Source organism: Telopea speciosissima, chromosome 2 (genome assembly GCF_018873765.1).
Source record: "Telopea speciosissima isolate NSW1024214 ecotype Mountain lineage chromosome 2, Tspe_v1, whole genome shotgun sequence".
Taxonomy (NCBI): domain Eukaryota; kingdom Viridiplantae; phylum Streptophyta; class Magnoliopsida; order Proteales; family Proteaceae; genus Telopea; species Telopea speciosissima.
In genome coordinates, this window is record NC_057917.1 from 81,677,649 (window position 1) to 81,818,899 (window position 141,251).

At 38.0% G+C, this 141,251-nt stretch overlaps 15 protein-coding genes and 1 non-coding gene across 20 annotated transcripts in view; 7 read left to right on the top strand and 9 right to left on the bottom strand.

Annotated features, from left to right (window-relative positions):
• The first annotated feature begins 1,169 nt into the window (after nt 1–1,169).
• On the top strand, nt 1,170–8,756 carry LOC122651396 (ras-related protein RABB1b). The gene is made up of 6 exons (XM_043844775.1): nt 1,170–1,282; nt 1,414–1,553; nt 7,212–7,294; nt 7,386–7,590; nt 7,736–7,804; nt 8,509–8,756. Exons 1-6 carry the CDS (start codon nt 1,237–1,239, stop codon nt 8,599–8,601), a joined length of 636 nt encoding a protein of 211 aa, XP_043700710.1. The 5' UTR covers nt 1,170–1,236; the 3' UTR covers nt 8,602–8,756.
• An 8,476-nt stretch (nt 8,757–17,232) lies between these two features.
• Nucleotides 17,233–20,335, top strand: LOC122651395 (metal tolerance protein 9-like). The gene is made up of 6 exons (XM_043844774.1): nt 17,233–17,446; nt 17,560–17,671; nt 17,777–18,022; nt 19,203–19,283; nt 19,356–19,586; nt 19,730–20,335. Exons 1-6 carry the CDS (start codon nt 17,250–17,252, stop codon nt 20,072–20,074), a joined length of 1,212 nt encoding a protein of 403 aa, XP_043700709.1. The 5' UTR covers nt 17,233–17,249; the 3' UTR covers nt 20,075–20,335.
• Nucleotides 20,336–22,617: 2,282 nt separating this feature from the next.
• On the bottom strand, nt 22,618–44,711 carry LOC122651397 (ubiquitin-NEDD8-like protein RUB2). 2 transcript variants are annotated; one of them, XM_043844778.1, is made up of 4 exons: nt 44,693–44,711; nt 31,863–31,998; nt 25,652–25,911; nt 22,618–22,868 (listed from the first exon to the last, which is right to left on the bottom strand). In XM_043844778.1, the coding sequence occupies exons 2-4, from the start codon at nt 31,953–31,955 to the stop codon at nt 22,757–22,759; spliced, it is 465 nt and encodes a 154-aa protein (XP_043700713.1). In that variant the 5' UTR covers nt 31,956–31,998; nt 44,693–44,711; the 3' UTR covers nt 22,618–22,756. The 2 variants fall into 2 exon arrangements, with proteins under 2 accessions (XP_043700713.1, XP_043700712.1); XM_043844777.1 differs by having other exon boundaries at nt 31,863–31,997; nt 44,690–44,711.
• On the bottom strand, nt 26,398–26,519 carry LOC122653321. Its single transcript, XR_006331756.1, has one exon. It is a non-coding gene; the product is annotated as a U6atac minor spliceosomal RNA (small nuclear RNA).
• On the bottom strand, nt 37,440–37,826 carry LOC122651221 (rapid alkalinization factor-like). Its single transcript, XM_043844527.1, has one exon. The coding sequence runs from the start codon at nt 37,824–37,826 to the stop codon at nt 37,440–37,442; it is 387 nt and encodes a 128-aa protein (XP_043700462.1).
• A 435-nt stretch (nt 44,712–45,146) lies between the features above and the next one.
• On the bottom strand, nt 45,147–45,539 carry LOC122651222 (protein RALF-like 19). Its single transcript, XM_043844528.1, has one exon. It carries the CDS (start codon nt 45,537–45,539, stop codon nt 45,147–45,149), a length of 393 nt encoding a protein of 130 aa, XP_043700463.1.
• Nucleotides 45,540–52,523: 6,984 nt separating this feature from the next.
• Nucleotides 52,524–53,161, top strand: LOC122652664 (VQ motif-containing protein 22-like). The gene has a single exon (XM_043846469.1). It carries the CDS (start codon nt 52,554–52,556, stop codon nt 53,145–53,147), a length of 594 nt encoding a protein of 197 aa, XP_043702404.1. The 5' UTR covers nt 52,524–52,553; the 3' UTR covers nt 53,148–53,161.
• A 5,361-nt stretch (nt 53,162–58,522) lies between these two features.
• LOC122651805 (small RNA-binding protein 11, chloroplastic) lies at nt 58,523–63,356 on the top strand. The gene is made up of 4 exons (XM_043845346.1): nt 58,523–58,714; nt 62,036–62,104; nt 62,988–63,094; nt 63,172–63,356. Exons 1-4 carry the CDS (start codon nt 58,543–58,545, stop codon nt 63,274–63,276), a joined length of 453 nt encoding a protein of 150 aa, XP_043701281.1. The 5' UTR covers nt 58,523–58,542; the 3' UTR covers nt 63,277–63,356.
• A 3,518-nt stretch (nt 63,357–66,874) lies between these two features.
• LOC122651804 (membrane steroid-binding protein 1-like) lies at nt 66,875–69,653 on the bottom strand. Its single transcript, XM_043845345.1, has 2 exons — nt 69,268–69,653; nt 66,875–67,602 (listed from the first exon to the last, which is right to left on the bottom strand). Exons 1-2 carry the CDS (start codon nt 69,573–69,575, stop codon nt 67,227–67,229), a joined length of 684 nt encoding a protein of 227 aa, XP_043701280.1. The 5' UTR covers nt 69,576–69,653; the 3' UTR covers nt 66,875–67,226.
• Nucleotides 69,654–72,121: 2,468 nt separating this feature from the next.
• Nucleotides 72,122–73,297, bottom strand: LOC122649994 (F-box/LRR-repeat protein At3g48880-like). The gene is made up of 2 exons (XM_043843274.1): nt 72,869–73,297; nt 72,122–72,767 (listed from the first exon to the last, which is right to left on the bottom strand). The coding sequence occupies exons 1-2, from the start codon at nt 73,222–73,224 to the stop codon at nt 72,158–72,160; spliced, it is 966 nt and encodes a 321-aa protein (XP_043699209.1). The 5' UTR covers nt 73,225–73,297; the 3' UTR covers nt 72,122–72,157.
• A 4,177-nt stretch (nt 73,298–77,474) lies between these two features.
• LOC122649759 lies at nt 77,475–82,299 on the top strand. The gene is made up of 2 exons (XM_043842999.1): nt 77,475–77,687; nt 82,006–82,299. The coding sequence occupies exons 1-2, from the start codon at nt 77,508–77,510 to the stop codon at nt 82,078–82,080; spliced, it is 255 nt and encodes an 84-aa protein (XP_043698934.1). The 5' UTR covers nt 77,475–77,507; the 3' UTR covers nt 82,081–82,299.
• A 5,306-nt stretch (nt 82,300–87,605) lies between these two features.
• LOC122652144 (PHD finger-like domain-containing protein 5A) lies at nt 87,606–88,039 on the top strand. Its single transcript, XM_043845816.1, has one exon. It carries the CDS (start codon nt 87,647–87,649, stop codon nt 87,977–87,979), a length of 333 nt encoding a protein of 110 aa, XP_043701751.1. The 5' UTR covers nt 87,606–87,646; the 3' UTR covers nt 87,980–88,039.
• A 1,955-nt stretch (nt 88,040–89,994) lies between these two features.
• LOC122649458 (choline-phosphate cytidylyltransferase 2-like) lies at nt 89,995–94,713 on the top strand. The gene is made up of 8 exons (XM_043842630.1): nt 89,995–90,192; nt 92,158–92,271; nt 92,538–92,633; nt 92,964–93,006; nt 93,098–93,253; nt 93,399–93,479; nt 94,311–94,421; nt 94,519–94,713. The coding sequence occupies exons 1-8, from the start codon at nt 90,065–90,067 to the stop codon at nt 94,711–94,713; spliced, it is 924 nt and encodes a 307-aa protein (XP_043698565.1). The 5' UTR covers nt 89,995–90,064.
• Nucleotides 94,714–99,171: 4,458 nt separating this feature from the next.
• On the bottom strand, nt 99,172–123,086 carry LOC122650159 (protein HESO1-like). 2 transcript variants are annotated; one of them, XM_043843480.1, is made up of 9 exons: nt 122,969–123,086; nt 120,091–120,279; nt 114,947–115,123; nt 112,784–112,968; nt 112,449–112,544; nt 106,316–106,361; nt 100,552–100,658; nt 100,250–100,351; nt 99,172–100,153 (listed from the first exon to the last, which is right to left on the bottom strand). In XM_043843480.1, exons 2-9 carry the CDS (start codon nt 120,209–120,211, stop codon nt 99,560–99,562), a joined length of 1,428 nt encoding a protein of 475 aa, XP_043699415.1. In that variant the 5' UTR covers nt 120,212–120,279; nt 122,969–123,086; the 3' UTR covers nt 99,172–99,559. The 2 variants fall into 2 exon arrangements, with proteins under 2 accessions (XP_043699415.1, XP_043699416.1); XM_043843481.1 differs by lacking the exon at nt 122,969–123,086 and having other exon boundaries at nt 100,014–100,153; nt 100,309–100,351.
• Nucleotides 123,087–126,111: 3,025 nt separating this feature from the next.
• LOC122650160 (RING-H2 finger protein ATL74-like) lies at nt 126,112–126,820 on the bottom strand. The gene has a single exon (XM_043843482.1). The coding sequence runs from the start codon at nt 126,810–126,812 to the stop codon at nt 126,213–126,215; it is 600 nt and encodes a 199-aa protein (XP_043699417.1). The 5' UTR covers nt 126,813–126,820; the 3' UTR covers nt 126,112–126,212.
• A 4,453-nt stretch (nt 126,821–131,273) lies between these two features.
• Nucleotides 131,274–141,251, bottom strand: part of LOC122650158 (eukaryotic translation initiation factor 3 subunit A-like) — a 10,790-nt gene continuing 812 nt past the window's right edge. For all 3 annotated transcript variants that reach the window (XM_043843479.1, XM_043843477.1, XM_043843478.1), the window contains exons 3-14: nt 140,531–141,012; nt 139,249–139,464; nt 138,750–139,118; nt 138,616–138,645; nt 137,441–137,668; nt 137,089–137,250; nt 135,551–135,772; nt 135,231–135,437; nt 134,912–135,118; nt 132,615–132,695; nt 131,948–132,149; nt 131,274–131,732 (exon numbers count right to left, since the gene is read on the bottom strand). In XM_043843479.1, the coding sequence (XP_043699414.1) occupies nt 131,296–131,732; nt 131,948–132,149; nt 132,615–132,695; nt 134,912–135,118; nt 135,231–135,437; nt 135,551–135,772; nt 137,089–137,250; nt 137,441–137,668; nt 138,616–138,645; nt 138,750–139,118; nt 139,249–139,464; nt 140,531–141,012 (2,843 nt within the window). In that variant the 3' untranslated portion in view covers nt 131,274–131,295. The remainder of the gene's footprint in view (nt 131,733–131,947; nt 132,150–132,614; nt 132,696–134,911; nt 135,119–135,230; nt 135,438–135,550; nt 135,773–137,088; nt 137,251–137,440; nt 137,669–138,615; nt 138,646–138,749; nt 139,119–139,248; nt 139,465–140,530; nt 141,013–141,251) is intronic.

A 141,251-nucleotide genomic window follows, 5' to 3' on the forward strand; every position in this document is an offset into this window, starting at 1 on the left:
GGAATTATCTAAATACACCACATGTCAAATTTCAACATTAAACTCAATCGTTTATACTCCCATCTGACATTCTTTACCATAAATCCTATGCACCTCATCGATAGTCCCAAAATTTCAATTCCTTATTTTATTATAATGGGCAAACTTGTATGAATTGAAATTTAATATTCTAGCAAGAAACCTTGGAGTCTATCCATCCATGTAACTTTAGCTCCATCGATCAGCTACCCCGTAGATCTAAATAGTGGTTGAAAATATTCTTTCCTTAATCTCCCTATTGGAAAACCAAAACCTTGTCTAACTTTGAGACATGGACAGTCCAAAGACAAAGACATATCTTATAAGTGGACGTATGGAATCCGTTTACGTGTTCCAACGTAGAAAAACTTGTAGTCATTATTTATTTTCCTTTTAATAAGAATCGATGAGTGATTCTTAATCTTCTCTTGTTATACTTTGCCACCCATATGTGAATTGTGTCAGAATATTCCAAGCGAAGGGAGCTATCTGGTCGCGTGTGGTGTGTGATCCTTATGTCGAATGCATGGTCGCATGAAATGACCACTACACTCTTATGAAAAGACGAAAATCCTTAAGAGTGCGATGATCATTTCACACACAGTGTGTCTAAATTAGATATATTTAAAGCCCATTCAATGAGTAGTTGGCGAGTTCAGCTCTCCATATTGGTCAATAATCATGCCATTTGTAAGGTTGTGTTTGATATTTATTCTTGAAATAGTTTTTAGTTCTTAAAATATATTTTATATGATAGAAAAGAATTGGATTTTTAGAATGCGTTCAAACTTCAAATGCAAAATCTATTCCCAAAACGCATTGCCACATCCAAAATTCTATTCAAATTTAAAACTCATGATTAGACTTTAAACCGATATCTCTTACACGTTAAGCACATGTAGATAATATGAAACATTATCGCAGTGTTAATTTTATTTTCAATTATGAAATGACAAATATACCCTTTTCAATTTTATCACAGTCGTCATGTTCGCTAGCAGATAAGCGGAAAGCGTATCCTTCTTTTGTGTTCTTAGCCCTGAAGTTACCCTTCTCTCTTCCTTCCCGTTTGTCCAATTCACAGAGCTGTGAGGGCTCCTCCTCTCGGCTACTAATCCCATTATCCATACCTCCTCACCTGCCCACTTTTGTTCACCTCCGAAATCGCCACACTCGGATTCATAAATTGTTTCCTTCTCGCTTCGTTCTTCGTTAGACATGTCTTACGATTACCTCTTCAAATACATAATCATCGGAGACACAGGTACAGTTTTTTTTTTTTTTTTTTGTATTCTCGCCTTTTGAAGTGATGATGAAAACCCTATTCCCGATATTCGATGTGGGAGCTCTATTTTGAGAGACCCTTGATGTTTCCTGTTAAATTCGGAGTTGCAGGTGTGGGTAAATCTTGTCTTCTGTTGCAATTCACGGACAAGAGATTCCAGCCTGTCCATGATCTTACTATTGGCGTCGAGTTTGGTGCTCGGATGGTCACAATCGATGGCAGGCCTATTAAGCTCCAGATTTGGGACACGGTCAGTATCTGTTCTGTCTCTTTGTATGTTGGTTTCAGTCCCTATCTCCTTCGATTGCTCTGTGACAACCATGAGTTATAAACTATATGCTTAATGGATATTACATTAAGCGTAGCACGTCTCATATATGGTGTTTTGACTTGTGATTTGTTAAGGACCAATCGTACCTGCGTACTTTGATTTTAATAATCAGATGAAGACTGTTGACGAGCTACTATTTTTTATTAATCACCAATGGCAAAAACAATATACGGGCATACGTATTCGAGGAAGGAATTTAACTTTTTGAAGTTGTTAGTTTTGCTAGTTTTGCATAATACTTTATTATTGATCTGTAATTTAGCAAGGCTTCCCTATCTGACATAGAGTTATAACAGCTATATGCCCAACTTTAGGCAGTGGAAAACAGTAAACTTGGGGGTAATTCATGGCCAGGAGATATAGATGAAGAGGAAGGGGAAGATGATAGAATTATATAGGTAGGCTTGTTATCTTCTGAGGCTAGGGAAGGAGAAGTGTAGCTGGTTTTTTCATAGTTGGAGTTGTGGGGTTTATGTTTGTGTTTTTTTCCCCTGGAAGTGAGTGGGAGGGGATTCATTTAGCATTTGTTAGGGCAAAGATAATTTTTTCTTTGTTCAATATTTCCTTGTCTCCTGACAAGTAATGGGACTACATGAAAATAAGGAAAAGAACAGCACATTCCCCCCCCCCCCCCCCTTTTTGATTGGATTCCTGGACTTTGAAGTAAACTCTTATTATTATCATGTGTAGTGGATTCCGACAGCTCTATTGGTGGATTTGCTTGGAGCCTGTCCTTGCCTTCCTGTTTCTTTATTCCCCCTAATTTTCTTTATATTTTGTTTTGATTTATATATATCCTTGGACATATTTCTTCACCGTGGGTTGGGGGGGGGGGGGATATTTACCTTTGAACCTTAGTTGATTCTCTACCTAACTTTCCCATTTGCCTGTAAAGTTCCTAAAATCTAAATTTTGTCTCCAAAGTAAAACCCTAATTTTCAGTCCTGTTTGTCCTAAACAGCTAATATTTTTTCCTTATACATCTTAAATTTTATGTACCTTAGTCTTTTAATTCCATGATTTCGTATTTGCTTATGTATTTAGGTTCCTATATCGTCCACCCTCTTGTGAAAAAGATAACTCAGTCAATCAATTTCTTCATATTCTTCGAAATTTCCTTGAATGTCATGATTTTTCTTCCAATATGCTCTTCAACAAAAGACAGATGAGCAAATTCAGCTGATTCTCGTACTATTTTTCCTTATAAATTTTACGTCACATTTCTCTTAGTCCTTAAATCCATGATCCTGTACTAGTTTATGTTGTTTTTGGTATCCCACATCATCCATTCTCTTGTGAAATACTTAACTCTATCAATCAATGTCATCATATTCTCACAAATTGCTTGCATGTCTTGATTCACCTTCAAATATGCTCTTCAACAAAAGACACAGGAGAAAATTCTTCAAAGATTTCCTCTTCTCTCCCCTACCGGATCACCTGGCCCATCTGTGAAGGACAGCTAATGTATCACCGATAATATCAGATGCCCAAGCAAATCTAAAGAAGAATTTTGACAATGCCCTAGCAAACTAAAGAAGAATTTTTACAATTCCCTATTTTCTAATGGTGTCTGATGGATTATCATTTCCAAGAAATAGTACACCAATTAGGGAGAAAATAACTCCTATGAATGAGACTGATCATCTGAACATATCCTTGACGAAGAACTCCTGTTCTATCTACAATTGTTGGTGTTGGATATTGCATTCTTCCTTATTAGGATCGTAGGGCATCACCCCTGATTATGTATTCCGTTGCTATTGGTGCCATAAGGCCATTATGTCAAGGTGTTCTCTAGGCAACAAGGTGCCCCTGGAAGACCAATGTGACAAGGAGTCAATGAGTCCAGACACAAAACCTGATGATCTTGCTCTCCGCATGTTATAAATTTCATTAATTTCTCATTCTAGCCTTATATGCTATCAGCCTATGACCTCATGCGTTTTAGGTTGTGATGCAGGAGCATTTCCTGCTTCAAACAAATGGTGTTTCTTGTCAGAAAGTCCATATTTATCTCAGGGAAAGTTGTCTATGCAAAGGGCTGCATGTACAACTTTCTTTTTGAGTTATAAATCACTGTGTGGGTCATTTCCATCATTTTCTTTTGGTCAACTTTTTTTTTCGGGATGTCAATCTTGTTTACTATGATTTTGGTGCCATTTGAAAGTTTATTGAGTTACATTTTAACAAGGCAAATATGTTACGACCATAAGTTTATTAGGGAAGTTATGATCAATTTAGTGATAAAGTGTTAGGCTTGGGTGTCACTTGGCCCCCTTGTTTTGCAAGAGATGTAATTATTCTGAATTTGCAGTTTTATTTCACCATGTTATTCAGTTGTTTAGATTTCATTAAATTCTAATAACATGTGATGGAGTTTCTTTGATTTGTATTGTTATCTTTTTATATTTCTCCCAATCTATATCTGTCAATCCTGAGAAATGGGAGGAAAGCTCTGATACCTGATGAGGTTTGCTAGACTGAAATAACAAACACTGGCAAACCCATGAAAACCAGAAACTCAGTGAACCTAAAGCTGAGAAATATGGCAGAAACTTGAAGTGAATAGAACTTGCAAATGGCAAACCGATGAGGCTGGAATTAATATATTATAGAGGTTCTAATGGGGTGAAGAAAGTAGTTAAAATATCAAAAGGAACTAATGGTTAGATTAGAAGAAACAAACGTGGACAGAAAATAGAAAGTACAGAGAACTGGAATGACTTCCAATCTATCAGTTCGATGGCTCCCAGGTTTGGGGCGAGTGGAGTAGAGAGGATAGGGGTTAACATAACCAAAACTTAGTCCAATCTGATGGTTAGATGTTCTGAAAATAGAGATTGAACTTCAGGCTTAAATAATGGAAATAACTCCTATTGCAATACCTGAAACAGTATATAAATTAATAGAAGATGGAATGAAATATGAGAACAACAATAAAGTAATTTTAAAACACAAAATAATTTTAGAAATTACCCAGGAAAAGCCCTCGGTAGAGAGTGAATAGCTGCTGGAATGTCTGCAGAACAGTAAAGGAAGAAAGAGAAAAGAAAATGATAAAGGTTTTACCACCAGTCCCAAACCAAGGATTCACCAGCTTGGGTTGCCACTTGCTTCACCACAAGGGCTGTGACTGATTCACCACACTCCACACACTCACAGAGCTGGTTTGTCAAAACATCCAAAGCTGTGTGCTAGTGTGCCCTTTGCTCCTTATTTATAATAACCAATGAACTGATTACAATAATAAAAACTCTCCTTGCTACTTGGCTGCCTACCAAACACTAAAAAAGAATCCTTCTAGAAAGGTTCTTTAGCTATTACAAAGAAAATAGAAACTAGGATGGAATCCTTCTACAAGATCCATAGCTATTACATGCAAAATAGAAAGTAAAAACAATTAGAAACTTCTACTTAAATTCATTACCTGGAATTAGAAACTAACTGTTTAATCCCGTATAAAGCCTTAAATCACTATTATTTGAGCTTGTAGAATGGGCTGTTACAATAGAAAACTAAAATTACTTAGCCCATGACCCATTGGGGACTTAAATTTGGGCCTAACTTATTGAATCACGGGTTCAACTTGACCCAAAAAACTGAACCAAACCTAAATCCGAAGATTCTTCTTCCAAGGGATGTGATCTGCATCAAAACCTTTAGATGAGGCCTAGCTTGTTACCCTGTTATCGACAACCGCATCAATTTAGTAGGCTAGAAATTGGGATATATGTCGTGATGGTATTCTCACATTTATCCTTGAATGTATACAAGGATTCATATACTGCTTCTCTTGGCCTTCGTTATCCTGAACTGGACAGGGTTCCTCGCAAGCTTCCCACAGGTTTCGTTTGCTGTTTTAATTTGCATGAAATGGCATTTGCTTCAAGACATCTAACAAAGTTATGATTTCTTATGATGAAATATCTCCATATAGGCATGGTTGTGAGTGCCATGTGAGGGTAAGCATCTAGGAGTCAGAACAAGCTTAGGATACAGAACTTGGCTTATATGGATCTGTCAAGTGCCAACTGGTTGTATAGACATACCATACATACCAGACATAACAATTGTGTGTAATTTCTAAGTAATCAGCAAATTAATAGTTACCTACATCCACTATTTGTGTATAAAATCTAGGTGTGTTCTTATTTTCATATAAACTAATGAAGACATTTAGCAACTACAGTATGCAATTGTGGTATTGCAACATGGCATTAAGTACTCCAAATATAGTAGTGTACTAAAAAGGTTAGCAGTAAGCCTTATGCGAAGCAGGGGTAAGGCTGCATACATTATGACCCTCCCTAGACTGCACAGTGGCGGAAGCTTTGTGTACTGGGTATGCCCTTTTTTAGCATCAAACCTGCTTTAGGGTGGATGAAATGGAAGGGTGAACGTGAGGTGGTGAAAATTGATGATAGGGAGATACCGCAAAGTGAAAATTTTAGGTACCTAGGTTCAATCATAAATAAAGAAGGAGATATAGAGGATGACGTTATACAAAGAATTAGAATAGGGTCAATGAAGTGGAGAGGTGCTCCTGTAGTGTTGTGTGGTCGGCGTATTCCTTTAAAACTCAAAAAGGAAAATTTTCTAGGTCAGTTATATGACCAATTATGATGTATGGAGCTGAATATTGGGCAGTGAAGAAACAACATATAAACAAACTTAGTGTAGCTGAAATGAGGATGTTGAGAAAAGATAAAATAAGGAATGAACAAATTAGAGCCAATTTAGGAGTAGCTCTGATACATTATAAGTTGCGAGAAAGTCGTTTGAGGTTGCATGGATATGTGCAACAGAGGCCTTTTAATGCTCCAGTACGGAGGGGTGATTTGATCCAGATTGAAGGAGCTAAAAGAGCCAGGGGTAGGACTAAAATGACTCTAGGAGAAGTGGTAAGGAAAAACATGCATAGCTTAGAACTAGTAACAAGTATGGCTCTTTTCTTGGGTCTAAGGCGACAACACGCCTTGTTGACACTTCATGAGTTTAAATTGATTTATGTTTATTGCTTTCTTTTTTTATGAATATGCTTATATTATATCATATGCTTTGTTTATTATATGTTGGTTTTTTTTCATATTAGCCCATCACTAGTATAACTATCATCATATTGCATTGATATGAATTCTATGTTGCATATAAATATAATAATTATATAAAATTAACATTGCTATATTATGACCCTCCCCAGACCCCATAGTGGCGGGAGCCTCGTACACTGGGTACACCTTTGTTTTTTAACATTGTTATATTACATTTGGTCATTAATGCACACCTAGGCGGGTTTGCTTCTTGCCTAAGCACCCCCTCCAACGCCTTAGGTCATCTAGCAGGACAAGTAGTAGTGCTAACTAAATTGACAGTTGTCCTGTGAGAAATATCTTTTTAGAAGAAGATTCCAAAGGTAGCATGCTAAAGTTTGAGGAGCTGAATATGATGAACCTTTAATTCTGTATTTGCTTATGAAATATGTTTCTTCCGCAAATATTGGATATTGGATGGCATAGAAACTTGAAAAATATTATGAAAATCAATCTAAATCAAGAATCTGGGACCTTTTCTCAGGCTGGTCAGGAATCATTCAGATCCATCACTAGGTCCTATTACAGAGGAGCAGCTGGAGCGCTACTGGTTTATGATATAACCAGGTAAGCATATATGTGGTGGAAGTGTCAGATTGGTGGGTTTTTTGTTGATGTCTCCAACTGAACAAGGGTATATTCAATCCTTCTTATCCAGGAGGGAGACATTTAATCATCTAGCAAGCTGGCTTGAGGATGCCCGACAGCATGCCAATCCCAACATGACAATCATGCTCATTGGGAACAAGTGTGATCTTGCCCATCGGAGGGCCGTTAGCAAAGAGGAAGGGGAACAATTTGCAAAGGAAAATGGGCTTATATTCATGGAGGCATCAGCAAGAACAGCCCAAAATGTCGAGGAGGTGATGCACCTAAACCCTAGTTCATCCTTTCCATGTATTGTTGTCTTGGTGTTCCATAGTTTTGCTTGACAAGTTATAACCTTATGTCCCTTTTCACCACTATACTTGTAATGTTATAATACTGATAAAGGGGAACAAAATCCAGGCCTTCATAAACACTGCCGCAAAGATACTTCAGAAGATACAAGAAGGCGTGTTTGATGTATCAAATGAGGTAAAATATTCTTCTTTGGTGGAACTCCCACTGATCACAAGATTTACTGCATTTTGAAAAGTTTCTATACTGTAGATTGACTAGATTCTAACTCCAGAGCGATGCATTAAAGTCATAATTTACACACACATGTGCATGTACACATGCAGAAACATACATGGAAACATGTGTCTGAATGCAAGCACGCACAAAACACACACATATCCGGTGCATGCATGTGACCAAGTCTCTGCATGCACAATAAAGGGGCGTACCCTGTGCACAAGGCTCCCACCATTGTGGGGTCTGGGGACGGTCATAATGTACGCATCATTACCCCCGCTTTGCAGAGAGGCTGTTTCCCTACTCAAACCCACAACCAGTAGCCACTAGGTTGCAATGGAGCAACCTTACCGTTGCATCTGGATGGATAATAGAATAACAGAATCTACCATCCAATGTATCCTACTTGACCAACCGTCTAGGAACAATTGACCCGATCATAGGCTACCAGTCAAACAAAAATGTCTATAATGTTATCAGTTCAAGTTTAGCCTAGTTGGGAACCCTCAGATATTAGATTCAAATGCTCCCCTGGAATGAAATGTCGAAAGTCCCAGGCAGGGATGGCAGATTCTTCCTGCTTGGTCTAAGGAATTTCCTTTGCATGTAAAATATTAAATAGAACAAGGCCTTGTATCTGATCATCTTTTTTATGGTGATAGTCATCTGGCATCAAGGTTGGGTATGGCCGACCACAAGGGCCAGCAGGAGGTCGAGATGGAACTGTTGCTCAGAGTGGAGCATGTTGCAGCTGATATGAATCTGTTTCGATAGTTGTGAATTTGATCTCGACCAATATCCTGTAAAGGAATTTACTGTTTTCTTTCAAAGTGATGTAATTTCCAGTAACATGAAATGTATAGCCTTCACTTAAACAAATGTTGATAGCAGTGACTCCTTTTGATTCAAATTGTTTCTGAAATGATCCTGTTTGGGTTTGGTGGTTACTGCTTCAGATTACAGTTCTGAGGTGTTTTTCAACCTCTTGCATGAGCCTTCCTTTGAGGGGTCTTGGGTGTGCAAAAACAGCTTCCACCTCTTTTTCGTTTTTTCTCTGACGAATGGTGGTTGCGGTGTTTAATTGCAGTAGGTGGTGAGAAGGGGTGGAACCATTGATTGTAAGGCCCAAGTCGAAGAAGTAATGTATCAATCTCAACACTTTGCATTCGGCTTACATAAAGGCCAGAATCAATGGAGCCAATTTCAATATCTGATTCCTGATTCTGGGTTTTTATACTTTGCTTAATACGTCGATCGACCGACACAATATGGATCTGTTTGTTTTGAATGAAAAAAAAAAAAGAACGGGGTTTTTGATCCTGAATTAACCTTATATGGCCTGGTATAGTTGTAACGTATGAATCTCTTGATAGTTCATTGAAAGCGATACTGTAACCGTTGAGTCAAGTCAGAGAAAATAGAGCTATAAGAGAAAGCCTCCGAATTTGCGAAAGCTGTAAGTGTATGTAAAACCGTTCCGTCGATGTGGCCCAAATGATTCAATAGCCAATAAATTCAAAAGAGAAGATAATATTTGCCTGAAGTAGATGGAGATCTCTCTTTATTCGTCTTCGAGCTTCAAGGGGATGGTTTGGCCAATAGTGGATCTTGTTGCAGTTGCAATCCTCGCTTTATGCCGGCAGCCTACAAACATAGATACGGCTGATAGGACAGAACAATTTTCAGATGGAAAACTCCTATGGTTCAGTCAAGCTCCCTTCTGCCTTTGTACTCAAGGGCCAATCTTTGCATCGCTACCCTTCTTTTCTTCTCCTCTTCCTCCAGTAGGCTCCATCTTTTTTTCTTATTACAAAATGAGGATATGTTCCATCTGCATTTGAAATCCACCGACTCAATTCAATTCTGAAATCGATTCGATTTTTTAAGCCAAATTTTTTTTTTTTTTTTTGATGAAAGATTTTTTAAGCCAATTGTTCCACACTCACTGGAGAGTCAAAGTGACGAGGGAACACCTTAGGGTGTTCAACCGATCAACAAGACCAAAAAGTTGGGATTTAAAATCCCAGGTACTATACTAGGGAAAAAGTTGGGAATTGGGTTTTATCATTTATGGTCACCGATTCGGGTTTGGATGAAATGATCCGATTCTGGAATGGGAGGGTGGAAGTGGAACCGACATGAGTTCACAGGGCGGGTGGGTAGAGACGGACACGAAACCCTAACTCCCCACCCCTGGCCCCTGCTTAGGACCAATCCGGATCAACTACCCACATGGGGAAGGGTGGGGACAGATCTGACCCCTCCATGAGACGTGGGTCTCACACCCCCATGGAGGGTTCAGATTTGTCCCCACTCGTCCCCATTTGGGTAGCATATTTGAACTCGCTTAGGACATAATAGTGACAAGCGTTTCCATCGCTTCATAAATTTCACTATCATTAGTGACATAATTAACATTTTCTTATCCATCCATGGTTTTAGTGCACGGTGGAATGGGTAGCTGTCAACCTATTGGATTGGTATTGGCATGGATTTGCCGATCCTTGATTTTTTTTAAAAAATGAGTTTTTTTGACCATTTTACCTGTGCCTGTGCAATTTTACCTACTTGGCATCGACACGATATTTGAATCTGTCACACTTGCAAAATAGGTATGTATCCCCTGATACGAACGATACAATAGCGATACCTCAAGCCATGTATCCATCCTAACGTCAGGTCCTCTACCTCGTGAAATTTAAAATTAAGAATGGGAGAAATATTTACAAGTCATTCATGTCATGGATTTGAAAACAATTGCTAGCATAGCTGGTTTGAATCTAATGTAGTAAAGTCTAGTTCCCAATTAGGTTTCCCCCTCCCTGAGGGGGTTTTGCGGGCTTCTGCACCCTAAAAACAAAAAAAAAACAAAGGTTTGGAGTTTAAGACCTCCTATTACTCATCTAGTTTAGGGTTTTCAACCCTTTTACCCAACAACATAAAAAATATATAAAAAAAAAATTCTCTGAGTCCCTGAATATATCCTCATCTACTCTAGGATCCCCCAACAACATAAAAAATATATAAAAATTCATCTGTGCGGCTCAAGTCCGTACGAGAACCTGAGCCAGCCTCTTGAATCGATCCGGTTTGACAACGGTATCGGTATGGATATTGACAGTGACGGATCAGTATGTGGAGGTAATGCTTCATGTAGCATAGTGTAAGTTACACATACGACATATGGTGAAGTGATGGTATGGATAGGATGACAGTGACGTATCAGTATCCGACATTGTGGAGGGATTGCTTCGTGTACAAGAGTGTTACACATATGGGTATATGTTCTTTTTGCCTTTATATAAGTGACATGAAACATGTCTATTTTATCTTATGTGAAGCATACAAGTATGGATAAGTGATCATCCGAGATCCTGATCCTCTACGGCTAGGCAACTGAGCGGTCATTGTGCGGCCTCACACAAGCGGAGGTGAAATGACTGCCCCACCTACTATCTGAGCATCTTGTTCGGGCAATTCAGATCCTCTATGGTACAACTGCCCTAGCGGCCTAAGCAGCGCAGACACAACCGCATGCATAATGATTGCCTTACCACTGCCTGAGTGCCTTGCCCGAGCGGGGGTAAGGTGGTCATTGTGCATGCGGCTGTGTCTGCGTCGCTCATGCCACTAGGGTAGTTGCGTCGTAGAAGATCTGAATTCCTATCCATGTGGGATCCATGCCCTGCCTGTGTGAGGCCGCACAATGGTCATTCGGCTGTCCGATCGTAGAGGAACCAAATTGAATGTACTTGCGTTATATCTTTCTGCTTTAACACAAAACAATTACTTATTGCCCATGACCATGCTCACCAGGAGGTCTTGAGTTCGAATCTCCTAGATGGTACCTTTCTCCCGGATTATTATCCTCTCCAATTCCCTATAGCTCGGCAGTGCGGCAGTGCTACTGTGGATGTCCAACATGTGGCAGCTTGGACATCCAACAGTCTAAGCTCAACATAGTCAATGAGCTCGGACTGTTAAATATCCGAGCTGCCACATGTTAGACATCCACACTAGCACTGCCGCACTGCCGAGCTACAGGGAATTGAAATTGATAATTTTCCCCTTTCTCCCTCCCTATTCCCCCCTTCTAAAAAGTAAAAGTAAAATATATATAAAAGTTCCTAATTACAAAAAAAAATTAAAAAAATTCTACTTATTGCAAAGTCTGGATACCTACGTAACCTTACTACTACTACTACTACTATTCTTAGCGGTGGTTGGTTGGGTGAGCTGGGTGAAGGATTGCTGCTTTAACACAAAACAATTATTTCTCTCTCTCTCTCTCTCTTAGCCCATATGATATATTGTCTTCCATTGAAAATTGAATCTGATTCAGATTGCTTAATTCGATCGTGTCAATGTCTTGGGAATTAGTAGAAGTTGACATGAATTGGAATTGTGTCATTTCAAAACGAAATTTCGTGGAAGCTGTATGGGTTTTGGTGCTTATTTGGGATCCATCATTTTCCTTTTAATATCCATCCATTCTCATCATCAATTCCCCATTTTAGAGATATATATACAGAATCATATGCATATCTCTAAACAAAACCCCTTTTGGCATCAGATCTCCATCCTCCTACTGCTCATTCTCTCATCACTTTGACACCTTTTCCAGTTATGCAGAGAAGAGAAAGATTGCATTCACTCAGGAGCTGTTCTCGATCTATACACAACCTTCCCCAAAATGCTATAGCTATTGGTCCTTCCAACCTCCCAACACCTTGTGAGAGGTGGGTCTCTCCTCTCTCTCTCTCTTTCTCTCTCTATGTGTGTGTGTGTGTGGTTCTTCCAAGTTCTTACTTGTGTGTCTTTCAATTTTATTAGCTTCTATCCTTGCTTTCAATAGAAACAAGAGAACAATAGAGAAAGAAAGAACGCAGGATCTTCATAGTTAAAATTTATTAAAATTAAGGTATGTCTTTCTAAACCCAACTTATAATCATCTTAATCAGGCCATTCTTCCCCTTTTCTTTTCCTAACATTTATCTCTGCTTGGATCCCTTTAATATATGCTTTTGATCCATTAAGTGGGCCTTTTCCTTGTCATTTTGCTTAGCATTTAGTAATAATTATATTGCTAGCTAGGTTTAATAATTATTAGGAAAATGTTGGAGGCAGGCAAGGTTATTATGCAATCTCAAATTTTATTTTATTTTTTTTTAATGGGATCTTCCTCCTATTAGAGCAGGATCCATGGTTTTAAGTATATCATCGAAAAAATGAAACTTTTTGAAAATTATGCTCAATATCAGCCTGATACGTACGACCTAATTCCAATCGATCTGTATTGATAATTGTATTGGACCCGACTGATACAGACATCGATACCAATACCTATATTCTTAATTGATAAGATTCATTGTATTGATGAAGCCTTTTGTGGCTCTAACACTTTATGAAATGTTAATGAGCAAGGCCCTGGCTCTTTATTTACATTATTAAATAATCACAATCGATATATAATAATTAGTCCTATAATAAGTATAAGGGAAAAAGTTCTCCGTCCGGTAGTGTGGCCTATGCTAGCACTTCCATGAGTCTATCTCTCTCCTCCCATGTGAAAAGACATCTCTGCTTCCTTGTTTTAAGGAGGAGAGAGATAGACACATGAGAGTGCTGGCGTAGGCCACACTCCCATGCAAAAAATTGTTTCCCTAAGTATAATTACCAAAAAAAAAAAAGAGAATACTTCATGCCAATATTTTATAGTTCATCAGAAAACACCTCGTAACAAGTAATAATGTGATACAATCTTATTTACAAACAAATGTATAAGAGAAGATTATTAATATATAATTAAATTTTAAAATAAGCAATAACAATTTTCTTTACATAGTTAGTTATTGGATTGTTAAAAAAGCTGAACCAAACTAATGAGCTATATATTTAACTGACATTTATGAAAATTGTAATATTTAATTATTTTTTTAATTTTTATCTTTAAACTCTATATATATTAAGGTAATATATTTTTTTTAACATATGAGGAATTGTCTACTACTCATAAGCATAGCATTTACATTAAAATTAATATTAAATATATAAGCCATTTAAAATTCAAAAGAATAAAAGAATAAGGAGATTTCCTATTTAAAATGCATTATATAATTATAAAATTTATTATTAATGCTACAAGTAACTATTGATACCTTTACTACCTTTTTGTTTTTTCCTATGGGATTTTTATTTATAGTTTTAAACTATGAACAATTAATTTGTTCTTGAAGATCTTAAATTTAAAAGGTACTTCTTTTCTTCTCTTTCTTCTAGTATACCTAATTTGCATGTTGAGCATATTGTTTGGTGCCTGCTACTCATACTATTGTAATATATGAGTAGAGATGATCTTCAACTGTAAATAAATAAAGAAGACACTATTAGATCGATAATATTCATGGATATAATATCACCAAATGTTGAAATTATCATGAAGCCAATAATTTATAAATATTGAATCCCACATTTTCTACATTTAGTAAACAAAATGTAGAAGATATATTAAAAATATAAATCTATTGTATCATCTTCACCTTCCATGCAAAAAAAAAAAAAAGTGGTTGAAATAATTAATCTAATCACAATTATTGAACTTGAACGTTTATTTTTGCCACAATTAGAAAAATCATAGAGGGCAGATCTTGGCGCAATGGTAAGACTACTCTATTGTGACCTAGTTGTCCGACCTAATTACCTAAGAATTCTCTAAATTGTCTTTTGGGTAGTTAATAATTTTATCGACAACTCATCTATTTGCATAGACTACCTTATATTTCCTCCATTAGTATATAAATCAAAATGATTTCACATATTTTGTTTCATAAATTTATAAACCAAGTTTAGTATCTGAATATCGATCTTACATATAAAAGACCATATTGTGTGCACAGAAAAAGGAAGGGGGTAAGGGGCACCTTGGAAGGATAAATATATTGCTTTTATTCTCTTCTCCAAGCCACCAAAATATAAAAGAGGAATATGAATTGGATTAGATTAAAAGTAACTTCATCAAGTGGGGTGGGAAAAGTTTCAAAAAAAAATCTTTATTGGTTGCCCTCCTTGTATTCATTCGTGTACGATGATGACATCTGTTCCACAAGAGTGGATACCACGTATATAAACACTCAATATATGTCTTTTAATTTTGCTTTTAGAAATACCTTTCAATGCATTCTAAATGGTAATGAGTGGGACATGTGTTGAATGCTGAACATAGGTATGTGCAATGCATTCGAACTCCTGTCCCATTTGTTGCCATTAAAATTAAGTGCATAGAAGGGCATTTATGAACTTAGAGTGCGAAGCACTATCAAGTACTGCACCTTTAAATTGTATTGGACGATGCACCGCACTTGAGACTTGAATTTTTATCCTCTCAAGTGCAGTGGTCACCGTCCGATGCACTTTAAAGGTGTACACTTGAAAGGTAACCTTTGTTCAATGCAACGTGTTTAAAACAGCTCAAAAAGATACTATCATGAATTACATTTAAGTTACTATGAGATTGATGATTTGAAGAAGTTGTTATTTTAAAGGATCACCTGTAGTATTTCATTTGGAATAATATTGAATATACTTAATTATTAAGGTAAATTACACGTCATCCCTTGATTTTTTTAAAACGAAACTCAGATCAACCCCTGGTTTTTGGAAAAACTCAAATCACCCCTGATTTAAACCCTAATATGAAAATTAGCTAGTCTCTACCATTAGTTTTATGTTGTTAAGTGATGATGTCAGCCAGTTAAATAAACTTAAATCCCTAAACTACCATTGACCAATGTTGAAGATGAAGGAATGATAGTATTATAAATTTAATTCTAATGTTTTACTACAAGGGTAAAATAGTCCTTTCACACCAATCACTAACAGCAGACTAACACCGTTACTGTAGAAGAAATGATTTGAGTTTTTTCAAAAATCAGAGAATGATCTGAGTTTCGATTAAAAACCAAGGAATGACGTGTAATTAATGAGTGAGTATTTACGTCTTTTCCAATTTTTTGTGAGAAACTCTCTCATGTACACGGTTTACACGACCGTGTACAAAACCTTTCCCCTTATCCTAATTATTATAGGCTAACCTAAGTTGTTTCCAACGTGTGACTATTAAAAAGTAGCTTTTGCTTGAGTCCTGTCATATCAAGTCACACTTCCACGTACATATTAAAGATAATAATAACAACAAAACAAGACAAAAATAATAATTGAGTTGTGATTATTGATCTTAATACGTAACCCAACCATTTGCTAATATATAGAGATACTATTCTTTGTTTCCACTGGAGTTGGTAAAGGATTTTTTTTTTTTTTTTTTTTGTTTTTATTGTTTTTGTTTTTGTTTTGTTCCAGATAGTGATAATTGTATCAACAATTTCCGAACCATGAGTTTGGTCAAATTACGTAAATTTTTTAAAAGAGAGGTCAATATGATACAAGATCCGTATTTAGTTATTTAGTTTAAAAAAAAAAAAAAGAAGCTTAATTGAGTTGAGTTACAAATAGAATACTCATTTTATTCAATTGCCCATGGCGGTTAATGCACTCTGCTCAAGGTTATTATTAAATTAGAGTAACTACCTCTTTAATTTTGTTCAGCTTAGTTTATTTTTAAGGACAAAGTTTTCTTTAAGCCAAGGTGAAGGGGAACGCAGGCTTCAGATGTGTGCAAGAGAGTATTGAGAGGTATTTTGTGAAATATATTAAAACTCTATAAAGGTATGTGAATACGAATATGGTGTGGTGAAGGAAAACTTTCTCTTACTCTTAAACACTAGAATGACAAACCTTTTCCTATTTGTCGATGATCCATACCTAGGTTGGGAAAAAGGGAGTACATCCATCCTACCACAATCACACTATGAGAAGGTCATTGGTTTTTTGGCCATGGTTCCTTGCAAGATGACCCATTTGAATTCATGATCTGTTATTTGAGGAGTGGGTCTTTTGCTAACTGACGTGATTCCTTGGGGTAAGTTGCAGTAATGTTCTTCCTACCTGGGCTTGCACTTGCAGTCAAAGAAATAGAATAATTCATTTTTCTTTTAGGTTCGAAAATGCCTTCTTAGGTTTCAGTATTTTTTTTAAAAATAATATATTTTAGATTTTGTTTTTTTGGCTGTGACTCTGTGAGCCAGGTAGCAGCAAAATTCCGTATTTCGTATTGTGGATTCAGATTCCGTCGTGAACTACGCACTCCAAGAAAAGCTAATCTTTTATTTATTTGTTTTTTTGTTTTTGTACGTTAGTAATATGGTATTCTCCGAGAGAATTGTTCAAATCAAAAACGAAAAAACGTTTCTATATAAAAGGAAAGACAGTTACGACATTACATCATCAGCTTATTCCTTATTCTACCTCTGTGCAGTTGTTGTATAGGAGATTTTGGGGGAGAAAAATGGCCGGAGAACTTGGAACAGATTCCTCCGACTATAGAACGGAGCTTCTATTATCTCCAACTAGGGAGAGAGAAGCAGTAGCAGCAGCAGCTGAACCGAACGAGCAGTCATGGAAACTCAACGTAGACGAGTTTCGGTTTCCGGAAATACCCAACCATTCTCATTCTGGTTTCCGAGACTTCTTGAGTCTCAGTAAGTTAAACTATATTTTTGTTGTTCAATATTAGAGATTTTGTGTTGCATTTTTTTAATATTAATCGGATCCTTCCTTCCTTCCTTCCTTCCTTCCTTCTTCAAATCCTCAGGAAGGAAAGGAAAAAAGATTGCAAAATATTACAAGGGGCAGGAAGAACTTCTTAAAGATTTCAGTGAGATGGAAATAATGAATGAATCCGGGTGTGTACCTGGAACCCTCACTGAGGTAATTAATTAATTAATTAATAATAATTAACTCATCTCTCTAATTCTCTCTATCTCTCCCTCTAACAAACCGAGAGAGATTTTATGAGCATTTGTGTCTTGCCAGGGTGAACTGAAGGAATTAGCGAAGAGCGAGAAGATGGCAATATATGTATCAAACATAGCGAATTTGGTGCTTTTCATAGCAAAAGTGTATGCTTCGATTGCGAGTAGATCTTTAGCAGTGATTGCATCCACATTGGATTCTCTGTTAGATCTGTTATCAGGTTTCATTCTCTGGTTCACTGATCATGCCATGAGAAAGCCCAATCACTATCACTATCCCATCGGCAAGAATCGGATGCAACCTGTGGTGAGTTGCGTGCTCTCTTTTAACTCATTCTGAAAATCGATCAATTCTTTATGAACTGTGATAAGTTGTTGCATTTCAAGATCCAAATCTCAGGAAAGGGAAGGTGTGTAGAAGGTAGAGACTGGTTGGGGAATGGCCGGTTTAGCTGGAAGGAACCCGTCGGTTTGGAGGTGACAACAATTGGGTTTGATATCTGTCTAGGTTTGTCACAAATGAGTCCAAAACGGTTGAACCGATTACTAAACATATTGGTGTCGAGTACCGACTGATCAATAATCAAGCATTCCCGGTGCAAGGTAAGTGGTCCGATTGTCACCTGACTGAGACCGACTGAATACTGTGACCAACCAATGACCATCCGTTTATAGCCTGATTAGCTTATTCAAGGCCATTTAGTTCGATTGTAGCCTTTTTTTTATTTTTTTTATTTTTATGACCCAGACAGTTTATGGTCCGTTAAAGACTGTTTTATAGTATGATTAGTCAATTAATCCATTTAAAACCCATTTACCTTGATCCCTATTATAATTTGGTAACTAACTGATCTAATAGAAATGTGTCCATGTCTTGCCTACGAGGCTCAATTACCTAAACGGACGGAAACATTGTGGGTAGCCCGGCCCCCACAAACCTCCATACCACCCCACTTTCTATTGCCATGTGGGAGTTACTTAAAAGTGCAAGCAACTCTATTGGTCCCATTTCCCATTACCAAAAACAATTAGAGAATTGTAACCCCAAAATGTGGAGACCATTATCTTTATATGCGCACCACCCTGGCACTATATAGTGCATTAATTTAAGAACTATTAAATCTTTTTTTTTTTTTCCAAAGTTTTAAAATTATTTAACCCTCTTTATGCATTTTCTTTTTGTGGGACTCTCCTTGCCTTACCAATAAAAATGAATTAGGTGGGTTTTTCAAACTTTCTCCAAAGTAGGCATGGAAGATCAGATAAACCAACCCTTTATTCTTCACATAACACACAACACCTCTGATCCCATCCTAGGTTGGTAAATAGTGAATTTACCAAGTTGAGACATGGTAATTTTTTTTTTTTTTTTTTTTTGGGGGGGGGGGGGGGGAGAGGGGTAGAAGTTGAGACATGGTAAATTGCAGAAATAGTTACAAAATCATCAATTATTGACTGAGAGTTTAATTTGCTCCTCCATATTACAGGGAATCATTGTTTTTGCCTCAGTAATGGCAACTCTTGGATTCCAAATACTGTTAGAATCTGCACGGGAGCTTGTTACAAAGGTACTAAATTTTGAGATTCTCTGTTAATTATCAGTCATTTTTTTTTGCTTGATTAATGGGTGGTGGTTGCAGTCTCATCCAAACTTAGACCATGAAAAGGAGAAATGGATGATAGGGATCATGGTTTCTGTTACCATTGTTAAATTTGGGCTCATGATATTTTGCCGAAGATTTAAGAATGAAATTGTTAAAGCTTATGCTCAAGATCATCTCTTTGATGTGATTACCAACTCCACTGGTCTAGTAACAGCAGTCCTTGCAGTTAGATACTATTGGTGGATCGATCCAACTGGAGCTATACTAGTAAGTTTTCAATTTAATTTAATTTAATTCAATTCCCACATAACAATAATTTTAATGAGAAAATCAGGGGAAATCTGTGTCCGATACCGATGCGGCCGTTACGGCCGATACTAATAAAGATTGATGATACCATTTGGATGCAGATAGCACTATACACAATGGGTACATGGGCGAATACAGTGAGAGAGAATGTGTGGTCATTAATAGGTCGAACAGCACCTCCAAATTACTTGTCAAAGCTAACATATCTGATATGGAACCATCATGAAGAGATCAAACTCATTGACACGGTTAGGGCTTATACATTTGGTTCACATTACTTTGTTGAGGTAGACATTGTCCTTCCAGAGGTCATGCCCTTAAATCAAGCTCATAACATTGGTGAGACACTGCAAGAGAAACTAGAGCAACTCCCTGAGGTGGAAAGAGCTTTTGTTCATATAGATTTTGAGTGCTCTCATAAGCCAGAACACAAGACCAAGGTATGAATGAGATCACTATTTCATAATTTATCAGGGATTCCATAATCAGACCTCATTAAGAGAGAGAGAGAGAGAGAGAATTAATTTATCACAATTTTCAGGTAATTAGATTTCTTCAGAACCAGTGCATTGGCTTCTTAGAGGGTTTAGTATAAACCTCCTTTGTTATATTTGTGTTATTTGAGTGAGATGGTTTCCTTATTCATGGATGTAATAGTTCACCGAGTTTGGTGATGATATATCCTCCTTTCTTAAATGTTTTGCCTTTCTATTCTTCAAGCCCCAAGGATTTTACAAAAATAGTGTTAGAACAGAGGAGTATGGTTTTAAAACTTAGATTGGAATCGGCCAATTCAACCTGGAATTGACGATGATTGACTCCGATTCTTTGTGTGCTGAATAGGATCTAATTAACCCGAGCTTGGGCGAGTCCAATTGATTCCCCGACCAATTAAATCGGAATCCATAAATAACGACATCAATTTTTAAACCATGCAATCGATAGGTACAAAACGAAGAGCCAGTCTTCACAAGCCAAAGTGAGAAGGAGCCAATCCAAAACTCAAACTCAAACGAGAGAAATAGAGGACCTTAACAAAAATTATGGTCAATAAGGGTCGACATGATAACACTTTCGTTTTTGGATCATGATTATATTTCAGGAATGATTTTTTGTTTTTCTATTACTGGGCCAAATTTATGAGAAAAACCAAACCCGTTTTAATAACGCATATATATTTCCATTTCTTGATCAGAAAAGAAACAGAAACGCCTTTGTTATGCCTAGTCATTTTTGTTTATAGAACTTCTATAAAAACACTCAAAAACTCCATTAAATACCCATAAATTTGTTGGAGGTGGTGGTGGAGGCATTGACGGAGGTGGCAATACTGGTTGAGATGGTGGTAGTAATGGTGGAGATGGTCAACAACTTTTTTGTCCCAATTCATTCCCATAAATAAAAAATGAATTAACAAACAAATTTATTTTATTTTTTTATTCCCAAGAACAAAATAACAGAGAAATAGATAAACAAAAATGTATCATGGAGACCTAACTCTTTTGAAACTATAAATATAGGAGAGAGTTTTGTTGTTGAGGATGGAGAGAGTCTCTTCATCTACCGTGATGACCTTACAATTGGACTCTATCATTAAATCCTAACCCTCACTTTTTTTTTTCTTTTTTCTTTTTTTTGGTAACTACTCCTACCCCTTATCTTACGATGTTGTGACGGATCATTATCACCTCCAATTCCTACCCGCTCCAATTCCCTCCAATCCCTCATATAGGAGCGAAAATGACACCTTACCCACTGCCCGAACACACTACCCAAGGTGGGATAAGATGATCATTTCTGCTCTTATATGAGGAATTGGAGGGAATTGGAAGAGGCAACGAATTGGAGGTGATAAAAATTCGTTTTCTACACCCATTATTATTTCATCACGTTGAGAAAAGTTTCTACCAAAACTTGTGGACGGCGAGATTCTTCCTTCACCTTCACAATGGATGAAGGATAATTTGAACCGGACACATTTTGAGACTTCCCATAGACATTTCAAGTTTGACCACTGCTTGGCAATAAAAAATCAAAAAAAAGTTTGACCATTGCTTTCTGCAATCCCTTTTAAATCACTTCTCCTACAATCTACCAAGAACAGTGTACGCTTGGATTGATTCCAGGTTCAATTCAACCGTAAATGAATGGATGTGCAATTACAAAAATAACCTTACCTATGTCTTCTCCTATCATCAAATTAAATCCCCCAAAAAAACCCCTAGAACGTTTAGGACGCATTCATGGTTTTAGCTGGGGGAATTGGATCCCCATGGTTGATATCGATACCATATTAGTGGTACCTAACACTAACAGAGGATGGCGAAACGATCCAAAAACAATATACCCATATTTTGAGGGGCAAAACGATCCAAAAACAAAAAACAAAATACCCATACTTTGAGGGGTAAAACGGTCAAATCTGGGAAAGATACAATGCACTAAAACCATGGATGCATTCCTATACCAGTTTACACACAAGACAATCCCCAGCAGTAACAGTGGCCTATAGGAAAACAGTTAAACCCCCCAACCATGACCCAACCACAGTCCTTTCCCAAGAGTGTAGCGTCAGCATATCCCAGCCGATCCTCATTCCGGTTCTGATCCTAAGCGATCCAGGCCAATTCAGATCCGTGTGTTTTTAAACCCTGGTTTGTACTGAACCATACACCACCTCTGTTGAAAAGAGAAGAGACTACGCAGTTTAAAAAGATCACAAATATTCACAGTGTTCATCACATTGCTTAAAGCCAAAAACCACCAACATACTCTGCTAGGAGAATAGGACACCAAAATTATTCAGTCGGAAGCCAATGACAAAAGTAAGCACAATAATTCATCTCCAGACATTCTGATCACTCATATGCTACCATGTCACGCATATGCTTGGAGGTAGCAGCAAGTCTGCAGCCAAGGGAAGATTCCATGGATTTCTTTTTTCTTTTTTTTTGTTAAAACTAGATATGCCACCTGAATGCACAGGCTCTTGATCAAAGTTATGTAGACAAATGTTGTCATAATTTGTTTTCCTTCAAAATCCCAAGGGTTTTTACACGACAGAGAATCTATATACTCAAATCAAGTTCACAGGAAAGGTTAAATAGTTTGGAGGGAAGAGATAATCATTAAAGACGACCACCCCTAAGAGCAAGCACGAGATGAAGAACAGAACCACCCTCGATGTTGTAGTCCTTGGCAGTTTTATCATCTGCTAGCTGCTTACCAGCATAAATGAGCCTGTAATCAAGGGAGATACAGAACAAAACCATGTAAGTCAGGTACTGTGATTAACTAATCATGCACAAAATTATCCATTCCGAAGGATGGGTGGCAAAGAACAGCCATATCACTAGGTCTCGTGCGATGGCAGAAGGAACAGCCATGGCAGCTAATCTGGCACTGAAATTTGCAGCACAGGTAGGCTGAACCATTCTAAGCCAACTTATCCAACTGCAAGACTCGGGAATTTTTATCCTCGCAAGTGCGCTGCACAGCCCAGTGCCCAGTGCATCGGACGGTGCACCTCACTTGTGCACCTTTAAAAATCCAATACACAAGTGAGGTGCATCATCTGATGCACTCTAAAGGTGCACTGGGTGGTGCACCTCACTTGAGAGGATGAAAATCCAAGTTTCAGGAGACGGACTTAAAATTGTCATAATAAAGCTCTCAAAAGACACAATTTTCTTTTTAATTCACTGTCGAGAAATAGGTGAAATATCCAATAATTGACCATATCGTTGACACGGTTCACATAATGACACATGGTGAAACCCAAAGCACCATATCAACCAATATCTGATTGCCCACATCAACCATAGCAGCATGACCGTCCTGCTTAACTATCACAACATTCACATATATCTTTACCAACCATTAACAGCATTCTACTCTTAGTTTTCTTTGTTTCTTTTGCAACCACTTGGTGACTCAAGGAGGTTCTTTTCACATACATACACAGAGAAGGTAGAAATACCTAGGGCTCATCAGATTTTAAACAGAGCTCCCACCCATAACCAATGGATCTGAACCAAGGACATTCCATGAAGGTGACCAGATGTTCTCATAAATTATCCCAACTAAGATTGCAAGTTCAACAATAAGAAGAGCTTAATTCATATCCCCAGTATTACAATTAAAACACAAATATTTTAACGTGCAACTTTGCAGATGGAAGATTTATTTCAACATATACAAAACCTTTCAACATGAAAGATACACTGCCAAAAAAAGAGTGGCATAAAGTGAAAATCTCCGAGTTTAGCCTCAAGCCAGCTGATCAAACTAACACCTTCAGATTTTCAGTTAGCCTTAGTTCAAGACCAACCCCCCCCCCCCCCTCTAACCAACAGTGAGGTTTTGATGGGCTGAAATGGTAAGTCTGGCTTCATGCTACCATGAAATATTGGTTGGAGTAAGATGAGAGCATTGGAGACCATACTGAACGCTGAAAAAATAAGGGGCTGGTTGACTCAAATCTTAAGGCGTTCAATTTGAAATGAACGTAAGTTTCAGGGTGGTTCAGCATAGGTTAGTTCAAGCTCTTAGAAAGTTTATTTATTTCCCTTCTAACTTTTTATTTTGTGCAATAGTATTAGGCCAAGTATAGCTCCCCAACACCAACCCCCCCCCCCATAAAATATAAAAAAATAACATGTGGTGCTGCCTAACAACATTACATATAAATCGTATGCAACTGCTACAGGGACTTATTTTAGAGGAAATAAGCTTTGGGTCGGGTTATATATGTGTTGGGCCTTTGATCCCATGTGTTTTCATCGTAATGGGCCACTTTAATGGGCCTACAATATGGATAGAGGCTAGGCAGACTGGATTACTTAGTCAAGTGTCTTTATCTCTTTATGGCAAAAGGTTTCATGCACGGCCGTGCCTGCAACTGTTGGATGGGGATGAGGGCCGTGTACAATACACGATCATGCCCATCCAACGGTTGAAAGCATGACCGTGCACCACACACAACCATGTACGAAAGCTCTCACCTTTCTTTATTGTAATTGTTATTAAGTGTTTCAGTTAGACTGGATTACGATTCTTTAAGTCCAGACCTGATTTTGAGTCAGTTTCCTTTATTATTTCAACTTCCTAGTCAGTTTAGGTTACTTTATTAGTTATAGATTGGGTTAGGTCTTTCCTGTTTAGTGTCAAAGGCTGTTTTTGAGCCTTCTATATAAGTTTGTAAGGGGAACACATATTTTGATTAATAAAAAGCTTCTTGCTGCTCCTCTTCTCCATTGGTGAAGAAACTTTGTGTATGATCAAGGCTCCTTGCGTTTGATCAAGGCTGGTTGGTGTTTAAACCATCCGACCACCTTGCAGTGTGAAGCCCAGGTGTTTTTCTTTTTCTATTCTTCTTCTTCTTCCATCGCCTTCTCCATTATCAACTAAGTTATCGCCTAATTTTCTACAACTAGTATTATGAATTTGGAAGTCATATGCAAGACTTTTTTTGCATGAATTACGATTGAAGAAATCTGGCCATTACATTCTCTTCAATTTTTTAAGGAGTATTCTAAACCCCAAAAGAGGAACTCGACCAGATTTTCAGGCAGATAAGACCTGCTGGTCTAGATTTATTTCCATATTCCTATTCTGCCCTAATTTCTTAAGTTGAATCATGTTCTCTGAATAGTGTATCAATTTACTGGTTTAACTAATCTGTTCTTGCTGAGATTTATAGTATATGTTCAGAATTGATTGGTCTTCATATACCTGTTATCTGAATTTCAATCTGATCTGTGCAATTACTGATATACCTGTCCTAGCCCTACCAGGAATGGCTCTTAACTTCTGATCCATTTAATTGGATCGATTTGAGAATTTCAGCAATCATCTGACCATCTGATTTGCTGCAATTAATTATTATCCTAATATGGATTTTATTCTCTGAGAAAAGACCCTATTTTGGTACTGTTTTGATAATTCAGATACATTTCGACATTACCATCCGCATGCATGCATGTGTAAAGATGTGTGTGTGAGAGAGAAAGAAAGATGTATACCTTTGTTGCACAGGAGGAATCCCTTCTTTCTCCTCAACTCTCTCCTTGATCCGATCAATGGTATCAGTAGGTTCAATGTCAATCTCAATTTCCTTTCCAGTAAGGGTCTTCACCTTGATCATGGTTCCACCCCTAAGCCTCAGAACCAAGTGAAGGGTTGATTCCTTCTGGATGTTGTAATCTGCAAGAGTACGACCATCTTCCAATTGTTTCCCAGCAAATATCAATCTCTGCTGATCAGGGGGGATACCCTCCTTATCCTAAAAAACCATTAAATAACTTTAATTAGTAATAAGAAGTAGAAGAGAGTTTTATGGCATATTCTCAACAGCAACAGATGCTAGCTTAGATCATACCCATCAAAGATTTGCTGACAACCACAAAGAAGGGGGGTCAATTGAGCATTATATATCACACAAGATCAGTCATTGATTTCAGATTTATGAGTATGGAAAAGATTAAGATTGATTTCAACCAAAAGTTCACCTTCTTAATAGATAAAGAAGCCACCCACAAAAATAATTTAAAGAAGAAATTATGAAATTTCATAAGAAAATCATGAGGATTTTAGCTGATGATAATAGTTTACCCTATTTGAATTCATTCTTTGTTACGATTTAGGAATCTCCACTATCCAATTCACATAAGGACAATAAGAAACAGACAGCTAAACAAATGTTTTATTTATTCCCCCCCCCCCCCCAAAAAAAAAGGGACCTTAACAGCACAGCACACTCAAAAAGTTGAAAAATCGTTTTCTTCCCTTCTCTTTGTGACGATTCAAACTGCATGTATTGACAGGTATGTCCATAGTCTGTTCCCATCCCTGTTAAAGGATATCCCAACCTGCTCTCCTTTTATTGAACACGTCTCCTTATTGAAAGTTCTAAGGAACGAGATTTTAAAACTTAACAATTTTAATCAAACTAAATTATCATCTATTGTAGTAGTGTTTTAGGCTTCCATATGTCTTTGGAGTCTAGAGTATTCAACAAAAAAGAGAACATATTTGAGGATATCGTCCAGAATATTTTTGAGGATATTGTCAACTGGAGAAGTTTAAATATGGTCTGAAACATCAGGCTTACAGATATTCTACAAAGAAACAGGTGCAAACTAGGAAAAGCTCCAAAAATAGGATAACGGTACTCTAGGGCTATGCAGAATATTTATTGTTTAAATATTTTGAAACTGAAGACTGGCTTCATATGATATACTGATGCAAGTATTAAAGTGTTAAAAGATCAAATTATTTAAATTTATGTGGTGGAGGGCCGGTTAGGGAAGGGGAAGATTCTAAGAGGTCTTAGCGTTGCAGGGAGGGAGAGAACTGGAGAAGAAATCACACACGAAGAAGGGGGGGGAAGAAGATCATACAACCACGGCCACATGAGCTCCTCAAACTCAACTTTCAATTCATTCTCAAATCTCTGATTCTTTGATAGGTACCAGCATTCATATAAATAAGAAAAGAAAACCATATAAATAAATCTACAAAAGAAATAGAAACATATCCAACTAGGAAACTACCAAGTTACTGTCCAATGTATCCTACCACAAATAAAAGACTACATAATATTTTCTCAAGTAAATAAACTTCCTAAAATCCTACTAGATTCCAAAAACTCAATCTGGACCCTATTCATCTCCGTCTGGATACCCAGATGGGTTCGGGCGGTCCAAGGTAGTGTATCTGCATCAATTCCCCCGGTGTTGAGAACTCGCCAATGAGTTTGGTCAAATGTTAGAAATAAAAGCTCATGAGTGGGGGCTATAGGTTCCCTGTCTGCAACTAGAAGAAAATCCAAAATATGAAACTTTGGGGGAGCATCCATGTCTGGAAAATGGTGGGGAAGAACAAACTCATGATGGGGAATAGCTTTCACTACACTGGATTCCGTCATTACATGATCCACGAGCTTCTCGTCTTACGTTGCCACTATTTGCTGTTCTGGTTGAGGATGGCATCACTGGTGTCGGTTCTGTTGGCTTAAATGTCATCAACTAATCCATGAAGAATGAATGTTAGACGCATGTGAAAAGGATGTAGGTTGCACAAGTTACCGTCACGATCAATGATGCCTTTTCTTTCTTCCAACCATTCTTGATCCAATTTAATAATGCGTTGAGGAGAAATCAAACATTTCACAATATCCACCTTCACAATATTGAGAAATGGAGAATTCAACGAATACATAATCCTCAAAGTGAATAATGATCTAGTAGGTCTTTGAGAGCATTTCGACCACAGAACGTGAGACAAAATTGTCGCTTTGCCTTTCATCAACAAACAGAGCAGCAAGTTTAAGTTTTCCGTTGGGCAAGAGGCACTCTAAACTTGAACACAAAGTCCATGGCCATGTTTGTGATTAAAATGAATTCTAAAGGGTAGGAGTGTAGGACGAAGAAGGAAAAGACGGGTAATAGAAATTAAAGACCAGGGATCTACTTGGAACAAAATAAAATTAAAGGGAATGAGGTGATAAGAGGCAATGGCAGGTATTGTTGGAAACTTAAAAAAATAAGAAGCATAAGGGAAACATGAGAGGGAGGGTAATTCTGGAAATAAGGGTAGATTAAGACTTAAATGAACTAAAAGAATAAAGTGTGGTAGAAGGGAAATGGGGTTTTAAAAGAGAAGTCCTGGGTTTTGGGGGTTACCGATTGTAGTCTCCTACTTGGAGTCTGCTACTCCAGACAGGGAATCAGAGACAGGAGCTCGATGCGATGAGCTGCTGCAATGATGGAGCGATGCGAAGGAAAAAATAGAAGGGGCTTCACAACTTAGGTGGGTGCCTTTTGATGACATCAAGGAGGACTGCAATCATTGGAGTCCGAGCGTGACAAGGAGTTCAAACCAGGTATGCTTTCTTTTTCTTTTTCAGGCTCCCGCTCTCTCGGCTCTTCTTCTTCTTTTTTTTTTTTGGTTTTCGCTGGCTGCACCGTAGAAGGGGTGGTATATCTAATGCATACCAAAATAATGCAGAGCTAGGTCTTAAAAAACCAACTCCAACAGGATCTCAGAATTTAGGAACCAATCAGTTGAATTATGGAGCAATCTGTAAACTCACCAACCAGCAGTAATATAGGGCCGTAATATGGATTGAATAACCCTCTTAGAAGTAGGATTAAACCCCCAGAAGATCTGCTGAAATAGACCAGCCACTATAGAGATCGATCACTTGTTAGGGTTTTAGAAAACCTTTAAAGGTTGAGATCGATTTGAGAGAATAGCTTGAATGCTGTTGGTTGACGATGAAACACTGTGGATCGAGCAGTCCTCCTGAGAGGATGAAAACATCAGCCAAACTTGATGAAGAAAACCCCTGTTGATTGCAGAGAAAACAGCCTCAAAAAACCAGCAACAGAAATAAAAAGAAGGGCAGGAAAGGGAGATCGAGTAGATGGACGGTTGGGATAGGGATAGGTGGGTATCTCACCCTCACAGCCTCTCTCAGGACAATCAAATTGCAAAACAGAAACAAATTTTATTTCTTCAAATCGTGGGAAGCTCTTCAGAGCAATTACATATATATAACTGAAAACAAAGAAAACATAGGAATTAAACTCTAACTAGGAATCCTAACTAGGACAAGGATTCCTAACTAGGATTACAACTCAACAAAAAAAGTCTAAATAAAATAAAGACCTAAACTAAGCCCACGATTTTATGCTGGTGTAGGGTATTCCTTACACCTACACCTACAGTGCTGCTGGAGTAGGGGAATCCCTACACCTACGGCTGTATTTTTTGAGGGCAGCCTAGTTACATCAATATCACAACGGGGATGAAGGGAAGGAGGATGGTTTTTTTCTTTTTTTGGTTGTTGGCGGAAGTCTGAAGGGAGAGGATTTCTGATTGAAGTCACAGGAAAGAAAAAAGAGGAAGAGGGTTTCAACAGGAGATGTAGAGCTGTGAGGGATGGGGGGCTGTTCTGTGGGAATCAAAGCAGTGTGTTCTCTGTGAGGGATGGTGGGGTTATTGCAGGAGATAGAAGAGGAAGAGGGTTTCAACAGGAGATGTAGACCTGCAAAGGAGAGGGTTTTTCAAGTTCTCTGTTTTTCGACAGTTTTTTTTTCACTGTTACGACGAGAAAAAGTGGGGGAGATGAAGGGCTGCAGTTCGATTGCAACACTGGGATAGGGAAACGGAGAGGGTTACTAGAGGACGGGTAGAAATGAGAGTGGTTGATGGGAAAGGAGATGGATCCTTCGGCTCTGATATCTAATTGGTGGAGGACAGTTAGGGAAGGGGAAGATTCAGAGAGGTCTTAGAGTTGCAGGGAGGGAGAGAAGAGATCACATAGGAAGAAGAGTGTGGGTTAGGGGAGGAAGCAGATTGCACAACCACAGCCACACGGGCTCCTCAAAATCAACTCTCAAGACATTCTCAAATCTCTGATTCTTTGATCGGTACCAGCACACACATAAATTGGAAAAGAAAACCCTATACGTAATCAAAAACAGAAATAGAAACATATCCAACTAGGAAACTACCAAGTTACCGTCCTTGTATCATACCTAAAAATAAAAGATATGTAATATTTTTCCGAGTAAATAAACTTCCTAAAACCCTACTAGATTCCAAAAAATAAATCTGGACCCGGTTCATCTCCGTCTGGATTTGAGTCGGTGTAAGGTAGTGTACCTGCATCATTATGTTTTGTAACTAAGTTAGGTACTTATATTCCCACTACATGCTTGGGATGGCCAAAAATTATTTATTATATCATGTGAAATATCCTATAGTTGGCAACTATTAATGTATGTATGCAACTAAGTATTACAATTCTCTACGCTGTACCAATACATGAATGCAATATACTTGACACACGTCGTGTTCGTGTTAATAAAGTTAACCAGTTTGCTGAGAAAAAATGTACTTCACTCATACAAGTATACTAAATGGATGAAATTATGTATTTGTGTATATATGTTTATATGGGGGCTAGTGGTGTTGATCATATTAGTAGGTTTCCACGCACTCTGTTGGTGTTGGAATCCATATCAAAACATGCCAAACACAGGTGCAGTGAAGGTTGTAGCTCCTAGAGAATATGAGTAATGATTTATGAAGTCAGAATTCAAAATCAGTAATTATCAATTAAAGCTTCCACACCAATCTCGTTTTCATGTTTTTTACTCAAATAAAAATTTAAGAGAACCCCCTGATCCACCACCATAACATATGCCATAAACAGATTAAATCTTAATCATAAGTGAAGTGACAAAAGAAGAAGTTAAGAAAGTTACTAAAGGATAAAATAAAAGGAGCAAGAAACAATCCACACAATCAAACAGAGGAGGCCCAGTGTTAACCAAACGACAATATGCCATAACAATTTGAGCATGTTGGCCCAAGGGACACATGAGTCGAAGATTGATGAACTAATAGTGAAATATTCAAAAATAATTAGTAAAAACTAACCAGTGTTGTAATAAATCTATGAGCTTTACATCAGCACAAATAACACTTGCAGAAAAGAAAACCGATAAATTGTCTTGCTAACAAAACAATTATATGTTTGATAGACAACATACAGCATGACGACCCAAAATCCTCTGAAGTCTAAAGATAAAGGAACACCAGCAATCGTATATCATATCCCAAAAAAATCCAGTATCAGACAGAAACTGCCAACAGGAATATAGGAAACAAAAACCCAATAATCATTCGCAATCAGAAAAAGAAAAGACGAACTAAACGAAATTATAAATGCCTCACAAAAAAAAAAAAATCAAACTCCAAATTGTTCAGATATATAAGCAAAATAATATGTGAGTTGAACACACCAGAAATACGTAACAAATAACACAATAAGAGGAAACGGAAACCAAAAACTTATCTCGAGCACGTTTGACGTCACAAGTCACAACACGAGAATAGCAAGGAAAAAAATATTCTCCAAAAGCAAAACAAGCATTACAGAGCTGCAACTAAAGTTTCGATTCTATATCTTAAAACACCATGAAAGAACACAACGAAGCCCTAACACAAATGGTAAAGGCAACCCGAGAAACAAAAATATTCTACAAATCATGCAAAACTAGATTCCTTCACAAACTCTAACAACATGATCAATTAACCAAAAGAAACAATAGTGAAGAAATCAGATGCAAAAACCCTACTATCTCAATTGAATAACGCGCAAGGGAAACACAGAGAAAAAAGAAAAAGAAAAAAGAGAGAGAGAGCAATAAAGAACCAAACCTGAATTTTGGCCTTAACATTATCGATCGTATCGCTGCTCTCGACTTCGAGAGTGATAGTTTTCCCGGTTAGGGTTTTCACGAAGATCTGCATGTTGATTGCTCAAGCTTCAGCCAAAGGGCGGGAGCAAAAGAGAAAGAGGGTAATCACGAGATTTAATAGTTTTGGCATCACATATATATAGCCATTTAGGCGAACCTTACTCTGATAAGTCTTTGACTCGTTAACAAAAAAAAAAGTCTTTGACTCTTTGTGAGAGAGAGAGAATATCTCAAAGTTGATGGTGGGCCCCACTAGTCCACAACGATTCCTTAATTCATTCTTTTAATTCAATTTGGGTTGGGAGTTGAAAAATGGGCCATGGGCCCTTGGCTCTTAACAACCGTCTACGACAGAAAGTTGATTTTGTGATTGGCATTTGTGAGGCCCACCAAACAGAATGGTTAATATTAACCGGGTCTAAAAGATGAAAAAACATTTGCTGCTACGCCCATTGCAGGAATGTTCCTGCTATAAGGTCTGCAGCCAAGAAAATAGAATAATTCACTTCTTCTTTGAGTTCATAAATACCTTCCTAGGTTTTGGTATTTTCTAAAATACCCCTTAAGATCTCATTTCCTTGGCTGCCAGCATTGTAACAAAATTTTATCACTAAAATATACCAGTTCCAACTTCCTATAAGAGTTGGATCGCCTCTGGTCCAATCCGAATTCGATTGTAAATTTCCCCATTTGATAAGTAGAGTCGGATGTGAGAGGTCACCCTCATTGATACAAATTCAAATTTATGAATTTTAGGAATAGAATGCATTTTGAAATCTAATTCTTCTTTATTTTCTTATTTCAGAGTGTAGTTTGGACCTAGAATCTATTACATGAATGCAAATAAAAAATTCTTAGAATTTGATCCAAAAATCGATCCCAAAAAAACAATAATTCGATCCAATCTAATTTTACTTGGGTTGGATTGTTGGAAATGGAAAAAAAAGAGACGAAAAATTTAGAAAATGATAATAGAGAGAGATACGTTTCGTCACTATTTTTCGTTTCTTTTTTGTCTAGTTCTTGCTATCGAAACACATCTAAAATTTATCATTTGAGCCAACTTAGTACATTTTTACCCAGGGGGCCTAAAAGTGGAGGTCCTCTACGGTGCAGAGGTGCATCGGAAATACTTTGACATGGCACCAGAGCTCACCACATGGACGAACTCCCATTTGGACTGCGTGGATCGAACTGAAAATCCGGATTTCAAAATTAAGAAATCTTCTTATCCATTGCATGTGCACCACGCTCATCTATGCTTCATTGATCCGTGCCATCCAAATGAAAGCTCACCCACGTGGCAAACTCTGGTGCTATGCCAAAAGATGTCCAACGCACCGCACCCCGTGCCGTAGAGAAACTCAATCTGGGGGGTAAACCTAGTCGCAAACACTTGGCAGACTAATTCAATTAATTTTGGATCTACAATAAGTCACGATTTTTGTGGTGTTTATAGAAACTATATATTTTAATTCTATCCATTCAAGTCAAAACCTTTGCCAATCAATTTCTTCAGGAAATTTTTTTTTTGAGTTACAATTGTTTACTAAATTTTCAAAATTTAACTTTACCATTTTGATCAACTAGGGTGTACCTACCTATTCACACTTTTAGCTCTATCCAACATATCACATGGACGATATAATAGAGGTCATTGGTCTACAGTTCACATGTCTAGGTCACATGAGGCTTGTGTTCAATCTATCCATTTAGTCACACCACATTGTTAGGCAGCCAAGTCTTGGTGCATAAATATATAGTGTAAAGCCAAGGATCTATTTTTCTTATTCTTTTAGCAATTAACTATATCTCTTACATGACTCCCCCTCCCCACAATCAAAGAGTCATGTAAGGACTCAAACTCCTACTGAGTTGTTTACAATAACCGACTCGATGATGTGGCAATTTAGGCTACATGGCTTACATATAGTAGATAGGAATTGAAGAAGTAATTGACTGCATCAACATTAGGGAAATAAAACACAGTATCGGCTACCGTATTGGTCATTATCGACACCAACAACAATTCCAATATACGTATAAGTCTACCTCATCTGATTAAAGATCTTTTTTTTTTGGGTTATTTTCAAATGCCCCCTTGAAAATGGCCAAATTTATAATTTTTCCCCTAAATTTGCATTAATTCTACATGCTCCCCTGCTTTCCAAACGAAGTACTACTATAGTCCTTGCCATTAGACAGAGACGTTATAACATAACGGATCCCAATTTTTGAACTTCGATGGATCATTCTGCCCCCTAGATAGAGTAAAATGACCAAAATGACCTTACTTGAAAAAGAAAAAAAAAAAAACCTGCAATTCATCTTCCCCAAATCGTTTAGGGTTTGGGGAAGATGAGTTTTTGAATCCCCTGCCCAGATTCCTTCTGTGAGCAATTTTAGGATTTCCAGTGCGTAAGTATAGACCTGAGCCGCAGTCGCTTCACTAGTGTAATTGGTACCAACGAAGCCGACATTCAAACCATTAGGACTAACAAGAAGTTGCAGTCGATTGTGTCTAAGTGTATTTCTGAAAACCCAAACCCTAGGTTCATCATCTTCTTGGTTCTTTTTAGGGTCGACGTCAGAGGGAAAATAACCCACCCAAGGAGCAAGTAGCAGCGAATGGGTCACAGCCAATAGCTTCTCACTCCCCTAAATCGGTGCAGACGCTAACCTCTGCAATTTCTTCTCCTTCGTCGATAAAACAGAGAGGGACAAAAGAGCTAAAAAGAATAAAGAACTTCTCCGAAAGAGAAAAGAAAAGAGGAATAATGGAGTAAAAAAAAATAAATGTGAATTGTCTTTAATTGGTTTATTTGAAAGAATTAATCGTGGGTTCCATTGAGGCCCAACTATATATTTCGTTTGCATTTCTTTTTAACTTGCGTAGCCTGTTTGTAAATCCTTTTCATTCGTTTCCTTCAGAGGGATCTGTTGTCTGGATTACTAGTGGGATTGTCGAAATCTTGAGAGGGTTCGGTAGCTGCTCATTGTCTGCTTCTTTCGAAACGGATCAATCGTTCGTTGTGATTACACCTCTAGGGATTTGTGATTCTGAATAAAGACGTCAGCGATCAGGCAAGTTGTTGTGGAGAAGCTTTAAGATTGCATTTCGTTGGTTCTTTGTTATTTATTTCTTTTTCCTCAATATTTTTACTCAACTACAGAGGTTAGTTGCTTTGCACTGGATTGATCTGCTTGGGGACTGTGATTTAGGTTTCCTATTAAATGTCTCGCAGCACGTTTTATATCAGATGGGTTTCTCTATTTTCTTCTACCCTCTCATGCTAAGATTATTTTTTCCCGTTGTTTTGTGCTTGTTAGTTTTTCATTCGCGTGGAAGATGATTCAATAACGCATCTTCCCCAAACCCTAAACGATTTGGGGAAGATGAGTTGCAGGGTTTTTTTTTTTTTTTTTTTTAGGTAAGGTCATTTTGGTCATTTTACTCTATTCAAGGGGCAGAATGGTCCATCGAAGTTCAAAAACTGGGATCCATTATAACATAACGGCTTTGTCTAACGATAGAGACTATAATGGTACTTAGTTTAGAAAGCAAGGGTGCACGTGGAGTTAATGAAAATTCATCTTTGACAAGTATATTGCACAAATGCATATCCTTTTGACCTCTGTGTGGCTTCATCTTTGACAAGCTTAACTGCCATAAAATTTATACCAATAAAAGATTAGGTGTCTCGTACAGTACCAATATCCTGAAATTCGCCACTGCAACCAGATCAAAAAGATAGCAAATGGAATGATGGAAGTAGTTCTGTTCCAGATTATACAACTTTTAAATTGGAAATGATTTTCTGGACAGGGTTGTCCCCAACACCTCCTCTCCCAATCCAGATGATCTGACTTACATTGAAACTTCTGAATTGGCTTCATGGACTGTGTCCCTGTCCATGTCAGATCTACATACAACCGTGCAGTTGATTTCCCTCATCATCATCATACAATACAAATATCATCCCTTAAAATTTCTAATATGTCTGATAAAAGGGAGCTAGAACTCACTTCTAATTGCCACATGGACCAGACCATTCAGTTAAACTTTCCACTTGAAAATTGTGATATATCATATAGCTTTTTTCCACACACAAGGAAGTCAGGTCATCCAAACTCCGTAAAGATGACCCATCCAGAAATTTTCAAGATGAGAAAAGAAATAATACTAATCCTGCACAGAGGATTAAAACCAGTATATGCTTTGGAACCCATTTTCATGACATGGACCCACTACTTAACAGGGCACATAAAAAAGATTTGCCTACAGAGAAGATAGTATCATCAGATGGTTTTCCACATATTTGTAGCAGAACTCTGGTTCTTTTTCCATGCTTATGATCAACAAGAAGAAATAGCCCAAAAACAAAATGGAATTGTAGGAGAGGATTCCATGTAACTGACCCCAAGCTGTTGGGACGGGGCTTATTTTAGTTTACTTGAGTTGAGTTACTATTCGTCTCATCTGAACTTCAAAATTCACAATGTAAATTACATGGTTTTAGTCTGATCGGGAGTAGAACAACACTTACCTTCAACTACCTGACCAAAATTTGAAAATTCCTGACTCAAATTCGTTTCACTAATAGAATACGGCAAATCTGCAGCATAAATACAAATACATAAAAACAGTAATTACTTTGGGAACTGCTCAAGAAAGAAATATGATAACAGAAGGATAAAGTAAAGCATTTGTAACCAGGATAACTATGAAAGTGACCTGGATCCCATGTTACTCAAAGGTAATATCCTCTATATCACTGTTGATCTTAACTTTGATCAGAATTTTATCATTTTATCTTACATACTTACATGTGTCTGGATGCACCATTGAATAAGTTCTCTTAGTTGGAAAAAAGAGCAATTGTTTCTAATTAATAAAGAGAGAGGCCGGGCTTCCTAAGTTGCTAATGTGGGAAGGAATCTACACTTCACACCAATGTCTGTCTTGAAAACGATATCATTCACATATTCAGAGAGTAAGAGAAAATAGATGATAAATAAATCCACATGAGAAGGAAATTGCACTTTGATAGCACCAGGAAATTTTTCTCATTAATAAAACAACCACATACAATACCACGAATCCACCCAAAAAAAATTACAAGCATAAAACGGGAGTTTTTTGAAAAAGTACATGGTAATTAATGTACTAATGTTTGATGGAGTCTATAATTAGTGGACATATTATTAATTCCCATAATCATTTAAGCAATATTATTGGTTAATTTTCAGATCGATAAATCAGATCACTTTGCAGATCATTTTCTGTTATTAATTTCCTGTAATTGGTACTAGATGCAAAGGGAATTAAACACCCAAAAAAAGAAATTAAAGAAAACCGCACTGGCATGTTATTTAGATATAGAGAGATGATCCAAAGAGAAACAATCGGAAGAAAGGTGGAATCAAAATCCATTTTATTAGTACTAATAAAACCCAAATGGTAAATTCTTTTTTAGGAACGAAATTCAGGTGGGGAATGTTGAGGTTCCGCAGATCCCTTTCATTCTTGTGTTTTTTAACGGAGATCCCTTGCACAGTGTGTAGCCATGGTGCATTCTCGCCTGTAAGGATTAGCCTTTCCAACAAATCTGCAACCGTAGTAAGATCTGCCTCTTACGCATGGAGGCGCGTTTTTCAACAATGCAGCATAGCTAATGTACCGTGCGTTTGGTGGTGGTCTTCTTCCTCTTCCTCTAAGGGATCGTCGAGTACTGATGTCGGAGTCCATCGTCAACTCATTGGCGTCGTCAATACAGTCTCCAACGAGGCCATTACATGCTCGTGAATCAACAAGCCCACCAACCCAGTAAGAATCACCACCTGACAATGACGACGATTCGACCACCAATGCCACCAAAGCCACAAAGAGGAGGAGGCCTAAGGTGAGGCGAATAGCGGCCATTCTGGGGTTTTTTATTGCACCTCGATGATCGTAAGAGAAAAGGAAAGGCTTGTTTTATTCTCTTCTATGGATTTTGTTCTCTGCCCTCCTTCCCCCTCCTTATTTATAAGATCTCAAGAGGAAAAAAGAGAATGAGATTAGTGGTTGTGAGAGTCGGATTATGAGGACCTTAATTTTAATGTTCGGTTTTTTTTCTATTTTTACCTATTTTAATTTGGTTTCACAATTGTTGGTAGGATGGCCCGATTCTTTGGGATCTAGTTATTTTTCTCCATCTCAGATGTGCGCGTCTATCCTCGCCGTTGTCGTTCAAACGACACCTCAATCACGTGTCAACCTGAATGGGTGTGCGGAGAGGAACCCAATGGGTGTTGTGTTGTGCAGTGCGGCAATGCTAAGTGGAGATGTCGACATATGGCAGCTTGAACATCCAATGGTCTGAGCTCAACGTTAAGCTCAAACCATTGGATGTCTGAGCTGCCATGTGTCGACATCTCCACCTAACACTGCCGCAATGTATGACTTGAGGGAATTGGAGAGCACTATTTTCCATCTTTTTACTCCAAACTCCTGATAATTTAAACTTCCCAAAATACCCTTGATTCATCTCCCCTCCAACAGCTCAGACTGCCCCCACCACCCTACCTCGGTCCAGCACCTTGGCCCTTGGCCCCTTTGCCCTCTCCATAAACTTTACAAAGTCGCCAAAATCGATATTCCCATTTCTGTTCATGTCAAAGGCTTTAATCTTCCTTCTGCACCCCCTGAACCTTCTGCAAAGCCCAAACTACAGAGTACTCTCTGCAACTCCCTCATTTTTGTTCTTATCAAACACTTCCTTCACCTCCTCTATGATGGGCTCCTCCTCGATCAGGGCTGAAAGCTCTTCAAAACCCAACCTCTCTCGGAGTTTCGCCATCCCTGTTAACAAAAATCCCCAAATTTTCTTTTCTTACCGAAAAACAAAAAAAAAGAAGAAGCTATTCTTTTTTGCTCTTTAGAAGAAGTTCCTCCGATCTTATTAAAAGGAATCAGTTTCTAGCTCTAATATCAGATTTATATTGAGGGCTGGATTTGAAAAAGAAGGATCAAGGAACAAGGACCTAGAAGGGCCAAGGATTAAAGAAGGAATTGTGATCTTCAAAGTGGTAAGCTCTAAATTCTGATTTGGTAGTTTGTGGGAAACTTTTCAGAGGAGAGGAAAATGAAGCAAGAAGAGGGGAGAGAAAGGACTGCTGCCGGCAGTCTGGCCGGCGGTCGGCCGGTGCTCTAAACCGGCTTGTGTGTGTGTGTGTGTGTGTCCAATGTGACTTCCCATGTGGCTATTTAATATCTGTTAAAAAAAAAAGAAAGAAAAAACAAAGAGATGAGAGGTTGAAGAAGTTAGACCAAGACTTGGTCTATAAACTTCAATGAGACTAGGCGCTATATGGGCCTATGGCCTTAGGCCCTTAGGCCCTTAGTATAATATTGGTTAGACTAAAGTTTCGTATGAAATTGAGTACCATTATGGGCTTTAGTTTTGCATGATATATATAACACTGGTTTCATCCCAAGGGTGTGTGTTGTGTATATCCGTTATTTCATGTTTCTAAAAGTCGATTAATCTTTGGGGATTGGTGTGTGGTTTGTGTGATTACACTTTCATAAAAAATAAAAAAAAACACTGGTTTCAGGTTTTACTTATAGGAGTTATAGCTTGTTGTATGATTCATTATTAATGAAATTTTACTACTAATATGTATTTCACACATTAACTTAAGGATGTTTAATGGGCTTTCATATACTTGATGTGTGACTTAGATAACTGTACCCTTATAGCAGAATTTTAAAGAGTCCTAATCACTATTATATACCTCATTTGATTTATGAAAGAATGCACTTAGAGAAACTAAGACATGGCATAATGACGTACATGGTAGAGGCTGCTATGAAATTATTATAAGACATGTACTTTAATGTTTCCAATAGAATTTAGCAGATCCTATACTTTAGGGTAAGCCCCAAATATGATTAAATTTAAGGAATCAAGTAGAAAAAGCTAATTCAATTAACGGGCAATGTCGACATTAAGATGGATTAGTCTAAGTAGATAAATCTACATTAGACAAGGGGTTGTTTAAAAGGACCTATAAACAATCCTATGTACAGAACTTAGGTCGTATGTTTTATGAATAAGTAAATGCATGCCATAATGTATACCATTTAAGGTAAAGGAATTTTAGTATTGGAGCCTAGAATTGTAAATTAAAAAGATAGAGCCTAAGCTTAATCAAAATTTAAGAATTTAATAAAGAAAAAGGGTAAAATGATTAACAGACCTAAATAAAAATTGTAAGGACCCAACACATATAGCCTAAGGTTAGATATGATTGATATAGGTTAATAAGCCAAGAAAGATTAAAATGATATTATTTAGCATATATTCTATAATATGATTAAATTTTAAGAATGAACCTTAAGCCAAAGTATTAGAATAGATTTTCTCCAAAACTGGAATAAAACCCTAAAATAAAAAGATGTGTCTATGTAGCTGACATACTTGAAAAGTGAAAGACACTAGCGCAAGATTCTTTCCAATTTATGTGGATGTTGAGGTGAGTGGAAATTTGGTCACCACACCTCCCCTCATGTATGGTAACGGAAAATGGAAATAAAAGGATGTGAAATATATGACAACTAGACGTTGTGACTGTCAATCTTTTCCAGTAAGGGGATAGGTATTGGATGAGGTTCATATGTAGATTTTTTGTTTGGCAAATGAGCATGCCTAGTTCGCCACTGGATGCTCCAGTGCTTTGGTGACGAAGATGAAGAGACGTTACCCTGCCTGCCAACGGGAATGCTCAGTGATGCCGACTAGAGAGTCCGGTGCTTCGATGGTCGGGACTGACTGATGTTATAATTATGTATTCTGCACTTGCCATGCAATGAGGTCCTGAGAATCAACCGTTGATCATGGCATGTGCCCTCACTCCTATGATGCACATTTTGACAGATCATTATGATGACTTGACTTGACCTATGTACTAAGCTATTCATGATTATATGGTTCCATGTTTTCTGTTAACTCATGCATGTTATTATAATGTCATGTTTTATACAATTGTCATGTATGTATAGATGTATGTATGTATGGTTGCTATGTTTCACTCATTGGACTATTGAGCTCACCTATTCATATGTTTTCCCTTTTTCCAGAACCTACTCACATCCAATGTCGCTGTGCGGATTGCGTTTTTGGTGATAGGAGGGCTCAAGAGTACCCCGCTACCGAGGACTATACATTTTAGATCGATTATCTTTTGCTTAATATGTAATTTTGTAAAAACAGGGAATTTACATGAAAAAAAATATAACACACCTTGTAATTTGTGTAGATAGGAAATGTGGGCATGTAATTATCTTGGATTTATTTTTCCTTTTTATGCAAATTGATGCCACCAAGGTAGGTTCCCTTCCCATTATTTATTTCAAATCCGTATTGGGTTCTCAGTTGTGGTGCTTTTACATACCAGGCCAGTTAATTCCATTTCTTCAAGTTCAAGTCAAGTTAAAGCCATTGCATGATAAAACGTAGGGAAAATCAGGCCAGTTAATTCCATTCCTTCAAGTTTAAGTCAAGTTAAAGCCATTGCATGATAAAACGTAGGGAAAATTTCGTAGACATCCCCTATAAGTTAGTCAAATGGCACAGACATATTAAACCTGATCAAAATATAACTTTTCCCCTGACATTAAGCACAGTTAGCATCCAAAATTAAAAGATCCATTTTAACCCTGGCGGTGAGAGTGGGTTCAGGGGTGAGAAGAGAGAAAATCAGACGGTCGATGGATTTGGGTTCTGTTAGTGAGAGACGATAGGTAGAGAAATCCGGCGGTGGGTTGGGCAAAGTCTGAGGAGGAGGTGAGGGAAGAAGGAAGAACGGAAGAATTTTTCCCAGTAGCCGATTTTCACTCCAGAACCTGCGAGATTTTGCTTCTCAAAAATGGGGATTTTGGTTTACTCTTGACTTGTGTTTCTGGTTTCTCTGTTTCTCAGATTTGGGTTCTCTTCCTTCACCCTCCTTTTTACTCCTGCAAATTTCAACCTGGATTTTTTTTGCTTCTTAGGAAGAAGACCCACACAATAATTTTTTCTTTTTCATAGCATTCTGAATCTTCTCTATCTGGGTTCTCTTCATCATTTTCACTTTATCTGGGTTCTCTTCATCATTTTCACTTTTTGGCATCTGGGTGTATTCATTTTCATTTGTTTTTCTTCTTCTAGGATCTCCCTGTAGTTAGATGGCAGAGCAGAAGAATGGTACAAGAAGAACAGCAACACCAGAATTGTCGTTATTGTCTGAAACGAAGGAGGTGGTGGTGGTGGGACCAAAAGATCAAGAGTAGGGATGGGACCCGGAGGAGGGCTTCCAAACAGAGAGGTTGTTGAAGACCGATCAATTGAAGATGCAGGGAAAGGGGACGAAGAAGATGACTGGTGGTGAGGAGGAGGATCAGTGTTCTTGTCTATGTGTCTTTCTTGACACAAATTTTGTTTTATATTTTCTAAACGTTCTCTCTGGTTTGGTCACTGAGAGCTGTTACATTTCAGATTTAAGATTGATTCAATTATATGTAACATTCATATGAGAATTTGATTTTGTTGTGTGGTATTTCTGATGCTCTACTAAATTAAACCTGCAAGTATCATCCATAGTTTCGATTTTCGTGAAAAAAAAAAAGCCCCAGAATAAACTGTTCCCACAAATCAACAAAAGTAACACACGAACCCCTACCGTTTCAGAACGCAAATCAGAGATTTTCTTTGGGTTTTCAAACTCTTTCTAAAACCGTCATTTCCTCTCACCGCCAGGAGTTGCAGCGGGGGCATGAGACGGCCGTAGGGGTTTTCAAACACTTGCCGGAATTTTTTTTTTGGGGCGTAGGCCGCTGGATTAGCCGCGCGCTAGAGGCGGCAAATAATAGCATTAACCCTTCTTCCGCCTTCAGGCCAACGAAGAAGCTGAAGAGAATGGTTTTACTTTGGGGTTTTACCCTCAAAGGTAGAATGGGAAGTTCACCCTGTGGTAAGGGTAATTTCGTCATTATAAAAGAATTAACAGTGATTTAGCTGCCCCTCATAAAATATGGGGTGTCTGTGATATTTTGATCAGGTTTGGTATGACTGTGCCATTCGACTAATTTATAGGGTTGTCTCTGAAATTTTTCCTAAAATTGAACATGTGAGAGGCAACAACTTGTCCTTTTTGTTTCCATAAATACCCCTATTCTCCTTATAAATGACAAAAATGAGACAAATGGTTACTTCTCAAATGTACGTGCACATGCACGTACGTGTAGAAGAACTGAACTCGATTTATTTTTTCTGATTGGAAATTGAAATTAATAAATTTTGCTGCCCCTTAGAAGAGTATTGTATTAATTCTAGGTTAGGATTAAGGTTCAATGTCAAAGTTTAGATGGTTCTTGCCGATCCAATCTTGTTTTCACTTCAACACGATTACCTATCTTGCAGTTAATTGCACTATTTTGTTTTTTTAACCCTTTGTTTTTAATTGGTCTAATTTCTTTTCGCAGCATCTAGAAGTATAGGTGGATGAACAAATATTCTTACCATATAACAGATCGGAGGCTGAAAATTTTGTAGACATGTAGATTATGAAGTAGACCTCATAATCCATTTGTCTATCAAGTTTTAACCCAAAAGTGGTTAGCCATGTGGAAAACTAAGCACTAACTAGCAAACGGGTGTATATGAATGCTTGATGGACTATTGAAGAATGCATGGACATACAAGGGAGAGAATTAATAATTGAATTCCGGATTATAATTTTTATGTGGTCGATCTAAATCATTTCCTTCGTATCCAATTGCCAAAATGGCTGAATCACCCTTTCACATAACCCTTGGGTGTGCTCATCCTCTGGACATCCCCATTGAAAATGAATTTTGTACTTTATATTGTTTTGAATAAACTCATTTCTTTCGGTTTTTTTGAGTTAGTCATGAACCCACTCTAGGGCTGCAACAGGGTCGGGTTGGGCCGGGCTTTCTAGAACCCTAGCCCAACCCTAAGTCCCCTTAGCTGGGCCCAAGCCCGACCCGACCCTGACTCAGGGTCAGAAAAATCCAACCCTGACCCGCCCTCAGGGTCGGGCCGGGCCGACCCTAATTGGCCCTGATCATGGGGAAGGGGAAAGAAATGCATGGGCTGGAATGGGCTGGGAAGAACTTATTAATTTTACATAAAATAACAATATAATAAATTATATTATAACACTTATTGTCTTCATATATAGTATATTATATAAAAAAAATGTGGGTGAAATTTAAAGTTCGTAATGTATAAATTATATCAATATATATTTTATAGTATAACTTAAATCAGGGTCGGGTCGGGCCAGGCCAAGCTTAGCTCGAGGCATAACCCTAACCCGACCCGACCCTAACTCAGGGCCAGAAGTTTCTCGCCCTGACCCGCCCTCAGGGCCAAATATCTCAGCCCAGACCCTGTTCGGGCTCAGGGCGGGCCAGGGAGGATTCGGGCCGGCAGGGCCAAACTTGCACCCCTAACCCACTCCTTACACGTGCTTCGGTTCACCCTTGAAAAAGTATTCTTTGGTGCCAAAAAAAAAAAAAAGGCAATTGTATCCATTTAGGGAAAATGATGGGTATGTTAGCAGTATACTGTAAGCTAGCACCTGGCCTATGTGTCTATTTGTTTATTTCTCTCTTTTCCCTTTGAAATGACTCCCTTATCGGCTCCTCAAAGGGAAAAAGAGAGAGATAGATACATAGGGTGCTAGCTTACGATATATATACCACTAGCATACCCATCTTTCTCCCATCTATTTAATAGAGAGAGAGAGAGAGAGAGAGGGTCTCCTACGCTTCCAATGCGGGAAGGAATCTGCACATCACCGATTTTTATCTTGAAAAAGTTGATAAGGAAATTATACTCATGGGAAAGTTTTCCAATTAATAAAAAAATCCAAATACAAAATCAATAAACATAATTTATATTTTTTTATTTACAGTTTATTCTTCCACATCCGGAGGGAAAATTTGGTTACAATAGACGCGAGAGACTCAGGATATGAGTTCTCCCACCAAATAATCTCAAGAAAACAAACAGCACATTTACTTGGTAACATCCAACCACTACTAGTATGTCATTTAAATGGAGATCAGAAGAGGAACAAATAGCAAGAACTGTGGTGATTCATTCAGAGGTTACCGCTAACCCTTTTTATTAGTATTAATAAAACCTAAGATTATATTTTCCTGTTTTATTTTTTTTCTCTTTTTTTAATTTTAACGGAGATCCCTTGCACAGTGTGTGGCCATGGTGCATTGTCGCCTGTAAGGATTAACCTTTCCAGAATACCTGCAAGCGTAGTAAGATCTGCCTCTTTTGTTGCATGGGACTGAGTCTTTCATCAATGCAGCATAGCTAATGTGAGATGCTCGACCTTGAGCAAGTGATCGTCGACTACTACTATTTTCCCAGTCCATCATCATCATCTCATTTCCGTCGCTTGCAATGCATTCTCCAACGACGCCATTACATGACCTCGAAGCAGTACTACTAAGCCGCCCACCACCAACCCAGTAGACATCACCACCCGACGTCAACATTGATGATTCAGCCACCAATGCCAAAGCCAAGATTAGGAGGACGAGATAGAGACGAAGGACAGTCTGCATTCTAGATATGATATGATAGTCAGAGAGTTGGAGTTTTTTTCTCTGATATATATATGGATATGTCTCTCTATCCACCCTTATTTAAAGAAAGGAAGATAAGACGTCAAGAGGAGAAGAAGATAGGGAGAGTAGTAGTGGTGGCAGTGGTGAGGCTTTCTTTCTGGATGAGAAGAAGCGATGAGGGAGGGAAGTGTTTGCTTTTTCTATTTTTAGGTTTTTTCTATTTTTAAGTGGGGTTGGATTCACATATGCTAAATGGGTGGCCCTTTTGATTCTCCTTAATTTTCTGTTTCTTCTTGGTTGGCCCGTTTCTTTCTCCTTGTTTGCTTTTCTTAGGCTATACGGATGTGTGGTTCAGGTTTGTCAAGTAATTAAGGAGAAAAGTTCTCTGTGAGGGAGTGAATTGCACTCGATGAATGATTGTCCCGCCCTCATGAAAAGTGGAAATCCATGGCCTGCCTCCCATGATGTCAACACCCGTGCTCTCATTGAATCTGGACTCTCTACTTTTGTGCCCCCCACGCACAGTAAGGCCTGCCTTACCCCTGCTAAGGCAATTGGTGTTCGGGTAGGGGTAAGGCAGTTTTTTTGTCACCTTATTATGTCTAGGGTGCACGTCGCAGTACGTGCAGCTCGGCAGTAGAGGGATCTGATCGACCCAATTAGCATCTGTGTAATTTTCTGGTTGAATAATAAATTTTCCCACAAAACATGACCACCTTACCCCCGCTCAGGCAAGGCACTCAGGTAGGGGTAAGGTGGTCTTTTCACCGCCTTGTTGTGTCTCGGGTGTATGCCACAGTACGGGCGGTTCGACAATAGAGGGATCTGACCCAATTAGCCTTTGTGTAATTTTCTGGTTGAATAATAAATTTTCCCACAAAACATGACCACCTTACCCCCGCTCAGGCAAGGCACTCGGGTAGGGGTAAGGTGGTCTTTTCACCGCCTTCTTGTGTCTCGGGTGTATGCCACAGTACGGGCGGTTCGACAATAGAGGGATTTGACCCAATTAGCCTTTGTGTAATTTTCTGGTTGAATAATAATTTTTCCCACAAAAAAAGAATATGGAAAATAGAATAAATAGAATTAAAGGGTACAAAGGTAAATTCGGATGTGAATCAATTACTATAAATCGCAGGTAAATCAGATGACGAAAACCAAATAGAAACCGTTAAAACTGGATCGCAAGTGACCGATAGCAATACGTATCAACTAATAAGAGATCGATACTTAGAATACAGGATATAGTACTACATTTTCAGTTTCTTATTTGATTAATTTTTATGAAGTTTGAAACCCTTTAATTCCAGCATACCTTACTTAAAATGTTGTCTTCGTGTAGCTTATGCCTTATGGTAAAGGGTGAAGACTCCCATGTGGAGAAGGAATCACTTAAGAAACACATGAAATGATCATTTCATGCCTAAAGGGTTTTTGACTTTGGTTTGCAGTACAGTCAAATGTAAATCTTGAATAGAAATTCCATAACACAAAAAAGAGAACAAATGTGAAAAATACTACAACAGTATCCGGTCCATAAGTTCCATGAGTTCCTTACATTTGTTAATTTATGATGTTTGCCACAAAGGGTTTACATCTTTTTTTTCATAATTAAGCATAATTAGAAAATCACGTTTTTTTTTAATCGATTTGTTCTTTTCAAAACTTGATGAATCGGATAAGTCATGCATTTTTCTTGGCACTGTTGCACCAAGCTCTGCCCCTATTGTCTATGAATAATATATAGTCTAATAATAATAAAGAAAAAACGAATCAATAAAACGGACTTGGTGAGTTTTCATGACTTGGGCTAAAACACCAAGTCAATAACAACTCGATCTAACTCGGATCTAATTTGATAATTTCTTAAATTTGTGTAAGTCTTCATGATTCTTGACTAAGTATCATATTTTTTTACTCGACTCGGATGATTCAATCGAGTTAAACCTAATTTTCCAACTATTCATAAGGCCTCTCTTGTATGACATAAAAATACGTTATGTTCTTGAAGTACTCATTAAAGTTTAATTAATAGATTTCTAGTTCTAGTAGAAAATGCATTTATAAAAATTAAAAAGGGTAAACTGACATTAAGAGATTCAAGAATTCTACTAGATCCTCATTGTTAGAGGGTCCAATCCGAATCTTAAGGCATTAAAATTGTGAGAGTTCCTAAAATACAAAAAAAATAGATGTGAGAATATAAGTCAATAACTCCAACCATCTCTGCAAAGAAATGGCATTCTAAAAGAATATCATGAAGAAATTGAATTTTAAAAATTATTTGGATTTGAGAACCCGAACCCATAAGGAGGAAAGGATTATCGAACTAACACTCGAACAGTTTTGAGAAAGTAGCGGCTGGTTACCTTATCAAGGTTTCTGAAAAAGCACACTTTGAATTGAAACCCTTAAAGAGATGTCAGGTTTACTTACCATGAAGCAGTCAATGCATGCTTTCCGCAAATTAAGCAAAGTGATGACTTTTAGGTGCCATGAGATTCGGTCAAAGAAATCTGGTGGTCTATGGTCATACCTTTGAAAGTTTGAATGAATTAGTTCTTGATAAGAAAACTGAAAACAACTGTAAATGGCTAAAAAATAGAATAAATAATGTCAATTTACGGATCACTTTAATAAAATTTAATTTTGAAATATGATAAATGATTAATCTATTTTTTATTTTTATTTTGATGGGGTGGGGGGGGATCCCATACTAGATGAAGAAGATGAGGTCTCGAACTTGAAACTTTCAAGTTCTACTGTGTTAGCGTCAAGGCAACTGCACTAATTTTTTTTTTTTTTTTGTCCACTAAAAATATAATCACACAAACCACACACCAATCTTAAAAAGTAACGAGCAATTGTTCTCGATCTAAATTATACCTTCTCTATCCAATTATCATAGCTACCGCATCATCTTTTCGCATGACAATTAAATTGTCTATTGAGGAAGGATTTTTTTAAGTTTGGCTTATATTTTGTAAAAACTTTTTTGTTTTTTATTTGATTTTGGATTAAAATATGAATATAATTAAAAAAATGGTTTCTTCCCCTCCTTTTCCTGACCAGAGTAACTTTATGTTAAAAGAGTGAAGGAATGGAAATATCTAAATTCACGTGCATTGACAAGGGTATTGATGTGGGTCCCATATTTAAGAACCTCCTCACGAATATTTAAGCAATTTAACATCATATATGATGTTGTGACTTATGAGTAACTAAGAGAATGAGGACTCTTGTTAGCATAGCTGGCTTGAGATTAGTGCAATAAACCTAGCTTCCAAGAGGTTTCGAGTTCAAGACCTTTTGTTCTTCATCTAGTTTAAGCCCTCTCCTCATCAAGAAAAAAACATGGAGAAGTTTAATAAATTTTAGGAGTGACAATGTATGAAGAAGTTCAAAGTCTACAATATGAATGCTATATATAAATAATAAAAATTTCGATGAATTTCTAATGTTTTATGTACTATATAGTAAGATAAAAACTTAATATGTGCGTAGGAGGACCAGGGACATAATAATCTATTACATTTTGCTAAGGTATAGAGGAACAATTTTCTTGAAGAGAAGGGAAGTAAATTTTTTTTACTTAAAAAAGAAATTTGTGTAATCATTACCCCATGTGACAATATCACTAACTTCACATCATTTCATATATGGTAATTAAATTCGACTTTACTTTGCATCCAATTCCCTTTGGTTTAAAATATAAAATAAATATTACATGTAAAATGTATCATTACTAGATATGGTAAGAAATTTAAGTAATTTATACAATCACATGAGGTAATGATTACAAATGTTTCTTTTTTAGGTTTAAAAATTTTTTCTTCCTTTCCTTTTAATTCCCCTTGCAACCAAACGGAACTGAAATAAAAAATATAGATAGCAAAAGTAAAATGCATAAATACTACTCTCACATTCGTAAAATGTAAGCTGACAATTCTTGATCCAACCTTCCTTCGTGTCCACTGCTTCATTCTCCACAAATTATATATAAGATGGTTTAACTCTTAATATGGTTTGGCCAATCCCAACCCGATTTGATTATGGGATGGTTCAAGGTTGGGGCTGACCATGTGGAATGACTCTCTTCAATCATTTTGGAACACAACATTTTTGGTGAACATTTTATAGGTTATCATAAAATGTTGCTACATTGTGACGATAAGGTTGCTCCATTGTGCAACGATAAAGTTGCTTCATTGTGAACAAGTGGTCACGGGTTCAAGTCTGAAACCAGTCTCTTTGCGAGAGAAGAAAGAATGCTGCCTAATGGCATTTCCCTATGCCCACTAACAAGGGTATGAAATGACCACCCTACCCCAATAAGGAGGTGCGTAGAGGCATCTATTAGGAGTGGTGCAACAGTCATTTCACCCCCTTGAGCATGTGTGGGTGTAGGGAAACACAACCAGACAGTGATCTTGTTCTCTTTGTTTTATTATTCAACGTGAATATGATTTTTTTTTTTTTGCGAAGTATGCTATTGGTGAAGCCTGATCTTAATCCAAAAAGTGTTGTGACGAATCTTCGACGGGTTGTTTCGCCTTCAAAATGCGCCATAATGGCCTAAAAGTACATACATTGGCGTTGAAGGTATGGACTCATGTAGAGCTCGTTGAGACCTTCGGAATGATATGTATATCGACGTATGTTAGGTTCTGGTTCGAACCAAACCGGGTGAATCTTTTGGGCTTCTAAGGGCATTTCTGTACTTTTTTCAGGTTAGGGTTCTCTTATAAAGTGTTCTTATTTCTTTGTGAGGGATGTGAGAGATCTGAGGATTTGTAACTCTTGCTTCAGATCGAGAAGTAGTGAAACCATTTTCTATCACCGGTCGTGGATATAGCCTATCTACTTGGGGGTGAACCACGTGAAATCCTTGATGTTTTTTGCTATTGTGTTTGTTCTTCTCTTTATCTTCGTTCACTTCTATAAAATCCTATTTTTGACCCTTTTTTTCTAACAAGTCAATGTGTATTCTTCGAATGCAAATCTTCTCCAACGCGCATTACCAACAAAAATGCATTTCAATAATTAACTTACCAATAGAAATTAAGACATATGGAATCAAATTAAAAAAACTGCATGGGCACCGAATCCATGGCTTCTAATTCTACATCGTCTTCCATTAGATAATTAACAATATTTATCAGGTATACAATAATAATAATAATAGAGAACAATATTGTAATCTGATATTAATCTATGCTTTTATATTGGTCTACATGGAAAGATTCGCCCTAATGTAGTACACGTAAGCAAATTAGGGCATCGTATGCACGTGCTTTATATCGGTCTAAAAACCACACCAAAAAACAAAAAAAAAAACATTGAACAAATATTATGTATGCTTTATATCGGTCTAAAAACCACACCAAAAAACAAAAAAAAAAACATTGAACAAATATTATGTATGCTTAATAATATAATGATTCATACGACGCACGCAACAACAACTATCTCATTTTTCACTAAACAAATACCATAATAATACTTACTTAATTTTAAAACCATTTAAAACACGATATTATTTCCATTATGAATAGGTGATTCAGTAGCTAGCGAGCTACGAGAATAAAATGTTTCATTGCTTCAAACACCTTCATCAACCTCTGAATCAGACACTGATGTTGTCAATAATCTACAATATATAAGTTCTATCATGTAAAACCAGGCCTAGGGTTTAAAACCCAGAATCGTGATCCGGATCAGTTTCATCTGATTTCAATCCAAATCAGATCTGAATTAGTCAGAATTGATAAGAATTTACCCTAACCCTAATTTTTGACCAAGTCGATCCAAATCGGCCAATCCAGTCTATTTGATCCCAATTTTTTAAATTTGGATTGACCGGTGGGGTTACTCAATTTTAGTTATACATAAATCGGTTTTCGGCTGTCAAAAATTGGTTGAACTGATCAATCAGAATAACTTATACATAGCACAACAGTCAAGGTTATTATGGTTTAAAAAACAATAGCTATTAATTAGAACCTAAAAAGGAGAAGAACTTGACCTTGTAAACCAGTGTGTCATCAAACCGGTTGACCCAATAATGCTATACCGATTTTTGACCTAGAAATAAGCATGTCTGGTTAGTCCGCTTCATTTTGTCCGGCTCAGGGCCGTCAGGGTCAATTATAGTCCAGGTCATCTGTGCCAGGAGGATCACCTAGGTCTATCAGATTCTTAACCTAGTGAATTTCATAGCAAACTCAAAAGTTAAGTCTAATCAATACTTTGTATAGACCAGTGTTGTTTCCTTTATCGGGGAGAGGGTTCCCTTACAGGCAGCATGGCCCTTGCACCAGCACAGCTAATGGGAGGGAGGGCATCTAGGGGTTTTTCCATTTACAATTAACCTGAGCCAGATAGGGTGAATTGGGATTGGCCGATCCAATCCGATTTTTAAAATCTTGGGAGGATCAGAATAGACCGGCAAATATCCAAACCCAAAACGTTGATGATGGGGATATATACTTATCGTAAAGTGATAGATCAAACGGGACTATGATAATATTTTAAGTGGTGAAGTACCTGATCGTGAGTTCATCCCTTCCGCTTCCGATATGACCCGAGAGGCCAAGACCCGTCTAGAGAAACTACAACTGTCTACAAGTCACCTATGACAAGTCGGCGGCTGACGTCACAGAGTGCGATACGATGAAGACTTCGTAGTAAGCTAGCGTTGTTTCTGGGAAGGAACCACCGAACCACAAAACCTTGAGCGTGAGCTTTAAGCCTTAATTAATTAAGCCTTCGAGAAGAAGGAGAATCACAAAGATGTCAAAGATTCCATTTATCCACGTGTCACTTTACATGCCATCTCAAGATCGACGGCTAAGATCCCAAGTGAGTCAACTTTTGACCACACAGTCATACTCAATTTTTGCCTTTATAAATACGTCTCTCTATTGAGAAGCTCCTTCCTCCTCCAATTTCCTCCCTCACCAAAAAAGTCGTTACTAACCAGATGAATGTGTTGAGTTCACCCATGACCCAATGGCCATAACTGACAGAACCACAATGGCTGGCCCTAATGACTGGTTACAGTTCTACCGGCGAAACCTCACCGGAGAAGAACAACCGCCGTCGTCTCCACCATCATCATCATCATCAGCAATGTTCAGTGGAGTCTCCGACTCCCCTGTTGTCACTTCAGTAACAACTCCGGGAACCGGGAATTCCATGGCTAGTACTAGCAGCGTTCAATTGAACCCGGAAGGTCGGCGAGTCGCGAAACCGAACCGGAGACGTTCCCGGGCTTCTCGTAGAGCTCCTACTACGCTTCTCAACACAGACACCACCAACTTCCGTGCCATGGTTCAGCAATTCACTGGAGTTCCTAGTACACCCTTCACTACTGGTCCAACCAATTTCAATTTTGCACCAGCTACAATAACTGCACCTGGGTACCATCTTCAACAACAACAACACCAGCAGCAACAACCCCAACAGCAATTCCAACAACAACAACACCAGCAGCAGCAGCAGCAGCAACAGCAATTCCAACAGCAACAGTTGCAGTATATGCTCTCAATGAATAACACTACAAGTGATGTTTTTCGTCAGAGATTCAGCGATGGCAATCAATGATGAAGATCTCTAGTGTTTTCCGTCCACGTGCTTTCTGGGTTGTTTCTTCTCATAAACCCAAAAGAAGAGCAAATGGGTTACACATAGGGTGAGAGAGACTACTGAAGCAAGGAACAAAATTAGGGAATTTGACTTTGACTGAATGTAAATATTATCTTCTCTCCCTTGGAAACTTCCTCTACACGCGTTAATAATATGTTTGGTTTTTTTTTTTCAAGTTATTTCAGATGTTATCACGGATTGTGTTTATTTTTGAAGTTGAAACTCAGAGAGTCAACTCAGTTATTGACTCAACATGCTTGGAATATTCCCAAAGATGATGCACATTTTATCCTATTGCATGCTGAAGGGTTCACCAAACTTCCTATAGGGTTTTAGTATCTTCTTCAAAATACACTTCTAATATTTTTTCGTGTTGAATAGATTCCTATTTATTCTGGCTTAAGGAAAACTTGGTCCAATTTGGTGTAATTGAGCACAGGTTGCACCGAACCCTCACCAACAAATTATTCATAGACTAAGATTAATCCTTTTTTTTTTTCTTTTTTTTCATGAGGATGATGAATTTCTTCAGACAATGGCTATCATTGCACTTGGATGAGATTCTAGTAATTATGACAAATAAATTCATGGGTAAAGAATTCAACTTGGGAATAGAAAAAATTTTCATATATATTTTGGGAAAAGGAAGGATAACCTGTTGCTGGACGCGATGTATACCTGCACCCTGACACAGTCTAACGTGAAAAGATCGATGCACCCCTGAAAAGATAGAAAGAACTAGGGGTGTGCCGATCTTTTCGTACTGAATTATGTGTAAGTACAAATACACGCCAAGGCACAGCACTGGTTAGCATTCTTTTACTTTTCTTGTTTTCCTGATTTTAATGATTTGGAAGAAAAATTTTAGATAAAGGTAAGGGGGTGGGAAGGGGGGATGAATCATGAATATGAATGAGGTCATGGGTGCGGGACCCTATATAGCATCAATAGATATTAGACTGAATTTTTGGATACCTTCTTTACCAATAAGTCATGGAGGTCGGCTGCTCATCTTTGCTTAGTTGAATTTTTTCAACATATTTTGGTGCCTTTAATATGGATTTGGTAAGATTAACTTTTACTATTTATAATTATTCTTTTCTTTTTAATTTGGTAAGCTCTACTTGGACCAACTGTTCAACCTTACTTTAGTTGATTGGGTAGAGTTGAGATCTTCTACCCAAGAAAATAAAAGGTAGAGTTGAGATCATAAAGTATACTTTTATGGTCATTGTACACGAGAATTTTCCACATCCTCTCATGGTCATGGAGTATTAAATGAATCCGGATCAGCTATCCATATGGGGATGGGTGAGGATAGATCTGACCTTTCCATAAGGTATAAATCCCACACCCTAGAGGCAGGTCCCACACCTCCATGGAGGGTTCAAATCTGTCCCCCCGGGCGGTCCCCATGTGGGTAGCATATTTGTATTAAACCCTTCTCTCTCTCTCTCTCAAATCAAATCAAACAAATTTAAAAGGAAGGATTATAAATGCTAGAAGAGCCGTGTTGGGATTTGGGATTCGGGATTTGGGTGGCTAGGGAATCTGCTGAGCGACATGAAGGGGTGGCAGCAGCCAGACATGTCTCCACTCTCCATATAATTGCTGTTTTTGTTCTCATATATAGTGAGGTTAAGGCAATAGTCTTTAGTAGGGAAAACTCCAAGGCATTATGAAGAGGTAGATAAGGTTCCGTTTGTTTTTAAGGGAGCTTTAGAGCAATAAACATTAAAATGGGAGCATCGCCCTATGCCATTGCTCCCATGTGTATATTTCTCTCATCATCAAGTGAAAAGGGATTTCTATCTCTTGGTTTGGGGACAAAAAAAAGATAGTCACAAGGAGCCCTGGTATAGATCATGCTCGATCTTGGATAAAGAATCACACATTCACACCCCCATTTAATTATTAAGGAAGAGGATTAGCTGAACAAGCGGCATATATAGGAGAATGCACCAATGAGATGCAACAAAAGATTATTGTACTTAGAAGGTCAACGAGATCATTTCATATGAATAAAAGAGAGATAGACAAAGAGGTGCTCACCTATCCTACCTTGATGGCTCAAATTAAGAACCTTTTCCCCCATAATTAATTAGAACTCAGCTCATTTCGATAATACAACCTTGATCGATAAGCTTCTTCGAATGGTTTACTTTTTTTGTGCCACATAGACAATTGATTTTGGATAACTAAATATTGGATTAATTTTCCATCTTTTAGATTAAGCATTTGTCAAATTTCAGATGCAAATTCAATCATATACCCATGCATATACATACTTTTTTTCAATTGTCTATGTATGTTCATGTACCCTCTAGATTTTCGTATCTTTATTTTGTTTCTTTTAATGAGCTCCCTTTGGCCTAAAACTAGATATTTATGTAGGGCATCTTAGGGTCAACTTGTCCACAAAATTTTAGTCTCATCTAATTTAGTCTGTGATAGATACTGATTGGGTGGAATTACACTTGAGAAACTTATCAAGACGAATCATCTTGAATAACTTTGGTCAAATAATTAATAACTAAATGTGAAAAACTATCAATAATCAATAATTTTTTAATGTCACTTTCCATTAAAATGGTTAGATATTGGATGAATACACCATTACTATCTTCGAACGGCTACACATCTAAGATAAAAGCTGGATTTTTCAACTTCTCTTTCACTTTCCATATCCAAACAAGCTCCTTTGTCAATTTTATAACAACGAAAAGACAAAATTATAAATGATTAATGAGTTTGATTTATATTTGATGAGTTGGGTTGGGTAGTTGTTGAGGTTAGAATTAATGAGTTTGGTGAAGGACTGAGTCCAAACAGCAAAAAGTACACAAGGAGATGATGAAGACTGTACGGGATACCTGGGCTGGATTTAGGCCAAGAATTGTTTAATTTGGAATAGCCCAGCCCATTCAAATTCAACCCATTCGTGGGTGGCCCAAACTGCGTGCTGATCTCCTTTTTCAAGCAACATCCATGCTCAGATTGGTAACTTCACAATATTTTCTAAAGCATGAGAGAAAATAAAAACAACTCTTCTAATTTTTATTTATTTTTGGTGATGTGAGCAACACGCAAGAAACGGTATGTGCAAGATCAATAAAAAAATAAATACACAAAAGAAGAGGCAAGAGATTTATATGGTTCGATAAAACCATCTACGTCTACAGAGTGAGATCCAATTTTCACTCCCATGTGGCAACTCCAGCTATTAGTAGAACTCCAAGACAAAGGAATGCAAATCTTGGTGTTAAGGTGGTGGATGCGGTGGTAGAAAAACATCAGGTTGAAAAATGAGTTAGGAGTGGGGTTGTAAAAAATTCCATCTCCCTTTTCGCCAAAGGAGGAGGCTCTTTTGGCCCGTGTGGCTCTTGATCGACCTAGTTTATATGCTGAGATCCCTCGACAATCGAATAGGATAAGGACCCCTTCGGTGTGCCTCACAGATCCCCTATAGCCTTATTTTATTATTTCTCTCGGGTGAGCGAGTGGCTTGTTGCTCTCACCAATATGTTTTAGGACTGAATCCCCTTTTTTAAGCTTTATCTTTCTTTGTCTTTCGTCTGTCTTTAAGCTTGTTTGCCTCCTTTTTAATCTTCAATAAATTTTTTATTAAAATTTGTGTTTTGATTCCCAAACCCAAACACCCACGTACACCCTTCTCTAAGCTCCCATTCACTTTACATCTTTACTTGGCTCCTCGTTTTGTCCATGTACACATGTTGCACCCAAGGGAGTCAAAACCTAGCTTGAACCATTAAGAGCGACCGAAAAAACATGGACTGAACTGCTCCGATCATTATTGGATAGGTTTTGGACTGGGGTATGACGAAACCATTGAAAACCAGACCACACCTAACCAATCGATATCTAAACCGAAAACTAAACCAAATGAAAACGATAAAAAATAACTGAGTATAAGGTTATGAATAGGTGAATTGATTATCTATTGATTTCAATATTAGTGAGCAGATTTCTGGTTATAAGGGAAATTGTTACAAATCAATCAGTATGAAGTTATGAATAGGAAAATTGATTTATAATAATGTTTCTTCCAATGATCTCCCTGTTCACCATACAAAATTCGTTGGATTGTCAAACAAATGATTTGATAGTAGAGTTCATTTTGTGACTTCAATATTAGTTATCTTCTTAGTGATTATTTATTGATTTCAATATGAGGTATCTTCTCATTACAATTGATGATACATAACTACATGATTTGTAATAATGATTTCGCTACAAATTCTATTTAATTCATTGATTTAAATATTAGTTATCTTTCATTCTTCCTCTTACAATCTATTCTTCTTTGTGCGGACTACAACATGAACATATTAAATCAATTTTTCGATTCATGGTTGTTTGATTATTTTGACTTGGAGAAGATGAATTAAAGTGTTTTTGTTAAATTTTTTCTCATTGCAAGTTATGAATGTAAGATTTCATTGTAGTTCAAACCCAAAAACAAACCAATTTAAATCGGTATTAACCCGATTCAAAGGTTGAATGAGACCCAAGCTTCTCATTTCCTTAATACATCTTTCATCGATGAGGATCAATGGTTGCAACTCTATGCTTAGGAATTTATCTTTTTATCCATGGGCTTCCAAGTGATTGCATTTTCTGTATCTTCTAATTCATTCTGCAACCTTGATTATAATAAGATTTTTCTTTCATTTATTCACGTGTATATTACTTAAGAAAGAGAGTTTTCTGAGAGCAAACGACATGGAGGAGTGCATCAATGAAATGCAACAAAATGACTATCATACATGAAAGATAGCAAGGTCATTTCATGTGAGGAGGAGATTGATAAAAAGATAGCATGCTAGCATACCCTCCACGACACGCCAATTCAAATAACATAGTACAATTTGGATAGCAAAGGCTAGGTTAGGTTTCCAATCATATTGGAATCAGACTCCAACAACCCTAGAATCAATCCTCAGATCCAAAAACATGGAATTTATAAGGTTTTTGAGAATGAATTGACCGTATGCAATCGATCACGACCGATTCGGGAGAAATCAGGAATCGGTTCGAGCTGATTTCAGTCCGATTTAGATTGAAATTGATGTTCTGATTCCAATTCCTAGAATCATGCATGCTTCCAAGAATCCCCGATGATTACTAATAAGGATACCACCAACTACTGTAGCACTTGTCTTCAATCTATGGAAACTTACACGTAGTTACATTGTGAGTGGCCCAAAAGGACACCACGTGGGAAAGATTTACTAGGTTAGGGCATTTTAGTTATTTTATCTTAATAGATTGAAAGTAACTCAGACACCTCATGCTCTTCGACTGAAAAAAAATCTATCGAAGTTGCTTCGCAATGAACTCTGCAACGTTTGGAGCAGTTTCCTTCGCATCCTTCCCAAGTCCACGGACCTTATCAATTTCAAGATCTCAGTTGGGAGTTTCTATGATGCCAACTTACATGAAAGCTTTCAAGGTTAGGGCTTCTCTCCTTGATTTCCCTCTCGCAAGCAGAATCCTCGTTAAGAGTAAGTCCCTTGTTTTTTTTTTCCTTTCTCAGAGCATTCTTTGTTTCCTTTCTTTTTTACATCAATTTTGTTATTTTATGCATTTTCCATCTGGGTTTCTGTTTATCACTTTATTAGATTGAGGACGTGACCTTCATATATTTCCTAACCCTTTTATTCGAAGTAGCAATTGTACTTTTCGAGTTTCTTCTGCAAATTTCTAGAATTTCCTATGTACGCCTTCAGACTTCAGAGTGAATTCCCTCCATGTTTCGAGAGAAAGAGAGAGGAATTCCATCTCAGAATCGCTGACTAATCATTATCTCATTTGTCCTGTAACTTTACTAGGTGGTTTTTTTTTTGCTCCATTTAGTAATGCATTTATCCTAAGCTGGAGTTGAATCTTTACTGAGTGAGGTATCTACACTGTGAAGGATAAGTTAAAAGGTTTTTTAACTTGGAGATTTTAGTCCTTGCTGATGGAATTCTGTCATCATTTTCTGTGTTACCATATCGGAATATGTTCTCCTATTTATTTTCTGTTGATACCCCTTTGTATATTTTAGATTGTTGACTAAAATCAACTCAATCATGCCTTTGTCTTTGATCAATTTATCCATGTGTGTTATACCCCAGTATACTCTTGCAAGTATAATTCTGGTGGCAGACATTACTTGAATAAGCTCCTGCCCTAGCTATCTTAGCAACTGATTGAGGAACGGAGGTTAGAAATTGACATAAGAGGAGAACTGGTGCCACCCTTCATTTGCTCCTGTATGAGTAGAAATAGTTGTCTGGCAGGATAATGGCAGGCACAATATAGGTGGACATAATTGCAGGATACCTTTCAGTTATATTGATGTGGAAATATCGTTGAGAAGAATTTCTATTATTAATTTGTTCTTCACAGTCCCTTATATCAGTTCTTGGTTTTTGGGAGCACTCGGTTATTTCTGATAAGGATAAACCACCTTAGGTCATCCGTTGTAACTGACCACGTGTAACAGTTAATTTGTTATTAGTTGTTAGGATTCCTTTGGCCGCGTGGCTTTGTATATATATGTAACAACTGTACTGAGTTTCTAATCTTAACGAGACATCAGTTCTTCAATTTCTGTCGCTTTCCTCTTGCTCTATGTTTGAAAGGTCAAAATTCATCCAGTTAGCATGATTTTGATACTGCTATTTTATAGTCACATTTCCAACAAAACCAAGATCTCAGCAATTCCAAGATTTTTTGTGGAAGATTTTGAGGGATTTACTAATAGAGGATCAATATGTGATGGGATTTCTGTTTTAGAATGCCAATTAGAGTAGGAGTCTTATTTTAGGTTTATTTCTTGAATCAGTGTTTTTATTTCTTTAGGATTAAGTGATCATGGACGTTGCTAACTTGTGATCAGAGTCATATCAGGAAGTCTTTTTGGTAGTTAGAAAAAGTCAAACCTGTATAGGGACACTCGTATAAAGCACGAAAGTTTGCAAACAATATATTTTGAGTGGAATTGTTTTGTTATCGACTATGAGGAATGGTTCTGTTTCAAGTAGTTTGATCCATGCTTTATGCATGGGGAACCAGCCCATCTTCTCTTTCTCTTTCTTCTTCGGTTTCTACACTCTATAGTTCTGGTTAGGCCTAGTAGCCACGGGTTTGCAAAACATCATCTATTTACTGTGGTTTTTTCTGAATTGTCCAACAAAGCTTCAGCTATAAGGTGGAGAGGCCAACTACTATACGAAGTCATCTAAGATCCCATAGTTTATATGGGATTATTCCCAACACTTTCCATCATGTGTTGCCTCTCTTCTGGGTGGCAGTATATGGATGTATCATTCGAGTAGTGGGTTTGGTGGCTTTGTCCAACCAAAAAACTTAGCGATCAAATGGACGCTATTATGTGGAAAGGCCCAACTGGTATGTAAAGTCATCCAAGGTCCCAGAGCTAGTCAATATGGGCTTATTCCAAATAGTTTTTGCATAGGAAAATTTTATACTCTTTATAAATACTTCCACATGTGGTTGAACTTTGATTGTTTTACCTTGGTGATTACACTACAGAACATCCTGAACTATATGCATCAATCATCTGCCCAAACTCTTTTTGTTTATTTTTGTTTGGGAATGGTAATCCTCCGTTTATGTGATTTGAATGTTCTGTACTTCTGTCAATAAGAAGATAAGTAACCGTCTTTTACTTCATTTATTTCTCAATGAAGACATAATTGGCTAGTGTAGCATGTGATTACCTGTCAATAATTTCTTTGAATTGTTGAGTGTATGAAAAGACCATTTTACTATGAAGTTGTAAACATAAATTTGTCATCTTGAGGATTTGCACCATGCCATCCTGTGGGCTGGATGAATAAAACTAGTTTGTTTGTCATGCCATCACTTAATTTCAAATATACATTGGACAAGATTTGCAGTAACTACTATTGCCATAAAATAAAAACTCTTTCTTTACAGCTTCACAGGTAAAACTGCGGGTTTTCATACCTTAGGCCAGGGATTGAATCCCAGCTTCATCTCCCCTACCCTATCTTACCTTCAATAAAGAAAAAGAAACTCTTAACAGACATCATTGCCTCATCGGAGATAGGTATACAAATATCAAGACTCAGTACAATGACTTACTGGGCTAGATTCTACAATATGCGACTATGATGATGCAACTATTGAAAGTTGATGATAGAAATAATAAAAAAAGAATTAAAAATAAAATAAATCAACTCCAGCAACAATAATAGTGTTGCAACAGTCCTTTTTTTTACGAACTTTGGCCACAGTGCCTTTATAACATGACAGTTATATGGCTTATATCACATGGTGCCGCCATTCATCATTGGATTTCAAGCAGGCTTAGTTATAACAGTCCATGATACTGTACAATTGGAATTGAGACAGAAGCCTGTTTCTTAATAAAAAATTGGAAGCTCTAGATCATAGTCTGTCCTAAACAGTTGAGCCTGACTGCATAAAACCTCTCTGATTTCCTATGGAAATGAGGAAAATGAAGATTACTAAGCCCTCATGGACATAAAAAAATCTCTTTTGGCAATGTCGAACTTCTAAGCTGTACTAGAATTGCAATTTTCCCAAAAGGACGACATTTATTCCCTTTACAAATTACACCTCATAAAAACACTGTCATGATATATTCTGATCAAAGTTAAGATCAACAGTGATATAGAGGATATTACCTTTGAGTAACATGGGATCCAGGTCACTTTCATAGTTATCCTGGTTACAAATGCTTTACTTTATCCTTCTGTTATCATATTTCTTTCTTGAGCAGTTCCCAAAGTAATTACTGTTTTTGTGTATTTGTATTTATGCTGCAGATTTGCCGTATTCTATTAGTGAAACGAATTTGAGTCAGGAATTTTCAAATTTTGGTCAGGTAGTTGAAGGTAAGTGTTGTTCTACTCCCGATCAGACTAAAACCATGTAATTTACATTGTGAATTTTGAAGTTCAGATGAGACGAATAGTAACTCAACTCAAGTAAACTAAAATAAGCCCCGTCCCAACAGCTTGGGGTCAGTTACATGGAATCCTCTCCTACAATTCCATTTTGTTTTTGGGCTATTTCTTCTTGTTGATCATAAGCATGGAAAAAGAACCAGAGTTCTGCTACAAATATGTGGAAAACCATCTGATGATACTATCTTCTCTGTAGGCAAATCTTTTTTATGTGCCCTGTTAAGTAGCGGGTCCATGTCATGAAAATGGGTTCCAAAGCATATACTGGTTTTAATCCTCTGTGCAGGATTAGTATTATTTCTTTTCTCATCTTGAAAATTTCTGGATGGGTCATCTTTACGGAGTTTGGATGACCTGACTTCCTTGTGTGTGGAAAAAAGCTATATGATATATCACAATTTTCAAGTGGAAAGTTTAACTGAATGGTCTGGTCCATGTGGCAATTAGAAGTGAGTTCTAGCTCCCTTTTATCAGACATATTAGAAATTTTAAGGGATGATATTTGTATTGTATGATGATGATGAGGGAAATCAACTGCACGGTTGTATGTAGATCTGACATGGACAGGGACACAGTCCATGAAGCCAATTCAGAAGTTTCAATGTAAGTCAGATCATCTGGATTGGGAGAGGAGGTGTTGGGGACAACCCTGTCCAGAAAATCATTTCCAATTTAAAAGTTGTATAATCTGGAACAGAACTACTTCCATCATTCCATTTGCTATCTTTTTGATCTGGTTGCAGTGGCGAATTTCAGGATATTGGTACTGTACGAGACACCTAATCTTTTATTGGTATAAATTTTATGGCAGTTAAGCTTGTCAAAGATGAAGCCACACAGAGGTCAAAAGGATATGCATTTGTGCAATATACTTCTCAAAATGAGGCCATGCTTGCACTAGAAAGCATGGATCACAAGGTCATAGTCTACCTTTTTTTTTTATTCTTCTCTTTTTCCAGTATGAAAATTTTGGACTAATCATATGTTTCTCTCAGTCTATTGATGGCAGGGTAATTTATGTGGAACTTGCGAAACCTGTGAATAATGCATTTGGTTCATACCCCATAACTTCAGGCCCCCCTTCTGAGCAGAATTCATAGAAGCAAACTGGGCAAAGAAAAGCATGACCTGTGGTTCAACTTAGTGGTGCTTATGCTGTAACTGGAAGAATTTTCTACCTTCAAGAGTGAAAAAGATATGATTTCTTGACTGTTCAAAGCAGAAGAAAGTATGGAAGAAGAAGAAGATTGTGTTTAAGATCTGGTGGCGACAGGTAAGTATTATGGTGATTATATATGAGTGTAGGTCTGTAGTTTAGGTCTGGTCTATAGATGCATGGGAATAGTTATTAAGAGAATTTAAACGCTTGTGTTGGAAATAGAATTAAGGCAATGTATTTCGTACTGTTTCCTCTCTTGTATCTAGATCTTCCTTTCAGTCTAAACTATTTGACTTGCCATGTCATTTTATAGCATTCATGATTCGATACAATTGTTTAATGTTAACCAACCTTTGGTTGCCGCGAAAGCTCATCTTTATTTTGAACCAATGATTCTATTATTCTTCCTAAAGCATTATGGTATTTGAAAATTTTAAGTAGAATTGATCCAACAAAAGGTTCTTGACGATGTGAAATAGTTATTTGTGATGTGTATCAGTATCATGTATCCACTTGGAAAGTTGGCCAAGCATTCTATAATGACATAGTATGATGTACTGCCACCCCACCCCTTCTTTTCCTTTTAGGAGTAACAAAACATGTCAAGTAAGGGGTCATCTACTGCTTATTTGCTACTTCTCCCTCCTAGCTCAGCATATAAAGCATTGAGGTATCAACAATTTTCACTGGAGGAGTTCGGTAACCAGCCACATGGACATGTACAATGCCAGACCAATGTTATCTAGGTTGTCTGTTTGACAATTTTGTCTCAGTAGGTTAGCTTAGATGCTTATGATAGGACTTGAAGGAGATTAATTTCCCAAAATATGCTTGAAATGCCAGAGCTTTCAAGCCACCATTGCATATTTGCACCTGGCTAGTAGTATTAGAGTCGCGATCCACCAAAATATTTTCTATACCCAAAACCGTGGCCACCAAAATACCCAGATATGTTTATGCTGTAATGAACTCTCCTTGTTCTTCTCTAAACACATAAGCTGCTTCTGCATTTCTTTTTTCTAAGTCAGCACCTCTGAACAGTTTAATTCAGTTTGATCCTGTTGAAGTATATCGGGTCCAGGGGAGAAGAGGATAGCTCAATTTTCAAGATTCCTCTCCTCCTCCTGTGACTCCTATTTTGAGTATGAGTTAATCCTAGTTCTACTTTGAGTTGTTAGTCCCTTAGTTAGTAAATTCGCGTATAATATGCGTATTATACGTGTTCCTGTATTTTTAAATGTATAATACTCCTATATCCATATTTTTCCATATTTTTATAAAAAAGTGTGTTTTTTAATCAAACGAGTATTATACTCGTATAATATGCGTATTATATGTATTATATGTTTTTTTTAAAATTAAAAAAAAATACGCAAAAGATTAGAATTTAGGGAAATGATTTCACTTTCCCTTTCCCTTTCGTCCCTTTCGATTTGCGTTGAACATCCAACCGTAGCAGGCAACAGTAGCCGCCCTCCATCTCCAATCATCCTCCCCATCTCCGTTCAACAAAGCGGCACTTAAGTCTTGTACTCTCCTCTTGTTTCTCTGGTCTTTGAACTTTGATGGTGGTAGTGAAGCAAATGAATCTGGTGTGATATTGGCGAGAACGGCTCAATCTCTATTCTATTTTATTCTTGTTTTTCTGTCTCTTGTAGCTAACGTGTACAGTGGAGATCCATATCTGGAACTCTCCCTCTTGTCTTGTGTTGGTTAATTAGTGGGAACTGGGAAGTGGGAACTCATCCCCCTTCACAAGAACACATCTGGTTAAAAATATATGGTTATCTCATTGTAGATAATAAGAAATGTAATGTTGGAAGAATGATTTAATGATAAGGTAATCAACTTGCTCATCTCATTTTCAGACAATCTACAGTCATTTCTTGTAGATTATTGATATTTTGGTATGTTAAATGATAATCTTAGAGATGTTATATAGCATATTATATTATTGTGTTTATTTTAGTTCATAAAATGATGATATTATTTTGTTTATTAGGTGATGAATGCATGTTATATAATGAATATATGTCCGTTTTTTTTAAAGTATTATTGCCGTCTATGCCGTATTATATCCGTATTAAACGCATACCGTATTATTACCGTATGTGTTTTATGAAGCCGGATTTTTGAAAAGTATTATTACCGTCTAATCCGTTTAATTGCCGTACGTATCCGTTCCTGTTCAATTGCCGTTCCCGAACTTACTAACTAAGGTTAGTCCTAGTTACAGTTTGAGTTGTTAGTTCTAGTTCTAGTTTTATTTCATTGTTCTTTTCCTATTGTAACTGGAAATGCTTAACATGATTAGGAATTCCCCTTATTGTAATTTGGTATTATAAATACAAGTAGTGTGAGGGAGGCTGTCATATTCGACAGTTCTCTCCTCTCCCCATCTTGTTCTCTTCCATCGCTTCTTCTCATCTTCTCGGTTCTGGTTTTCATCAAGTGAACTTTGCTACAGATCCAATTCAAAAGGAGAGGTATCCAACTAACTTATAAAAGATGTCGCTTAAGCTTGTGCACAAGGTCTATTATTTGAATAGCATGCTCTTTAGCATGAACCCCAGCCAGATTGCAGGACAGTGAAGAACATAGATGATTTCACCAGCCAGATCTACAACAAAAATAAGGGACTATGGTACGAAAAAAAGTATACATAATATATACTCCTCTCTCTCTCTCTCTCTCTCACTCACACACCCTAAATGATGCGACAATGCAATATTTGTTTCCAAGAGTAGTCAGGAATTGGTTCCAAGCAATGAAGGGGTTCAATCTCTATTTGAAGTTGAAATACACTTGTGAATTCATGGCAAATTAGTTGCACCAGTAAAGAACAAAAACAAGATGAAAAATCATTTTAAAAACATAGCCTAAGAACTAGAGCCGTTTTAGCTTCTTTTTCCTTAGAATTTCCATTATACCAAAGAAAAGATGAAGTAGCTTTTTTAAAACAGGCTATCATATATTTGAAGATGGATAAAGTATCCAGATCTCTCCTTATGGCCCTTTGAAACCGCCTAAACTTTTGGGAGGGTTCTTTAATCATCATACCCACCAATACTGTCGACATTTACGTTAAGGATTTAAGAAAACTCAGCTCCATAACGAGAAGTGAAATCAACATAATTTTGCTTGGTTTCGACTTGGATTTGGTTTTAGGCAAGCTTAAATCTAAGGTTGTGTTAGGTTGAGTCTGGGCTTGGGCTACCTCAGAGCCCACCTACCGCACCCACTCCTCACTTCCAACGGCCATCTGTCTGTTGAGCCGGGCCGGGCCGGGCCGGGCCAGCCTAGGTTACAAGATACTTGGTTTACTTTGTTTTAGGCAAGCTTAAACCTAAAGCTATATTGGGCCGAGTCTGGGCTTGGGCTACCTCAAAACCGACCTACCCCCCACTCCTCACCTCTAATTGCAATGTTTCTGTTGGGCTGGGCCAACCAAGAGTCCAACAAACACAACCCAATGTTAGGTGATCATATAAACCTGATGAACAAATCAAGGAAACAATGGAGACTTTTGACCATTGCTCGACTGCAAATCTTATCATTGTATTTGAATCTCAACTATAGTTTTCAAAATATCGCACCCAAAAAAAACAAAAACTATAGTTTCAAAATATAACACTTTCGGACATAATTGTATAACTAAGTACTAACTTTGACTCCTTGAGGCTCCAGCTCTACTACAATGCTCTATATACGCCTTATTCAGCAAAGATGTTCAACCTAGTATGCCCATTAGAGGAGTATTCATCTGGACTACCAAGATATTAACTCACATTTCACCAAGTCTACCAATACCACAAAACGGTATCATGAAATACAAGTATTCTGAAGCTTCACATGCAGTAGCACGCAGGGAGATAGCTAGGAAGTTGGGAACTACTCTCTCTCAGCATCATCACCAACTACGGCCTCCTTTGCCGGCTGCTGCTCCGCTTGCTCATCTGTAGCACTCTCTGATTGCCCATTTTCTGCAGGTTTAGCACCATCAACATTGGCAGCTTCCACGGAATCACTAGCAGGAGCAGGAGCAGGAGGTGCATCAGCTACCGGAACAGTTCTCTTAATAGTTCCAACCTTAACATACTTGCTCATAAACTTGTACTCCCAGTCCTGCAAGGCATCAATTTCAAAAGGACCAAGACCTGAGATGTCACCTGTTAAATCCTTCTCCTCAAAAGACATCTTTGCAAGAGCTCTACTAGCATCCTTCCCAGCAAACAACGCATAGGGTCCTCCAGGACCATAGAACATCCTGCAAGTATATCACATAACAGAATAAATATACTCTTTGGAATAGACACTATAGACTATGATCCAAAGATGAATTGGAGATCAATCCCTAGAAATCAGTGTTAAAACACTTAAAAGAGTCCATGTCCATAGGTCAAAATTAAAAACAAAACTGAATCAAGCTAAAGGTGTCACTTCATTGCTAAACACAACCTTATTATCGATATCTTTGTTGGATATATGCCTTTACTTTATCATATGTTATTTGTTTTAGTTATCTGTTTTAAATCTCATGCATAACAAAATCATAGCTCGAAAGGAATTAACTTATGGGAATTGAATTTCAATTGCACAGGATTAATCAAACCAAACCATCCAGACCAACCAGAACCCAACACAGGGCAGTGACCATAGGAATTCTAAATTAGCAGAAGAAAGAGAATCAGAGGTAATTAATTAATTCCTAGGTAGGAAACACTCAACATCTTCTTCAAACAGAGCTACAAGACCACCAACTTCAGCATCAATATCAGAAAAAGGCTTTCTTACAGACAAAGCAGTTCAAGCCTCAGGGATAAGAGCCATTGAACAGAAAAATGTTTCATATCATCGCATTAGATTGTAATAGACCACTCAAATCAATGCAAACCATAGAGAAGAATGACAAATCCATGAAACTTCAGGTCATGAGTTGATTGTCAGTTCATATTCCTATAACATTCAATAATACCAGAACACTCAGAAATCATACCAAGGCAAAGGCATATAAGGAAAATGCTCAAATGGGTGGGCAGCACTGCAATTCAATCTACTAGATAACATGTAGAGTTTCTGCAACAGAATAGCAATGTGCAAACAAGAAAATAAAGAATATCAAAAAGTTGGGGTTTAGATCACTGGAATTGGGTGCAACCATGTAATTCTACTCCAAAAGCACTAATCCATATTGTAAAACAACCTCAAGACCATGATCACCATCTCGACCAAAGGCATTTCTAATGAAGGTAAGCATAGAAATCAGGACCCCATTTGGTCGATCATTCTGTAGAGCAGAAAAGATTATTTAAAAAAAAAAAAAAAAAGGGAAACTGAGATCAAAAGAAAAGACACGAGCTTCAAATGTTTAACAGAAAGTGAAACTCTAATTAGAGGACTAATGACCCGTAACCATCCATACCTCAATGAAAACTCATGGAGATGAAAGAAGAGAAGAACCAAAGAACTGGAATCGGAGTAACGAAAGGACTAATCCAATAGAATACCAAAACCCTATTAACCTAGAAGCAGATAAGAACAACAAAGAAAAATGAAAATCAACAGACTCATGTTACTCAACCAAACCAAGGCACCAGAACAAGTACAGGGGAAGGAGTGGTACCAAAAGCCCTATCAAAAAGTAAAAGATAGATACTTTCCCAAAAGCAAAAAAAATGCGCAGGATCTCAAAAAGAAGAAACTAATCAAAATCACATAGAATATCCAAAAATCCATGAACAACGAAAGAGAGAAAGCACAGGAAAATAAAGTCGGAAAATAGAAATCCGAACATTCCCAACAAATAGACATCCATATCTAAAACTCTGAAAAGCTAAAACCACCGAAACCCAAAACCCCGTGGAGGTCAAGGGGGAAAAAAGGGAAGGAAAATAAAATGTAAAAAGAGAAAAAGGAGGGAACTAAAGGTAACCTGCTTTGTGTTACATCATAGATTTGTCCCTTGATTGCCATCAGCAAAGGCTTCTTCCCGTCGGATCCATCATAAGCCTTCAACACCTCCTCCGTGATCTCACCAAGCTGAACCGGAGGCGGAAGGGGCTCAACCACTTCTGGGGCATCCCTCATCCTCCGAGGCTCAGGGGACGACGAGAAGAACCCAGATATGGCGTAGTAGAACGCGAAAGCCAGAGCCAATACCGTGAAGAAGGTCGCAGGAGAGAGTCCCGTATATGCAGGAATAGCTTCTTTCAACATCTCCCAAAGCTGCAAAGTCGCCATGCTTTTCAGTGAACCCAACCCGGAGAAAATTTAGAGAAACAGAAAGCAGCAGCGGAGCGGCAGATATAAAAGAACAGAACAAAAAAAAGGGTGAGATTTTGATGGATTTGATCCTTACTTCCTTCTTCCAATAGAAACCACTCTCTCTCTCTCTCTCTCTCTCTCTCTCTCTCTCTCGTCTCTGTGTCTCACCAACACCCAACTTACCTTAAGATTCTTGGGAAAGTATTTTAAATTACCATAATTAATTGATTAGGGATATTTTAATTTACTAAAATAACCATCCTAAGGGTGACAGTGTTCTATTGATGACTTGGAGCAGTGACTGATCATATTAGAATCGTAAGCTCAGATGTCAGATTTCATCTTGACTGTCTGAGAACTTCGATCGTCTAGAAAATGGTTCACTTAACCCTAAAAGGCCAGAGATCACTGACTGTCTGGTTGTGTGAGCCAATGAAAATGTACATAGGAGCATTAAAATAGATGTAATTTTTTATTTCATGAGAGCAGGGTGGTGAGCCACGCAATAAGGTAATGTTTTGTACTTTTGTTTTTTCTTAAAATAAAAAAAGTTTAGAACATGGTTCTATGTATCGATACTAGATATTAGTTGGTATATATCGTTGTAACCAATACAAATTGATTGAATCAGCCAAAAAGTAGGTCTCTGGGCGGAGTTCGTTGCCCGGTTATGTGGCCATTACACCAACGGTCAGGCCAATAGGAGCATGCAATTGGGCATCCACAAAGGAGGGCAGGGCAGTCTTTTTTTCATTTTTTTATTTGAGAAAAAGAATATTGCATTGACGTACAGATGCCCACGAAATTACTACCTTGTCTCCTATGAAATAAAAAACTATATATATTTTGTATAGGGGGGGCATCGAACCAGAGAGGGGATAAGATACCAGCTAGGAGACTCGAACTCGAGACCTCCTGGTGAGCATGGGCATGAAGCGTACCACGGTTCACCAACTGAGCTTGGCAGTTGTTGGTAGATACTCAATAATGTTGTATACCCTAACTGTGAATATAAACATATATTAAAAGCGGGTTTTTCTTTATGGTATCACTTTAATGTGGGTATGAATGGGGGTTGGGATGAGTGTCATTAACAAGGAGAATGGTATTTTGGACTTTCAATTATTTTTAGGGGTGTTAGGTTGATTTGGATAACATCATTGCCTCTCCGGTTCTCAAAAGTTCTATTAAGTTAAGAGTATAAAAGAATTTTCAAATATAATTTAAAAACGACATATCACATGTCATTATCAAAATGTGTTTCTGTCATGGACATTTTTAGCGGAGAAAGTTCTCCTCCACCCACCATCCTAGGAATAGAGTAGTCTCTATTCATTAGGCGAAGAAGCTTTAAGGGAAAAAAAAAGGGGGTATCCGAAGGCGGGCGTCACGAAGGGTTTAGTTCACAGAATGCTTTCGATAAGCAATTAGATTCAATATGGGTTGGTATTATAAATCCCAATGCTGTTTTGGTATGTTCCAAAATATCTTCCCGCACGTCCCTCTCATGCCCTTCAGTGAATCAAATCCCATTCACCATGGGTGGAGGGAAACTCAATCATTTTTTAATTATATACATTAAATAACAATATTTATCTTGGAAGATAATATATTATACTAAATGGACAAAAAAGTAAAATTACAAATTAGGGAAGTAGTTTTCTGTCCTTGAGTGTGGCCTACGTTAGCACTCCCATGTGTCTATATCTCTCCTCCTCAAAACAAAGGGGCTGAGGTGTCTTTTCATATGGGGGGAAAAGAGATAGACTCATGGGAGTACTGACGTAGACCACACTCCCTAGCAAAGTTCTTTTTCCCTTCTGGCTCCGTTTGTTTTAGTGTAAAATTTTACTTTCCTTGAAAATTTTCACTTCAAAAATGGGGAACCTAATCAGCTCCCCGTACGTGGAAGCTTCACGTATGGTTTTCATGAAAACATTTGCTCTTTTGTTTTTATAAATGACCATCTTAATGCTGTCATTAAGAGTATTTAGAGAGACATTTGTGAAAAAATCCATTACTCTCAGCGTACGAGGAACTGATCTGAACTCATCAAATAGCATGAGGGAAGAAAACTAGTGGCTCTAGGTTATATCTAGAACCGATCCATTGCTATTTCAAACACTTGAGAAGTTTCTTCAAAATATCTCTACTTACTAATCCCAGGATCGCTTTCTTTTATGGAGACTTTTAACAGTGGATATTCATTTGCTGGAACAATCAAAGAATTGCATCTCAAAGAATCACTTTAAAAAATGGGGCGTTGTTCTTTGTGCCGCAATGCAGGCTGTGCCCAGGCACATGGGGTGGTCGCAATGAACACCCTGCCCCCTGAGTGGCAGGCCCATGTGCCTGGGCGCAGCCTGCGCTGCGGCACAGAGAATATTCTCCCTTAAAAAGTTATAGTGCAAGCCAATGCAGCCTCCTTAAAGCTGAAGTCTCCTCATCAACATGATCAGAAGTAGTTCAAAGACATTGGCAGATACAGAGAGGGAGAGAGAGTTTCTCTTTGTTTTGTTGTACATAGATCATATTACATGTTACTGTAGATCTCTCATTTAACTTGGTACAATACTACCACCACCACCAACCTCAACATGCTGCTCCATTGCAACTGAAAGGGAGCTGACCTCGTCCATGCGCCACAACCACTCCTCGTACTTGTACCACCTAATGAGGCCTTCATCAGCTTTCGTACGTTGAGACATGAGGCATGAATCTTCTAGGCAAGTGTAGAATTCTCGTAACCGGGATGCCTTCCCAATGATTGTCTCATCAAGCTCTAAAAGAACTCTTTTGGGTGCAGGGGGCTCAGGGACTTCTCTCAACACGCAGTGAGAAATGTTGAGCACCTCCAAATGCATCATGGAGTCCAAGATCAAGATCAAAGCTTCCTTGGTCAACACAGTGCACCGCAAGCTCAAAACTTTCAGCTTGGGAAGCCAAGTGGCTAAGGTTGATGCAAATAGGACATCACAAGGGCCCATCAGCTTGAGCTCAGTGAAATTCTTGCAGCTCTTACCAATTTCCTCCATGATGTAAGGGGGATGGACAATGCTGGGCATTGTCATTGATTCAAGATCTTGCCATATGCGGATAGCCTTACAGATTCCACCCTTCGTAATTTGATTCCAAGCTGGGAGAACCAGCTGTTTGAGCCGTGGGCACCTGCAATATGGAGCCTGTTAATTTTCCATCCTCCTAACCACAGTCAAGACTGGAAACATTAACAGACTGATAGAATTTGTTGCAAAGTGAATGCCTAATACCTTTCAGCCGTATAGATCAAGTGCTCATCTTTCAGATACAAATCATAATGGAAAATCAAACAAGTAATGGTTCCACGGCTGAGACCAAGTGCAACCTTCAATAACCGCATCAATCTCTTATCAGAGCTATCAGACACCCAAACATATGGTGCTGCAGGGATTTTAATGTAATTGGACTTCAATAACCCCAAATCAAGAGTCTTCCAAAGCATTGGCTCAGAACAAGCCAAGCGCCATGTGCTACAAACTCGGGAAATGCCTGAAGTCAGTTCAATGATGTTAAATGTCTTGAATATCCTCACCAGGATATCAAGTTCCATATCCTCCCATCTCCTCTCTGATGAGTCCTCGTCCATCTTTAACACTACCCAAAGATCTGAGAGGAATTACAATGCATCATAAAGTTTGCATGGTGCCAAAACAGAAAAAAAAAAGAAAAAGAAAAGGTAAAGGACCATATATGAAAATCAAAGAAAAGAAAAAGACCTTAAAACAGTGAGAATACACTTCGTTTTAATCAAATGGATGCCATGTTGAACAGTTACACAAGAGAGAACTTCTACAATAAAATAATTTAGTTGGTTGTCCTAGGAAAGGAAAAACTATTTTTCAATATCCAATATTGGAAAGCAATTAACAGGATTAAATCATAACTTGGACAAAAAGATGTATGCAAAACGTTAAAACACAATATGCCAAAAGGTTCAAAAAACTAAATGAAATATCCACTGGATGAAGATAAAATTAAGATATACAAACAAGGTCAGCTCTAGCTTGATCTTATTGAAAGACTAATAGAGTTGGGTGGTGTGAGATAGGAGAAGTTGATGACAGGCCAAAAGGTGTAATTATCTAGGCCTAGCACTGAAAGACCCTTGATGATATGAAACCCAAGGTATAGAAACTGTCAAACCATAGCTGTCACGGTGTCTAGGCGACCAAGGTGTTAGAGAGGGCTTGGATACAAGGTGACACCAACAAGGCGCCTAGGCGACCAGGGCACCTGGATGCCTAGACAACGCCGTGACAGCTATGCTCAAAGCTATGAACTAACATGCAGCATTTGTGGCTTTAAGGACATTATGTCACCTGAAACTAGGGAGCGTGAAGAAATGCCCAAAAGCTATAATAGCAAGGACTAATACAGCATAGCATGCACAATGTATTGTGAGAGAAGAATACCAACCATAAGTGGGACCCTTCATTAGTAAGGGCCCACTTACAGCTGGATCCCAGAAGATTGTTTAAGAGCATTCCCTGAGCTACTTGTATGTCTAAGGATCAAACATTTCCTTGCAAATCTCTGCAATCAAATTCAACAGAAATTCAAATTGGGAAAAGCATTGAACTTTGCAGGCAATTGAAAGGATAGTCAGACACAAAAATCAATCAGACCTTACTTCATACATCTAATCAGGGTGCAAGGAATCTCCATCATAGCAAATGCGTATGATTAGAAAATATTTAGAATAGAATCTAGCGTATAACAACATAGGACAACTTGAAGGTAAACAATCTGAATTTATTAAACAAAACAATTCGGGTTAAATCCAGCAATTGCAAAAGATATGGATTCGTATTTACCATAACCTGCAAAATCTCTAATATATTCTGGATGAAAAAAAAAATTATCTATGTTCTAACATGCAACATCAAACTCCAAGATTTCCAACAAATTCCTTTCTATGTAATTTCGGTCTAGATCATAGGAAAAAAAAAGTGTCAAATTTCAAACCCAGTATAACAAACCCACTTTAAATTTTCCCCATTTTCATGTTCAAGACAACGATCTATGATTTCTCTTTTCCCAAAATAACAAGAGATGAAAAATTCACAACCAAGGAGTAATCCAATCTTTTACATAAGATTGAAGTTTTCATCTTTTCTGACTTTACAAACATTGCCAGTGACAGCTTCTGCTACTACATATGGAGATCATTCCGATCTAGGTCTTTTCCAAACTTGGATCTTTTGAAAAACAAAATTGGAAGATTCAAAGAAAACTTCAGTCGCAGAGAGAAATAAACTAACATGGAGTCTAATAAATGAATTTAAACAAAAAGATTAAAAAAAAATAGTGTCTTTCAGACTTTCGTGTACCTCCTTTCAGTCTGACTGATGACTCTGCTTGGTGGGAAACAAACACTGTAATTATAATTCTGGAAGAAATCGTAACTTCACCTACCAGATTTCATTTAAGGATACGAGAGAGGAAATGTATTCAAATTAGTAATCTTTAAAATGAAAAAAGTAAAATTTGAGAGAAATAACGATATAGATTCTCCATGATCATGTTGTAGAACTTACCCGATTACCTTCAGTCTGCAACCAATCTTTCTCGAATCATGAGGTTCTTCTTTCTTTCACGAATTCTAAAATCTAAAGAATCCACCATTTGAAATGACTGAAAACTCCAACCATAACGGACAAATGCGGAGGTATTGAGGAAAACCTCTACAGTTTCGCACTTGTCAGCTTTAATGCAAGCCCATTGGCGTATGAAGGCCCACAGCCCATAACAAGAACAGTTGGGCATTCTGAACCATCATGAATCTGCAATACAAGGGCGACCATGGTTTTGAATATATATATATATTTTTTGGAGAAGAGTTGTTAATGGGGGAGTGCTAGCCCACGTCCAGACACAAAAAGGGGTGAAATGATCTCCCCGGCCCTATGAAAGGTAGGAATTCCATCCCTTATAATGTCAATGCGCTTGTTCTCATTAACCCCATACACACGTAAGATCCACGTTCTCCCATAGAGAATGCCGATCCTTTTTTTTTTTTTGGGAGTCAAAACAAGACTTTCACCCAAACTAATGCATTAATGAAAAAAAGAAGAGAAGTTTTATCACGGATGGCTTTGGATTTTTATCACCTCAAGTCCGATAGTGCACCTAAAAGATGCATCGGGCGATGCACCTTAAAGTGCTTTTGTTTAAAAACCCCAAGTGCATGTGCACCGGACTACTCATGATAACCACAACAGGGAGAGAAAGAGCCTGCACAAGTAGAATCCCATCACGAATGGCTTCCGCTTTCATGACAATAGCTAAAAGGCTTATTCTCATTTTACATTTAATAACAACAAAGAGACCTTGATGAGATTTGATAAGCACACCCCGACTTCCTTTCTTCAAAACATCATTTGAAGCACAATCCGAAGTGATGATAAAATGTTATGGAGGCCTTTTTTTTTTGATAAGAATATGTTATGGAGGCATCATCAAAGGGAGAGGTTCATGAGCAACTCCTCCAAACAAACATCCCTCACTCCTTATATATATTGTAACTATGATCTAAATTCCAAGTCATTTTTTTATTTATTCTCTCAATCCATGTATCGAGTACTAACAAATATCGATATGCATTGGTTGATATGATATTGATACCAAAATTCATGATTATGAAAGCACAAATATCCAACTCAACTCAAGTCAAACTAAATGGAATCAGTTATATGGATCAATTTTTTTTTCCTCCAATCAATTCTATTTTATATGGATCATTTTTTTCTCCAATCGATTCTATTCAAAGATCACACTTATTACTAGTCCTAAGCTATACATGTCTTTTTTCACTACTTCTCCTACAAGAGTCATTTTAGGACTATCTCATATTATTTTACCTCCTTCAAATTGAACTCAAATTACCTTGTTCTGTTGAAGCATTCAAAGGTTTCTATTATGTTGAAGAGATAGAGAAATATCAAAATTGAGACTCTGAATGGTTGCAAGGGATATTAAAGGGAAGGAAAATGAAAATTTTCAAACCCAAAAAAGAAATTTTGGTAACCATTATCAACGAGATTATATACATCACTTAAATTTCTTACCATATTTAGTAATGATGCTTTTTTGGATGTAATTTAGATGCAAAATAAAATGTATTTTTATAACTAAATATGAAATAATTTGGAGTTAGTAATATAATTATATGGGATAATGATTACAAAAGTTATTTTTTTTATGTTTGAAAATTTCATTTACCTTTCCTTTAATTTCCCTTGCAATCAAAGGCAGCTTAAGAGATACATTTGATTCCTAATGAACTCTGGTAGGTTTATTACACAAGACCTCGTGTGGGCTTTATCTACATATGAGCCTTCATTAGCCTCACACCTAATCTTGAACTATATTTCTTTTTTTTTTTTTAATTTATTTTGTAAAGAATGCTACCTGGACCCATGCGGTGCACTACAACTGCCCCTGCACCCAGGCACAGGAGTGCGCAAAATAACTATTGTACCCCTGAGATTTTCTACTTTTCCATAAGAATGTAACGGTCATTTCATGCACCCCTATGTCCGGACATAGGGGCAGTGCACCCTTACTAAACATAAGGGTATATTATTCAATTCGTGATCCGATGCTGATTCCTCAACCCGTGATGTGGGTATAAGAGATGGGCCCCACCGTTCTTAGTTCTTAATTTGAAAAAGAAATAGTGAACGCTTGCTCGATTGGTCGATGTTTTGCCGATGGGGTACAAGAGGTCACGGGATCGACTCTTCCGTTTCACATTCTGGCAATAAGACAGTAAGACATCCTTTCCTCTCCCCCTTTCACATTACTGATTACTGTTGAAGGCGAAGGACCACTCTGAGTAGTCGAAGAAATAGAGGGAATAGAGCATTCATGGCGGGTGGAGAACACGGTCACGCAGATGGAACCCATGGAGATTTCAGAGCCAAGGTTTGGACTATGACTGGTGGCCCAAACTGCAGGCCTAAGCACTGGAAGAGAAACACGGCTATCGCCATGGCCGGGATCTTTCTTATTTGCATTCCCATCGCCATGAAATCCGCAGAGCTCGAGGTTTCGATTTCTCTTCTCGTTATGTTTTGTGTTTATGTTATGGATTGTTTTGTCTGTGGTTGCTAATTAGATTGTTCTTTCGGTGAAAGATTTGGTTTTGATGCTTCTGTAAATTTATTATTGAATGGAATTATATAATATAAGGTCTGATTGAAAATCGGGGTTAGCGTTTTATAGGTATAATTTAGTGCTTACCAGTTCTTCGGATTTGTAAATCGCATTCGTTGTCATCTACCTTGGCGTCTTTGGGAATCTTTCTCTCATTTTTGGAAAAGTGAATGATTTGTTCATTTGCTTTTTGGGCTGCCTTTGGGGATTTTCAATTTGGTGCTTACTGCTGTGTTTCTCGTGGGTGCTTGTGGGCTGGTAGTTGTAGACAAAGGAGGATGCCGTGTCACTGGTGAATCTTTTTTCTTCTGAAATGAATAATACAGAGAGCTGCACATGAAATAGAGGGTTGGAAGATTTCCAAAAATTTTGAGCTGACGATGTTTCATAATTCACACCCTGTCAAGTTGAAGATCATGTGTTGGTCAAATTGTATTGGGTAAAGTGTTTTGCTTGCAATTGGAGGTCCAATGAAAGTATTCCAAAATTGATAGAAAGCTGACAGGGTAGTGAGTGGGAATTAGGTTGTTAATTTGGATGACATTTTTTAAGCATGAGAGCATGGATCCAGAGAAGTTCAAAGGGATGTAAGTCCTTAAGTGATACTCCAGAACTCATGTTGAAGGTGGGATTGTTAGTCATCTCTTATTGGGTTTTTAATTTCTCTGTCTTGGACTTACTGCAATCTCTGCAAAGGAAGTTTGTATATCTGAACAGTTTTATCTGGTTCGGAAGTGAATTATAGATGTCTGAGATCAATCAATTATTACTTCTGAAAGGCTAATTAAATGCTGACAATGTTTATTTTATTGGCTGAGTTGATTGAAAAAAAGGAGGAGAGAAACATAGTAGAGGAGGGAAACATCAGTGGCAAGAACAATCACCAACTTATTAGGATAAACCCTTGGTATAAACGTCTATTTATTCCTCATGGTGTCCATCTTCTTAACTCATTCTCCATAAATAAGAATCGGTGGGGTGGAGCAATGTGCCAAATAAGGGAGGGGTTAATGTGTCAAAAAGTGGGTGTTAATGTGTCAAAAATAATGGCTAATCTTCTTCTTCTTTACAGCCATGTCCGAGTGTCCCAATTGTTGGATGCGTCTGACACAGACACCCACACCTCACCACCATACCCATGTCATTTTGTGTTGACTTCGGTAACTCTGGGTGTACATTAATTGTATGGGTAACAGAGCGTATGTGTGCATAACTTCTCATTGCTTAATGTGCACAATATATTTTTATCTTATTGTTGTTATTTTCTAAATGAGTTGAGTCCCTGTTTTGTGTAGAGCATCAACATTTCTTCAAGTTCTTCTAATTTATTAACAATCTCTCTGGAACCTAAACCCTTGTGTAGGATCTATGGCCACTTTTAACTTGGAATTTACCTTATTCTTCATCCTTTTAGAGCCTTCACTACCACTTTTATCTGTACCCATGGAAAGTACTGATAATTTTCTTGATGCCACCAACTATTTAAATAGTAGAGAGAGAGTGATTTATCACTTGTCAATTGGTTTTCAGAGATTTTGCTTGGATTTAAGGAACTCTCTTCAGTTAATAGTTGGGGTGAATGGAAAGCTCTTAGATGAGCACTTGACATCCAATAACGATAAGGCTACAAGAGTTCCAAGAAGAAATTGCTTAATTAATTAGTTACCCCCTTCTCCAACAATTTACTCTTGTACAAAAAAATAAAAATTAAAACATGCATTAACTGCCAAAATTGAAAAGATGTTCTATTCTATAAGTCCAATGCACAGCCACTGTTACAAAATAGGAGGAAGATTAGACTAGTCCCATTGGTATCACCCACAATATTGGTATTGATTGGGATGGAAAGTCGTATGATGCACATAGACAAAATCCCTTGAAAATGTTTTCATGTTAGAAAGAAAGGTGTTAATGTTTGATGTTATTATCGAATTGCAGTTATCCTTTTGGCACCTGTGGTGTCATTGTTCGAGAAACTACATATACTGTATTATTTATGTTTAGAATCTACGTGATTGGATATATGTGTATTTATACCTCAGTCTCTACCGCCATCATATCCAGGTTTGCTCCTTTCTAGTTGTGTCAACTAAGATCTGTCCCAAAGAAAGGTTGCAGGCCCATCACCCATGTTCACAAATCAAAACAACAAAAGAAAGGGGAAAAGAAAAGAGGAAGCTTAGGAGGATATACTGAGATTTTTTTTTTCTTGGTTGGGGGGGGGTGTTGACGTAGCTTCCCACAAGTACATATATATAGGCATATAAATTGGTTCGTATAAACTAAACTTCAATGGATGTAATGATATGAACAATTGAACAAGTTACTATATACACCTTTATAGATTTTAATAGCTGCATCTTATTGTAACCAAAGTGGTACACTGAGAAGTTGTAACCTTCTTTTGATTGCTACTCCTCTTATTCCCAAAAGTTCTTTTAGTCGGGTAAAAAAGGGTTTTCAAAATAATTTGAAAGTGACTTGATGCCATTGTCTTGCACTCTTTTTGAATACAAGAAAAAGGGCAAAAAAGCAAGTTTACAATTTCTTTTTCACCAACTTTGGTTATGACAAGATTTTCCCTATTTTAATACACATGTCTGCCTATGCATTGGGCCAAATAATCTCGGTGGTCCTAGGAAGCATATAATCTAGGATCCAATTTTTTATGGATAATCTTTTTATAATCAGATATTGAGATGATATCATTGCCTCACATTTATGGTGATGACCAAACAATTTTGGGGCATAAGAGCCCGTAATGGTTAAAACAACGTATGAGCAATCTTCGTACAGGACCCTGTGAGCTGTGTAATGTTTTTTGTATATTAATTTAGTGTACATGATCCTTACGCATTGAAATCCTACAGAAGTATCCAAATAAGAAAATGCCACTCCATCATATCAACCTTATCCATCATCATTAGATGGGTAGTGAATGATAGAGCTAAACCCATCTTAAGACACTACGCATTAGTAGGGTCCAAGGTTGAGATTTTGTCTTATACAGTTGGACCCAATGAAAATATCAACTTAGTGGGAATGGGAGTAACAGCCTAGAAAGATCATCAAGATATTTTGTTTATGGGAACTCAGTTGAAAACTTTGTGTTCATTTGTTTCTTAGCTTGTGGAACATGATTGCATTTTGGAGCTATGGATATAGTGAACTTCTCCCTGGGATCCAACTCTGTATAGTTGTACAAGAGCTGGCCATGTGATGCAATACTAGTCTCTTGGTTGATCAGTAGGATCCAAGGTTGAAATTTGGTCTTATACAGTTGGACCCAATGCGAATATCAACTTAGTAGGAATGGGAGTAACAGTCTAGAAAGATCATCGATGTTTTTTTTTAATGGTAACTCATTTGAAAATTGTGTTAGTTTGTTTCTTAGCTTGTGGAACATGATTACATTTTTGAATTATGGTTATGGATATAGTGAACTTCTCCCCAGGATCCAACTCTGTATAGTTGCACAAGAGCGGACCTCATGATGCAACATCAGTCTCTTGGTTGATCAGACTGGTTCTCTTTGGAAGCCAAAGCCAATGAGTCAAAGTGGTGTACTTGGCTGTGTGCCTGCTGATTAGTTGGTCTGTCTTCATTGTTGTTACATCAAAGAATAGTTGTCGGAACATCAAAGAATAGTGGGCTGCTCTAACTACCCAAGACAGGGAAGCAATCTCATTTGAGGTACTAGGCCCTACATGAGGTATCCTGATATGTAAAAAGCCCTCCATAAATGTTTAATTTGGGGACTAGTTAGTTAACTCGGATTAATCTCACATTATATTACCAAATGTTGATTAGTTAAAGCTTGAGCTGTTGTATGTAGCAGACTAGTAGTAAGCATGAAAAGTAAATTGGGACAGGTTATCTGACCCGGAATAATCTGACACTTTATTGCCAAATGCTGATTAAACTATAAGTTTATCTATTAGACATGGCAATAAGCATGAAAGGCAATTTAGAAATTATGCTACTTTATGACCCAAAGTGTCTGTGAGGAGGGAGCATTAATAGGAACTATGCTATATATTTATCACTCAGGTATCCGAGCAGACAGATTCATACTGGTACCCTAGTTAGAAGTAGGCTCCCATCAATTAGTTAAACAAGCTCTGCCAAAATATTAAATCTGTGTTTGTTCATTTGTTACTTTTACCAAAATATTTAGGTTGAGAGCTAATGAAGCCATGTTTTCTTGCAGCAACGGCCTCATCCACCTGTTCGCCCAATTCCTTCACAGCTCTGGTGCAAGAATTTCGGAAATAAGGAATACTGAACATACTTGGTGGTATTAGTGAAAAGTGTTCAGACACACTGAAGTTGTCAAGGAACCATTGTGATATTTAAATTTGGTAATAATAGGGGATCTGTTTCAGTTATCCATGATTGTTTTTTAGACAGTGTCTATGTATATTTGAATCATTGTCATGCTTGAATGAGGCATCACAGTAGATCTGTGTGTTCTTAGGAGAATAAATCTTTGGAAAATTAGGCATTATCACCCACATTTTTATGAATTTTCTTGAGGGGATTTGCCAATTGTGATTTATATTGTTTGGAGATGTGCAAGCCTTTTCGTTTATGCTTTCATGAGATGTCTCGATTGGTTCTTTAGCCTGCATCCAGAATTCCAGACTCCGGAGTATCAGATTTTGGACATATCTTTATTAAAAAAGGAGAGTGATAGGCACGGCGGCACGCAGCCTTGTATATACTATCGGCACCATGCGTGTCAAGGATATTGGCATTTCTATCCTACTTGCAGGTGGTGCCCGGGCCCCGGGGTCAGCACCCTCCACTCCCCATAGCCAACCATCCATGGTAACCAACCCAAACATCCTCCGTTCTGAGATTCTTGTTTTATGAGTACTGGGTTCCTTGTTAATCAATCTGAATGGACAGCATAGGAAGTTTCGAGTCTCTTAACTCTTCCATTAACTATGTGGATCTGTCCTTGACCAAAAAAAAAACAAAAACTGTGGATCTGTCAAATTGTGGAGAGATTCCAAGCAATGCAAGCGAGAACAAGTAAACCAAAATACAATTTGTAGCGGGTGTACCCAGTGCACTATGTTCTCACCACCGTGGGGTTGAGATCGAGGCGGGAGGGTTCGTCACTATCAGTTTTCTCTGGTTGGTTTTTAATTTTGTGACTGAATGTGTCATCAATATTGTCATCTAGCCATGGTCATCTACAGGCTCAACTGTAGACAAATTATAATTAGTTAATAATTACCTAATTAGACAACTAAATCAAGTACAAATGAAAAATAGATGAATGGAAATCACATCGAAAATCTAAATCAAACATTCAATCTCATGGCAAATCAATTTGGTAGGGATTAGGGTGTCAAAATTGAACCCAAACTAACCAAAAAAATTCGGACCGAGCTAAACTGAACCGAATGTTTAATGGGTGAATTTCGGATCAATGGTTTCATTTTCCGGTCCCTCAGTCTCAATTTGATCCAAGCTAGCCCGATGAGTGCCGATTGAACCGAGTGTTCCAGCCCGATTAAAAAACAAACCCTATTGATAGTTGATACAAGTCAATATATTTCTTTTCTTGGCATCTAAACATGGTAAACGCTAAATCCTTCGAACTTTGATAGTTGCAAACGAGTAAATGTACATATTATACATGTATAATATGTGTATCCGAACATTTCAATGAAAAATACGTATTACCGGTACCATATTAAACACGTATAATACATATTAAACGTATCATAAGCCATAAGTAACGTTGCTTTATAATTCTTGTTTTTTTAAAAAAAAAAAAAATCCAAAACGCAAATATCCAAATCGCCAAATTGAAACGGTGAAACACTGAAACCTAACACAGTAACACCGAAGGACCTATCGGGTTATCGTTTTCTCTGGTTTTGGAACCTAGCCCTTGCCCCCCTTTTCTTCTTCTCCGTCTCCGTTCCCAATCGATTGGAGCTACGGCTTGAGAATCTCTAAGTGTATTGAGTCCCCTGCCCTTTTCCTCTTTTCCGTCTCCGTTCCCAGTTGATAGCAGTGACGAATTTTGGTTGCAGACCCAGATCGCAGTGGCAGCCGACGAGTCTCTTTTCGGTAAGTCCCTTCCTCTTCTCCGTAGTCAGTACTCTATATCTATGTTTTTTCTCCCGTCGATGACAGTGGTGAACGGTGAACCAGCTTTCCCTATAAACGATAATCCCTATTCTCTTCTCTAGGCAGTCTTGTTCACTTCCTACTACATTATTTTTCTAAGATTATATGCTTATCACCATTGGGCTTTTCCCTTTGTGATGATTCATGTTATTCTTCTTTTTCGGTTGGTGAGGATTGAAGAAAGCGTCTGCAGATAAGCTTTTTCAATCTCACACTTCCATGCAGCAAATCCATAGTGGTTTGAACTCAATTGACTATCCCATCTCATCTAAAGTTCTGAACTAGCCCGGCGCAAATGTTTAAAACAATATTTTAGCCCGTGTGGTGGCTGACAACGGCGTGGATTAGGCATTGCCCCATGGTAATGGCGTGAGAACATGAGATTCATTAGTAGAAGTTTCATGAAAGGTGGGTTGGTTGACCTTGTATTCATTGACCTTGACCTACAAATCTGCAATTCAAAGTCTAAATATTAAGCCTCTTTTATGACCTTGGCTGAACGCCTGTTGAACTGATATGCAGTCATAGCTTTGTTACTCAGAATCAGTCCACCGTTTCAACCATCACTTTTAAATACTGTGGTTTATTTGTTCCGTGTGAAAGTTGCATTGTGTTAGATTGTTATATTTTTGGAGATTGCTCCATTGTTTTACATTACGTATTCTATTCTGTATTTTGCTGCATTATAAACCTGTTATTGTGTTTATTAGGTGGTGTAAATGTCTGTTGCATAGTGAATATATGCCCGTATTTTTGCTCCCGGGGCAGCCATATTAAACATGTATCGTATAATTGCCATACGAGTTTTATTGCACCAGATTTTTGAAACGTATTTTTGCCATCTATCCGTTTGATACTCGTACGTATCTGCACCCTTTTTTATTCCGTAACTCAACTTACTAAGGTTACGAACCCTAAACAAAAATTACGAAACCCTCTTCAGCATTTCAATTCTTCTTCTAATGTTCTACACTCTATGAACATAAACCTTGCTTCTGCAGTTCCGGTCCATCTTCTCCTTTTTCTTTGGTTGCCGCCAAGAGCTGTGGGTTGAGGAAAGAATCGAGTTTTGGTCTTCTTGAGAACAACCGGACGATTTCATCAATTCGAGCTTGAAAATCATTTGCTGGGAGGAGATTGATGGCAAGCGGTGGAACTTGGAAGTAAATCTTGTCATTTCAGGGTGGAGCAGCTACGGAAGCTGTATTTCAGATCTTGCTTTGCTTGTTTTGTTCCATGTTAATGTGGTTTGTGTTTACCTGCATTTCTTTTGGTTTAGACCCTTTTAGTTTTCAGTTGAATCTAGATATGAGTAGTATAGTTTTATTTTTGGGGTAAGATTGTAAGTTTCTCTCTGATTTCTGTATTGAAGTGAATACTAGGAGTCAACTCTAGACTTTTTTGGCCTGATTATCCAGCCACATTGATCTACCAAAATGGAATAAGCTTTGTGAAGTGGTCAAGTTATTATGATGAATATAGATCCCTCTTTGAAGTATTGGTGCTAATGTGCTATGCCTTGGATTGTTTCTTGAGATGCTCCAACACTTGGTCTTTCGACACTATGCAGATATAATATAGGATGACAGCCGACACATTTTCAGGTTCAGACTTCCTAGTATGAACTGCAATACTTATGCAAATGGTGTTATTTGTACCATGTAATGTGCAATATAACTAACACTCAATAAAGAATATTTGTGGGAAGTTAAAATGTGAGCTAAAGATAGTAATGGTTATCTGATCACAGGCGAAGAATCTAGAACTGCAGGCGAGGAAGAATAGATAAGACTGGACAATGGAGAAAACCAGATATCAGAAACGAGACAGATCTGATCTGATCCAAACCTTGGTTGAATCATGAATGGTGTAGTAAGGATGAGATCAAAGGCAGAAGAATGCTGAAACAGAACTCAGCGATAGGCAGTGATCTGCCGACAGAACTTGAGATCAATTACTGAGTTGAAAACTATTGCAGCGCTAGAAGCCTGGTTTGAAAACTGAGAAGAAGACTTGCAATAGTTAGTGATCAGAGTAGCAACTTAGAGAAAACAAACTGAAACTGGTATGCGCAGGAATAAAATAGAAATCTGACATTTAGAATGGAGGAAAGGAAAAAGATAAAGGAGAAAAAAGGATATGACCTTGGAATCACCACAACATGACTGGAACTAAATCACCACAGTACCAAGTTCTGAATCACCACAGAACAATTGGGCTATAGCCATCTTCATTCACTCATAAATTCGTCTTACATGCTTATATAATGTGCTGTAAACTAAAGCAAAATGAAAAATAGAGCGTCCTAACAATTAGAAACTGGACCCCAATCCCATGTTGCTAGATGAGGCCCATAATATCAGCCCTTTAAAACACCCTTTTACAATAAATTAACCAAAAGTAAAGTGCCCAAATCCCTTATAACCCATTGGGGCCTTGAAATTAAGCCTATTTAGGTCGAAACGAATTGGGTGACGTAGATCTGAACCAAAACTTGAGTCAGGTTCGGTTAAATCAGAAAACTGGTTCAAACCATGAACAACAGGACTAGAATAGGCCATGGTCTTCATGTAGCAATCTGCGTCAACTAGCCTAGCAAATCTCACATTTCAAGTCATGGGCCAAGCTTGAAGCTAGCATTACAAGTTTTGCATAGGCAAGGAATTGAGAAGCCTGGCCTTGCTCAGCTATACATATCGTGGACTAAAACTCCTCCCTCCCCAATCCCACATCGGCCATCTTTGGGGAGGGTCATGGGCTTATAACTTATAAGCAGGTAAGTTTCTTCCCCCCAATAGGTGCAGCTTTTGGGGTGGTTGGACTGGACTGTGACGAGTGATCTCAGAGCTGGACCTGGAGACATTGAGGATGTGGGTTGAGGCACTGCAGTGTGGATCCCCCTGGCAAAGACTTCAGGGATTGAGTGGGGGAGATTTTCACAGACTCAAGACTCCTTTCTTCCCAATCCTATATCGGTCAGCTTTAATAGATGCATCTTTTGGTGTGGTTGGACTGGACTGTGGCATACAGCTTTAAATGGTGCACAGCTGAGGGTGGGGGAACGCCATTCAATTGGTTCCATTTGACATTCTGTTCTCTAAAAATTTATCTGACCTGGTAGTTTTAAGTTTGATTACATTCTTTTGAAAGTTGGAAAAGGTATTTGGAATTCTTACAGATGTACTTGATTTGTGGACATCATTGAAAAACAAGGGTGCCATGCGGTATTTCCTAGTCTTGGATGTGAACCACTGAATGTTACTAATTCTTCCTGCCGCCTCAACACCCCCCCCCACCAACCTCCTAAAAAAAAGATGCGTCTTTTGGTGTGGTTGGACCGGACTGTGACATACAGCTTTAAATGGTGCACAGCTGAGGGTAGGGGAACACCATTTAAAGGTATTTGCAATGCTTGCAAATGTACATGATTTGTGAACATCATTGAAAAACAATGGTGCCGTACGGTATCTCCTAGTCCTGGATGTGAACCACCGAATGTTACTAATTCCTCCTGCCGCCTCAGTCCCCCCCCCCCCCCCCCCATCAGCCCCCTAAATAAACCCCCTCTTTTCCCTATTTGTGTCCTGCTGTGCCATTACTTTGATGTTTGTCTCCTCATTAATCAGTTTCATTGAACTGACGTGTAATATCTGTGGTGCGGGTAAACAGGTCACTTGAAGTAATAAGAAGTTTGAAGAAGCATGGCCAAGCATCACCCAGATCTGATTATGTGTAGGAAGCAGCCAGGAATTGCCATCGGACGGCTTTGCGAGAAATGTGATGGTAAGTGTGTGATTTGTGACTCATATGTGCGTCCCTGTACACTTGTACGTGTCTGCGATGAATGCAACTATGGATCATTCCAAGGCAGATGTGTGATTTGTGGAGGAGTTGGGATATCTGATGCCTACTACTGCAAAGAGTGTACCCAGCAGGAGAAAGACAGGGATGGGTGTCCGAAGATTGTCAATTTGGGGAGTGCTAAAACAGATCTCTTTTATGAGCGAAAGAAATATGGCTTTAAGAAAAGATGAAGGTCATATGCTAAATTCATTTCCTCCCCTTCCATTGTTCTCCATACATTCCATGATCCATATGATGCTTTTAGATTTTATTTCGGCCGTCTCTTTCTAGTTTCATGATTTTCTGTTTCCTAATGTAAGCATTGCATTCGAAATCCTATCTAAGGGACTTTTTGTGTCTTCAGCCTGTAAGGCAGTAGACAGGACAATAGTGTTTGAGCATTAAATCTGGAGTGAAAAATACGCATAGGCAGCAGGTACATGTTTTGGCTTTATGAATTGTTGTCATGTACCAGTACATAAGAGGGTCTATGGTGCAAAGAATCCATATGCATGGTTAAACTTTGTTAAGATTGTTCCTAAGGATTCAAAATTCGGAATCAGGGTCTGATTGGTTCCAGCTGTTTCCAAACTGGATCAGCTGAAATCACCCAGGTTCCTAGTTTTGGGATGTGGAACGGCCGCTCTAGCTAGGCCAGAATTGGGATTGTCCCTATTTGATTCCAATACGAATCGGATGATTTGCCTAATGATTCTGGTTCTTGAAATCGTTGTGGTAGATTAGATCATGGTTAAATTAATGGGCCTTAGAGAAAAACTATATTCTCCAGGAGATGTCTATAAACGCTTGCTAAAAACAGCACTTCAAATTTTTTTCTAATGGGTGCTCTAAGATTTTGCAAAACATGACATATTAACAATGTAGGTTTTGCATTATTAAAAAACTAAAAAATGTGTTATTTTTTTTTGTCGATAATAAAAAAAATTTATTCATTAGAATTTCGTGGAATACACAAGGTTTCTTGAAAACTGCATTATTCTAGAATTGCTTATTTGTATACCAAAAAAAAAATTTGTATACTAACATCACAGTTCAGTTTGGAAATACTTTTCTTGCAATAATTTGGTGTTTACGTCATAAGTGTGAATTCCATCATTTGTCTTGAAAATCATATTAAATTGGTATGTAATGTTAAAAACATCACTAGATCCATTCATTCATGTGAAATAGTAACGAATGATTAATGCATCTAGAATACTTTTGATATTTTTCCTCCACCCATAGACAGGGTTCACCCTCCATCCTAGAGTCTTAATTATTCCCCCTTGTAGTGTGGGGTTCAAAATGCCCATAAGGTCTCAGTCTAGCACTGTGATTAAGAAAAGTTCGTGGGTGAAGGGAAAATTGATTCATAATCCAACATTGGAGACCCGTTTTAACAAAAAACTTAAAAGGACTAGCAAGAGGTATGATCCCTTACCCTTGACCCTTGTGTTCCCAAATTTTATTTGGATTTTCAAAGAATAAAGGAGTTGCAATCTGGAATAGGATTCTTTATAGTCTACACTCATGGTGAAGAAGGAATCTCCACATCTAAGAGCATCTTTTTATTTTTTGATAATTCACCTAACAGCATCTAATTATTGATATTAACATGAAAAGAATAATTTAATGAAGACACGAGTTCATTCACATGATCGCATCACCCGTGTTCATCGTCATGATGGTGGTGCTACTATTGAAATAAGAAGAAGAAGAAAGAAGAAGGGCATTGTTTAAATTTTAATATGAAATTATTCCTTTGGATGGAAATACACACAAAATTGATCATAGTATCATCTTATAGTTTTTGTCTTATTATGTTATTATGTTTCTAAAATCCAAACATAGCCTTAATGAAAATACTACCGAAATATCGGATATGCTTCTAAAGAAAATGAGCAAAATATGGTGATAACTGACAACTGACAACTGACAACTGACAAGGGAAAGAGAAACACCGAGAAACACAGAGAGAGAGAGAGAGAGAGAGGGGGTCGGTGGAACTTCAAGGACAAAATTGGCAATTCGTAGGAAGTAACGTATAGAGGTTACGGTGTTGGCCATTTTTGTAATACCAAGTGAAAGTGTGAAACTAGATTGTAGCTAATCTTGTAATTTTTTCATTAAAATCCTACGAATCAATCGGATACGCTTCTCAAGAAAATGAGCAATATGGTGACAGCTGAAACTGACATGGGAAATCGAAACACCCAAAAACGCAGAGAGAGAGAGAGAGAGAGAGAGAGAGAGAGAGAGAGAGAGGGATTGAGTGAATGGAGAATCAAAACGAGACGAGTGGTGATGTTGCAGAGGCCAACAGGCCCGTGCGTGTTTACGCTGATGGAATTTACGATCTCTTCCACTTCGGTCATGCTCGCTCCCTTGAGCAGGCCAAGAAAGTGTAAAGATCTTACCCATCTTGATTTCTTTTTTTTTTTTGTGAAATTTTCTTTGTTTCTTGTTCTTACACCATTAATTCTTTGATTTGTTTTATGTGAGTTTTTGAATTTATAATTTATATGTTCTCATGGGTTTCTCTTTATTTCTCTTTCCCTTTGGAGGGGATTCCCCACAGATGTGATACTTCTGCTAGTCTCTCTCTCTCTCTCTCTCTAATCCCACAGATGTGATGCTTCGGCTAGTTTCCTCTCCCTCTCTCTCTCTGTGTGTGTCAATTTTCTCATGTACCCGTAAGAAGACAACCCCGGTGATTAATTTTGTGAATAGTTAGTAGTCATATTAACACAGTAACACCTAGGATTTTTGGGATAGTTTTTGACCTACAATTTCCTCTAGATTACCTGCAAGAGGTCAATCGAAATAAATTTGCCACTGTGGGTGGGAGGACTTCAACCTCGTTTCCCATATGCTTTATGCCTCTATCCTTCTCTAATTGGAGGTTTTTCAGGAGTTTTCTGCTACTGGAGCAGGAAGACCAACAAGTGGTTCCACTTCCAAATCATGTAGGTTCTGTGTAAAGTGAGGGAGGCCGCCTTATCTAGATTCCCATAGTCCTTTGAGATCATCTGTTTACCAGGACCCCTTTATTTGCTGCAAATGTAATCATAATGGAATTTTATCGGGTCATTAATCTTGTAATTTGTTACCCCCTTCCCTTTAAATTTGATGTCCTCCATTAAATCTTAAAGTATTTCATTGTGATCAAACAATGTCTTATTGATCTTACTTGGTGCAACAAAATGTCTGTAATTCTAATAAGGCAACAAAGTTGCAACTTTATTGATCAGGGAGGGAAGTTTTGAAAGAGTTGGCAATTCTGGGGGAGCAAAGTATTCTTATTAAGAGATGGAATCTTATCTCCATTTTGGGGAAAAGGACATGCATGAGACAGATCGAGTGCTCTCTCTATTCAGCCAAGGTAACGACCTTGGGAAAGGAGAAGAGAGAGAGAGCAAGAGGGAAAAGGAACACTGCCACAATCACAACTCACAAGCAACACTGACCCAACTTCTTTCATTCAATCTCATTCTCAAATCTGAACTCTCCCACGTATTACATTGTCAATGTAAAGGAAAACTCCCTTATATGATAATAGAAACCCAACTAAAAATGGAAACTTAATAATCTAAGCAACATTTCAAATTTAGAAACTACCAAAAGAAATCCTACATAATCTGCACACCCAAATTTGATGAAATAAACTAAAAGATTACATCTTATATCAACTACCAGCCCCATTTGGACCAGAAACGCAGGTTGGGCCAGTTGCGTCTGGGCTTAGGTCTCCAAAAAGGGTCATTCCAGTCCAGCCAGGCCATGGCCTCTACATCACTAAATTTGGTTATGTATGTACTTCTCCCTCCTCCCTACTTTCTTGGGTGGCTTTAGGCCCGTCTTCTGCTGTTCTACATCTCCTTTATTCTTCCTTACCAATTTTTTTATTTGTCCTAAAAAGGAAAGTAGATAATTCATTGAGATCCAGACCAGTGGAGTAAAACTAAAATTATAAAGAATGAGGAGCTGAGATCAAGTGATCAACGTTAAGCTGATTATTCAGGCTCATGATCCTCCTCCTTTAAGACAATTCAGCAACTATTGCTATACATCACATGTACTGCTTTAAACTCATCAGTTGTTAAGCCTGGTACCATTTTCAATCCCACCGTCGGCCGTAGCTACTGTATACTCTAACCCTTTAACTACATGTTAAGAGAATTTGATTTTATGCATGAAAACCTGCATAGAAACGTGAGTTATCGTAAATGCACTTATATCATTGATTCATTACGCACTTTATAGAGGCGTACTTCATTCATTTGCATTAAACTGGAGGAAATTTTCACATGCATTATGGTATACTGAAGTTGATCAACATCTACTCTTATTTTGAACTTGTAAAATACAGGTTACCGAATACCTACTTACTTGTTGGGTGCTGCAATGATGAGATCACTCACAAGTACAAAGGCAAAACTGTCATGACCGAATCCGAGCGATATGAATCTCTTCGCCATTGCAGGTTTGTGTGTGTGTGTATGCTTGTCTGCTTCCTGTTAGTAAAATTCCAGGAGTGAATATTGCTTTTAGTAAGAAGGGGTCAATTCTCAAGTCCTAATTAGTAATTAATATTCCAGAAGCTTTTTTTTCTTTCAGATAAACAAATTTAGGCAAGGTATGTATGTCCCTCCCCCCCCCCCCCCCCCGCTCTCTTCTTCCTCCTTTTCTTGTGTCAATCTGGAATCCTGGAGCATGAGTGTTTTGCCTGTTTTTTTTATTTTTATGCAGATGGGTGGATGAAGTTATTCCTGATGCCCCCTGGGTGATAACAAAAGAGTTCCTTGACAAGCATGAAATTGATTATGTGGCCCACGATTCTCTTCCGTAAGGTTAATCGGTCCATATACACACCGGCATACATAATAATCTTTTGGTTTGATGCTAGTCTTTTTAAGAAATAAAGAATGTCAAGTTGTTCTCCCTGCTTTCCACTTTTCCAATTCTTAGAAATCCCATAAGAATTCTTTTTGTGCTTTCCTTTAAGTAAACTTAAATGAAATGCCTTCACTTATGTTTTTCTGCATACATCAGTTCATTTCTTCCCCCTTCTTCCCATTTCCTTTCGTTTTCCAGCTACAGTTAAATTGAGCAGCCCTTGCTTTTCTGTCATCATACATAGCTAATTACATCTTGCTTGGTATGAAACTTATGCAGTTATGCTGATGCAAGTGGAGCTGGAAAGGATGTCTACGAATTTGTAAGTTTTGAGTGACCAACTTGGATGCATCTTCTCTCTCTCTCTCTCTCTCTCTCATATATCATATGATGTTCAAATATTGTGTTGCCAGGTTAAATCCATTGGCAAGTTTAAGGAAACCAAGCGGACCGAGGGGATCTCTACATCAGACATTATAATGAGGATCCTCAAAGATTATAACCAGTATGTGATGCGAAACTTGGCTCGTGGATATTCAAGGAAGGAACTGGGAGTTAGTTATGTGAAGGTATGATTGTTGTTCATGTGTCTATAATTTATGCCTTTGATTCAGAGTGGACTTGGTGATGTATGCCGTTCTAGAAATTATTCCCAACTCTTTCTCCTCTTTGAGTGAGGGAACTGATATTTTTTTCACTATTTCTTATCATCAGGAGAAGCGGCTGAGAGTGAATATGGGTTTAAGGAAACTACAGGAGACAGTGAAGCAACAACAAGAAAAAGTTGGTGAAAAGGTAGGTGTAATTGTATATGGGTCTAATGTAGAAATGTCAAAAGTATTTTGTTTATGCACGGTGGTGAGATGCTGAGCAGGCAGGGGTTGTTACATAGGATGAAGTAATCCAGCTAATTACTTTGTTTTGTAAAGATATTTCTTTACGAGGGATCATTACAATGAAGACATCTTTCAATCAACATTGGTACCATACATCTTTTGTCCTTTTCCCTGTTCACATTTGTCTGAAAATATAAAAATCAACGATGAATTGATGAATAGGTCTACTTGTATCATGTATGACAAAGTTAGATCAGAAAGGTTCTCTAATGATAACAGTTCTGTTGGTTAATTAGACATTGAATGTTTCCTCCCTCAAGTTTTAAGAGTTTTATGTTTTGAAATGATGTCACTAGATTCCATTCAATCTAAGCAGACATACTACGAAAAGAATACTTTTTTTCTCTTAATGGAAAAAAAGATTCAGTTGTGTTTTTGTTTTTAAAATCCAGATATTTCAGAAATTGTATGAATGGAGGATGTAACCATATCTAGTCTGGAAGACCATTTGTTCCATTTCATACAGGGTTTTAAAAATTGGACCAGACCGGCCTATCCCGAGCTACCCCTGATCTGGCTCGGGCTGATTCTGTACAGAAAAACCCTAGATGCCTGGAATATACCACCTCCGGGGCCAATCCGGATCCCGATTCCGGGGTTTTAAACCCTGATTTCATAGAATCAAATCAATCAAGTTAATTCTTCCATCTGTAAGGTGGACTGCTTTCTTAATTTCATGATTGATGGCCTGTAGAGAATGTAATGACGCAATCTTTCCCTAATTTTACAGATACAAACTGTGGCAAAAACTGCTGGAATGAATCATACTATGTGGGTGGAGAATGCAGATCGCTGGGTTGCTGGTTTCCTCGAGATGTTCGAGGAAGGTTGCCACAAAATGGTTAGTTCCTTGTATGCAGCAGTCTAGTAGTTCCAGATTTCCTTGCCGGTTAGTTGTTATGACATTTATTCTTTTTATTTTCTTCTTTTTAAATCAGGGAACTGCCATCAGAGACCGTATTCAAGAGCGATTGAAAGGACAGCAGGCAAGGGGGCTCATGTATCTGCCACATGACGGTAAAGATGATGAGGATGAGTATGAGTATGAAGAGTACTATGACGATGATGATACTGGAGAAGACGAAGAAGAAGAATACTACGATGAAGACGATGAAAAAGAAGACAAAAAGTAGGTGTTTTTTCTTTTCCTTCACCTAGCACACAACAGGTCATAACAAACTGCTGTATTATATTGGTATCTGATGGTGGAGATGTAAAAGGAAACTATTAGGATATGTAGAATGGATTATTGAAGTTGTGAGATCAGAGTATGTTTGCAGAGACCATCATGGAGTTCGAGTTTGAAAGTTAAAATGAAAAATTATAAAAATAAATTTCTTTAAACTTCTACCTTTATCATGGATCTCTTGTTGTACTGTTGATGTAGAAATGTTGTACCTACTGAGTGTTGCTTGACAAGCTGAGTTGTGCTTGCCCACAATTGTAACATAAATCTAACAAAGTACTATATTGTGACATGATAACACAAGAATTTTAACGGTGGAGCGTTATGGAGGCCATTCAGGCAGGCTAATCAGCTGTGATCTCCTTGCCCCATATTTAACTGCAGTTGTGATGGCCCAATAACCATTGGTTTTGGTCTTGTAATTTGTAAAGCTCCTCCATGAAGACTCTGTGATGCTAGCAAAACTGATGATGGTAACCCTTGTATCAGAAAAAAAAGGGTGGCACTTACTGTTCCTCTCGCCGATATAGGTGGCAATGTTATAAAGCAGGTCGTAATCAGTGTTGGATAGACTTTCATAGTTAACTGGATGATCAACTGAAGATAACTGTGAGCACTAGCTTTATTGTTTTTTGATAAGAAAAGATCCTTAATTAAAAGTATCAGAGGACACAAAACAAGGATCAGTTACAAATAGAGTTTCTGCAGACAAAAAGTGGGAGAGGAAAGGGGGAAGTGGAGTAGTGCTCCAAACAATGAAATGTCACAATGACAACCAAAAGAGGCAAGTCTATCAGCAACAGAATTAACTTCTCTAAAGAGATGCCAAAAAGATATATGATGAATCTGGACGTCAGGCTGATGCAGTCTCAGATAATCTGAGCAGTACGCCAACTCGCCAAGGGGCTTCATGATAGGAACCATTGAGCAAATGCATGACCATGAAACTTTTGCCTTCAATAATAAGGTTCAAGAAACCAAAAGAGATATGCATCAAACCATAAAAGCAACCAAAAGAAATAGCGATAAGCATGGCTTGACGAACTGCTAATGCTTGAGCCACATTGGAGAAAGTATTGAGAACATACTCAAAAAATCCAACCACGAAACACTACGTTGATCCCAGCAGGTCCATGAGCTCCTAAGACCATCCACGTTAATTTTAATGAAATTAGGGGGTGGAGCAATCCAAACAACATATATAAGAGAGAGCTGAGTTGGGAAGACTGTTGGAGATGGTGATAATCATCTGCAAAAAATCTACTGGAGACCAGAGTTGATAGTGGGTCTTTGAAAGAATCTCTAAACTTAGCATTATTATATGCCAACTAGACAAGATTATGTTTAGACCCGAAGCATCCCATATTGCTTTGGAGTATGAACATTGAAGAAAAAAATGGGTAGTTGTGACTTGTGACATCAAAAGAGGAGCAAAAAGGGAATCGTAATGGGATATTAAAACCCCAAGGTGAGAACAATCCTGAGTGAGGGACCCTGTCCAGCATAACTTTTCAGAGAAAATAACTTGACTTTAAGACGTATCCAGTGCATGAGGCTTCCGCCACTGTGGAGTCTGGGGAGGATCATAATGTATACATCCTTACCCCTGTTTTTGCTAAGAAACTGTTTCCAGAGTCAACCCCATGTCGGCTTGGTCACAATGGAGCAACTTTACTGTTGCAAGCACTTGGTCAATTGGTCAGAGCAAAATAACCTGATTTAGTAGCTGTTGAAATATGCCAAAAGCTTTGCCAAACAGGGTGGGATGAAAACTCAGATCCATGTAGAGAGTCTGGAGGCCGATGAAACCGAGAATTTGCCAGTAGAAGTTGTTTCCAGATGAATTTATCTTCAGAGTAATAGAGGGATAAAGGGATACATTGTATGGACTGCAATTTCAGGAGGCCAGCAATGACGAAAATATTATGGAACTTCCATATACGTGACTAAAATCAATCAAAGTCAGCAATGGAATTAGGGCTATTACATAGAAGAGGGAAGGGAGCTACCAAGGGGGTTGATTTGGGATCCAGGGATCAATCCATGGGTTGATATCATGACCATAGCTCACTCATAAAAAACCCATTGAGAAGAAGATCTCCCAATCTTTAAACAGAGACTTGAAACCCCAAGAAGCTGATGAGGGGCAGGTAGCATGCAAGAAATACGTTTGAGGAAAAAATATCTGGCTTTAATGGTACGGCTCCATGGAGAATTCAAAGAGATAACCAATTTTCAGGCCTTTTTGACAAGCAAAGCAGAGTTCATATGGCTGGAGAGCTTGACATTCAAACCACCGTACCTTTTAGACTGGCAAATGGTTTCCCAACTCACTGTAGGGACGAGTGAATGAGTGATTGATCTCCATTAAGCCAAAAAAAAAAAAAAAGGTGCGACATATCTTATCAATCTCATAATGAACAGATGCTGGCCAAAAAAAGAAAGACATGATAATATAAAGTCATAGCTGATAAGGTGGAGTTCACTAGAGTTAGTTTCCCAGCTGAACTTAGAAATTTAGATTTCCACGATCGAAGCTTAGAAGTGATGCGGGCGAATTAACAATGAGATCGATTCAAATGCTTCCCACAAAAGGAATACTCAAATGGTGATCCAGTTGAAGATTTGAGCTGATGTGAAAACGTTGATAGAGGAGCCACTTGGTACTGGAACATAAAGCTTTGGTTTTGTTGATATTTATGGCCTGGCCTGAAAAGTGGCAATAAGTATCCAATATGCTTTGAAGATGACGGGATTATTGAAGACAAAACCCTCCCAAATAAAACCAGGTCATCCGCGAAAGTCATACGGGAAATTGCTTTACCATGACTGGATAATTTGAATAAAAGCAATGGATAAGTGAGATGATAACGGCTCAGCATATAGAGTAAATACATAAAGTGGGGCTGTTCTCTGTGCCATAGCGCAGGCTGCGCCCAGACACATGGGGATGGGCACAATGACCACTCTACCGCCTTGCACAGACTGCCCATGTGCCTGGGCACAGCCTGCGCTGCGGCACAGAGAACATTCTCTCATAAATAAAATAACAATGGATCACTTTGACGAAGACCCCAAGATGGAGAGAAAAATTGGAGAGAGGAGCCTCTGAGGTGTATGGCAAATAATAACTAGTTGGATCCATTGAGGATGGAAACCATAGGTTGTAAGTACCTCCCAAAGACAGTTCTATTCAAGGCTGCCTTGCTCAAATCCAATTTAATAGTCATGTATCCAAAATGGCCTCTCGTTTCCTTGAGCATACAATGCAAAAGTTTTTGGCTAAGTAAGATATTGTTTTGGATGTGACGGCCTTTAACGAAACCATTATGATTGAAGGAGATAATATTCAATCAATCTAGAAGAGGGAAAGATGAGGAAAGTGCTTGAACTTAAAGTAGGAATGTGGAAGACTAATCTACAAAAAAAGAGAGTGGCAGCCATAGAAGAGGCAGGAGGAAACCGTCATTTTTTAATAACCAAGTGCCCCTAGCTTCAAGAATAAATTTAGTTCATGTAAAGCAATCAAAGATTCAAGCTTACCTTTTGACAAAAAGTAAAGGAAATAAGTTTTGTGCATGACTGTGCTTGGTGCACTGTCATGCACACAACAGTTGGATGGGGTGATGGATTGTATATCATTCAAAGTCATGTGTCATGCACACAACTGTGGATGAAATTTTGCTGCTACCCGGGTTGCAGAAACTTTCATACTACCTAGGCTTGAAGCCAAAGAAGAGCACTCTGATCCATCTTGATAACCTTATTAGGATAATCCATTTTTTGGCGCCATGGATAGTCAGTTTCGCCCTGCAGTGGCAGGTGCATCGGGTCTGGGGAGGATCATAATGTACGCAGATTTACCCCTGCTTTTGTAGAGAGACTATTTTCAAACCCGAACCCATGACCACTTGGTCACAATGGAGCAATCTAACGGATTAAGCACAGTCAAATTCAATTAAATAGTCACCCATGTGTGTCCATGCATCATTGTATTTTTCAGCCACCCTTTTGTAGGGCCCCTAAAATTTCAAAGTTTTACCCACCAAGCATTCTCTGTTTACTGAAACTCAACGTTCAGGCAATTTGGGCCTCATTCGATTCGTCACTTGACAAATATTTGGACTGCTCGAAGAAGCTTATCAGGACATGCCATCCTGGATAACTTTAATAAAAAAAAAACCACCAAAATACGCCACCAATTTTTTTGAACTCAAGTAAGCCAAAATACAACCTACACAGTACATTAATAGAGAAAAAAAAAAAGATACTAAGATTTTACCTATAATTAGAACAAAGATGCAGAAAAATCAAGATAATGAATACAGCGCATACTGTACCATACAATTTGAAACACATCAGAAGATGGAAGAAAATAAAAAAGAATCTACAGAACTAATGAAAATGATGCTTACTAACCATCTTGTTTCATGATCACCTATGATGACAAAAAAATCTACCAATCCATAGCTTGCTAAGTACAAGGAAAATTTTTGCACAGCTGAAAGCAGTTTGACAGCATTATGTCCAGTCAGAGTCATTTTCAAAGATCACCTTATCTTTGTAGAGGTTAGCCCTAGAAGTTTCCACCATTGATTGACATCTCTCCCTAGATGATGTGTTTATGTTTTTCTAAGTAAACAAACGTGCATTTCTGTCAGTCTAGGTGATCTTTGTGGAGATGATGTCTATGAGAAAAATTTACACCTACTGACAGGGAAGAAATCAACGACCATTTGGCATCAGAATTGGATCTCAAGGAAGCTAACCATGTACATACAGAAAATGGCCCCTTATCCTGGGTTGTGGTAGCACCAGGGTTGGAAATGTGTTGCATGCGCTAGTTCACGATTAAGCATGTGATTCATATTTTGCGATCCCACAAACCAGGGGCTTTGCTGCAATCCTCGCCCATATGGCGGCGGAACAGAAGAGATGTGCGAAGGACCACCTGACCATACAGAACCAGAAGGCACTTGCTCTGATCTGTAACAATATTCTTGAGCTACAACTGGAGGATGTTGATTAGGAATAGGTTGAATCTGAGAAGCATGATCCCATGGAATCCAACCATGTGGTTTGAATTCTCCTACTGGAACTCCTTCAAACCGCATCCTCTTTGTTGGGATGGGGTTGGAGGGGGGTGGCAGCATTACAGGATCGGAGAAGGGAAAGCTTCTCTTAAGATTCACAGCAGCATCATTTTTTAGATTAGAATGAGGTTCAGGCCCGAAAAAAAGTCCTTCCAACTTGGGTGCTTGAATTCTATCATCCATGAAGGCTGACAGGTAATGAAGAGATGTGTGGACGCACTTGTAGATTTTCTGGAACCCTTCCTCTCCAACTGACCTTGCAACATTCTGAGACCTATCAGTGAAATCCTCAATCTGGGAGAAATAAAAAACAAACAGAATAAATTGTCAGGTATTCTCCTAGTGACTTGCGTTTGTAGGATAAATTGTCCAGTAGTCCAGTAAAGTTACATTTATATAGCCAACTTTAGAATCCCATGTTTTAGATATCCAACATCCTTCATATGTACTTGCACAAAGACCTTCAGGCCATAGCGTCTCAACCGATACCAGCTGCAGTCGCAAAAGCCGCCATGAGAAAGTTTAGAAGTGTTTCACTTTAATATATTCTCACACCTCCCAATGGAAGGAAAACTAAAGTATGTAACATCTGATAATGGTTTTCATTTTTGAGAAAATGTCAATTGTTGCATTATCATTTCTGTTTTTGTTTTCTGTTCCGGTATCATCTGATGAGAAGATAAAAACATTACCTTAGTCAACAGAGTCAGAAAGAGTTCAGCTAAAGATTCTTTATTTCTTTTACCATATTGCAGAAAACCATGGACCAATTTCATCGCACATGCAGGATCAGTGCCATCTGGAAATGCCAATGCCAACTAGGTCTTAAGATCATATAATCAACATATTTATTCATTCCCAACATCAAAGCCAAAAAAGCAGGAAGCAGAAAAATTACAGTTTAGATGCCACTTTGTTAGCATTGATAATAATTTCTTCCTTAAAAATGATTGATCCTATAAACTTCTATGCAACATTTTATGGACATGGTTTACCTAGACGGACGCCAATGAAAGAATCTCCTTGACGGACACCTAGATCAGGTCAGATGGGGCTGAAATTTTGTGGACAGGTAGACCCCAAGGTACCCTGGGCACATGTCAAGTTTCAGGCCAAACAGAGTCTGCCAAGTGAAAAATCAAACCATTGAAAAATCAGGAGACATCCAGTACTTTTCAGAGTACCAGTGGGCATGCATGGACATACAGGGATGCATGTCAATACATAGGGGTATTTGATTGAATTTTGGGCTGAAATTTTACATGTCCCAATCCAGACTTCCTTACATATCCAACAGTTGGATTTGCCACATCACTCTTCCATGTGACAAACTAAGAATGCCCGTCAATGAGATTCATTCCCAGATGGCCATAACAATAAAGTAAATCAACCATTCCAAAAAAACAAATCTTTGAGACCCAAATTAAGAGAAAAATTAAATATAATTCTATGATGCTAGGGACAAAAGAAATGTATAATTCTATAAATATGGTTAGTTTTGCTATACAGAAATGCCAACACTTTTAGGGAGTTAATGACCCCTATGCATGGGGCTTCAAAAGGTAGAGGCTATATGGAGTTATAAAAGCCTGTGAATGGGGATTCAAAAGGTGGGCTAATAAAAGAATTCAAAGCCATAAAAATGTCTGCCACCTTCGAACCAACAGTTTGGGCTTTGACTCGTAAACTTGTGAATTCTTTCCATTTGTATACATACTAGCGAGTGTATAGCATAGTAAAAGCCAATAGTTTTGACAAGTAAATGCCAAGGTTATTGTTTCATTTTTTGAGGGTCCTCTTTCCCCATTTCTTGAAAAATCATTTTGTGCTCCATAGATAAAGAAAAAAAAATGGTAATAACACAAGTAGATCAAAGAAAACCTTAAAGCAGAGGCAAACAAATGTTGAAGAGGGGGGGGGGGGGGGTCATCATTCTGATACAGTTAGTGCCGGCAAATCGAACAAGTGGTACCTTGTGGCCCAAAAATGACAGTCAACACCCCCCCCCCAAAAAAAAAAACGAGGATTGGATCATAATTGCATTACTTTCTTTACAAATGACTCCAAAGGAGGAATAAAAGGGTATCTATGAAAACAACTTTGACGCAAAAGGTTTGAAGAGCCACTATTTATTAAGTTTGGGACAGAAATTGGGTTAGTTAATTTTGGCCCAATTACAAAGGGTTATGGTGTAAAAAAGGCAAAAAGTTGATGGTACTCATCTTGAATGATGACGATGAAACTCATTTTCTACCTTCTAGAATTGGGAATTCCTTTATTCTTTGGTGTCTTTCGACTTAATTTTTACATAATATCCAAAGTAAACTTCAATTCAAAATTTGATTGAGTAGATCCCAACTGCAGCTCAGTATAAGATTTCCATGTTCAAAATATTGGTTTCAGCTATTTCTCTCAAGCACCAGGTAATGTAGTCCTAGATAGGTAGGAGACCTACTAGGAGCCAGTTCAACCAGGATCTAATCTGAACAGGTCATCCGAATGGGTGAAACTTGAGTTTAGGTCAAAATTAGGGTTAAAGTTAGGTTTAGGTTAGGGTTCTCTTTTATAGTAATGATGGGCAGGTGTAGGGAAGTCTAATGGTATAGGTTTTATGATGTTTGAGTGAATGGAAGTAGGTTAGGTGAGTTGGGCAGCAAGATAAGGTTATTTGAGACAATTCCTAATGGAGGTAGAAGGGGATTCTAGGGCTTAGAGATGATTTGGTTACTAATTTCAGATTCATCATGTCATGAAATCAACTACTTATTCTGAGCATGAAATCAGAATCGAGCATGTTTGAAGGTCTGAAACTGTGCTTCAATGGAGGTAGGGGCAGAATGGGAAATATGAGAATATATTCAAATCAGGCCACAGGAATTAGGTCAAATTTGAATCACTTCCCAAATTAGGGTTAATAGAGGTATGGTGAAAATCTGAGTTCAATCGGATGGCTGGTTTGGTAGATCTCAAAAATCACCTTGTATGTGACCTTTTAGAAGGAAGAAGAATAGTTGCAGAATTTCTTACTTGTTGCAGGTCTTCAATGGCAGCAGCTTTGAAGATGAACAATAGGGTTTCCCGATCTTCACGATGCAAGGAGATAAGTAGCAGCCCTCCCGATCTTCACAATGCAAGGAGTCGATTGGAGATCCACTAATCCCTTCAACCTTGATATTACCCACAAGACACACTCACGATGGAGCAAAGGCAGCAAGCATAAAGCTAATTTTTATTAATCAAATTCGTATTCAATGCTGGCCTCCCTTACAAACTTATATAGAAGGCTCAAAAATAGACTTAGACACTAAAAAAGAATGGCCTAACCCAATCCTTAACCTATTAGCTAACTTAAACTGACTAGGAAACTGAAATAGACTCAAAATAGAGTCCTAATCCAGCCCAACTAAATAAGTAAAAGAAAAACTAATAAAATCACTTAAATTAAACCATTATTTGAACTGGTTCAATTTAAAACACCAAATAAAAAGCTAAGAATGGAAATAAAACTAAGTATGAGAGCTAATCCTATATGCAACCTATTTACCCATATTTTAGGCCCATAAAAGTGGCCTATTACATTAGAAACCCATGGGATCAAAGGCCCAATATGTATATAACCCAACCCTAAACTTATTCCTAATAAAAGAAGCCCAGTTTGGTGATAAATCTGCATCAACTCTCCCCAACTTGAAAAAATTCGTCCTCGAATTTTGTAGTGATGAGGGGGAATCAATATGTGATCAGCAACTTTCACCATCCCCAAACAGAATTCCGATGAAGCAGGAACATTAGGAATATAGTCTTCAAGGTGTGGAGCTTTCTCTTCGAAGAACCATGGTGGCATAACAAAATCTATGTGCTCTACCTCTAAATCAGCACCAACTGTGAATGCCCTATCCATAGAGTCTTCAGTGTTAGCAACCTTCTCATCTAATACTTGAGATACAAGCTCCACCTCTTCAAGAACAGCATCTTGAATATCATTGATCTCCTGTGGAATATGCTCAACCACCTCTTCATCTTCTGCTGTTTCAGCTTTGTCTACTTTGACTTCTTCAACGTAGACCTCTTCAGTAGAATCTTCCATATATAACAGGTTCTCTACCACGATAGTCAGGATAATCCATCTGGATTCTCCACCAATTATGTGCTGGTCCCACTAGCTTGGTATGTGCTAGTCTCATTTTCCTATGCTCAGGCAAATTATACCAATTAAAATAATCATCTAAAGCAGCTAACCAATCACAAAATACCTGTGGATTTGGTCTGCCATCATAGTCTCTCAACTCATACGCCTATGGAGGTCTACGGCGTCTCCTATAGTCTCTGTATCCTCTGTTCCTATCTTCATTATGATCTCTGTACCTTTCTCTGTCTTCTCTGTATTGATCTCTCCTTGGGGCTCTTTGTACTACCGAATTGACTTGATATCTATCCTTTTCTAGGAGAATGTTGCTGTCCCTATGAGGGGTAGTCTCTTCTCTTCCAATCGTGTCACCTTTTCATTCAACTTCTGTAGCATCTCCATTATAGCAGCCATAGGATTAGGTGGAGGGGGCAGAACTGGATTGCGATGTACATCCATGGCTCTGATACCACTTAATGTAGTCCTAGATAGGTAGGAGACCTACTAGGAGCCAGTTCGACCAGGATCTAATCTGAACAGGTCATCCGAATGGGTGAAACTTGAGTTTTAGGTCAAAATTAGGGTTAAAGTTAGGTTTAGGTTAGGGTTGTCTTATATAGTAATGATGGGCAGGTGTAGGGAAGTCTAATGGTATAAGTTTTATGATGTTTGAGTGAATGGAAGTAGTATAGGTGAGTTGGGCAGCAAGATAAGGTTATTTGAGACAATCCCTAATGGAGGTAGGAGAAGGGGATTCTAGGGTTTAGAGATATGATTTCGTTACTAATTTCAGAATTATCATGTCATGAAATCAACTACTTATTCTGAGCATGAAATCAGAATCGAGTATGGTTGAAGGTCTGAAACTGTGTTTTAATGGAGGTAGGGGCAGAATGGGAAATATGAGAATATATTCAAATCAGGCCACAGGAATTAGGTCAAATTTGAATCACTTCCCAAATCAAGGTTAATAGAGGTATGGTGAAAATCTGAGTTCAATCAGATGGCTGGTTTGGTAGATCTCAAAAATCACCTTGTATGTGACCTTCTAGAAGGAAGAAGAATAGTTGCAGAATTTCTTACTTGTTGCAGGTCTTCAATGGCAGCAGCTTTGAAGATGAACAATGGGGTCTCCCGATCTTCACGATGCAAGGAGATAAGTAGCAGCCGTCCCGATCTTCACGATGCAAGGAGTCGATTGGAGATCCACCAATCCCTTCGACCTTAATATTACTCACAAGGCACACTCACGATGGAGCAAAGGCAACAAGCATAAAGCTAATTTTTATTAATCAAATTCGTATTCAATGCTGGCCTCCCTAACAAACTTATATAGAAGGCTCAAAAATAGACTTAGACACTAAAAAGGAATGGCCTAACCCAATCCTTAACCTATTAGCTAACTTAAACTGACTAGAAAACTGAAATAGACTCAAAATTGAGTCCTAATCCAGCCCAACTAAATAAGTAAAAGAAAAACTAATAAAATCACTTAAATTGAACCATTGGTTGAACCGGTTCAATTTAAAACACCAAATAAAAAGCTAAGTATGAAAATAAAACTAAGTATGAGAGCTAATCCCTTATGCAACCTATTTACCCATATTTTAGGCCCATAAAAGTGGCATATTACATTAGAAACCCATGGGATCAAAGGCCCAACATGTATGTAACCCAACCCTAAACTTATTCCTAATAAAAGAAGCCCAGTTTGGTGATAAATCTGCATCACCAGGACTTCAAATTCTAATCAAGTAATCAGTCAGAACCCATTACAAGTCCCTTTAGGTCAATCAGCATGTCACTGGTAAAGGTGATATCAATAACTGCAAATGTGCATTACGAACAAAGATAAAGTTCCATACTAAGTTATGAAATGATATTTCCACAGTGTCATGGCACTACGGCAAGCCACCTTGGCTGCTTCACACCTCGGTGATGCCTTGCTGAGGCTCAGGAGCCCAAGGAAAGGGCCATATCTTACATGCTAGACCATATTTCTCAGGAATATGTGATCTTATAAGCATAATTTACGTATAATGAAGGGTTATAAAGGCTAAAATACAGAAGATAAGAAGGTTAAAGTTGTGGTTATGGTCTTATGGAAGCATAGACTAGAAATTAGAAATGATTATGATTCATAACATGTGGAGAGTAAGATCATCAGGTTTCGGTCTAGGGCATGTTGGCACATAAGGCGACTGGTCACCTTGGTTGGCAATGCATAGATATTTCAATCTAGAATTGTTAGAGAAGTTACTTGCATTCATATAGATAAATATGAAAAACAATTTCTCAGTTTCTTGTATACATTTTCGAAGGTTACTTACCTTTAAATAGGTCACGAAATGCTGGTAAAATAGGAGGGCTGCGAGTCTGCATGAACGAAAAAAGAATATTAGGAGGGAGAGGAGTTTATCTCCTACTATAAAATTATAATTCTGAAATGACAGCTAAAGGTAACCCACAAATAAAAGTTTGTTAAATCAATTCGCATTCACAATCATAGACGTTCAAGACCTGGTCAATCAAACACACTGACTACATCATGATTACTAATATTCTATGGACAAATTGCCACGTTCGTGGATGTTGAGACACCTAGACTTTCCAAGGCAAAGTATCTTTATGCTAGTATGCGAATGGGGCGCCTAGACTACTACTACCACTACTGTTAGCCGGGCAAGGCGGGCTTTAATTTTAGGGATATTAGTGGGAAGCAGTTTGAGGAATGTGGACATTTATATATTTTAATGAAGAAAGGGACTTTGCATACGAATGTAAGGTCCAAAACTTTCATCTTCGAGATTTGGGAGTTGGGATGAGACACTCCGGCATCAACTTGCAGCATTGAGGCTCCAGCATCGACTTGCAGGTAGCTCTACCTCCTCCTCCTTATTATTCTTCTCCCTGCTTCTTCTTCCTCCACCTCCTCTTCCTTATTCTCTGACTCTTCCCTGCTTTTTCTTCTTCTCCACCTCATCTGCCTCCTCTTCCATCTTCTTCTTCTTCCTTCCCCTGCTCCAGCTCCAGCTCCACCCCCTCTTCCCTCTTCTCCTTCATTATTCTCTCTTCCTCTTCCTCTGCTACTGCTGCTGTGGCGGTGGTGGTGGCACTTCTTCTGCTTCCTCCTCCTTCCCTATTTTTCACTTTCTCCCTAGTAATCCCCTTTTCCTCCCCCTCCCCCCCTCCTCCTCATTTCCACATCGCTTGCCTCCTTTTTCCCTGTTTCCTTCAATCTGGATGCCTTGACCACTGACCAGCTTGGTAATGAGTGCCTAGGGACTTGAAAAATGCCTTGCCGCCAAGGCACCACTTAGCTGATGCTTTAACAACAATGATGATAGCCACCAAAAGACAGATACCATTTCTAGCCCAAGAACCACCTTTACATCTGTTGTAATGTAATCGGTACAAGGGTAATTTTGTCTATAAGGGTATTATGGTCATTGTATCCATTTTGGAATGTTCTTCCTCCTATTATAAATAAAGAGGCTGTGGGCACATTGTTCACAAGCCAGTATTCATGAAATTCCACATGGTATCAGAGCGGGAATCCTGGAGGTAATTTTTTTTTTTCGGTTCTCTCCTCCCCTCTCTCTCGCGATTGCGACCTAGCCCCACCAACCTCCATTGACAGGAAAACTCTTCCGATGCACTTCCCAGGAGTCGAACACTCGACCTCCCTGCTTTGATACCGTTTCACCTAAAAGCTCGAACTGTTAGGGAAGGGCAGCGTCAGTGTATACATCAACGGATTGTATCAATGAAAAGTTAAGGAACCTGCTAAATTGGATTCATCATATGAAAGTAGTGAATCCACGAATATGACTTACCCTTGCCATTTTCACATAATGCAGCCGCAAATTTATAGAGGGCCCCATGAGCTTAGCAGGATTATGCTTCCTTGAAAAGCAAGTTGGCAATTGATCCTCTCTCAGACTTCAAACCAAGTGTCCAACCAATCCAGCAGGACTCTAGAAATAGATTGTAATTATGTGCACTAACCATTCTGAGGTTAGCATTCCATCTTCATATGTATTTCCAAAACACTTCAACAAAAAGAGGTCAATGATTTGATTGATTGGTTGTCTGATGTGTTCATTCCTTCTACTAAGTTAAATTAATATATTTGGATTCTTTCTCTGATGGTAGCTTCTCATAAAAAATCTGCATCATAACTCTTTTCCCACCTCCCGAACTACATGGTGTATCCCTTTAAATTTATCTGGAAAATATGGACACAACTTAAGTAAAAGTCATTGGCTGGGGGGTTAGTCATGAAAAGATGACACATGCAAAGGCTGGAAAAAAGAGTGAGAGGAAGATTTATTTTCCAGCAAGTTTGCCTCCTCTGTGTGAGGACTGGACAATCTGTTGGTCACCTCTTTATATATTGTAATTTCTTGCAGGTTGTTTGCGTCCATTTCATGTCATTATGTGTCTGAACTGGAATCCTCCCCAATGTATCCAAGACCTCATGGCTTTACACGAGTAGAATTCTCTTAGTAATAGGGGAAAACTTATGTGCCAATTTGTCTTCTTGGTGACTATATGGAGGATCTAGGAAAGGAATAAATGGATGCTTAGGGGTTGAGAGAGGTCCACACAGGAGGTTATTTAGATCATCATGTTGAGGCGATGAGATGGTCCATGACAATTGAGGCATTCTGTGGGATTCCAGATGACTATTTTATGAGCATAAGATCTCATTGTTCCTTTTCAAGAGTGCATGATCGTGTTCAGAATTACTGGATAACTCCAACCCATCTTCAAGCTAAACATGGATGGAAGCTCTATTGGTAACCCAGGCCTGGTTGGTATTGGAGGTGTCTTTAAAAAATACAAGGATATGGTGATGTTGACGTTCTAAGGCCCTATTGGCATAGCTGACTATATCATGGAGGAGTTTAAGCCAGCTATTCAGTGTATGGAGTTAGCTTTTGCTCATGGTTGAGGACATGGTAGTGGTCGGTTGGTTTTTAATATATATATATATATATATATATAGAGAGAGAGAGAGAGAGAGAGAGAGAGAGAGAGAGAGAGACCCAACTTTATTGCAAAAAGGGGGAAAATAATATATACAAACACAGCAAGGCAGCCCTACATGACTCTCAAGGACAGACCACATGAGAGCAAAGAGGACCCTTAATACCCAACAAAAAAAGGCTCAGAAGACTACCCAGCCCCACCCTTGGAACATGCCCCAAGAAGGAGACCTACACCAATAGACTCAAAATAGCAAAGGAGGAACCAAACGATCACCAAATAAAGCCTAAGGCCTTGGGGCCCATATGGGATGTGATGCAGTTAGACATTGGGTTAATTAGGGATATATGTCAATTTGTTAATTTTATTTGTCTTAATCTTTTTTGGAGTCCATAATGTAGGAGTCTGAAATTAATTCAAAGTCTATTTGGGTTCAAGTATGATTTTGGGGTTACTTTGAACTCTATCTTCGGTTTAGTTTCAGGATATGAATTGGATTGCTCTAGTCTTTAAATACTCTTGTAACCATTGTATTTTCAGATTTGGAATGAGAATTTAGTCTGGGTTGAAACCAATGGCTGCTTTGAGCCGTGCTTACCCCTTTATCCTCCTCTGATTCTCTCTTCTCTCCTCCTCTGAACGTCTCCCTTGTTTCAGATTTCTGGTACAGCCATCCATACCGAACTGTTAAGGGCTTGATCGAACTCTCTTATGAGCAACCTATTGGGCCTGAGATTTTGGACGAAGGCAGTCCTCTCATAGGCGACCATAACCCAAGGCTTTGTCTCCCAACATCATCTATTGTGACGATCAAATCAAAGCAAGGGTTTGTTTCTCTATTATTTCCCAACGATCTACTTCTCCAACTGAATTTATTGATTGGAGCTTGAGTGGGTTTGTTAATGGCCTGGCGTTCAGGGAATCTTGTTGCGATTCAGAACCTACTTCATTGGGTTGATTGGCTTTCATGTTGAAGCTTTCCACTGCTGGTTCGAGAGCGAAAGGTTGAAGACAACCTCAAAATTCAGATCATGGGTTTTGTTTACAGACTCTTATTTCTGTTTTCCAAAGGTACCCTGCTCTTCTTCTTTTATTCCCCTATGTCCATACTCCATACTTTACACATCCTTCCAAGTTTACCCCTAGTCAATAAATCAAAACCCTTTCTGTTAGAGACTTAGAGTTATGTATTAAGGGTATTTTAGGAACTAGTTTATTTACTTATTGTCTTACATTGTATTTGTCATGATTTTACTTTTTACCTACCTAGGGAGTTGTATGTAATTCCATATATTATGTTAGTGAAGTAATATAAGTGTGATGGAGATCATTTTCTCTAACACACACCATTCTACCATCATCTCTTCTTCTTCTCCTTCAACCTTATACTCTCATCTCTCTTCTTGTTCTCTTACAATCTTTAACTTCCAACTTGGTATCAGAGCTTACTTTATTGGGAAGGGACTATTATGTAAAATGTTTGAAGAAATTTTGCAAGGAGCATGAATGAAGACCATGGAGACACCAAGAAAAGACCCCATTTGAAGGAATAGGCACTTGGAGCTCAAATCAAGCAAAACTAGTCAAGCCCTAGGTTACTGCCAGCTTTTTGCTCTCTCTCTCTCTCTCTCTAACAAAGTTTGTGCTTGACCTATTGAAAGAAACAGGGGTGTTGGGTTGCAAACCTACAAATTCTTCTATTAAGAAGAATCACAAGCTAGGAGAAGACTGTGGTCCTCCCCTTGTTGATGCAGGAAAATACCAAAGACTAGTGGGGAAGCTTATCTACCTGTCTTTGACTCGCTCGGACATTACTTATGCAGTGGGAGTGGTAAGCCAATTTATGCATGCCCCCAAGAGTGGACACTTGGATGTTATATACCGCATTCTCAAATACTTGAAGTCCACCCCAGGGACAAGACTATTGTATGCCAAGCATAACCATTTAAGGATAGAAGGCTACACTGATGCTGATTGGGACCGTTCAGTTTCTAACAGACGCTCTACATCTGGATACCGTACATTTGTAGGTGGCAACCTGGTTACATGGAGGAGTAAAAAACAGTCGGTTGTAGCTTGATCAAGTGCAGATACAGAATTTAGAGTTATGGCTCATGGAGTATGTGAACTTCTACGGTTGAGAAGGCTAGTCGAAGAGTTGGGGTTTGATACTGAGGCACCTATGCGTCTCTATTGTGATAACAAGGCTGCTATTGCTATTAGCATAGTTCACAATCCTGTGCAACGAAGCACATAGAGGTGGATAGACACTTCATCAAGGAGAAGATTGATTATGGCTACAAATGCACCCCTTTTGTAAGGACTGGTGATCAGTTGGCAGTTATCTCCACAAAGGGGCTCATTCATCATCAGTTTAGTACTATGTTGTGCAAGCTGGGAATGTATGACATTTATTCTCCAGCTTGAAGGGGAGTGTTAGAGTTATGTATTAAGGGTATTGTCTTACATTGTATTATGTTAGTGAAGTAATATAGGTGTGGTGGAGATCATTTCTCTAACACACAACATTCTACCATCATCTTCTCTTCTTCTTCTCCTTCTTCAACCTTCTACTCTCATCTCTCTTGTTCTCTTACAATCTTTAACTTCCAACTCTATCATGTCCTTTGTTCTTTCATTCCTTATTTACCCTTTTAGATTCTGCTTTATTCCAAAATTGCCATCCTTCTTTGGAAACTTGATATTATTTACAGAATTGCTACAACACCCCTATATTTGAGTTTTAATTGTTTAAGTAGGTCCACTAGCGATCCAAAATGGGTTTTCAGGACCCTGGATCAACATCAGGATAAATCCCCCATCTATCAGCAAGATACAAGTTCTTTGGGGTCTTGGCTTTAATTGTATCTTATTAAGAGGGCTAGAACTCTTGCAGAGCGAGGAATTTTTCACATAAACACAATGGTGTTGGTGTGATGTAAAACACATAACATTAGCAAGGGATTTGGAATGATGTGGGACTTCACTAACAGTGGTGAATGTATTTTGACCACCTTTGATAACAATAACTATTATTCCAGATGCGGCTCAGAGAAGAGGATCATGAAATATGACGCATAGCATCAGCTGTAGCATGGGGAACTCAAAAGAGGCAATTCCTCTCTCTGGGTATAACTCATTTTAATAAGCAGGAAGAGGTTGCCCTAAAGAGGGTAACAAGGATGAGGTTTGCAAAGTCAATTGCATATAGTTGGCTAGGGAAGGAGTGGGTAGAAAGTCTTTGTATATGGGTTCGTATCCTTTGATGTAGTTTCCTTCTGGTTTGGTGGACTTACGCCCCTGTTATTGTTGCTGTTGTTGTACTCTACATTGTTCCCTATATTGTGTTATCACCTTGCAGTTTAGCTTTTCCTTCTAATAAAACTCTTGGTCATCTACAAAGCAAAAGTAAATAAAGAAAAAAAAATGCATATTTATCATGAAGGAAACTGTTATAACATAAATACAAACCTGTAAATGAAACGCGACTAATGATATTATGGATAAGGAGTTCATAGTGTGATCTTTTGAGCTGTTAATGTCATGTGCCTTTGCCCATGTTTTCATCTGCTCAGGATAAAAAAGAGGACAAAGGCATTAAGTCATGTCCATGAATGCACAGAAACAGACATAATTACGAACAAGTTTAAAAGAAGAAACATTTAATGATTACTCATGTGTCTCCCAATACATTCTGAGAAGAATTTCAACCGCTACTGAAGCGAGGAAAGCTTTAGAAAGGTCAAGCTATTGTTATGAACAAAGAAACCAGATAATCTACAAGTTCGATCAAAGAAAACAATTACCAGACAACTTAGTTTCTGAAATCTTTCATCTATTGCAGCAATAATGTGAATAATCTGGGACTTGACAATGCCATCCTTGTTTTCAACTGAAATATCACACTCAATTCCAGTTCCACGATCCACAAATTTCAGAATAGGCACCCTAGCTCTCAAGATGGGTTGGACAGAAGAAACATGCCCTTTTCCTGCAACATAGGAACAACGATATGATGATCTCAAAGGCTATACTGCCACAAGAAATGCACTTTATTGGACTAAGGTCCATCAAGAATAAATCCCTTGTGACCTGCACAGTTCATAGCTTTAGGCTTGAGACTCTAAAATCTCAAACAAGTCAAACTTGCCCACATCATTAAAGAAACCCGCATCAGCACTATCCTTGAAGAACTTGTTTAGGTATGCGATAGTGAAGGAGACAATTTGGAAGATGTCCAGATAAAGTTGGGCAAGGAACAATGATATGATGATCTCAAAGGCTATACTGCCACAAGAAATGCACTTTATTGGACTAAGGTCCATCAAGAATAAATCCCTTGAGACCTGCACAGTTCATAGCTTTAGGCTTGAGACTCTAAAATCTCAAACAAGTCAAACTTGCCCACATCATTAAAGAAACCCGCATCAGCACTATCCTTGAAGAACTTGTTTAGGTATGCGATAGTGAAGGAGACAATTTGGAAGATGTCCAGATAAAGTTGGGCAAGGGAGAACATATTAAATCATTAGTGGTACATCTATCCTAGAATGGTAGTACATTGGGTGGGCTTCTGGCTTTTGTTTCTGATTCTACATAATTCAACATAAGTTGGGTTGGCTATGGGTTCTTTATGAACCCCTTCATAACAATGACGTAGAGACATTTTTGGAAAAATTAATTCAAAATTATTAAATCTCCCTGAAGCAAACAATAATGGAAGATGGTTTTGTGTGGTAATACATTTGTTTATCATTCTAATGACCTGGATTTCGCATGTTACATATATTTTAATTATCATCCTAATAAAGTAATAATGCTCCAGTTTTCATGTTCCATGGAATCTACCTTGGTTTTTTAGGCAGACTTAACATGATTGGATTCTCCTACAAAGAGGGGTAGAAAAAATAAGTGGAATCCAGATCAATAAAGCATGAAAAGTTATGATTTCGTCTCACATTGTTGCATGAAAACTTGTGAATAGAGAAGGGGTTGTTCGATCAATATGTTTTGAAGACAATGTTCCTTAATGATTTTGTTACTTCTTTCTAGATGTAGGGTGGATGTATGCATTTTCGGATCAGTAATAGACTAATAGCTTGTGCGGTTAGAAATGCTGGATCTCCAGCTTTGTTGTTTTTGTAACATTTCCTTATACCTTTACATTTATATATTCAGTAAATAGTTACTTCCCAAAGAAAAGGGAGAAAATGAATAAACTTGAGGAAACATAGGAGTTCCAAAAATAGGTGACTGCATGAGGGAAGGTAAATTGAGATGGCTTCAACATGTATAACTACGAACAGAAGGTGTACTGGTAGAAAAGAGTGACATAAGACAAATTGGAGGAGGTAAAAGGTGGAAGATGACCAGGGTTGACGGGGTGAGGCTGAGTGTTTATGACTCAACTGTTGAAATGCCATTAAATAGAGTTGCATGCCCAAACAGGATTTGTGTGGCCAAACCCATATGCTTGGGATAAGCTTATCTTGAGTTGATTCTAAACACAGTTTGAAAACTCGCCGAAATTTCACTAATTTCGACATGCAGAGAAGAAACAGGAGGCGAAACTCAGAATCGACATTGTTTAGGTAAAAAATTCAGTCATTTCGGGTATGTCTACATTGTAGAAAAAAAATGCATTGTTTCAGCAAAATTCTGTTCATTTCGGGTGAACGTTTCAGTTATTTCAGCTGTTCCCCCCCCCCCCCCGGCGAATGGCCAACTGAAACTCAAGGCAAAAAATGCACTGTTTCAGTGAAATTTTGGTCAATACGGGCTGGCCAAAACAAGACCGAAACCCGAGTTTTCGAACGATGATTGTAAAAATCTTAACCCAAATACTTTAAATTTAAGAGGACAACCACTATTAGTTTCATTTCGGTAACAAGATGACAGTCAATACCAATATAAAGATTATGCAATATTTACAATGAGAATCAGTGACAGGCCCAACGTTAGGAAATTACTTTGAAGAGGATACAAGAGTTTGGCAAACTTTCTGAGTGCTTGAATCTTCTTCTCTCGGGGAAATTCAACCCTATCGTCACTGAAATTAATAGATAAATCCAGATCACTTTCGGCACTGAACATATCCATTAAGAAAGACCCAAAAGGTTCCACAACAGGGAATTCACTGTGATTACCTGAAAGAAGACATGAATGCAATCACAATAAGAAATCTACACACAGCAGACAGAAATACCCAAGAGAACAGGAACAGACATTGAAAGAAGTCCACAAATTCAGATTCAGACTCAGATATGAAATAGCCAATCTTGTCTTTAAGTTCTTTTCTAAAAGTCGGACCACCGAAAAACTCCCTAGTCCACTTCTTTCTTGAAGTCAGATCACTAGAGCCAGTTTAATTGCAACAAGTCTTTGCTTGAGCACCGCCGAAACTCTTTTAGATTAACTGCACTCCAAATAGTTGTTACCTAGTTGTTCCATAATAAACACTTCATTATATCCATACCCTGGAATTTTTCTAAATTTATTGAAGAGAACAAAAGGAAAACATTGAAACCAGCACAAATGATGAAGAATAAATCACTAGACTTCCAAAAACAGAAAACTATGGCATGCTAACAAGGTCTTCTTTTTCCCCTGTAACTTCATTAGGTTTTGGTATGAAGTCGATCATCCAATGAATTCCAATTTTTCCAACATGGAAGAAGGGGGAGGGGACCTGAATGGGGCCTACAAAATGATTAGACCCCATTCTGTAATGACTGATTATTAAAAATTTTCAAAATTGCATTAGTTTCTTGGCGACCAAAGAGTCAGTTTATGGTGCGTTTGGTTGCGTAAATCAACAGAATAGTGTTCTGTCGGACCATAATTCTAAATTAATAAAACCGTTTGGTTGCCTAATTCCAATGGATTACAAGAATTGCATGATTCTGATTTTTGCACTAAACATGATCCATATCTGAGTTTACCTTTTTAGGTGAACTCAGATATGAATTACAAATTCTAGTGTTAGTATAAATAGCATCATCCAACATTGAATGATAGCTTCTTGCCCTAAATCAAAAAACAATTCATGAATCGCGACCTCTCTCTCGACTCTCTCACGACCTAGGGAAACAACGATTGTTCATCCATGGCTTGAACCTGCGTTCTCTCTCTCTCGGACTCTCTCGCTTCCTCTCTACTCTCTTTCACAAACTCAAAACCTATCTTCCTCCAACCTCCATCGCCTCACGAACAAAGCTCCAACGAACTCGAACCTTGTGTCTGCAAGTCCCAAGCTCACACTCTCCTTCGTGATACTCGTCCAAGGAAAAGCTCCTCCATTGCTGTAGACGGTCCAACCTGCTTCTCCGAACGAAGCTCCTCCATCGCTTCTCCAAGGAACACATTCATCCTAGGTATGCTATATCGCCCTCTTTGCCTCCCTCATTCTTTCTATGACTGATACATCCATCTCTTCCATCTCTGTTTCGAACCCCAAACCCTCAAATCCCTAGTTTTTGTGAAGTTTGTTATTTGATTTATGTTGAACCCTAAATTGAGGATTTTTTATATGCCCAAACCCTGAAATCCTCAATTTTTTTTATGTTGAACCCCCAAACACAGTCAAATTTATATACGCTCAAACACCAAGGAATCTATAATAGGGAATGAACTAAACACTTTCTATTCTGGTTGCTTGCTATGAACCTTTCTGTTTTATATGTTGATTTTACTCTTGTCCTACGCTTGACTTTGTTTCTCAATAGGGTCTCTTTGATGGGTTTTATTTCTAAACTGAAATTTGCAGCTTTAAGATATGAAATTATATTTGATGCAGTAGTTTCTTTTTTGTTATCTTGTTTGAGTGAATTTTATCAAATACAGAGACCGATGGATAGGTTTTAGGTCTATTGTGTGATTGCTGCTTGTGTATTTTAATTCAAAAACACATGGGCAGCAGCTTATGCTTGTATGTAATTTTTATTTTGTGATTGATGTGTTAAACTCTCATTGTTTCGTCAGCAGCTCCTACTACCCCCAAATACCTTTCTTGTTAGGACGTACCCTGCATTAAGAGCTTGTTCCTGTTCATGCTAGTATTGTTTTCTTTTTAGGAATTTACGTACATTGTCCTCTTTGGGCTTGATGGAAGAAATGCTTCATGCATGTTGTAGTAATTATGGCATTAGAGCCTTGTGATACGGTGATGAAACCTATTTTAGCTATGCCAACAGAGCAGAGCAGTTTGGTCCTCATACTCTGTGATATCTATTTTCTGTTGTTCATCCTGTGCTTCTCTCTCTCTCTCTCTCTCTCTCTCTCTCTCTCTCTTTCTTCTTGCTTGCTGTCCTTTAATTCTAGTTTGTGTACTACTTCCTACTGGCTGGCTGATGTTGGGAGTTGTTCCTGACTGGAAAGCTGGTGAATGGCCTTTATGTATAGATCATGAAAATGATGGAAAAGAACCCTTTGGTAGTTGAAAATTAGCATTTAACAGAATTCAGTATGTTGAAGCAAATCAGATCTGATGAACAACTGCAGAACTGAAAAGATCTTTCCAGTCCATACCAGGTGAAAGATGGCTCCAGTTTAGTCCTCTTCACTTGATCAAATCCAATCAGTGGCTGCAGTAGGAGGAGAGAGACACGCCAGTATAGTACCAATGATTGAGTAATTGTAAGCTTATTAGGGGCTGATTGGTCCCTTCTTTTGGCTTTATGGTGGGTTTATTTGCAATTGTTTATTTTTATCTGTTATGTCTAATATGTCCGTCCACATAATATGTCGTCCCGTTTATTTGGTTGGCAGCATCAATCCTTTGGTTCAACAAATTCTTAGGCATCCAATCAATTATCAGGAAAATAAGTTTGGATCCCTTGTGTCTCTATTTTATGGGGTTTGCAATGCCAAGGGATCTAATATGATGTATTGGTTTTGATATCTGTACTGTTCTATTTTTATTGATCTGCCTCTCAACTATCAACTTTCAGTGGTTCCTGATTCATAAGATGTGTATATTGATGTTCTTGGATCTCCTAAGGTGCTTTTGATTCTATTTGCTCACTTTTGGGTTGCAAAGTAATATGTTCTTTGGATTTCTACATACTCCAGCAAGCTCTATCTGATAGCAAGTCAAATTGCTCACAAATCATTTCACACTGTTCGTTATCCATTGCTGATTGTTATGTTGTAGTAGATGAACTTGCACTGGTATGATTGTAGCATGGTTATGTAGGACCCTGTGGATATTTTGCTGCTGTTCTTATTTATATTTGTTTATAAACTTGATGGATTTGAGGCATATTATGATTTTCTTTTAAGGTAAAAGCCTAATTCATTAAGGACAAAGAGCAGGCCCAGGCCAAGGCCAATTACATCATCTCTCACAAGGAAGATGAGAATGTGGGGGAGAAGGTGCCTCTTAGTGCAGAACCAAACAGAAAATTAAATTAAATAAAAAGAATGATCAGGAGAAGGTGATGGTATTGAGTATGGTTGGGCAATTAGATAATAAGGAAGAACAGCAGAAAATAAATGATGTTGGATCTGTGGGTTGGCTTCAAATGTTTTTTTTCGCTTTTGTTCAATTGCTATATGTTTTTGTGACATGGTTTATGTAGGTAGGTGAGTCTTTAGCTCAAAAGGAAGAGCACCTGGGTTTGTTCCCAGGAGATGATGGTTCGACTCCATCATGACTCTCATGTAGCAATAGCTTCTTATTTAATTTCTTATCTTGAAGTGAACTGATTACCCATCAAAAAAGGGTGAGGCTTGGGGGAATCTGAACTTTTGTTTTACTTAAATGAAAGCTATTAAGTCATACTGAGTCATACCCTCTATGTTGTCATACCTAAGCACACCCTCACCCCCACCCCTTGCTACCCCTACACCTGAACACAACACTGACACAGTCACTCTCACCCCTTGCTACCCCTACACCTGAGCACACACTCACCCCCACCCCTTGCTGCCCCTACACCTAAGCTCACACTCACACATAGCAATGGCATATTAATAATTTTAGGTTATATAAGGTTGGTTGGTAATTGGATTTAATTAATTATTTGAGAACATTAATATGGTAATCGTATTTTTTTTTTGTTAATGTGTCTTATACTTTTAAATGTAAGGTTTAGTATTTAGGTAGATTCAGGGTAAATCCAGCTGACAGACTCAGGGTAACCAAACAGTTTTTCAGATAGATTCAGAGTGAATCCAACTGACAGACTCAGGGTAACCAAACAGTTTTTCAGGAAGAATCACATCGCAGAATCATGATAACCAAACAGTTTATTTTCTAGAATTACGATTCAACAGACAGTAACTCAAGTGGATGACCATCCACAATCAGACCACATCCAAAAGATTTATGCAACCAAACGCACCCTTAGGTATTTAAGAAGAGCTGCACAACTTACACGAAAATTTTCAAAACTGTTTAGCTATTTAAGAATCTCCTTGACTGGCTTATATGAATCATTTTGATTCAAATTATTTTAAGATTTAACAAATCCATGATTTAAATATGGGTTTATCCATGTAACAATGAAATGCGACGTTTTCAGAAATCACAAGACAAATCATATTCATCCATTTTTACGATTTTTTTAATCGAAACCATCTATTTTCACTCAGAGTTGGGAGAGTGCATAGTATTATCTAGAGTACTGGTATACATGCAGGGACGCATACCAACACAAGGTGGATATTTGATTGAATTGAATTAGACTCTGAAATTTGACACGTGAGTAATCTAGATCATGTCCTCTCCACTCTCTATCCAACAGTCGGAATGGACACATAATCTTTCCACGCGGCAGGATACATGTCTTGAGATGTTTGGGAAAATAACAGACCCTTGTGACAATAATAATTCTCCTTTAAATATTCATTGTAAATTAAAATCTAAGACAAATCCAGCAGGATTAAATCCTTTCATCTATGATTACATTATAATCATAAGATTCAAATTCTAAATAGTGTGATTCCCATACCAAACTTTGACAGTTTGACCTAGTATTTAATTGACAAATAAAGCTCCAGCTACTACACAAGAGCATAATACTTCACTCAAAACTAGCTAATGCAGGTCCAAAAATTGGGTGCCAGAAAAAAGTAAGTGTACTACATAAGAAGTCAAGCATTAAAACTTTACCGAATGTTTCCCTTGCCATCAGATTAAAAATACGAACCAAATCTCTCCTTTGATCATAATCGCTTGGTCTGGGAGATTGAACAAAATAAACATGATAAAGAAGATCCTCAAGTGCAGACATACATGCCGGAGTAAATTTGATACTTTTTGATCCCTGTAGCTCAAGTTTTTTTGTTTTCTTGAGCAGACCTAGAAGAAACATTGAAACTTGGGGGGGTCAAATTGGCAGTTAAGGTAAAGAGTACCTTTTATCATTTAGTAGGACAACTAAGTGGTCAAAGAAATCTATAAATAGAAAGCAAAACTTAATAAACAGCCTCGCACCTTAGTACCATATTAAAAAAAAGGGGGGGGGGGAATCTTCAACAAAGTTCTCCACTTTTTTTTAAACTAAAGCTGAATACCATAAATGGGAAAATATCAGCTGCTTGAGACTCCAGACAATTCCATCCAAACAAAATGCTTTTGAGGTTAAAAATTTCTTCAACTACCAAACTTGAAAATAGAAGCTCGTGATTTATCTCATACTTTCTTTTTTTTGGTAAAGATTTGTCTCAAACTATGAGTGGCAAGACTACAAAAGCCACAACCACAAATTAATGGAACGATGGAAGTAGTAGCACCAATCTGTAGCAACATGAGAGAGACACATTGAAGATGTACCTATCTTGTCTAATGCCATTGCGTAGAACCTACAAATTCAACAAAATTAAGGTGAGTGATTCTACATTAATATGTATAATGATGTTAATATATCAGAACATGTTGATGTCTGTACCTATATATTGCATTCACAGGTCAATCCTGCAACCACCAGACCGAAGCATAGTTTAGACTAGCTAGACAAAATGTCTTCCACGAATTCTTTTTTTTTTTCCTTTTTTGTTGTGGGGGAGTGTGAAGAGGGGAAGTGGGAGAAGCAACCCTACCAGTTATAAGGTCAAACAGTTTTGACAAGCCCACATAGCAGATATCTCTCCAAGACAAGCAGCCTAGTCTATAGGCCAGGTACATGCAATCGAAAAATCCATCAATGCAATTTCCAACTATATATTATATTAAAGCAGAAGTAGACAACACAGGAGCAAAATTTGGCACCGCCTCATGGTGACACATGTCATGATACTTGTTATTAAATAGTAAAAATGCACACAACTTCATTTATGAGAAAGAGTAAATAGCATAAATTTGCATTCATGGTTTCCTAAATTGTATGGATACATATTATTCCACTTATGAATTACAGTAAAAATACAAAATAAGATGCAAACAGTACTCATTAATTCTCATTTTTTGTGGATTTACTATTTGCATTTTCATTTACAAAATCCTTTTTTTCTCTAACCATTGATTTACGATTAGAACTCTCCTATAGGGCTAGGCCGCTAGGGTGGGGAAGCGGGTTATGTGAGGTGAGTCGGCCTAGGTTTTCAAGAAAGGTAGCTGCACTTCACTCCTTTTCAGGAAGATGCATTTATACGTTTAAATAGTACGTAAACCCCCGGCCCAGATGAGTTTGGCATAGCTCATACATGTTGCAACCTTCGTCTATCGCATCTGAATAAACTATTTCTACTGCATTTGAGGAAGCTAGAAATATCCATATAAGTCGTCGATCATTTTTTCTTCTGCATTCTCAATGGTGAACAAAACTGCCCTTCCGTGTCTTTCTCACCTGATTCCTTGATCTTGGATGTCTAGCCGACGAAGGATCAGAAAAGTAGGGATTCCTGGGAAATTCGAATATTCCTTTGACAAGGGGGCCGAATGCCCAGGATGTTGAACTCATGGAACTGGTTCAACATAAATTGGTGAGATGTAGCATATTTTATTTTTTTTTCAATTGTCTTTTATTTTATGAAGGTGTTTCACTTATCAATTTTACCTCTATTACTAAATTCAATGACCATATTTCATTTTAGGTAAATGAATGTAGGGAAAATTTTCTCAAACGATCACAAGTAGAGAGGAATCTCTACATGGACACCTGCACATATCTAAAAAAGGTTGACCATGTGGGAGAGATGGCAGTTTAGAAATTCCTCTCTAAGTGTGCCCATTTAGGAAAACTTGTAACAAAAACATAAACCTTAATTTTAAAAAATGATTAATAAGTTCATTGCTTTTAGTACTAGGGTGACAACTTCCCTTTTCCTTCTACATTTTCAAAGCAATATTTGGGTTCCTCTAATAGAAAAGTGGAGATGTCTTCATTACACTAATTAACTGACTAAAAGGGCATATCCAATGCATGAAGCTCCCACCACTGCGTGGTCTGGAGAGGGTCATGATGTACACAGCCTTACTCTCTGCTTTGCGGAGAGGCTGTTCCCCGACAACCTTAGCGTTGCATTGAGGCCTGCCCTTTACACCAATTAACAGACTAATTAATTAAAAATTTAAACAAACTATATATCATAGGCATCTTGTAATAAAGATTCAAGCAGGTCAAAACTTGGCCTGAACTCAGAACTATTTGAAGCTGGTCCATAATGAATTATTGACCCTTAATTGATTTAGTATAGTCACTAATACCCATTAGAAACCACAATAGACCCACATATCCAAATTCAGTAACAGAACAAGCAGTAAGCGTATCTCTTATATCTCTCTAGCCCTTACAGCTACACATATACATAAGGAACAAACAATCCAATCCTTAACGGTATAAATGAATCCAGTATAATAGGAAACAGAAAAAGTCGTCAGATTACAAAACAGGGGATTAAAAAAATTCTAGCTATTCGATTCGTGTAAACTCGATCATGCAACTAAAAATTATTCACACAATTAACTGAAAACCGGAAAATTGACCAATAACCGGAACAATTCCAAACGGAAACAAATTAAATTATGAAGAAGGAATCAAGTGTTCTACCTTCCGAAAAAGAAGAATTTGTTTCGTCTCTTCTGCAGCTGAGGAGTGGATTAGCAGCCAAAACCAATTGACGTTTCAAGAGAGAAGGAAGATAGACGGAACGAACTCAGTCCACTACTTCTCTAGAGACGGAACGAAGGATGACGTCCGGGTTCTCTGCGTCGATAAATCTAACGATTGCCCTCCAACTCCAATAGGTCAAATCGTTTTGATTGATTTTTACCCAAAAAAAAAAAAAAAAAAAACGTTTTGAATTGATTTTTCCCTCTGGAGATTCAATGAGATGAAGCCAGAAGGCATGAAGCTGAGCAACCGTTAGTAAGATCCAGAACCGGTTATTCGGTTCGGTTCCAGGGGGTTTAGAGAGATTCAGACCCGGACCAAGTCCTGTCTCAGTTCTGAAATTCAGTACTCGTACCGAACATGTATGGTTCCAGTTCGGTTCCGCTTCCTATTTGGTTCTGAAAAATCGGTTCCTACACGGTTCCGTTCTTGTTCCTATACTTAATTTATATATATATATATATATATATATATATATATATATATATATATATATATATAGTATACTATATATACTATAATATATTATACTACGATATAGTAGTATTATAAAACCTAATACTAATATTAGTAATATTAAATTATAGTGTATTAATTTTATAATATATTAATATTTTGATATTAATATATTGTAATATATTTATTGGTACCCAAATTCTGTTCAGTTTCGAATCTAACCGTCGGTTCCTATGTTAGATCCAGAACGTAATCAAGTCCAGCCTCGGTTTTGTTCCTTAGTTTCAGATTATTTCAAATTCTATTTGGTTTGGTTCGATTTAGGTTATTTGGTCCGGATTAGTTTTGGTTCCAATTTGACACCCTTATCTTTGTCCCCACGTAGTAATCGTCAGATTGGAGCCATCTACCTGAATGTAAACAATTAAAAGATTCCAATTTGATGGTCAAGAAACATTTGACCATAAAACTAGACTCTGGAGCCTATTATGTGAATGGGAAAATTTTCATTTGGAAGAAAGTTTCATTGTGGGGAATGTATCACGTACTCACGTTAGACACAAATGGGATGAAATGACCGGCCCATCTCCCATGAAAGGTAGAAATCCGGCCCCTCATGATGTCAATGCATGCGCTCTCATTGGCCCCTGCATACGCACAGAAACCACGCTCCCTCCACATAAACACCGATCCTTTTCATTTTCACGGTTGGATAGACAAAATAACCATTGGAATGATCAAGATTCAAATTTCTCATATATGTTTATGCATCATGTCCATGGACTCTTTTATGGTTCCTAGCGCTATTTTGTCACTTGGCAAATTCATTTGGATCTTAAACTTTATATGTAGGCAATGTATAAGGATGTATTTGGGTCCCTTTCCTTGAAAATTTTGGGTAAGCTTAGATTCTTTGGGTGCACATGCATACACACATTTGCTTATAAGTCAGGTTTGGTTGGGTTGAATCGGATTCAACCAGATGTCTCACCCCTAACCTAGTTGAGCTGACTTTCGGGGTAGAAATCCCAGCCCAAGCCTGGCTATAGTTTTTAGGGTAAATTGCACCTCATACATTAGGATTCTCCGAGGCTTAATCTGCAATAAATGAGGTAAGTTGCAATCAGGTAGGACTCTCAAATTCCAAACTCTAGATTCTCATAAGTAGGAACCAGAAACTTCCACATATGTAGATATCATTCTTTTTCTATATAAGAAGGATCAACACATTACCCTTTTATATTGGTATCATACATACATAAAGGAGAGTAAAATTTTAGTGGGTGTCAGTTCGTATATAGATGAAGTCACATTATTAAATAACAAGAGAGGAAAGAAAGAATTGTTTGGGGATAAGAAATTATTACACCTCTAATGCAATCATCAACAATTATATCCAAACAACCACTAAAAAAGGTGGGAAAAACCCTACAAAAAAAACAGAGAGCACATAACTCGTTCACATCAAACTAGGAAGGAACTACTCCTAAGACATTCCCTGCCCAGCCCAATTCCCCAGTACTTGTAATAAGGGGGTGGACCCCATCCGGGAAAGGGTAGGCTGGTCATTGTGCCCCCTTTTATTAGAGACATCGGAGGACTGGCCGGACAGAGACCTAGAGGGGACAAAGATGGAGGGGGGGGGGGGTTGTGGAACCTAAAATGAATCTATCAAACATGAGAAGAAGGTTAAGAAGGTTGGAGTTGTATACCACACGTACTGTTCTGAAACTATTTGGAGCTCCAATCTTCAAAATCTTAAAACCGAAAAAGGGAGAAGAGTAGAGTGAAAAAAACAATTATAGTAGAAATAAGTAGGGTAAACGTGACAGGAGAATCGAACCAGAAACTCCAAGGCTTGGTTCACCTTCACATCTTTCGATTGCGTGAGAGCACTCGGAACTAATTGACCAATCGGACTATAAATGGGCCCTTAAAGATGCTACAATTGGGACAAATCATAAATGGGCTAAAACCAAACATTGTTATAACTTTCCATAGTGTTAGGCCCAGCACCCGGTTTACTAACCGGTCGATCCGGTGTCCGGCTTTAACCGGTCGGGCCTTGCTAGCATTTAACACCCCTTCAACAATGATTACCTTTACATTCTTGAGTGGAAAGGATAATTTAGAGATATTCAGTATTGAAGAATAATGTCAAATAATATCATGGGCTTCTCCGAACTCAAGAAAAGTTTCTTCAAGCCTTATTGATGTTGGAGGTCAACTTCATGTATTGTGTAAACAGGGAAGGAATCATTTAAGTGTGTGGTTCCCATTCTTTACTTCACTATCTCCACATATTATAATGAATCCTTTCAACTGTTTCAGTTTTATTTTTAGGGTTTTTTTGTACACTCTTCCATCTCTCAATCTTCAATGAGAATCACAACAATACTTAGTGATGCACTGCATATGCTTCTCTTTCATAATCACAGAATTGTAGCTTTCATACAAAGGCATTTCTTTGTTGCAACTTGTGCAATTAATCTTAAACTTAATTAACAAGATATGCAAACACAATTGCATTGCAGTGACATTAACCATTACAAATTGCTATATATTAAGGCAAACATCAAATAAAAGAATGATGCTTGTAGAGAAAGAAAAGATACTTAAGTTGAAGACATAAAACAACAATTACTAGAGAAGTAAGCCACAATCACATCTTTGGAGAAGGCTCAAAACTACTCGTAATCATCTCTGCATAAAAGGTAATACAAGTTCATGTAGATGTCACTATCTCGACCAGCTTTTCGGAGTTGTTATACTTAAGTTGATGCCTGCAAGTAGGGCAAGATGAGTGAGAGAGAAGCCAAGTATCGATGCAAGCAACATGGAACCGGTGATTACACTTGGGTAGTACTCGAATCCGGTCACCGTCGGAGAAGTCCACAAGGCAAATGGCACAATTGGAAGTAGAGGTTGGCGAGCCACCACCGGAGGTTGTTGCATATGTTGAAGTAGGGAGTGCTACCATGTCCTTCTTCTTGAGTCCTGAATTAAAGCGGCGAGAGGCAACCCACACCACAGGTTGGGTTAGTGCACGATGGGTGCCTCTAACTACACACTGAAGCATGGAATTGAGGCCAAGGGCACAGACTAGAGCACATAACATGGCAGCAAGGATGACGATGACATTGAAGTCCAGAGATGGTCCATTATTTGGTGTTACTGATGATGAAGAGATGCTTGCAGTGGGGCTTTGGGTTGGAGGTAATAAGAATTTATCCATGGAGATCAGGGAGAGGGAGAAGGGAAAGAAGAGAAGATGAGAGGGAGAGACAGGGATTTGAAGTGAGAAGAGAAGGAAGGGTGGCCACATCGTACCCTCAAAAGGAAAACACACTAGCCGATCGAGGCCAAAAAAACCTCTAGAAAGAGTGTTGATTAACTGAGGGGAAATTTTGGCTTGGGATATGCTTACGTGATAACCCACTGCCTCCCTTTTCTTTTCCTTATGCGCTCAAAAGCCATTGGCATCTTGGAGGACCCCTCTCTCTCTTTCTCTCTCTGCTCTCAACTACACCAACCTCTAACCGTTAAGAGGAAAAAGGGTTTTACTTTACTTGGGAATTTTGTCGAACATGTAAAGGTCACAAAACTGAAAGCTTTAAGGGAGAGTCCAAAAACTTCATTTGGAAAGAGCTGTGATACTAAGTAAGAACCTTACTAGATAGTCTTTAAAGGCAAGGATTTGCATAAGCCACAATGCCACTATGGGGATATGACAATTGATAAGTTATGAGTGGATAAGCCATTAGATCTTCTCAGGTTTAGCTGAAAGCTTTTTTGTTTCCCATAGTGGGAATAGGGTCATAAATATACACATTTCATTGGTTAAAGTAAATCAAAATCTGCAAATGGTAGAAAACTTTGAGGAGATTAAGCAAACCCTAGCTTCAAACTCAAAAGAGAAATTTGATTTTCATGAAAGATTTTAACTAACTAACTAACTGTCAGTGGTTAAGGACATATACATGTTGCAAATCATCCTCATTTAGGTACTTGGAATTACACCCTTCCTTCTTTCTTTCTCTCTCTCTCTCTCTCTTCAATAAGTACAAGTTGATTATGATGTGATTTGACTGGGTGGCCGGATTAGTTGTTTCTTAGGTGGATTCTTTGGGTGAATAGCAAGCTAGTGAAGTAAGGTGAAAGGCTATAGGTTGAACTTGTCAATAGATATGTGCTGCAGTGCAGGCTTCGCCCAGACACATGAGGTGGGCGCAATGATCATTTTGCCCTTTGAATAACAGGTTCATGAATCTGAATGCAACCTGCGCTGCGGCACAGAAAACATTTTATGAAAGCTGGGCCATTTATGGAAGACCACAGAGAGAAAAGTGTGGCTTACATGACTTATATATCTTACAATAGATCTAGAAACGATGTAGGGACCAATCATCATAGGGGAAAAATTACACCCAATGAAAGGTTTCGTGAGGTTCCTACATATATTGTCGTGTCTAAGTAGAGCCACGTGTAAAACCACTTAAGGAGAGTAATTATCATAAGTTGGATTATTAATTCTTCTTATCTTGTAATCTCTAATAAAGGAGAAAGACTCAATTCTTTTTCTGCTCTTGTTATAAAGTAGCCATCAAATTATGGAGAAATGCCACCACCATAGAGATAATGTGTTTCTTTATTTCGCTTTTTGGTGTGTTTGTGGTTTATGTGTGGCTCACTTTCCATCTAGCTCTCCACCTGGTTGGATTTTAGAAGACGTAAAGGTAAAGCTAAAACAGAAACATATATAATTGACTAATTTAAATTGGGAGAAGTATCTACATGCTGCTCGTTTACATTAGCATCTTACAAGTCAAGTCAATAATATGGACTAAAGTGGTGTGATTTAGATATGTTAAGGCTTATAATAGGTTAGAGTGGGGGCTGATTAGGGTCGTTTTCAAATTTCTCGGGTTTGCTACTAAGTGGTGTGATTTAGTTGGTCATTTACTTTCGTCCATTTCGTATTTATTTAAAGGTAGAATGTTCTCCGTGTCGGGGTGCAGGCTGCACCCAGACACATGGGGGTGGGCGCAATGATCACTCTGCCCCCTAAGTGGTAGGCTCATATGTCTGGACGTAGCCTGCGCCGCAGCACAGAGAACATGAGCCCTAGAAGATAATTATTTTGAGAATATTGAACCTTCTAGAGGGCATTCAGCAGGGCTACCCCTTCATCAGCCTTTCATTTCTATTACCGTCATGGAAGCCCTATCAATTTTACATGGTTTGTTTAGGGATCTTAAATTATTTAAAGGAATACAAATTTTTCAATGACTATGGGATGTTGGTGGAGCTGAGACTTCAAACAAAGCTCCTTATGGACAAATTCAATTTTAGAGATGTGCCTTTTCATATTTAATGAAGGTCATCTCACTCTCTTAGATTTACAGTGGTTCTTTGGTGTGCTTGCCATCTATTTATATTTTATTTGGTATCACCGAAATTAATCTATGTCTCCTCTAGCGATAGCTTTTGCTGGCAAGTTTGAGGTCTCGAGCAAAATGGCTGGTTGGGCAACTCTTATTGTATATATGAACAAGTTTATTTTCTTGTAACTTGATTATAGAGTTGCAGGAGATGAGATCGATACAGATTCCAAAAGGCTCCTTCAAAGGATCAAGGCATATCGAAAGGCTTGGTCGGATTCAAATCGTTTGATTTGATACTTACAGAAAGAGAAGGACATACGAGGTGTGGCCTTGGGAGTGTAGCAGGCACTTTCTGGATCTTTATTTGTGATGTATTAAATTAGACAATTTCTCTTTGAAGTTTCCTTCTTCAAATAGAGTTTTTTCTAACATCCCCTATTTACCTGTGTCAAGAAACCTACAGATTCCAAAAGGCTCCTTCAAAGGATCAAGGCATATCGAAAGGCTTGGTCGGATTCAAATCGTTTGATTTGATACTTACAGAAAGAGAAGGACATACGAGGTGTGGCCTTGGGAGTGTACAGCACTTTCTGGATCTTTATTTGTGATGTATTAAATTAGACAATTCTCTTTGAATTCCTTCTTCAAATAGAGTTTTTCTAACATCCCTATTTACCGTGTCAAGAAACCACAATCTCACCAAAGAATTAGGGACAAAGAAAACGAACCTGTTCACAACAGTCATATCCTATCAAACGGAACGTACCTAAGTGCTAAGTGCTAAGTACACCTCTACAGCACACGCTGAGGTGCGCGTGTGCGGATGGCTACGCCATCCTCGCATATACACCGCAGAATGTCTTCCTTTTCCGATTTAATTCAAGAGATAAAGAAGGTAATATAATAAATACCATTTATAACTCTTATAGTTTTCCGATGTGGGACTAAAGCACTTTTCCCAGGGGATGTAGGAGCATTGGATTTTCAGTTCATAACTCTGTGTTCTTTCAATTTTTTTTTTAAGCAGATCTCTTTTCTTTCATTGAAAAAAAAAAAAAACCATGGGGCCTGAATAGTAAAACCTATATTAATCTATTTGGTTGATTCTTTTTTCAAAAACTTATTAAGGCCGCATTTGGTAACACTCTATTGAAACGTTTTTGATGTTTTTCTGTGCCAATGAAACAAAAAAAAAAAGGGATAACACTGATCTATTTTGGAACACCTTTTGCACCATGTTTTGCAAATTAGAAAAAAAGATCTGGGGGGAACAAAAGGTTTGAATTAAAAAAACTAGTTCCTGATAAAAACCCCTTATTGCCAAGGCTCGAGTGAGATAAACTATAGGAAAAGGGAATTCGAGTCACCTACAACTCTCCATCGCTACCGCCTGCTACCTCGCATCTGCATCTCCTTCAACACAGCAGGTAATTTCTCCTTTCTTCTTCCGAAACATGGCTTCTCCTTGTTGCCTTTTATTCTTCTACTCAATTAACATTAACATTGTGTTCTCCCTTCTGTTTCCCCTGAATTTTATGACCTAATTGTTGTACATCTTCTAATTCGAACATTGGCTTTAAAAATCCACAATTCCATACGAATAAATACAATTTGCAAATACACTCAATTGAAAAAAATCGAACCTAGGGTTTTAAAATCCCCAAATTCAAGTGGCACTCAAGGACAATGATTATCCCTAAATTCGGATGGCACTCTCTGATTTAGTTGTAATCTCCCATTTGTTCATTGTTATATGTGGAAATGGTAATTGCAACTACGAAAGGCAAACACAATAAAATAAATCAAACAAGTACATAGGATGGCGCTTTCTATAATAATTGATTATTTTGGTAAAAGATGTTCTAGAACATGTTTTACCAAACGTCTCATCTGATGTTCTTCTGTTCTGAAACAGTTCTGGAACAAGTTTACCAAACATCATTTTAAAGGCAAAACACTGATTTTCAAAATAAAAACGATAAAAGATGATAAAGCAAAGAACGTTGGTTTTGGAACAGAAATGTTACCAAACGCAGCATAAAAATTAAGAACAAATTACTGGGGAGGAAAACTCGCATGGTTGCCCGGAAGCAGATATTTTCTTCCCCACCCCCATTCCTTAGATGGTGGGAGGAGTTAGGGCAATTATCAACTGGGCCAAATAGAATTTTTTTTTTTCATTTTGGTTTTAGTCACAAGCCAAATAGATTTTTACTCCTAGGGGAATATGAAACTGTTATAACTTTAAAAAAAATAATAAAAAAATAAAAAACCCCCTCCCCCCATCCCTCATTAATTCCCTCAAAGAAAGCTAACACCTCATAACCAGGGGGGGGGAATTCTCTCATGGGGAAAATTTTCTTCATCAGATTGTCTATTACAACTCCAACATGAGGGTGAAAGAATCAGCAGTCAGCGTTCAGCTCAACTTCCACCACGGGAAGGGAGCCTGGATGATGACCATGTGGAGGGCCTTGAGTTACCACTCCCGAATGAGGACCGACGGTCATCACCACGCCACCTCTCATTGGATTGGGATGGACGATCATCCTGTCTGGCCCACCGATCAGGTTCCAAAGGTGGAGCACCTCCAGAGCCCTCTGTCCTCTCCCTACGAAACCTGGGAACATATTTCCCAGTAGATGGTGCAGCAGCAACAGCTACAGCTACAGGTTCTGGCTGGCGGACCCCTGCAGGAGGATCAACAGGCCTAGTTGGCGGCTCAGCTAACCTTCCCAATTGAGACTCTCTCATCAGCCTCTCCTTCTCTTCCAATTCCTTTTCCCTCTTCCTCTGCTTTTCAGCAATTTCATTCAACTTTGCTAGACGTTCTACTTCTTCCTTCTTTCGCCTCTCAAGCTCTGCAAATCCATGAAATTCCAACCAAATACCAATTAGATGTAGTAGAAACAAACTCTGAAATAGTCAGCCCCATCCCCAGGAACCTGATCCCATATGTGCTCAAGGTAGAGGTGCAAAGCTTCCTCAGATTTCTCCCCAGTGAACTATATTTCAATTTACCTCAAACAACAGACCTAAGTAGGATAAAGGCATGGTACAAGCACAGGAAAAATACCTTCATGCTTCCGGGCAGCCTCCTCTTCTTCCAACTTTTTCAACCTCTCCTCTTCAGATTTGAGATGAAGTAAAAACTTCCTCTTAGTCTCCTTCTCCTGCTTCCGTGCCTGCAGAAGTTGCCTGATTCGTTCCTCTCTCTCCCTCTTCAATTTATTAAATTCAGCTTCTCGACGGCTGACAATTCTCTCTTGGAATACTTTCTGCAATAACAAGAAGATACAGAAACAATAAATTGGATTGGAGTAAAAAACGAAAATCAGATTACTCAATAGGTTAAAAATTATGCTCAAGCCCTGCAAAATTCACTCTGGCCATTAACCAGTAACAATTGATTTGATACCCCCCCCCCCCCCCCTCCAATTTTCAGAAAACCACTTGTCTAACAACCCAACGAGGTTGTTCCATCTTCCAGAAAACTTCCATGCAAACCAATCCATTTATCTGGGCAACTCACGTTTACAAAAAGTTGGCAAAAGGCTACTTCAATTAACAGAACAAGAAAATTACACAACTAAAACTCCATTCCTTCCCCAAAGACCGAACTGGACTAAGATTTATACTCGTATGATGATTAGATCTTGGCTATGAAAACACCTTCACGCACCAACGACTAACTCAAGTAAATTGCAGATACAAGGTGATGAGGTAAGGGGTAATAAACAAACCTTCTGTTCCAACATATGAGCCAGCCTGTTCTTCTCCAGTAGGTCTCCTGCATATCGCTGTCTGCTCAGCTCAATCTCTTGCTGCAACGCAGAATGGAGATTCCAGTTAGTAGGTTCAAGAAATAATAAGAAAATCAAAGAGGACAGTCAAATATGTCTCTTTGTGTGTTGCATCTGAGCATGCGTGTGTGTGTGTGTGTCATAGGTGTCAAGGCGTAGCACCGCCTAGGCGACCAAGCTCTTTCTTGGGTCCAAGGCGGCAAAACGCCTTGTTGACACTTCATGAGTATACGTTGAATTATATTTATTGCTTTAGTTTTTTATGAATATGCTTATATATTATATTCTATGCTTTGTGTATCATATGTTGGTTTTCTCATATTATGCCATTACTAGCATAATTACATCATATTGAATTGATATGGCTTCTATGTTGCATATACACATAATTATATAAAATTATGGTTGCTATATTACATATATCATTAATGCTCGCTTAGGCCCCTTAGGTGTGCGCTTGTCGCTTAAACACTCCTCCAACGGCATGGGTCACCTAGTCACCGTTGAGAACAATGGGGTGTGTGTGTGTGTGTGTTGAATGGAGAGAATAAAATGGGGTTGGTTGGAGGCGGAGCCAACGACTAAGTTCAACCAATTTCAGTCAGATCTAATTCTTGTCTCTTTTAGGTGGGACTCCTTATGTGTTAGATCCTAGCCTTCAGTATGTTAATCACATGTTCATATAACTTTTATCAAGGATCCCTACATACCTGAACAAGAATTTTTTAAGCAAACTTCTCATTTTGATTCTCTCTTCCACGTCTTAGATACCTGCTCATCCATTTTAGTAGCTTTCACTGTTGATTGTTGTTCATTTCTACCCTTTTGCTTTTGGTGCTTCCTCACCCCCACCCCAGTCCCCTTTTCCATATTTGCATTTTTTTGGGGTTTCCACTTGATTTAAGTACACCAATATAATAAAACGCCTCCAATTCAAGTATCCTTGAGAGACCTGGAACTGAACTCAATATTCTTGTATCAGAGGCACACACACACACACACACACATGCCACCAAAACACGTAGCTCTGTTTTCACACACACAGTGTGTCAGTGTTTCTGTCTTGTGTGCTTGACTGATCATAGAGGTTTGAATCTCTATCCATTAAATTCCTTCATTATGTTTCTCTCCTCTATATCCTTCCATTATACACAAGACTTGTTTCAGGGAGAAGACTTTCAATTTAAGCCCGAAGATGTATGCTTTTCCTTTTACTTTCCCAGGCTTTATTTTTCTCTAGGCAAAGAGAAACACTAAATAGTCTAGGTTAGAAGGTTTGAATGTCTTCCCACATGAAACTCCATGTAGGTATCCATGAGATTTATTATTTTTCTTTTGCTTTTTGATAGATTTTATCAGTAAATTCACAGGTTGAGACTCCTTCCCCTTTTGCTGATTATTTATCAAATTTTAGCTAAAAAAACTATTTTCTTTATCTTTCTAATTTTTAGTGTATCAAATCCAAGAACTGAAACTAGAATTTGGTACAGAGAAGAGAAGAAAAAGCCGGCCGTATGGCTAAACTATACTAGTCTAACCATTAATCCATAATGTTTATTTATTATATGAATTTTGCATAATTACAAGGACATTAACCTAATGGCAACTAAGGACAACAGTTATGAAGAATTGCAAATAACCCCGACTGGAAAAGTATCATTACAAAACATCCAAGCACTATATTCTCAAAATCTAGCGTGTTATATTTTGGCACAAGATCCTCTAGGTGAGCACCCTTAGGGGAAATCCCCTGATGACCAACTACTTGTATCAATCATTTTTTTGTGCATTGTTATTACAAAATTGTAAGCAACCCACCAAATTCATAAGTTCATGAAGATACCTTTTCATGTTTTTTTGTTGCACTTGTTAACCAGACACTTCATGTACCCACTAAGCACCTAAGAGTACACAACATGACCTGGGTATGGGTGTGGGCATATTCATTAGAGACACCCTTCAGTAGTTCAGACATGTCTGTGAAGGAGAAGAATATTATCCCATTCTTTTCTTACACATTGAACACCCACGTCCCTTTTTGATACATTAAACCCCGTTTCTTTCACACATTTTAACCAAAGTCAGAACACCCATACCATTTTTAGGCACATGTACCCATCTCCTAAGTTTTGAGGGTCAGGTGGATCTGTACTACTCAATATATTCCCATACCGGACCCCTGTATCAAACCCATTAAAAACAGTTGGACCAAAAAATTTGGAAAAATTAGAACATACCTGCTGCTCACGCTCATGAAGTATTTCTTCTTCCACCAACCGCTTTTGATATGCAGCCTCTATCATAGGTGCCTCCTCTTCTCTTTTTGCTCTTTCCATATAATCCAACGTTTTGGCAAGCTTCTGTAATTTCTTCTCCATTTCCTGCCTCTCTCTCAGTTGCTCACTCAAAGCCAATTCAATCAATGTCTGTTTGGTCACTTTCTCCTGCAAAGACATACAATTTTCAAACTGCATACTGGAAAGAAAAGAAAAGGCTGTTCATAATAGAACGCAGTACGTATATGTAAAGGGAAAACAGCAAATAAAATAAACTCACTCCTTCTAAGACTGGCTTCTTTCCCTTCTTTTTACCACGTTTCTCTGCTTCCTGAAGCATAGCTTGGGCTTCTTCAAGTTCCCTCTCTTCAATTTCCCTGCGAATCCTTTGCTCCTCCCTTCGGGAATATTCAGTCGCAAGTCTCTTCTGTTCAGCCTCTTCAGTTATCTTCTGTATTTTTAGTCTCTTCGACTCTTCCTCGCGCTCCTGAAGAATTAAAATAAAAGACTTTAATGGAAATGATTTATTCACTTCCAATAAGAAAGATCCATCAAGTTGCAAGTTATCTATTCTCACACAAACAAAAAGAGAGTTATTACCATTTCCAACATGTGTCGTTCTTGTTCTTCCTTGCGTTTCTCAATTATCGATTTCCGAGCAAGAAGCCGCTTGTGTTCTTTATCCACAATCTCGGCTAAAGCAGGCAAAGTTTCACCTAATTTGGATGCTTTCTTCACTGGAGGATAAATCAGGGTCCTTGCTTTATGAAGAGATTCAGCAAGAATGGTAAGGTGATCTCGAAGCCTGTCTGATTCAAGGTCCTGATAAAAATCCCAATGTCAGTGACAATATTGAGGAAATAAATGCATGAACAAGATTATTGGCAGGTATTGTGCCTTTGAGCATGGCATGATATGCAGCAAGTTGAAGGAGTTAAAGAGAATGAGAGGTAAAAAAATGACTTGGGTTGAAGTGGTAAGAAAGCATACATCAGTGCTTGAAGATTAATGGAAGACAAGGTCCTAGATAAAGTGGACTGGTGGAGCAGGATTAAAGTGAATGACACCCAAGTGATAACGGTAAGGCTTGGTTTTCAGTTTCATGCAAGTCTTCAAAGTGAATTTGAGTGGTATGTCTTTGTGGATAATGGCCACCAACAATAACGGAGGGGAAAGAGTTTGGCGAACTTGAACTGTGATATAGTTAACACAAGTAAGTTTATCAGAATAAGGCTCAATACAGAAATTTCTACAATTCTGTCTCAAATGGGAAATGGCAATATTCCATTGCAGAAGAAACATGTCTTTGGCAACAATACAAGGACCCTATATTCCACAATACCTAGTTGGGAAAGGAAAGGAAAGAAAAGAAAATAGCAGATTCATATCAGAGTGAGAAACAAATTGACCACAGCCACATTATATATTAAACTATGAGGGGAGTTGAAGTGTGGATTCCTGCTAAAAACAGTCAGCCAAATCAAGAATGGTACTCCAATGTGTATGACTTCGAAAACCAATAAAGCTAATTTGGTACCAATCATAGCATTATTCTTGAAATCCCAAAAAAATTTCCGCAATCATCAAGTGTCCAGAGCTTATCCATTTCTAATTGTCATTTGAATTTTAAACAACTGAATAAACGGCAATACTGAAGAGAAGGTAAAGAAAATTAATATTTCTAACCCTAAATAGAAGGGACTGCTTCCTGATGTTGATGGGGATGACGGCAATGATGATTATACTATCATACAAACAGTTGACATAGCACTTTATCTTTTCCTATGGGTCTTATCGTGTTTACACCACAAAAATCTGTCCAGCACAAATATTTTGAATTTGATCCAAGATCTGATCAGCCCTGATGGATTTTAAGCCAGATTGGATTCAGAGGATCACCCGATCCTTGATTAAAATAAGCTAAACTGAAACTGGGATTGGATCAGCCCTGGTCGATCCTGATTGATCCAGTGATCCTTGAATAGTAAGTCCATCATACCAGTATGCAAGGCACATGTATGATTGTGTGTTCCCTAGAATTTCACCTCATCACATTGCAAGTCTAGATAAAATTTCGATTTTCAACACGAATTAAAGCATCAAATTTTTTTGTTTATTGAAAGAGCAAATGAACTCACCACATTACCAAATATAATAGCACCCTTCTTATAGTCAACTTTCATGGTGATGAAATTATATTTAACAGCATCAACAGAAATCTTTTCCACGATGGAGAAATCAAAAAATGGGATCATCCTAGATAGCACCTCAATCTTCATCGTCTGATAAACCTGGGAAACCTGGAAAAGCAGAAAGCAACCTGTCAAGAAGGCAAATCCCCCACCCTACGTTCCAAAAGAAAAGAAGGTATGCACTGAGATTGAAATTGTTAGATCAACTTATATACGTGTACCCGGAAAAAATAATAATAATAATTATTAGATTAACTACTTTAAATAAAAAAATAGAAAAGCTAACACAAATGGGAACCTGTTGTAGCAATCTCAAAGTAGCAAGCTTTTCAAGGGCAGGAATATACTGTGAGAGCTGTATATCCGAAACAGAAGATGCAGAGGCAAGCTTCCCTCCAAGTTTGGAAATCTTGGTTAATAGTGGCTGGACTTTAGAAGCAAGATCTAAAGGGAGAAACTCATGCTCTACAAGATGGTAAAGTTCTTTTACTTCTGGAGTTACACAGTTCATTATGCCTTTCGAAACCTGTATTTAATACCCAAGTTAACCAATATCATGAGATACTCATAATGTCATTCTACATATGAAATAAAATAATCTTTTAAGAATGGAGAACAACCATAGACCATATCTAAATGCAATCCCAGTTTTGGCAGCACAGAAAAACCAATTGGCTCCGTTTGGTTGAAAGTAAAGGGAAGTTTTGTAATCAAGAGTGTATAACCTACCTAAAACTCTTACCATATTTGGTAAAAATATATTTTCCCGCTGAAAATTTTATTTTAACTTTCAAATTGAAGGCCTTTGAGTGCAAAGTAAAGTGGTATTTAATAACCAAATTTGGAATGTTTTGGAGTTAGTTACACCATCATGAGAGATAATGATTACAAAAATTTCCACTTCTGTTCTGATTTGATTTCATTTCCCTGTCCCTTTATCTCCCTTGCAATCGAACGGAGCCATTGTGACTTCAAAATAATTTTTTTTTTTAATCTCCTAGAGATAGAAAAGAATTTAGTGGTCCAAATCCAATCAAGGACAAAATTATGGACCAAATATCCTAAAAGAACTAATAAACAACCCGATGCATCACAAATTTCAGTAGTAGACAAGTGAACCTAAATAGAGGAAAATCTGACCGCATTAGTGACAACCCAGTGAGGACCATGAATCTAAACCTTTGGAAGGTTCCAAACAAAACCAAGCCAATCCAGCAGCTGTATGACATGAACTGAACTCATCTGGATTGACAAAACACTAGTGTTTCTTTTCATGCTTCATTCACATCAATGATTTCACTAACTTTAACACATGGATGTCATTGCCCATTATTTCTTTTTTTAATTTTATTTTTTTTTTTTTTTTTTTTTTATTTTTTTATTTTTTTTTTGGGGGGGGGGGGGGAGAACAGGGTGGTAGAAATCCCCAAAAAAAAAAAATTATAGAAGAAAAATAGAAATTTCCAATCTTACCAGTTCCGGAAGAAGTGAAGACCTTGAGAGCTGGAGAAAAAAAATATTTGTTGGTAGAATTACAGAATAAAACTATGCAATATGAGCTAGCAACAGAAAGGTTAAAGTGAATTATAATACGTAAATCACCTTACCACTTCCCTGCTCTCGCGTTTAGGGTCAAGATTAAACCCTATAAGGCTGGCCATCCTCAGATTTTTCTCCTTCTCATTTTCAAGCTCCAAATGGGATGCACCGTACATGTGATCATAAGGGGTCACAGAAAGCGCAGCTAAAACAACTGATGATGCTATCAATTGCAAATCCTTCTGGGTTAAATTCTTGTTATAATTTTTTTGAAGTATGAAAAGTTTGAACCATGCATAAGCATGATAAAGATGGCTGTCCGAAACCCAAAATATCTGCGTTAGTTTAGCATAATATATAACCATCAAGGATGGCTTGGGGGTTTTCTTAACCATGCACATCAACCCATGAATATCTTCAACTGAACGGAAAGCTTCCTGCAGACATCAGAGAAAGCAAAAATAAGAAACACAAGCAGATAGAAGTAAAGAAATTGCATTAATGACATGATCTACCTATCCTACATCAGGGGGTGAAGCAATCAAGAGAGAGAACAGCAGCAGATACCTGCCAAAGTTCGAGTTCAGTTGCAATCTTGAGCTGCTCGCACCTTGTATCAAGATAAAGCTGCAAGCTTTCTGGAGAAGACAGGTCAGGTCGGTCCCTCTGGTCTCTGTATTTGTTAAGATTCGCCAGATGATTCCTGATTATTTCACATAGCCTGCGAAACTCCGTTGTCCGTTTGTATTGCTTACAGAACTGGAAAGCCCGGTGTGCCGTCATCTACACAAAATAAGTTGGGTTAGATCCTAATTTTCCTACAACATAATAACTCTTAAAAATTACAGTTCATTATGTAGATGATACTTGTTCAGATATGCCATAATGGACTGCTTGTCATTCAATTTCTCAATTGGTTACGTAAATTTACATAAATTAAAGGGATTTTATTATTGACACCCCTCAAGGTGTCAAATAATTTGAAACCTTACTGTTTTGCCTTTTTGGTATGAGACAATTTTTTTCCAATGAGAGTAACAGTGTCATTTCATATGTGTGCTCGAAAAATGTACATGACAATGATACCTTTTGATAATGACATAATGATGTGTCACTTTGAACTTATTTTTGAAAACCCTTTTATATCCCTATCTTAAAAACCTTTTGAGAATAAGAGAAGGGGCAATTAAAAGGTGTAAAGTTCTAAATACACTTGTAGACGTGTCATTCAAACACTCCCTAAATTAAAAGGTTAAAGTAATAGATGTAGACAAGGTATTTCATCAGGACAGACATACAATTCTTTTAGCATATAATTATAATCTAGACTACGTAACAAAATCTGATTTACATTGGATCAGGCAGTATAAATTGGGAATCATGGGATCAGTTCTATAATCATCCCGATTATTTCCCATGACCAAAAGGAAATTAGATATCCACATTAAATTAGGGAGCATGAGTTCCAATGAAGCAAGGGAATTCTATCAGGTAATGGAAGTCCAATCTGATAGCTTGTATTAAACTGATCTTAAATCATTTAGTTATCCTAAACTGACAGGAGTTTCAACTTCCATCATTCAAACTGACCAAACTGAAGACAACAAAATTTTCCACATAAATCAGTTTTTCCTTGTTGAGTTTTGGGCCTGATTCAATTTTAGACCAAAGCAACAGGTTGAGGTGTGGAAGGATTCCAAGTTCTGGACCTCCAAGTTCCAGTGTGCAGTTACACAAACTGAAGACAACAAAAAAAATAACAAGACCCAGGGACCTGTGAAACAAGAAACAGTTAAACTGCAAAAACCAGCATTAAAAATGAAATTATATACAAGAGCAGACAGCTCACCGCATAAAGTACTTCCAACTTTGAGTTGTTACGCAAAATCTCAAGCGTTGTTCTGTAGGTTTCCCACAAGAATTTGAACCATGGGGTTACAAGTTCACGATCAGACCGGTCCTTTCCTTTCTCTCCACTGACATAGCTTAGCATTAGGTCTTCTGGTCTCTTATCCGCTTCCAGATCATCAACATCCAGAGCTTCTTCCAGGGCCTGAGCTTGACTTCGAGCTTGCTCTGCTTTCTCAGTGGACAGGTGCATAAAGTGTTTGATCACCTCCTCTAATGAATTAACGTTCACTTGCTGACATACAATACGATATTGGATCAGACCATCCTTGGCAAATCTACTCTTTCGCATGTCCACACAGAGCTCTACATACTTAAACATTATCCTCTCAAGTGTCTTCTGCCATGCTCTGTACCGCTTCGAAGTGATCAGATCATGAAGAGCTTGCAGGGCTGCTTGCTTCTGTCCAACATTGATTAACTCTGCCCCCATGCATGAACAAAATTCAGTCCTAGATCTAAAAGATTAAAATAATAATCAAGTACATGAATACAAATGGAATAGACAAATAATTACATCATCAAAGATTAGTTCCACCGACGACGACCTAATCCAGATCATGCAACTATGTAAAAGCAGCTCAGAGGCTCTTCACACATTGATTGTTGGAGTGCCAAGGTTTGATTAATTATTAACATATTTAGAATTCTACGTTGATCTC

What these genes read in the sequence shown, in the direction of transcription:
- LOC122651396 (XM_043844775.1), top strand. Translation starts at nt 1,237, where the DNA reads ATGTCTTACGATTACCTCTTCAAATACATAATCATCGGAGACACAG. An exon ending in CATAATCATCGGAGACACAG is followed by an intron (nt 1,283 to 1,413) that starts GTACAGTTTTTT and finishes TCGGAGTTGCAG; the next exon opens with GTGTGGGTAAATCTTGTCTT. An exon ending in CTGGTTTATGATATAACCAG is followed by an intron (nt 7,295 to 7,385) that starts GTAAGCATATAT and finishes CTTCTTATCCAG; the next exon opens with GAGGGAGACATTTAATCATC.
- LOC122651395 (XM_043844774.1), top strand. Translation starts at nt 17,250, where the DNA reads ATGGCCGGAGAACTTGGAACAGATTCCTCCGACTATAGAACGGAGCTT. An exon ending in TACCTGGAACCCTCACTGAG is followed by an intron (nt 17,672 to 17,776) that starts GTAATTAATTAA and finishes GTGTCTTGCCAG; the next exon opens with GGTGAACTGAAGGAATTAGC. An exon ending in CACGGGAGCTTGTTACAAAG is followed by an intron (nt 19,284 to 19,355) that starts GTACTAAATTTT and finishes TGGTGGTTGCAG; the next exon opens with TCTCATCCAAACTTAGACCA.
- LOC122651397 (XM_043844778.1), bottom strand. Translation starts at nt 31,955, where the DNA reads ATGCAGATCTTCGTGAAAACCCTAACCGGGAAAACTATCACTCTCGAA. An exon ending in ATGTTAAGGCCAAAATTCAG is followed by an intron (nt 25,912 to 31,862) that starts GTTTGGTTCTTT and finishes ATGGTTTTTTAG; the next exon opens with GATAAGGAGGGTATCCCCCC. An exon ending in ATTCCTCCTGTGCAACAAAG is followed by an intron (nt 22,869 to 25,651) that starts GTATACATCTTT and finishes CCTTGATTACAG; the next exon opens with GCTCATTTATGCTGGTAAGC.
- LOC122651221 (XM_043844527.1), bottom strand. Translation starts at nt 37,826, where the DNA reads ATGGCCGCTATTCGCCTCACCTTAGGCCTCCTCCTCTTTGTGGCTTTG.
- LOC122651222 (XM_043844528.1), bottom strand. Translation starts at nt 45,539, where the DNA reads ATGCAGACTGTCCTTCGTCTCTATCTCGTCCTCCTAATCTTGGCTTTG.
- LOC122652664 (XM_043846469.1), top strand. Translation starts at nt 52,554, where the DNA reads ATGGCCATAACTGACAGAACCACAATGGCTGGCCCTAATGACTGGTTA.
- LOC122651805 (XM_043845346.1), top strand. Translation starts at nt 58,543, where the DNA reads ATGAACTCTGCAACGTTTGGAGCAGTTTCCTTCGCATCCTTCCCAAGT. An exon ending in AAGCAGAATCCTCGTTAAGA is followed by an intron (nt 58,715 to 62,035) that starts GTAAGTCCCTTG and finishes TTTATGCTGCAG; the next exon opens with ATTTGCCGTATTCTATTAGT. An exon ending in TAGAAAGCATGGATCACAAG is followed by an intron (nt 63,095 to 63,171) that starts GTCATAGTCTAC and finishes TGTTTCTCTCAG; the next exon opens with TCTATTGATGGCAGGGTAAT.
- LOC122651804 (XM_043845345.1), bottom strand. Translation starts at nt 69,575, where the DNA reads ATGGCGACTTTGCAGCTTTGGGAGATGTTGAAAGAAGCTATTCCTGCA. An exon ending in TATGATGTAACACAAAGCAG is followed by an intron (nt 67,603 to 69,267) that starts GTTACCTTTAGT and finishes ATATACTTGCAG; the next exon opens with GATGTTCTATGGTCCTGGAG.
- LOC122649994 (XM_043843274.1), bottom strand. Translation starts at nt 73,224, where the DNA reads ATGGACGAGGACTCATCAGAGAGGAGATGGGAGGATATGGAACTTGAT. An exon ending in TTGATCTATACGGCTGAAAG is followed by an intron (nt 72,768 to 72,868) that starts GTATTAGGCATT and finishes TCCATATTGCAG; the next exon opens with GTGCCCACGGCTCAAACAGC.
- LOC122649759 (XM_043842999.1), top strand. Translation starts at nt 77,508, where the DNA reads ATGGCGGGTGGAGAACACGGTCACGCAGATGGAACCCATGGAGATTTC. An exon ending in TGAAATCCGCAGAGCTCGAG is followed by an intron (nt 77,688 to 82,005) that starts GTTTCGATTTCT and finishes GTTTTCTTGCAG; the next exon opens with CAACGGCCTCATCCACCTGT.
- LOC122652144 (XM_043845816.1), top strand. Translation starts at nt 87,647, where the DNA reads ATGGCCAAGCATCACCCAGATCTGATTATGTGTAGGAAGCAGCCAGGA.
- LOC122649458 (XM_043842630.1), top strand. Translation starts at nt 90,065, where the DNA reads ATGGAGAATCAAAACGAGACGAGTGGTGATGTTGCAGAGGCCAACAGG. An exon ending in GTGGCCCACGATTCTCTTCC is followed by an intron (nt 92,634 to 92,963) that starts GTAAGGTTAATC and finishes AAACTTATGCAG; the next exon opens with TTATGCTGATGCAAGTGGAG. An exon ending in AGGAAGGTTGCCACAAAATG is followed by an intron (nt 94,422 to 94,518) that starts GTTAGTTCCTTG and finishes TTTTTAAATCAG; the next exon opens with GGAACTGCCATCAGAGACCG.
- LOC122650159 (XM_043843480.1), bottom strand. Translation starts at nt 120,211, where the DNA reads ATGTCTGCACTTGAGGATCTTCTTTATCATGTTTATTTTGTTCAATCT. An exon ending in ACTCTTGTATCCTCTTCAAA is followed by an intron (nt 112,969 to 114,946) that starts GTAATTTCCTAA and finishes CCTATGTTGCAG; the next exon opens with GAAAAGGGCATGTTTCTTCT. An exon ending in ATTTCGTGACCTATTTAAAG is followed by an intron (nt 100,659 to 106,315) that starts GTAAGTAACCTT and finishes TGGCATTTCCAG; the next exon opens with ATGGCACTGATCCTGCATGT.
- LOC122650160 (XM_043843482.1), bottom strand. Translation starts at nt 126,812, where the DNA reads ATGTGGCCACCCTTCCTTCTCTTCTCACTTCAAATCCCTGTCTCTCCC.